We start from the raw sequence: 144,179 nt of genomic DNA on the forward strand, positions 1-144,179 counted from the left end.
TGAATATGCATTGTGCTTATTAAATAAGAAGCTTCTTCAAACCAACTATGAGCTGGTAAAAATATATTATTTTAATTTCCCTTTGGGTATGCAAAGTAAACACAAATGTGCCCTATTTACTATCATTCACTTTGCAAAGAAAACCATCTCCAGTCCTTTAAATTCCAACTGTATTGTGCCCTTAACTGTTATGCATAGTTGTCTAAAACTATGGGGTTGATTTACTAAAACTGGAAAGAGCAAATTCTGGTGCAGCTCTTAAGCTTAATTGAACAAGCTGAAGATAAAAGCTGATTGGCTACCATGCCACAGCTGCACCAGATTTTGCACTCTAGTTTTAGTAAATCAACCCCTATATGTTTTCCTTAGATTTTTCCTTCTGTATGATGCAATTGATAAAGACATTGGGGTTGATTTACTAAAGCAAATAGACTGTGCACTTTGCAAGTACAGTTGCTCTAAAGCTTAGTAAATGAGGGGGAGCTCTGCTGACTTCCATCATTCATTCATGTGCAAATAAAAATCATGTTTTTTTAATTCTCCTTGCATATGATGGGATATTCTTTGTAAAGTTAAGCTTTGCCTCATTTACTAAGCTCTGTAGTGACTTCAGTTGTGTGCATTGTTTATTTGCCTTTAGTAAATCTACCCCATTATATCATCATAATAATAAACAAATAGCAAGCTCTTAGAGCCTTTAGCCTTGACATATGGATATATGGCATATTGGCACAATAAGACTATTTTAGAATGGCAGTATTAGTCTTTTACATTTTTTACTACTCTTGCAATTATTGTACAAAACCCTTTTTAGCTCCTATGATTCTTAATGCACCACATTTTCCTCTTTCTTTCTTTGCTAGTGTTAAATAAAGAAAACAAAAACCAATAACATGAACATTTCTCTATTTTTTTTTACCTGCTCTTGGGGCACGATTTCTATTTTATAAACAAATTATGGGCCATAATTCCTCCTAATGACTTTATAGATGGCATACTGTTCTTCACTTCAGCAAAAAAATAAAAATAATGATAATGATGTTATTAATATTATTATTATTACTATTACAAAATATACTTTTGAATGGTTTTGGTTATAAAATAATGATATAACTTATAATTTTCTGAGCCTAAAGAAAAAACAATTAACCACAAAATTTAATTATTATGTCTGCTTTTTATTTCCTCCATCAGCTCATCCCCCACAGCTATTACCTTTTGTATTACTCAACCCTTCCTCTTAGATCGTAAGCTCTAACAAGCAGGGCCCTATGTTCCCTCTTGTACCAATTGTAATTGTATTGTAACTTTAATGTCTACATTAATTTTGTAAAGCACTGTGCAAACTGTTGCCGCTATATACATCCTATATAATAATAATTATGTTTTTATGGTCAAATAATAAAGTTCATCTATTCAAAATAAAAAAATACCTGTCACAAAACTTTAGCTATGCCAAAGTTGTAGGATTTTTACATCTACAATGTAAATTCCAGCAAACTAAGCCATAAAAATTACCATACAGCAAGACCCATATATTCAATTTAATTTATCAAGTAAAGTAGGAAAATAGTTCTGCAGTATTGTTATGCATAAGAACAGCACATGTTTTGGCTGATGTCCAAATAGTGTACACATGTAATGAATAGATTTTACTGGCTATTTACACTTTGCAGAATGAAAGCCACAAAGGACTTGTTTAGAAGTACAAAGTATTATTTCAGTCATGCTCATTACATATTTATGTTGTAGAAAACTTTAATTTATTCACATGCAAAAAAATATTAAGAGACCCAAACTGGCTATTCGGGATGCAATTAAATGTGAATTACTGGTAAAGTGTCAATCCACACAACAACTATAAAAACATTTGTATGCTTAACTACAAGTATTTGTCAGGAGCATTGAAAATATAACTGCTTTTTAAATTGTATTTTTCAACATTGTGCTATATGTATAGTGGTTCTATACTTCTGTGCCTGGAATTTTTAAATACAGTATTATCTAAAGTGTCAAACTGCAAATTAAAAACATGATACATGTGTTATATTTAGCAATTATATTAAATATCAGTATATGATAATATGATCTATATGCCACAACATAGACTCTATTTCAGTGGTGTCGAAATCTATAAAGACCAAGGTTTACATTTGTATCCACAAATGAGTGTCAAGAGCTCAGAAAAGGAAAATGCCGCCAAATCCTTCAAGTATCATAAGTGAAACCTGGGCTGAATTACACTAAAAATATTAGGTTAAGCCTATGCAAATGATCTTGGTTATCATATTGCTCTATTTGCTACATACTATTAGTTGCATTTCATCACACATACATTTATAAGTAATATAGCATGAGTACAAACTGTTGATTTTTGTAATGTTCTTGAAAGTGTCCATGGGTGTCCACGTTTTTCCATAATGGGTGTCCATGTTTTTCTATAATTTTTGTGCAAGGTTTAATTCTGCAGTTTTCATACAGGGTACCATCAGACCTGCATTAAAATGCAGAACTACATATATACACTTACAGTCTCAGCATTTGGTAGGCTGGTGTAAAATTCACTGATAACTGGTATAGCAGAGAATAGGTTTTTTTTTACATAATTTATACATATTTGATGTATTTGTGTTGAGTACATTAACTAATTTACTATTGTTTGCTTTTAAAATATTAGAGCAAAATATTATTGTTCCTTGTTTTTGAATATGAAAAATCATCTGCAAAACAGAAGCATATTGTGAATCACCCCATGCATCACAAATCTATGTGTGCTCCTAATAAATTGGTGGGGGGAATAGTAAAAATAATACTGGGTGAAAAGTACACCTTACCCACCATAATACTTGTACTAAAGACGCAATTACACAATTGGTACATTTCATCCTAGCAATTTTTCAATTACAAACTAAATTGTTTGTCATGAACAGTATACACTTTTTTTACACTATTTATGACAAGAGTGAAAAAGGGCATACTTACCCAGCTGAAGTCCCAAACAAATGAAGTACCTTTGTTTCTGGTTTTCTGGATTGCAAACCAGATAATCTCAGATGGTTCTATGATTTGGGCAGATCCCCTATTTGTGGTGGTGTATCATAAGGTTGCAGCAACAACTGACTGGTAGGCTACCTGATATAAATGGCTAACATATTAGTAAGTCTAAATATTTTCAGGAAGATATGGGTATACTTGTATATTTAACAAGCCTGTATCTTTATCAGTGACTAGCTAATGTGTGCCTGTTCATCAATAGTTTAATAACACAGAATGGTGAAAGATTCTTAACTCACTGCTATTTCCACATCAGGTAGTATTTTGGCTAAAGAACTATATCTTAGATGGCACATACGTATTTGGACAAATATGCTATCTCATTAGAATTGATCATGAGGAATGATGGAAAGTATACTGATATTGGAGCTGGAGGGTATAAAAGGAAGAAAAAGAACTGATGATAGAACACTAAAAGAAGAGGCAGAACAAATGAAAATCATAGACCATGAAGAAAGAGATTTAGGAAAATAGAAATTAAACATGAACATGGAGTGGAAAGTAGAGGAAGCAGAATAACAATTGGTTGTCTATAGCAAGGAGAGGCAGATTACAATCCAATCTTATTCCTTAATAAGTGTTAATAAGGAGAAGGGAAGGAACGCTTATCATCCCTTAGACTCCCAGCCATGGAATTCTGAGGATGTTGCAGCACATGCAACCTTAGAGCAAGACTTCCCTGCCTTTGATGATGTCACCAGTGACCTGATCCCACATGTTTCGAACAGTAAACTGTTAATCTGTTCTTTGTCAAGGAGGGATCACTGGCTGTAGAAAAGCTGCTAATTAATGCTCCAATCCTCACTCTCACACAAATTATCTCTTACTGCTATCAGCTGGAAATTTTTTAGACTGGATCCACACAAATGTAACAAATAGCAAAATCACTAAAAATCCAACTCAATATATACACAAGTGAAAGATTCCATGTATATAATCACTCTGAAATAAATTGCAAAAAATGACATTAGGTTTGATTGGAAAAAAACTAAGGTGCTTTTTATTGATTATTTAAAAAAAATCTCATGTAGTGTATACCTTAAAAATTAACATAACCACTAAAAATTAGGTTTATAAAAACAATCACAGAATAAAATATAGCAGTTATTCATGACCATTAGTTGGAGGGATATACCTAAGGATAGGGAAATTGTACAGAATTGAAATAAAAAAAAAAATAAAAATATATATACATACACATAATATACACTATATATATATATATATATATATATATATATATACACATACACACACACACACACACAGGTGAAACTCGAAAAATTAGAATATTGTGCAAAACTTCATTTATTTTAGTAATGCAACTTAAAAGGTGAAACTAATATATGAGATAGACTCATTACATGCAAAGCAAGGTAGTTCAAGCCGTGATTTTTCATAATTGTGATGATGATGGCTTACAGCTCATGAAAACCCCGAATCCACAATCTCAGAAAATTAGAATATTACATGCAATCAATAAAACAAAGATTGTACATAGAACAATATTGGACCTCTGAAAAGTATAAGCATGCATATGTACTCAGTACTTGGTTTCCTTAATAAGTGTTAATAAGGAGAAGGGAAGGAACGCTTATCATCCCTTAGACTCCCAGCCATGGAATTCTGAGGATGTTGCAGCACATGCAACCTTAGAGCAAGACTTCCCTGCCTTTGATGATGTCACCAGTGACCTGATCCCACATGTTTCGAACAGTAAACTGTTAATCTGTTCTTTGTCAAGGAGGGATCACTGGCTGTAGAAAAGCTGCTAATTAATGCTCCAATCCTCACTCTCAAACAAATTATCTCTTACTGCTATCAGCTGGAAATTTTTTAGACTGGATCCACACAAATGTAACAAATAGCAAAATCACTAAAAATCCAACTCAATATATACACAAGTGAAAGATTCCATGTATATAATCACTCTGAAATAAATTGCAAAAAATGACATTAGGTTTGATTGGAAAAAAACTAAGGTGCTTTTTATTGATTATTTAAAAAAAATCTCATGTAGTGTATACCTTAAAAATTAACATAACCACTAAAAATTAGATTTATAAAAACAATCACAGAATAAAATATAGCAGTTATTCATGACCATTAGTTGGAGGGATATACCTAAGGATAGGGAAATTGTACAGAATTGAAATTAAAAAAAAAATAAAAATATATATACATACACATAATATACAATATATATATATATATATATATATATATATATATATATATATATATATATATATACACATACACACACACACAGGTGAAACTCGAAAAATTAGAATATTGTGCAAAACTTCATTTATTTTAGTAATGCAACTTAAAAGGTGAAACTAATATATGAGATAGACTCATTACATGCAAAGCAAGGTAGTTCAAGCCGTGATTTTTCATAATTGTGATGATGATGGCTTACAGCTCATGAAAACCCCGAATCCACAATCTCAGAAAATTAGAATATTACATGCAATCAATAAAACAAAGATTGTACATAGAACAATATTGGACCTCTGAAAAGTATAAGCATGCATATGTACTCAGTACTTGGTTTCCTTAATAAGTGTTAATAAGGAGAAGGGAAGGAACGCTTATCATCCCTTAGACTCCCAGCCATGGAATTCTGAGGATGTTGCAGCACATGCAACCTTAGAGCAAGACTTCCCTGCCTTTGATGATGTCACCAGTGACCTGATCCCACATGTTTCGAACAGTAAACTGTTAATCTGTTCTTTGTCAAGGAGGGATCACTGGCTGTAGAAAAGCTGCTAATTAATGCTCCAATCCTCACTCTCAAACAAATTATCTCTTACTGCTATCAGCTGGAAATTTTTTAGACTGGATCCACACAAATGTAACAAATAGCAAAATCACTAAAAATCCAACTCAATATATACACAAGTGAAAGATTCCATGTATATAATCACTCTGAAATAAATTGCAAAAAATGACATTAGGTTTGATTGGAAAAAAACTAAGGTGCTTTTTATTGATTATTTAAAAAAAATCTCATGTAGTGTATACCTTAAAAATTAACATAACCACTAAAAATTAGATTTATAAAAACAATCACAGAATAAAATATAGCAGTTATTCATGACCATTAGTTGGAGGGATATACCTAAGGATAGGGAAATTGTACAGAATTGAAATTAAAAAAAAAATAAAAATATATATACATACACATAATATACAATATATATATATATATATATATATATATATATATATATATATACACATACACACACACACAGGTGAAACTCGAAAAATTAGAATATTGTGCAAAACTTCATTTATTTTAGTAATGCAACTTAAAAGGTGAAACTAATATATGAGATAGACTCATTACATGCAAAGCAAGGTAGTTCAAGCCGTGATTTTTCATAATTGTGATGATGATGGCTTACAGCTCATGAAAACCCCGAATCCACAATCTCAGAAAATTAGAATATTACATGCAATCAATAAAACAAAGATTGTACATAGAACAATATTGGACCTCTGAAAAGTATAAGCATGCATATGTACTCAGTACTTGGTTTGGGCCCCTTTTGCAGCAATTACTGCCTCAATGCGGGGTGGCTGCCTGTGGCACTGCTGAGGTGTTATGGAAGACCAGGATGCTTCAATAGCGGCCTTCAGCTCTTCTGCATTGTTTGGTCTCATGTCTCTCATCTTTCTCTTGGTAATGCCCCATAGAGAATCTATGGGGTTCAGGTTAGGCGAGTTTGCTGGCGAATCAAGCACAGTAATCCCACGGTCATTGAACCAGGTTTTGGTGCTTTTGGCAGTGTGGACAGGTGCCAAGTCCTGCTGGAAAATGAAGTCAGCATCCCCATAAAGCTCGTCTGCGGAAGGAAGCATGAAGTGCTTCAAAATCTCCTGGTAGACGGCTGCATTGACCCTGGACTTAATGAAGCACAGTGGACCAACACCTGCAGATGATATGGCTCCCCAAATCACAGACTGTGGAAACTTCACACTGGACTTCAAGCATCTTGCAGTGTGTGCCTCTCCATTCTTCCTCCATACTCTGGGTCCTTGGTTATCAAATGAGATGCAAAAGTTGCTCTCATCAGAAAAGAGGACTTTGGACCACTGAGCAACAGACCAGGTCTGTTTTTCTTTAGCCCAGGTAAGACGCTTTTGACATTGTTTGTTGTTCAGGAGCGGCTTGACAAGAGGAATACGACATTTGAAGCCCATGTCTAGGATCCGTCTGTGTGTGGTGGCTCTTGATGCACTGACTCCAGCCTCAGTCCACTCCTTGTGAAAGTCCCCAACACTTTTGAATGGCCTTTTCCTGACAATCCTCTCCAGGCTGCGGTCATCCCTGCTGCTTGTGCACCTTTTTCTTCCACACTTTTCCTTTCCACATAACTTTATATTAATGTGCTTTGATACAGCACTTTGGGAAATCCAACTTCTTTTGCAATTACCTTTTGAGGCTTTCCCTCCTTATGGAGGGTGTCAATGATGGTTTTCTGCACAACTGTCAGGTCAGCGGTCTTTCCCATGATCGTGATTCCTACTGAACCAGACTGAGAGACCATTTAAAGGCTCAGGAACCCTTTGCAGGTGTTATGGCTTAATTAGCTGATTAGAGTGGGACACTTTGAGCCTAGAATATTGCACCTTTTCACAATATTCTAATTTTCTGAGATTGTGGATTTGGGGTTTTCATGAGCTGTAAGCCATAATCATCACAATGATGACAAATCACAGCTTGAACTACATGCACACATCACTGTGCAAAAGTCTTCAATTCTTCTTGGCATACTTGCACAAAGTTTTTGAAGGACCTCAGCAGGTAGGTTGTTCCAAACATCCTGGAGAACTAACCACAGATCTTCTGTGGATGTAGGCTGCCTCAAATCCTTCTGTTTCTTTATGTAATCCCAGGCAGAATCGATGATGTTGAGAACACTGCCATCACTACCAGGATTGCTTGTTCTTATTTACACTGAAGATAGTTTTTAATGACATTGGTTCTATGTTTGGGGTCATTGTCCTGCTGTAGAATAAATTTGGGGCCAAACACATGCCTCTTTGATGGTATGGCATGCTGGATACGTATCTGCCTGTATCTAAGCATTGAGGACACCATTAATCCTTACCAAATTTCCAACCTCATTTGCATAAATGCAGCCTCATACTTGCAAGAAACCTGCACCCTGCTTTACTGTTGCCTGACATTCATTATTGTATTGTTATGGTGATTGCTGGTGCTTGTAGTTGTTTTATTTTCTTCTTTGGGTCTTGCTAAAAGCTTTTACTTTTTTAAATCCCTTTTTCTGTCACTTTTTAAATAGCATTTTTTTTCTTCCTTTCTTTGTCTTCCTTCACACTGCTAATTAAGGGGAGGGGCTAATTGGTCACAGGTGATACAAGTACTATATAACTTGCTGTAGAGCTCACTCTGAGCTTGCCTGTATTTTGCTTGCTGGACCTTTGACTAAGTGGACATTTGATAAGTGGAGTTAAAAAACTGGAGCGGAGTGGAGATTATAACAGGAGTCTACTAACCTGTAAGTGACAACTGATCTTTCCTGTTAACATTGTAACTGGGATATGAGTGCTAGCAGGGTTGAAGGTTTTGTGCAGTGCACAGTGTGCCACATGTATGCAGCAATGGAGCAACAGCTCCAGGATGGATATCGCTGAGACAGATGTAAGCGGCTTGCTCTTCTGGAATCTCGCATTAGAGGTCTGGAGGAGAAAGTTGCAACACTGGGCAGAACTATCAACCTTGAAAGGAGTCTTCTGCTTTCTGAGCAGGTAGCTAATGGGATTGATGTGGAGGGCGGACAGACTAATCAGGACTATCTGGTAGGAAGATGGGGTACTGTAACAAGAGGGAGTGGTAGGGGCTCACAGAAAAGGAAGGCTGGCCCTGGGTTTGAGCACCCAAACAGATTTGCCAAGTTGGGTGAAGATGTGGGGGTGGCAAGCTCAGGGGTGGCAGCCCTGGATGTCACTGCTATCCCTAACAGCCGGGAGGGCAGACCATCTGGGAGGGGTGGTGAGGGTAGTGCAAGAAGGCCTAGACAGTTGGTGGTAGTAAGGGATTCTATGATCAGAAGGACTGATAGAATAATGTGTCGCCAGGATCGCCTCAACCGAATGGTTTGCTGTCTCCCTGGTGCCAGGGTTCGGCATGTGGTGGACTAGGTTGATAAATTACTGGGAGGGGCTGGGCATGACCCAGCTGTCTTGGTTCATGTTTGAACCAATGAGAGAATTCATGGAAGATGGAGGCTCCTTAAGAATCAATTTAAAGAACTAGGCTGCAAGTTGAAGGGAAGGACTTCCAAGGTGATATTCTTTGAAATATTACCTGTGCCATGCGCAACTCAGGAAAGACAGGGGGAGATTAGAGAACTCAATGCATGGCTGAAGACCTGGTGTAAGAGGGAAGGATTTGGGCTGACTTTTCATTGGGGTGCAACCTATATGGTAGAGATGGTCTGTACCTAAATGGAAGGGGGTCTGCTGTGCTGGGGGAGAGGTTTATGGGAAGGCTGGAGGAATATTTAAACTAGGATTGAGTGGGGAGGGAGAATTAGATTATAACAGGGTAGACAGATCAGACAGGGGTCAGTACTTATTGGTGGCTGGATTGGGGAAAGATGGGGGGGAAGGCTATGGCAGATGATAAGAAGGTTCCCATGTTACAAACAACCAGTGGAATTGGCACCATTTGTATGAAACTAAAAAAAATGCAAAATACATGTGAACAAGGTGTCAATCAATTAAAGTGTTTGTTCACCAATGCCAAAAGTCTGCCAAGCAAAATAGGTGAGTTGGAAGCTTTGTTGCATGAAGAGAGCTATGATTTAATTGGTATTGCTGAATCTTGACTTCATTCTTTGCATGACTGGGCCATTAATATTCCTGGATATGTTCTCTTTCGGAGAGACAGAGTAAATACAAAAAGGTGGTGGTGTTTGTCTCTATGTGAGAAGTGATCTCAGAGTGAGTGTGAAAGAGGACCTAGTTGATGGAGAGTGTGATGAGGCTGAAGTATTATGGGTGGAACTGCACATGGGGGTGCGTACTACAAAGGTAATCATTGGAGTTTGTTAGAAGCCTCCCAGTGTTAATGAGGAGGTGGAGACTCAGCTCCTTGTACAGATCGAAAAGGCTGCAAGGGCTGGGACAGTGATAATAATGGGGGATTTTAACTACCCTTAAATTGACTGGAGTAATGGTACTGCAGGAACAGTTAAAGGGCAAACATTTTTAAACCTAATACAGGACAATTTTATGGTACAGTTCATAGAGGCCCCTACTAGGAATGATGCTCTGCTGGACCTGGTAATCTCAAACCATGCAGAGCTTATTACGATTGTCCATATAAAAGAACATCTGGGTAGCAGTGACCATAACATGATTTCATTTATTGTTAGCTGTAAACAGTAAGCACATACGGGAAAAATAAAAATGCTCAATTTCAAGAAAGGTAATTTTCCAAGGCTGAGAGCTGCTTTTCAAGACTTAGACTGGGAGGGAATATTGGCATTGATGAACACAACACTGAAATGGGAGTTCTTCAAAAAGACTGTATGTGAACACACTGCAAAATATATTCCCATGGGCAACAAGTTTAAAAGGCTACAAAATCAAACCTATGTGGCTTACGGCCAAAGTTAAAAAGGCTATAGATAATAAGAAAAGATCTTTTATTTAATATAAAAATGATTGAGCACTATCATCGTTTAAACATTACAAAGAATATAACAGAATATGTAACAAGGAAATCAAGGCTGCAAAAATTAAAAAAAAAACGACAGATTGCAAAATATAGCAGGACCAACCCCAAAAAATTCTTCAAATATATTAATAGTAAAAATGTTTGGTCTGAGCATGTAGGCCCTTTACAAAATAATCTAGAGTGGGTGACTGGGGACAAAGAGAAGGCAAATTTATTTAATACCTTCTTCAGCTCTGTGTATACAAAGGAGCATGGGGGAGCTCTTGTCCATAATGGGCATGGTATTGACACAGCTGCAGATGATCCACATTGGCTCACAATTGATTTTATCCAAAAATATTTAGACAGTATAAAGGTGAATAAAGCACCTGGACCAGATGGCATACACCCACGGGTCCTTAAAGAATTGAGCTCTGTCATTTCAAAGTAATTGTTTCTAATTTTTAGGGACTCTTTAATGACTGGCATAGTACCATTGGATTGGTGTAAGGCCAATGTGGTGCCAATATTTAAAAGGGGGTCAAAATCTTTACCAAGTAATTATAGACCTGTTAGTTTAGCTTCTATAGTTGGGAAGATACTGGAGAGTTTAATAAAAGACCACATAGATGAGTTCTTGCTGGAAAAAATATTTTAAGCAACAGACAGCATGAATTCATGAAAGACAGAAGTTATCAAACAAATCTGATTTCTTTTTATGAGGGGGTGAGCAAAACCTTGCACAGAGGGGTGGCAGGGGACGTGATATACTTGAATTTTGCAAAAGCGTTTGACACAGTTCCCCACATATGGCTAATATGTAAGGTAAAGTCTATAGGCTTGGAAAAATATGTATGTAAATGGTTTCTAAAGCGAGCAAAATGCGGTTTCTAAAGCGAGCAAAATCCTCTCTTGTATTAAAAAAGGTATAGATTCCAGAAAGAGATATCATATTACCCCTGTACAAATCATTAGTAATACCTCATCTGGAATATGCAGTTCAGTTTTTGGCACCAATTCACAAAAAGAACATTGGGGAACTTGAGAAAGTACAGAGAAGAGCAAATAAACTGATACGAGGCATGGAGGAGATCAGCTATGAGGAAAGATTAGGGGAACTGAATTTATTCTCTCTTGAGAAGAGGAGATTAAGGGGGGATATGATCATACATCAGTGGTTCATATAGTGAACTCGGTGTAGAGCTATTCACCCTGAGGTCATCACAGAGGACAAGGGGGCACTCTTTACGTCTGGAGGAAAATACATTTAATCTCCAAACACGGAAAGGTTTCTTCACTGTGAGAGCTGTGAAAATGTGGAATAGACTCCCTCAAGAGTTGGTTCTGGCCAGCTCAGTGGATTTCTTCAAAAAAGCCCTGGATTATTTCTTAGATACACAGAATATAACATGGATGCTAACATTTATAGGTTAAGTTGATCTAGGGAATATCCAATTGTCTCTTGGGGGATCAGAAAGGAATTTTTTTCCCAGCAGGTGCAAATTGGATCATGCTTTGCTGGGATTTTTTTTCCTTCCTCTGGATCAACTGTGGGTATAGGATTATAACTTTGTTGTTTGTTTGTTTTTTTCTGTGGTTGAACTGGATGGACTTTTGTCTTTTTTCAGTCGGACTAATTATGTAACTATGTATTGCTCTCCAGTTCTTCATGAACAAACTGAATTTTGCCACAGCTAAATATTTCACATTTTGATTCATCAGTCCAGAGCACCTGCTGCCATTTTTCTGCACCCCAGTTCTTAGGTTTTCATGCATAGTTGAGTCACTTAGCTTTGATTCCATGACTTGTGCACAAAACCTCTTCTTCACGTAGGAACATTATTACAATGACATTTTTATATATACTTGAATATAAAGCATACTAAATAGGAACCAATTACAAATAAAAAACACATGATTAGTATATGTCTCACTCATCATTTCAGAGGAGAGGTGGCTATCAAGTGATATTCATTTTTCATTACCAAATAGGAGAAGCATCCCGCTGATAGCCTAATACAAAACATATAAAATAATTAGAACAAAAACATCAAGTAATAAAAAAAAGATTAGTACAGAAAATAAAAATAACAAAGAAAAATGAAAAATAGTTGGAAAATGTGAGTTCCATCAAATACATCTTTTAACCTGCTTTTGCATACCCCATACATCTGCAATTATAAATGACACAAAAAATGGGAGAAGACATCATCCCATTAGTAGATACACAGAAAAAATCAATAATTTCATTCATGGAAATAAATGTAACTCAAAATCTGAGTCTAATCATTTGGGGTTCAAAGTATCAAATCAATGTATCCATTGTACTTCTAATTTCTTCAATATTAATTCCCTATCTCCATCTCATCAATTCTGTCCAACCCCATCTATAACCATGAACCTTAATTGAGAACTTGTACAGTATGTCTTTTATTCTACAAAGTGTCTTGCAAGAGGTAACTGTATAATTTTGTCTTTGATAGAATACTTGTGTTGGGCTATGTGATACTTAGCTTTCTGAGTAGTCTCATCCACATAGAGCAGACCACAAGGACATTTAATAATATATAATAAATGAAGACTGACATGTATAATACTCCTTAATTTTAATATATGTTCTTCTATGTGGGTGAGAAAACTTCTGTCCTTTCATCATGCAATACACCAAATACAGTTCAGACATGGAGAGGAACCTGTATTGCATGGTCTCAAAAGGGTAACAACAGGTTTGGGGGGCAAAATTGATCAGATCTAACCAAACAATCACAGAGTCCTACATGGTTGTAGAGGTGGAGCACAACACTCTGGAATAGGATGCTTAACACTGATATCTATCTATCTATCTATCTATCTATCTATCTATCTATGTTATGTATCTATCTATCTATGTTATGTATCTATCTATCTATGTTATGATCTATCTATCTATGTTATGATCTATCTATCTATGTTATGATCTATCTATCTATGTTATGATCTATCTATCTATGTTATGATCTATCTACCTATGTTATGATCTATCTATCTATGTTATGATCTATCTATCTATGTTATGATCTATCTATCTATGTTATGATCTATCTACCTATGTTATGATCTATCTACCTATGTTATGATCTATCTACCTATGTTATGATCTATCTACCTATGTTATGATCTATCTACCTATGTTATGATCTATCTATCTATGTTATGATCTATCTATCTATGTTATGATCTATCTATCTATGTTGAATATATATATACTGTGTGTATATATATATATATATATATATTCAACATAGATATAAAAGTGATAAAAATTATGGACAAGAAAGATAAGGTAGCAGAATGTGCTGACAACATATAATTTTATGTCAGTTATCTGAGACTGACACTGTTGAACATTATAAAAGAATTTAAATACTATAAATAACTATCCAACTTAAAAATTAACTTTTAAAGTTTACCTTAAAGAGCAACATGTACTAAAACCATCATTCCCTTTCACATGGCAAAGCACAGAACTTAAATATTTAGAGATTGAACTGACAACTAAGCTTAAGACACTGTAGAAGGATAATTAAATACCGTTACTTAATTCCATTAAAAACAAGCTTAATCAACTCCCAACTAGGTCAATCTCATGAGTAGGAAAATAAACGTAATAAAAATGTTAACGCTACCCAAAATTTTATATACATTTCAAATGCTCCCAGTCTACCCTCAGCCTGTTTTAAATCACTGAGATCCTTCATTACAAAGGTTGTTGAGAAATGCTAATGCGCTTGATAATCTAATGCTTCATTTACAGAAGTAAAACATGAGGGTAAGATATCTTTGCCTGATTTTAAAGATATTATCATGTAGTGAATATCTCATATATGTTTAGCTGGGTCTTTGGTGCTTCGGTTAAAAGTTGGTTGCTATTAGAGATGACATATAGTAACTAAACCCTGGATAGAATTTTATGGATGCCACAAAATTACAGAAACATACTCACAAATATAAGTCTGATTATTACCTATATTGCTTCCCCTGGGGTCTGTTCTTAATTTACAAAACACACCAACTCATTATATCTCTCAAATATATCAAATACTCACAAATCTTGCTGACCCAAAAATACCACCATATCTGGAGAAATGGGAGCAAAAATGTAACACCACCCTGTCAGCAACATGTAAAGCAAACTTCTTCAATAAACTCAAAGCATCTGAGCTAAATGTTACAATTCTGGCATGGTGGTATGCTATCTGAATCAACACCTATATGTTGTCGAGGCTGTAAATTTCAAGGTACCTTTGCACCTATAATAACTATCCTAAGATATAAAATTTCTGGAAAGATATAGAATATAAGTAGTATTAGTCTTTCTATAAATTCACTGATGGGTTTATTCATTATACAGGTATCTCAATCTCACTATGCAAAAAATTGGTTATATAGTAGCTCACCTCCTTAATGCAACTAACCTAAACTAAACAGAACTATTATAGATATACTGTAAGTGGATCCTATTCCACATACATTATAAGTGTATATTCCCTCAAGAAGTGTAGACTAACGAAGTCTGGGCTAAGTGATAATCTGAAAATAAATCCTTCCTGATTATTTTATCTTTTAAAGATACTTTATGTAAATACTACATTTATCTTCAACATTACCCTCCATGCTATATAAAGTGAACAAGTACTGTATATAAAACTTTAACATCAATTAGTTGGGAACAGAGCAAATAGGTGCATGTGAGCAGTTGCATCCTTTGTGAGCTTCACTGTTATAGTTTCATTTCTGAAAGCTGCCTAAGTGACTTTCACTAGCCCACTGAGGCTAATATCCTTTCGGGTAATGGATGAAACAGCCATGATAAATTTAGGCAAGAATTTTCAGCACCTCTAACTATTAACACCTGCGCTAAAACCAAATCCCCACACTCCAGCAGCTGTATGTTCACACAACATTGTGCATATACCAACATTACTTACAATATACAGTGCTCCTATAGTGAATCATGTGCAAAACATTTCTTAAATATCTATAAATGCACAAATTCGTATAACGTGCTATTCAGTCCACAAAGTGCAATTTCTCTTTATGTAAAGTGCTTCTTCCAAAAATGTGCAGTCTTTTGCTTTTACAGTGTTGGAGTCTCTTTCCCTTCCAATTCTATAATGCTCCTGGTCAGGGGCAGACTGACAACTCATGGGGCCCCCGGGCAATAGGGGATCATGGGGCCCCTGTGTCCTTGCCCAAACTCAAAAAAGCCTATGAAAAAGGTACCAGGGACATCTCATGGGGCCCGCTACTGACCCCGGGCCCTCGGGCAGTGCCCGAGTTTCCAAATGGTCAGTCTGCCCCTGCTCCTGGTGATACTTTGAATAAGGAGAGGTGGATTCCTGGTACACAAGTGGTACATCACATCGGGGGATTTATACAAAAGCACATTTAGACCATTTAGATTTAGGTCATGGCTGTTTGGTGAGTTTTCCAGAATGGTGGTGGTGCACAGTGGTGGAGTGAAGCACTTGAGATAGCTTTGAAGTAAAAAAATGTGATGTTTACACCATTCTTGCATGAAGCACTTTTAATTGCACATATTAAAGAAGCACTTTACAAAAAGAGAAATTGCACTTTTGGACTGGATAGCACAAAGCAACAACCCTGTGATAGCGATGAACTTGAGGAGATGTTTTTCTTGATTTACTGCAGACCTCCAGCAGTTGCTACCCCCCTCCATGTGGCAATAGAACACTCACTATCAAGAAATGTTTAATATTATGCCTCTCACCTCTACTAGCAAACCTTCTCTTGTGATATCACACAAGCCATAGAGCAATCATTCAGCACACAACATTTACTGTTATGAAAGCTAGAATTGAAAGAGCATTCTCTGATATAGTTTTTTTTACACCATGCCATACACAAATTGCAGGATCACACTTCACACCAGAGTTGGCATGTTAGAGGATACATTGCAGCCTGCTTTGCATGGCTTTTAAATGCTTCAACAATTGTTTTCCACTTGTATGCAAAATATTGCTGATTTGAAAAACTGTGAGCAGTATTGTTTGCTTATTTGACCTTCTAGAACATGCTGAGGATGCAAATGCCACAGCCTTTGCAGAAAATGGCTGTTGGGATGTTTGATCATAATGTATTATCTTCTGCTTATACATTTGTATAGACACACAGGGTACTAACTAGGACTTTGCCACCAGTCATGCCACCTCACTCACTCCTCATACATTTCTAAACTACTGAAACAGAGATACAGTACTCCACCTTGTCAGGAGACTTATAGAAATTGTGTTTATATGACTATAAAGTCTTCTTATTGAAAGGCAAAGGCTGAAATTTCAGAATGTCAGGTGGTGAGTTCAGACCCCAACAGTCCCTGTATAAAGTACTTTTATGTCATGCTATACCCCACATGTCTCAGAGCATTTTTCAATGGAGACACTCTCTTCTTTGAGAATCCACAAGAAGCAACTAAATTGCTAAGCAATCAAAAAAGTCTTTAGGCTTTATTTCAGGGCAGGTCTAGCAGTTCCACATCCATATTTGTATTTCCTAGCCACTGCCTGAGGTAGATCATAACAACAAATAAACAACTTCAACAAACACAAACATACTGTATGTAAAATAGTTTTCACTGTATGTATCAGACAGCCTCTCCAGCACCCTGAAGCACAAAGAACTGGCTGCTCTCAGTCTGGAAGACACAAAAATGCATCAGAATACAAATACATAACTGATATCTTCTCCCAACCCCATTCACGTGCAGATAGAAAATTTTGGAACATAGGGAAAGGAAGGAGGCAGAAAGAAGGCCCCGTCTTGAGAATGTGAAATCCCTGGTTATCACCAGGGTCACCAAAACTGGTGTCCCCTCTGAAAGATATCCCTGTGATTCCTGTTCTGGGGACAACCCAAAATTTTCTTTTATTTTCACTTTGATGATAATGGTAAACAGGACTAATAGAGAGGGTGAATCTCCCTAATGGGGGTAAAGGCAGTAACAAAAAAAAACTGACAGGTGTTCTAATCCATCTCCGCTCTGTCCAAAGCTTAAAAAAAAGTTTAACCTTTAACACTTTAAATACTTTTAACTTAATTGTATTATGAATTCATATGGATTCCAAGAGTTGTGGAATGAAAATATTATATTCGTATAGACCAATATGTATTTCATTTAAGGAAAAAACTATTACGCTAAGGCATTTTTATATTAATATTAGAATGCTAACTTTTGATGTCAGTTGAGACTGAGACAGTTTCATCGAACACCTACATACTATCCAAGGCTGCTAGAATATATATTGGGGTTGATACAGTTGCAGGAAAAAGTATGTGAACCCCTTGGGATTACGTGGAGTTTTGCATGAATTGGGCATAAAATGTACTCTGAACGTCATCTAAGTCACAACAATAGAAGAACACAGTCTGCTGAACATAATACTACACAAACATTAGATGTTGCCATGGTTTAATTGCACATAACATGTAAACATTCATAGTGCAGGGAGGAAAAAGTATGTGAGGCCCTAGCTTAATGACTTCTCCCAGAGCTAATTGGAGCCAGGAGTGAGCCAACCTTGACTCCAATCAGTGTGATGATATTGGATGTGTTGCTGACAGCTGTCCTGCCCTTAAAAACACACACACCTGTTTTGGGTTTACTGGTTTCAAGAAGCACTGTCTGATGTGAACCATGCCTCGCAGAAAGGAGCTCTCAGAAGACCTATGATCAAGAATTGTTGACTTGTGTAACGGGGTTAGCTCAGCAGTGGGTGTGTGTGACCCCCTGGATGGGTGCACAACACAAAAAAACAGGCACAGCACAACAACCGTGGAGGTGAAAAAACAGAAAGGTGCAGTTTATTTACACTATGTACAAAAAATGCCAAACCAAAAAGAAACATCAAATTAAATCCTGGCCAACTTGGCTACTTACTGTACAAACAGCTTTCCCTAGCTACCCACTAGGTACAACCTGATGCTATACCTAGTTGCTAGTAGTTGGAGGCTAGCCACACAGGCGTTTGTCTCCCTGCACACAGATAAGATGTTTGCTCTCCAGTCAGTTCAGGCATAGATCTGGTTCCAGGTTGGAGCAACTGCCTAAGCAAGCTGGGAAGTTTTATAGCAGCCTTAATGAGCCCACTATCTTCAGCTGGGCTCATTACTCAGTGCCAAAGGACTCAGCACTTCCCTCTAGTGGAACAAATCCCCATAAAGCCTGAACCTTGGACAAATGTATCGTCCATCCAGGACGCAACCAGGTGATTTCACCTGCCTACTGTCACACTTGCATAAAGCTGGAAAGGGTTACAAAAGTATCTCCAAAAGCCTTGATGTTCATGTGTCCACAGTAAGACAGACTGTCTACAAATGGAGAAAGTTTAGCACTGTTGCTACTCTCCCTAGGCGTAGTCATCCTGTAAAAATGACTGCAAGAGCACAGCGCAGAATGCTGCATGAGGTAAAGAAGAATCCCAGAGTGTCAGCTAAAGACCTACAGAAATCTTTGGCACATGCTAACATTTTTGTTGACACATCTACAATAAGGATAACATTAAACAAGAATGGAGTACATGGGAGGACACCATGGAGGAAGCCATTGCTGTCCAAAAAGAATATTGCAGCACGTTTGAAGTTTGCAAAAGAGCACCTGGATGTTCCACAGCACTACTGGCAAAATATACTATGGACAGATGAAACCAAGATTGAGTTGTTTGGGAAGAACACACAACACTATGTGCGGAGAAAAAAAGGCACAGCACACCAACATCAAAACCTCATCCCCACTGTAAAACATGGCAGAGGGAGCATCATGGTTTGGGGCTGCTTTGCTGCCTCAGGGCCTGGATGGATTGTTGTCATTGATGGGAAAATGAATTCCAGAGTTTATCAAGACATTTTGCAGGAAAACGTATGACCATCTGTCCGCCAACTGAAGCTCCGCAGAGGATGGGTGATGCAACAGGACAAAGACCCAAAGCATACAAGTAATTCAACAAAACAATGGCTGCAACAGCACAGAATACGCCTTCTGGAGTGGCCCAGTCAGAGTCCTGACCTCAACCCGATTGAAATGCTATGGCATGACCTTAAGAGAGCGATTCACACCAGACATCCCAAGAATATTGCTACACTGAAACAGTTTTGTGAAGAGGAGTGGTCCAAAATTACTCCAGATCGTTGTGCAGGTCTGATCTGCAACTACAGGAAACGTTTGGTGAGGTTATTGCTGCCAAAGGAGGGTCAACCAGTTAAGTCCAAAGGTTCACATACTTTTTCCTCCCTGCACTGTGAATGTTTACATGTTATGTACAATTAAACCATGGCAACATCTAATGTTTGTGTAGTATTATGTTCAGCAGACTGTGTTCTTCTATTGTTGTGACTTAGATGACGTTCAGAGCACATTTTATGCCCAATTCATGCAAAACTCCATGTAATCCCAAGGGGTTCACATACTTTTTCTTGCAACTGTATACTAAAATATGTGCAAAATCTTGTGCAGCTGTGCAAAGAGACTAATCAGCTTCTAACTTCAGTTTGCTCATTTAACCTCTTGGGGCCAATGCTTCCTGGCCCTTTAACCACATGCCACCCAGCCACTTTAGAAATACGGTGGCAGGGCGGCATGGGCAGGGAAAACCACGTCTTAAAACGTGTATTTTGTAAACAGGTAGGGGGCGCGCCGCCACCCTACCTGTCCCGCCGATCACAGCCGCAGATGTCAGTCGCCGGGTCACAGCCGATCTTTACGGGCTATGTCCCGGCGATCAGGGGGCAATAGCTGACAGAGCACAGGTGCAGTAGCTGTGCTTTCTGTCAGTTCCCTGACAGCTCCAGGACAAGCTGATCGGGACAGAAGAGTTTCTCTCTCCCGATCAGCCATGTCCCCTGCAGTACACACCACCGCCCTCTAGTAAAACACTCCCCCTCACACAGATAATACTTCCCTGAAAAATAAACTTAACCCCTTCCTCCCCAGTGCCATTAGTACAGTGTCAGTGTTTTTTTTTTTGCACTGATCACTGTATTGGTGTCACTGGGGATGTCAGTGACCCGAAGTCAGTACCCCCCAATGTCAGAATGTCCGCCGCAGTCCCGCCATAAGTCCCTGATCGCCGCCATAAGTCCCTGATCGCCGCCATAAGTCGCTAATCGCCGCCATTATTAGTATAAAAAAAAACTAAAAATCCCAGTATCTTTCCCGCCATTTGTAAACGCTATAACTTTCACATAAACCAATTAATTTACACGTATTGTTTTTTTTTTTTAGCAAAGACATGTCGCAGAATGCATTTTGGCAGAAATTTATGACTAAATTTGATTTTTAATTTTTTTTTTTTACTGGACATGTTTTATAGCAAAAAGTCCAAAATATTGTTTTTTTTTCCTCAAAATTGTCAGCCTTTTTTTTTATAGCACAAAAAATAAAAAACGCACAGGCGATAAAATACCACCGAAAAAAAGCTCAATTTGTGGGAAAAAAAAGGATGTAAATTTCATTTATGTACCGTATTGCATGACCGCGCAATTGTCTGTTAAACAAGTGCAGCGCTGTATAGCAAAAAAATGGCGTAAATTGCAGTATCTATACCATAGTTTGTAGACGCTATAACTTTCACACAAAGCAATCAATATACACTTATTGGGATTTTTTTTACCAAAAACATGTAGCAGAATACATTTTGGCCTAAATTTATAACCAACTTTGAGTTTACTATATATTTTTTATAGCTGAAAGTAAAAAATATTGTTTTTCTTCAAAATTTTTTACACTTTTTGTTTATAGCGTGAAAAATAAAAAGCGCACAGGTGATCAAATACCACCGAAAGAAAGCTCTATTTGTGTGAAAAAAAGGACGTAAATTTCGTTTGGGTGCAGCGTTGCATGACCGCGCATTTATCAGTTGAATTAGTGCAGCGCCGAGTAGCAAAAAGAGGCCTGGTCATTAAGGGGGGTAAATCCTCTGGAGGTCAAGTGGTTAAGGGGTTTCAGATGCCGGGAGGTGGGGCTGGGTTTGTTATCATATGATCCTCACGATTGGCTGTCACAGCGGTCACATGTAGTGATCAGGAGCTTTCCATTAGCCACAGGTAACTGTGCTGGGAGCACACACAATGCGCATTCTCAGCACTTTTTTTCTTTGGGTACCCATATATGTGGCCTCTAAGCGTTATGTTCCACCCACCGAGAGGCCGCATATATGCATGCAGCCAGCGATAGAGTTAAGCTTTGACAAAAAAAAACCCTGGAAGCTGATTGGTTTCTATGCAGAACTGCACATGATCTTGCACTCTCCAGTTTTAGTAAACCAACCCCATTGTGTCTTTGACAAAAGAATGCAGCCTTTTCCCATGAGCACATATCCAGTTTTACTGGCATTTTGGATAAGGCAATTTTACTCCTGACATGATGGTCCTATCAGAAGTGTTTTTTTATGTGTTTGAGTTTTAGATCAAACGTAAAACATTGGAACAAGATGGTTACAATTTTAACAATCAGCAGTTTTCTTTTAACTGGTTGCCGAACAGTCACAGTGTTTTTACTGAGGCAGGTGGCACCACGTCGGTCTGCAAAACAGGTAGGGGGCGCATGCCCGCCCTACCCGTCCCTCCGATCGGGGCAGCGAGTGTCAGTCCCCGGGTCCCGGCGGGTCATTACCCGCTGGGTCCCAGGCGATTACCGGCAATCACTGACAGAGAGCACGGCTGCAGTGTTTACACTGCAGCTCTGCTATCTGTCAGTTCCGAGCACACACTGATCCTGAGAGAAGAGTTTCTCTCTCTGGATCAGTGTCCCATGAAGCACACCCACCCGCCCCCTAGTAAAACACTCCCCTCACACAGTTAACCCTTTCATTACCTAAAAAAAGTTAACCCCTTTCTCCCCAGTGCCATTAGTACAGTGTCAGTGTTTTTCTTTTTTTTTGCACTGATCACTGTATTGGTGTCACTGGGGATGTCAGTGACCCCAAGTCAGTTCCCTCCCAGTGTCAGAATGTCCGCTGCAGTCCCGCAGTCCCGTCATAAGTCGCTGATCACCGCCATAAGTCGCTGATCGCCGTCATTATTAGTATAAAAAAATGTAAAAATCCAGTACCTATACTGCCATTTGTAAACCCTATAACTTTCACGTAAACCAATTAATTTACACGTATCAGGATTTTTTTTTAGCAAAGACATGTCGCAGAATACATTTTGGTCAAAATTTATGACAAAATTAGATTTTTAAATTTTTTTACTGGACATGTTTTAGAGCAAAAAGTCCATAATATTGTTTTTTTTTCTCAAAATTTTAGCGCAAAAAATAAACGCACAGGCGATCAAATACCACCGAAAGAATGCTCAATTTGTGGGAAAAAAAGGATGTAAATCTAATTTGGGTGTAGTGTTGCATGACTGCACAATTGCCAGTTAAAGTAATGCAGCTACGTAACACAAACCGCTTCTGTAACCGCTTCCTGACCGCCCTATAGCAGAAATACTGCTACAGGGCAGCATGGGTGCACAAAATCACATATATATATATATATATATATGTGATTCGCGCTCCCGTAGTTTTCACGCCCCTCCCAGATAGCGTCAGATTGCCCATCAGTACATCAGTCATCACATTTAACCCCTTGATTGCCAGGAACACGCTCATGCACAATAAACCTCCATTGCTAGTATAGTGTCTGAACTGATCAATATCTTTGATCAGATCAGCACTATACCAGCATTTACATTAGTATAGTGTCCCCCAAAATGCAGCACTATGCAGGCCATAGACGGGTCGAAAACCGTCCGGTTTAAAAAAAAAAATGAAAAATCGGTCGTTCAATAGGCCAACGTTACCACCAACGGTAAAAAAAATCTACCGATTTTCGTCCCGTCTACAGCTGGCATTTAATTACTTCTGTCCCTTGCAGAGAGCTCCGCAATTATATTTGACATGAAAAAGTATTGCGGTTGCAACAATGTATCCTTTTGTATCCATTTCGGATACAGATGTTTTTATTCGGATACACATAGATACATTGTTGCAACCGCAATTCTTTTTCATATCAAATATAATAGTGGACTGGAATCCTTTTCTTCTTCTTTTTCTTCTTCTTCTTCTCTTCTTCTTCTTCTTCTTTTTTTTCTGCTTCTTGCAGGTCACGGCTCATGCGCAGATTTTTTTATCGGTAAAACGATCGGCCGATATGGCCATCATTGCCGGGAAAATCGGCTGATTTTTTTCCAACTTCACTGATAAAAAAAATGTGCCAAAACCCAGAAAACCGGCCAACCAATTAACCCACTAACGGTGCGAAAATCTGCCAATTTTTTTTTCGGGCCAAAAAATCGTCAATTTTCAATCCTTTATTCAAGCGTGCCACTATTTAGACATTTGTACAACCTTGGAACTGGCGCATGTGGCAAAGTGTGACCTAATGTGTGCCCACCATTAGAAGTGGGTGGATGCAGGGCGGTATATTCTAATGGTGGGCATACCACACACTTTTTCTGGCAGAGATTTCTTCTCTTTTTTTCATTCAGTCCACAGGCTGCATACAAAAAAAAGAACATAGCATATATAACCAACAAGGACCAGCGATGTACTGGTATACCAGGATGATACCTATAGCTGCAGGCATCATCCTGATATAATTTTTTTCAGCCGGCAATCAACTTTCATGTAAAAGTAATCCTAGTGGCTAATTAGCTGCATGATTGCTTTTACAAGCATCGGGAGATGATGCCCCCCTCCCCCGCTGCCTTCCACGGCCTTCTCGGGCAGTCCTGTGCCATCGGGGTACCTGAGAATGCAGCCGGTGTTTCTGCCAGCTGACCATAGAGCTGATTGGAGACCAGAGTGGTGCCAATCATCTCTATAGTCTAAGAATTCGGAAGCTACAAGCATTTCATCACTTCAGTTTTGCAGGATATAAACAGCGCCATTTGTAAATTGGGAAAGCATCTGATCACTCCGATTTTGGTTTGATTAGATAATGTAAGGGCAGAGGAGATATCTAGAGTCTGATAGAACCCAGATTTCTTAAAAAAGAATATATGACAATGCCCATTGAAGTTATACGGGATATTTGCATTCCCTGTGATAGCATTAAAAGTGATAAAAAAAAATGAAAGGTACAGTGTACAAATAATAAAAAAATTCAAAATAACTAAAAAACATATCGCCCCTCTTATACGCGCCCACCTGTGTGCACAAGCCTTAACCCTGTGCCAATACGTAAACAGCAAGGGCAGTCATTCTTGCACTAGACCTCCTCTGTAAATCTTAAATGGTAGCTTTTAAAGGCTTTTAAAGCGTTTCCTATGAATATTAAAAATGTATGCAGTTTGTCGCCATTGCACGGGGCATGCGCAGTTTTAAAGCATGTCATGTTTGGTATCTATTTACTCGGCATACCATTATCTTTTATAGTTTACAAAATAATTGGCCAATATAATGTGTTTTTATGCATTAAAAGTAAAAAAAGTGTATTTTGTTTTTTAAATTTGCTTTTGAAAAATTGCTGGGCGAGTACTATGTGCCATAAAAAATTGTAGTACCCACCATTTTATTCACTAGGGTGTCTGCTTTAAAAAAATATATAATGTTTGGGGGTTTAAATGAATTTTCTAGCAAAAAATACTGATTTTGTTCATGTAAACAAAAAGTGTCAGAAAAGGCATGATCTTCAGGTGGTTAGAAGAGTGATGTGTGGCATAAACTTCTAATGCTGGGCATAAAACGCCCCCACCCCCCAAAATGACCCCTTTTTGGAACGTAGTCACCCCAAACTATTTGCTGAGAGGCATGTTGAATCAATAGAAGAATTTATTTTTTTACAAGTTTTTGGAAAATGACAAAAATTTTTTTTTTTTTTTACACAAAATTGTTACTTAAATGATTTACTGCTCACACATGCCATGGATATTTGTGGAATTACTCCCCAAAATACATTCTGCTACTTCTGCTACTTCTCCCAAGTATGGGGGTACCACATGTGAGAGACGCTTTGGCAGTCTAGCCAAGTACAGGACCCCAAAATCTAATAAGCACCTTCAGGCTTTTAAAGGCTTTTAAAGGGCTTTATTTCCTCATTACACTTCCAGACTACCTATCACAGGTTCGGAGGCCCTGAAATGCCAGGATAGCACCTAACCCCCCCAAATGACCCCTTTGTGGAAAGTAGACACCCCAGGGAATTTGATAAGAAGCATGGTAAGTATTTTGCAGATCTCATTTGTTGCCACAAGTTTTTGGAAAATGAAGAAAAAAAAACAAAAACATATTTTTTATATCCTTTTTTTATATTTCAAAACCTTGTGAGAAAAAATGAGATCTGCAAAATATTCACCATGCCTCTTTTTAAATTCCTTGGGGTGTCTACTTTCCAGAAAGGGGTCATTTAGGGGGGGGGGGGGTTGGTGCTATCCTGGCATGTCAGGGCCTTCAAAACTGTGATAGGTAGTGAGGAAGTGTAATGAGGAAATTTTGCACCTTCAGGCTTTCAAAGTGGTCATTGGATTTCAGGCTCCTGTATGTGGCTAAGCTCCCAAAAAGTCTCACACATGTGGTATTCCTATACTCGGTAGAAGTAGCAGAATGTATTTTGGGGTGTAATTCCACATATACCCATGGCTTGTGCGAGTAATAAATAATTTAAATGACAACTTTGTGTAAAAAAAAATAAAAAATGTTTTTGTAATTTTCCAGAAACTTGTGGAAAAAAAATTAAATCATTCATGGACTCAATATGCCTCTCAGCAGATAGCTTAGGATGTCTACTTTCCGAAAAGGGGTCATTTGATGGTGTTTGTATTATCCTGGTATTTTAGCACCTCAAGAAATGTGATGGGCAGTCAGAAAGTAAAAGCTGTGTAAATTCCATTATCTATACCATAGTTTGTAGACGCTATAACTTTCACACAAAGCAATAAATATACACTTCCTGCAATTTTTTTAACCAAAAACATGTAGCAGAATACATTTTGGCTTAAATTTATGACAACATTTTAGTTTTTTTTGGATATTTTTTATGACCGAAATGAGAAAATATTGATTTAAAAAAAAAAACATTTTCTGGTTATAGCGCCAAAAATAAAAAGTGCACAGGTGATCAAATACCACCAAAAGAAAGTTCTATTTGTGTGAAAAAAAGGACATAAATTTCATTTATGTACCGTATTGCATGACCGCGCAATTGTCCGTTAAACTAGCACAGCGCTGTATAGCAAAAAAATGGTGTAAATTGTAGTATCTATACCATAGTTTGTAGACGCTATAACTTTCACACAAAGCAATCAATATACACTTATTGAGATTTTTTTACCAAAAACATAGAGCAGAATACATTTTTACCTAAATTTATAACTAACTTTGAGTTTTCTATATATTTTTTATAGCTGAAAGTAAAAAATATCATTTTTCTTCAAAATGTTTGGTCTTTTTTTGTTTATAGCATGAAAAATAAAAAGCGCACAGGTGATCAAATACCACCGAAAGAAAGCTCTATTTGTGTGAAAAAAAGGACGTAAATTTTGTTTGGGTGCAGCATTGCATGACCGCGCAATTATCAGTTGAATTAGTGCAGTGCCGAGTAGCAAAAAGAGGCCTGGTCATTAAGGGGGGTAAATCCTCAGGAGGGCAAGTAGTTAAATGAACCAACAATCTAAAGATACATTCACAATGTGTAAAAATTATACATTGTTGAGTCAAGAATAGTTGAGTTAGGAATATTTTAGTGGGGTATTTGTTATTGTCTAAGGTCTTGCAACACAGGGCCAAATACTGTTCATTCTTCAAGGGTACAATGCTTCCTCCTTTATCAGAAGATTTGACAAGATTCCATTCAGATTCATTAAAGTCTGCCATTGTTGGGAGTGGCAGCTGAGGAGGGTTAAGGTGTTTGGTCCTTAACTATATGTTACATAAATAAAAATGGTTGAAACATGTAACATGCTGCAAAAGGTGAACCTATCCTTAAAGTTATTGAGTAAATGATCAAAGTGAATAGTGTTATTGTTTGCATTTGTCATTACAAAATAATAAGATATACACTATATTGACAAAAGTATTGGGACACCCCTCCAAACAATTGGATTCAGGTGTTCCAATCACCTCCATGGCCACAGGTGTATAAAATCAAGCACCTAGGCGTGCAGACTGCTTCTGCAAACATTTCTGAAATAATTCAGTGAATTCAAGCATGGTACCTTGATAGGTTGCCACTGTGAAATTTCCTTGCTGCTAAATATTCCACGGTCAACTGTTAGTGATAATATAAGAAAGTGGAAGCAACTAGGAACAACAGCAACTGAGCCTTGAAGTGGTAATTCACGTAAAATGACAGAGAGGGGGCTGAAGCGCACAGTGCTCAGAAGTCACTAACTGTCTGCAGAGTCAATAGCTAAAGACCTCCAAACTTCATGTGTCCTTCAGATTAGCACAACAACAGTGCATTGAGATCTTCATGGAATGGGTTTCCATGGCCAAGCAGCATCCAAGCCTTATATCACCAAGTGTAATGCAAAGCGTCGGGTGCAGTGGTGTAAAGCACGCTGCCATTGAACTCTAGAGCAGTGGAGATGTGTTCTCTGGAGTGACAAATCACGCTTCTATGTCTGGCAATCTGATGGACATGTCTGGGTTTGGTGGTTGCCAGGAGAACGGTACTTGTCTGACTGCATTGTGCCAAGTGTAAAGTTTGGTGGAGGTGGAGCCCTGACCTCAATCTAATAGAACACCTTTGGGATGAATTGGAGCAGAGACTGAGCCCAGCCTTCTCGTCTGACATCAGACACAAATGCACTTCTGAAAGAATGGTCAAAGATTCCCATAGACACGCTCATAAACCTTGTAAACAGCCTTCCCAGAAGAGTTGACAATATTATAGCTGCAAAGGATGGACCAACTCAATATTGAACGGACTGAGACTGGAATGCAATTAAAGTTCATGTGCGTGTAAAGGCACGTGTCCCAATACTTTTGGCAACATAGTGTATTACTTATATACTTTTTAGATCACTTACCTCCATATCTCCTTAAGTAGAAGAAATATGTACAGAGCTTTTAATATCCCACCATATAAGCCTATTTTATGAGTTGGACATAATAATCTATACTCCAGTGTTATGATGTCATCAATAATGGGTGGGGGTTATAAACTAGGAGGTTATTGGTTTACATTTTTTTATGTATGGCAAAAGTGAGCAGTTTTTGTAAGGTTTGGATTTTTTTTTTATCTTTGTTTGGAATAGAAATTGAAAATAAAATTATGGAAATGGAAAGTAAATGAACAAAAGAGAAATACAAATCAATATTTGATGTTGGCAACCTTTGCCTTCAAACCAGCACCAATTCTTCTAGGCATACTTGTACACAGTTTTTAAAGGAACTCAGAAGGTAGGTTGTTCCAAACATCTTGAAGAACTAATCTTTTTTTAGATGTACGCAGTCTCAAATCCTTCTGTCTCTTCCTGTAATCTCAGACAGACTCGATGTTGAGAACAGGGCTCTGTGGGGGCCCAACCATCACTTCCAGAACTCCTTGTCTTCTTTACTGCTGTATGTATGGGGTCGTTATCATGCTGCAGCTTAAATTTGGGGGTGATAACACACCTCCCTGATGGTATGGCATGATGGATAAGCATTTGCCTTATTTCTCAGCATTGAGGAGAACATTGATCTTGACCAAATCTCCAAATCCATTTGAAGGAATGCATCCCCAAACCTGCAAGGAACTTCCACCATGCCCCGTTGTCTGCAGACACTTCATTATTTGACCGCTCTGCAACCCTTCGGTGAACAAACTGCCTCCTGCTACAGCCAAATATTTATAGAATTTTGACTGCCATTATCATGCACCCCAGTACATATGTTTTGTACATAGTTGAGTCGCTTACCCTTGTTTCCACATTAGAGATAAGGTGTTTTGGCTGCAGTTCTTCCATGAAGGCCACTTTTTGCCAGACTTCTTCAGACAGTAGATGGGTGTACCTTGATCTTACTGGTTTTCACTGCTGGACTTCCTATGTCAAAGGAAAGTAAGCATGATGTGTCTTTCATCTGCTGCATTAAGTTTCCTTGGCCAACCACTGCATCTACCACCCTCAGAGTTGACCATTTCTTTGTGCTTCTTCAAAAGAGTTTGAACAGCTCATCTTGAAACTCCAGTCTGCTTTAAAATGTTTTGCCTAGAAGAGACCTTGCTGATGCAGTAAGACCTTGTGTCTTGTTGCTGTGCTCAGACTTGCTATGGTATATGACCCTTGACATGAAACTGTCTTCCACAGCCTCACCTTTGTAGTAGAGTTTGACTGTTCTTCACCTACAGTTGTGTCCAAAATTATTCAACCCCCACTGAAATTGAGTGTTTTGGCCAGTTTGACATTGCTTTTGATCATTCAGTCATCTTGCTTACATTTACATTAAAGAGGCACTTGTAGGTCAGACAAATATAACATAACAGTTATAATGAAATAACCACAAATGTCTTTTCTGTGCTCACAGCATTATCAGTTTTATTCAACCCCCAAGTGACATTCAATCTTAGTACTTAGTACAGCATCCTTTTACAGTTATAACAGCTTTTAAACGTGAAGCATAGCTTGACACAAGTGTCTTGCAGCGATCTACGGGTATCTTCGCCCATTCTTCATGGGCAAAGGCCTCCAGTTCAGTCACATTCTTAGGCTTGCGCACTGCAACTGCTTTCTTTAAGTCCCACCAGAGGTTCTCAATCGGATTTAAGTCTGGTGACTGCGATGGCCACTCCAAAATGTTCCAGCCTTTCCTCTGCAACCATGCTCTAGTGGACTTGGAGGTATGCTTGGGATCATTGTCCTGTTGAAAGGTCCAACGTCTCCCAAGCCTCAGGTGTGTGACGGACTGCATCACGTTTCCATCCAATATCTCCTGGTACTGAAGAGAATTCATGGTACCTTGCACACGCTGAAGCTTCCCTGTACCTGCAGAAGCAAAACAGCCCCAAAGCATGATTGACCCTCCACCATGCTTCACAGTAGGCAAGGTGTTCTTTTCATCATAGGCCTTGTTCTTCCTCCTCCAAACATAGCGTTGATCCATGGGCCCAAACAGTTCTAATTTTGTTTCATCAGTCCACAGAACACTATCCCACAACTTTTGTGGTTTGTCCACATGGCTTTTGGCATACTGCAGTCGACTCTTCTTATTCTTTGGAGACAGCAAGGGGGTACGCCTGGGAGTTCTGGCACGGAGGCCTTCATTACGCAGTGTGCGTCTTATTGTCTGGGCTGAAACTTCTGTACCCACATCTGACAAATCTTTTCTCAGTTCCTCAGCAGTCACACGGGGACTTCTCTCCACTCTACGCTTCAGGTAGCGCACAGCAGTCGAAGTCAGCATCTTCTTTCTGCCACGACCAGGTAGCGTTTCAACAGTGCCCTTTGCCTTGAATTTGCGAATGATGCTTCCTAAGGTGTCTCTTGGTATGTTTAACATCTTTGCAATCTTCTTATAGCCATTGCCCTTCCTGTGAAGAGAAATCACCTCTTCTCTTGTCTTCCTGGACCATTCTCTTGCCTTCACCATGTTTGTAACCACACCAGTAAATGTCTAGAAGGAGCTGAGTATCACAGTCATTTTAAAGCTGCCTAATTGGTGCTTATTATGCTTGATTGCTGCTCGGTGACATCCACAGGTGTTTTCAATACCTGATGGAAAGCACCTGTATGAACCTCTGTTCTTCAGAGTGGTAGTCTTTAAGGGGTTGAATAATTGTGGCAATGAAGAAACCACATAAGAACCATTTACTACTGTATTACATAAACAATTGATGTCATTTTAGTTGCATTTGGGTAGTTACAACGTCCTTGTAGGATTTGATTCTGAATACAATTCCAAATGTACACTATAGTCCCTAAACCCCTTTACAGCATTGGGGGTTGAATAATTTTGGACACAACTGTAGTTTTAAGCCTTCTACACAGCTGTTTCTGTTTCAGTTAATGACTGTATTTCAACCTACATATGAAATTGATGATCATAAGCACCTCCTTGGTATAACTGGTTAATTATACTCCTGACTTTAATCTTACAAATCCACTAACATTTGAGCAGGTGTACAAGTGTAAGAATTAATGCTGGTTTGAAGCCATAGGGTAGACATCAACTATTGCTTTGGATTTTTCTTCTGTTTGATCACTTTGTATTTTGTAAATTGATAAAGATAAACATATATAATTTTTTTTTTTTTTGCAATGACACATGGTATAGTCACAAGGGTGCACTTGTGTTCTGTCTTTTCATCAAAGTTGAAGCCTTTGATATCAGGATTTTCTAATTGCCACTGTCAAAGGCTCTATCACCATTACAAATAGTTATGTGAAGATCAGGCATCACTGTCATGTTTTAAACATTATTGGAGATTATTTATATTCCGTGATTGAATCCTAAGCTGTTAGGTTGTGATAAAAAAAAAATAACATTCCCTGTCTATTTGTCCCTTCATCCATGTGGAGAACCTAGATTACATTGATTACTCTCCTTGTTTGGTTTGGAGCTTTTTTGGCCTAGAGTAAATCCTGTTTGATCAGGGCGGATGTATTCTGCTGGAAAGAAGTTTAGTACTATTGCTAAAAATGTAGTAAGGATTTTGAAACAGTAGTAGGTGAGGGATATTGGGTGATAGCTATCCACTAATAAAGGGTTTTAATTACATTTTCATAGGACATTTTTACAGGCCTTTTTGTTATGGGGTTAAGGTATTTTTATATTAGTTATTGATATGACTTATTGTCACCTGAGGCTCACATAAGAAGGCTTTGTGATCAAAGTTTATGCAAGCTGGGGACTGTTTGTATAGCGAAAGCACATATGTGGCAATAAATGTTCATCGCTACAACAGATCTGGAAAATGGTGTATCCTTTAGCACTCAGAGGCTAAATTGTATAATATGCAATTTTTTAGGGGTAGATTTGAATGCTATTAATACTGAATGTGCTTAAATTAGCATGGTAACCTAAAACACTCAAACAGTCCTATTAGATCAGTCTGGATTTACCTTCACTTGAAAAGTACTGAGCGTGTGTATATTATTTTAAGGGTTAATCTGAGATCCATATTGTTATGTTGACATTTTATTGTGATTGCCACTGTTACTGTAATTTTGGGTATTGTATCATATCCTTCTTTTCTTAGTGTATACTATATATCTGCAGAGGACCAACCCCAGAGGAGAGGGAATCCTATGGGATTGGAGCTACGAAGACCAACTGTTGGGAAGTAATCTGTCTTCTTCCATATCCACCCCTTTAATGGGCCCATTCTTCAGAGAATTCAACTTTAATGGATTTTTTGTTACTATGGACTGTATCCAACTCAGGTATGCACCACACCATGTTGCTATGCATTTTCTCTAATGTCTCTAATGTAACTTCTAGGAACATTGCTTTGTATCCACAGCACAGCCGCAAGCACCTCAGCTGAATTGTTCAGACAATTCAACTGTAACATGATTGCATATGTATATGGAAGATGTTGGTGCCATTTACTGATACATGAGTGCAAGTTATAGACAGTGTAACCTTGGTGTGTCAGAACTTTGAGAGTTAATGTATACAACCCACCTGGTTAAAGTAGCCTTGTGCTGCTGTAAGGCATTCATACCAGGTTAACCCTTTTGGTTCAGTACATCTGGAAAAATACCCTTTTTAACCTTTATAGTTGGGACACATTGCTATATCTAGCAGCCAGCCTGGGTAGGAAGCAAATGACTGTGGCTTTGGTCATTGAGGGAACAGGTGTACTTCATGTCCCTCAACTCGCAGCTCACTCCCATATTGGAGCCTGCTGTGGTCCAGAGTTGGCCTGGGGAACCACAAGAACTTGGTTTCGCGTTAAAAGAAGTGTGGGGGCTTCCAGTGAAAATTGCCTATGTGCAATGTGTCCGGGGGGGGGGGGGTTGAGGAGTCTATTGTGTCAAAGGAGAACAGGAGTGGCTGGTGAGGAAGCTGTCATGTTCTGCATCCCTATCCTAAAATGCTAATGCATTTACAGGAGAGAGTGTGTATTAATGAATACAGTACATAGCTGCACTGATTTATTTTTATTGCTGTCTGGAATGTATCTTTTTTACTACACATTGGTTGTGTGGCCTTGATGAGTTAGAAGCATATCTTGTGCAATGTTTGACATAGAGTTTGCTTTTATTGTTTAACCTTGGGCACTAAAATCAATTTTTTGGTGCAAAAAAAAAAATTTAAAGCATACTATTTACTTTGAGTGTTATTTGTTGATGTATCAGCTGGGTTACCACACTACACTGAAAAGAGGTGTTTGAGTGAGGGGTAGAGTTATTGTATATTCTGCAGTCATGTCAATAAAGATTAGTTTTTAATACACTACAAAAATCCTAAAAATAATCAATATTTTTAAATATTTTACATTTATTTAAGTTTAAACTTCATTGAAAATTACTACATACGTTAAATGTTTTAGTACAAGAACATTATCAAACAAAAAATAGTAATAATTTATATGTATCATACTTAAAAAATTAGATAAAGTATTCAAGCAGGATCAGTGTCCTGGTTTGTAAGCAGCAGTCAATATCTTATTTTTGTTCAGTGCAATACAGCATCTCACTCAAGAGACTATAGCTTTTCAAGTGTTAAGGAGGATTTGTTACAAAGAAAGTGATTATATTGGATATAATGTAATTGAAAGTCAAGGTAAAGAAGCCTGGAGCTGATGAATCACAAGAAATTGTTAAGGCACAAACTGTTTCATGACCTTCTCTAGGCTGAAAAAAATTCCTTAATAATAATGTTGAAAGTAACAATGGTAACTATGTTAATTTATAAACGTTATTTATGTTATTATATATATATATATATATATATATATATATATATATATATATATATACTGTATTTTCATTTTCAAAGCAGGCAATGTTTTTGTTATTCTGTTATGGAATTAACTGTTGCTTTTATGTATAATTATTCTTATGAATACTATTATGAACAAGGACGGGTATCACTTGGTCTTTAGGGTAATGCAATTGATGCTTAGCTTTGACCGCTGCTACATGTAGCTTGAGTAATAAAAAACAAAATGTTTTCACATATAAGCCAAAGAAATTAGTGCAATATGCCTTTATGACGTTTTGGATATTTATGATGATGCAGGAAATTAAACAAACACCTTTATAAAGTTGAGTTATCACAAAAAAAGAAAGGGATACATACATCAGAATATAAGCTAATACAAATGTTTAAATATTATATATATATATATATATATATATATATATATATATATATATAATATAAAATTATGTTTATACTAGAATTATAGAGCCCATTATTTAAAGTGGAACTGTACCTATAAAAAAATAGATAAAAAATAATGTTCTTTAGCAGGGAACATGCAATCCACATTATTGTTATTATTATGCCACAAAAATTATTGTGTGCTGCAGATTGCCTCCAGAATTGATCTTGCTGCTTTTTCAGCGGAGGCTGCTATTTTGCTGACGCCCAGATCCCCTCAGCAGCATTAAATCATTAAATCTTTAGGCTGTCAGCAGATCAGCCTCTGCAAATTCAGCACAGTTCTTAAAACTAGAAAGCAACTGTACATGTGCAGAACAGGGTAAGACAGTGTATTATTGGATTTTATACAGTATATGCACTTATTAATATTTTACATAGCTATAGCTGTTAAATTTAATTTATTACAGGTACTTATATAACACCATCAATTTTACACAGTGCTATACATATATATTGACATTCACATCAGTCCCTAACCCTCAAGGGTGTACAGTCTAATGTCACTAACTAACATTCATTCATACACATACTAGGGCCAATTTTGGACAGGAGCCAATTAACCTAACAGCATGTCTTTGGAGTGTGGGAGGCAGCCAGAGTACCCAGAGGAAACCCACACAGGCACAGGGAGAACATGCAAACTCTAAGCAGGTGGTGCCGTGGTTGGGATTCAAACCAACAACCCTAGTACTGCCAGGCAGAAATGCTAAACATTTAGCAACTATGCTGCTAAAGGACATGTAGAAAGGGGGGTAACTGGGACACTGCCAACTATGGACTATATTGAGAATACCTAGGAATAAGGGGGGTCAAAAGTTATGTAATAAACTAAATTGTTGCCCCCATATACATAGAGAATATGCCGACTCACATGGAAATAGCCAAGTGGTGTCCTCAGGACCCAAACATAACTGAGGGAAAAAGAATGGAAAACAATATCAGAGGCACAAGATGCCTAAGTCAAGCGGGTCCAAAAGAGGTCAAACTGCGACTTGTAATAAGAAAAATGTATAAATCTTTAATTGCAGTAAAAACACAAATCAAAAACAATGATAAAAGGAGAGAGCCTCACCACTACCAAAGAGAAAAATAGAAGAGAATGTAATGGTTGTCCACGGTGACGCCACGCATGCTATAGTCCCAGCACCAAGCAATGGTTTTTGAAAACCCAGATGAAATGGGTGTAAGATGTGGGAATAGGAGGGATAGTGCCAGAGAAAGCTGTAGAATAGAAATCTAGGTCATGAAGTAAATTTAAATTTAAAACATAGTCCGCTTAATTTATAAACAATTATCTGGATATCACATGAAAAATTGATGGATAGTAAGCATGATAATAATAACAAAGCATATGACCAAAAAATAGTATTGAAACAAAATATAAGTTCTCTGTAACTTGGTTATTAAGCCAAGTGATAAAGAAGGCAATATAGTCCTGATGACAGCTAGCAGTTATGAATGTGAAATTCGAAGACAACTTTTGGATGAATCTACCTATGTAAAATTGGATTATAATCCTTTTCCCAGACTGGTAGATTTAATATATAGGAAATTAAAGATTTAGTAAATAGGAAATTGTCCTTTGCCTGTGAGGCAGGGTTAATCTCTACTCACGAATGCAAGTATCTCCAAGTAGACGAATATAACATTCCTATTATTTACATAATCCCAAAAGTTCATAAAAAAACTGCCAGACCCCCTGGATGTCCAATCATTTCAGCCATTAGGGGCCCAATGGAACGTAGAGGCAAATACCTGGATGCCTTAATTAAAGAAATAGTATTTAAGCTCCCCTCATATGTACAGGATAACCGTGATGTCCTATTTGTTCACCAATAACCTATTCATACACCAGCATTTGTAAAAAACTGTGTAAAACTGAACAGATATAAGAAGTTAGCTTCAAACCTGCCACCAAACGAACATGGGTCCAGGGTAAGTGGAATTCTGTAATCCTTTATAGTGGTTTTCAGGTGTAAGCAATCATTCCTTAAATAGATCAAATGATGTTACCCAAATAGGTATTTTCACACATGGTATACAGCATAGAGTCCTGCTGGTCAGGTTATATATGGTGCTGTCACTGATGTGGACAGTGATGAACTGATCAAAGTTTCTGCAGAGTATACAGCATATAAAGCGGAGCAGCTGAGCCTGCTTGTAAAGATGTGCAGGCAGTTGGAGCAATGTTAGGCAGATGAAGGATAAGCAGAGTTTGCAGCAGAGCGGCTGAGCCTAGCACAATAGCTGATGGGGTCGGACAAGGTGCCATGGGTGCATGCAATTTGGCTTTACCATCTTGAACTTGCTGGTCCAAGAGACTGCGCATGTGCTGGCGTTACCCGGAAGTGACGTTAAGCTTTTTGCCCACTGAGTCACGTGGGCTTCTTCAGATGATCGTCAGCCATATTTTTGGAGTCTTTTATATCAGAAGATAGACTCATTCTAACCAATAGTAAAATCGCAACAGATAATTACTAATGATTGGCATAAAAATAAACCAGTGACAAACCAAGGTGAATTATAAAACAATTTAGCAGGGGACAGGAAATGTCTATTTTAATCCCATACATCCACAACAAATTAGATGATCAAAGTTGGAAAGATATGTACCTCCAATATATTAAAAAAAAAGAGAGGAGTGATATTTAGGGATGTATAGGATAAGACACACACAGTAATAGTAAAACATTCCATGAAAAACTTGAAAGGCAATATGAATAATTGTACTAAAGAGACTTATGAAATTTTATAAAAATTATTCAAAAAATACTCCAAAAATCAAATAATAACAAAAACACGTACTAAAGTAAACAAAAAAAAAAATTAATTAATTTAATTAAATTTAGATGATATGTATATCAGCTATGGATCCAAGAAGACCTGCAGGCTACATTCATTGTTGAGACCCAAAGGTGTCATAGATCCTAGTTTGAAAATCCACTAATTTTCTTTAAGGAGTAGAATAGTGTCAAAGTCACCCCACCTAGGGGGAACTTTCAGTACATATATGACCTTAGCACGTAAGCCATTTGGAGAGGATTGATGTTTTTGTGCAAAGTGCTCCGCTACTGGGGTGCGATCGGTGTTATTTAAAATACTACCAATGTGTTCCCCAATACGCACTCTAAATGATGGTTTTGTCTTCCCCACATACATTTTACTGCAAGGGCATGACAGCATGTAGAAAACCCGTGTCGTTGCACAGTTAGCAAAGTGTTTTATATGAAAGGATTTGGTACCGTGCACATCCCGGAAAGTATCCGTGCGTTCCACAAATCTACAAATGGAACAGTGGCCACACGGGTACATTCCCTTAAGAGGGGGTAAAGACGTGAGCCAAGTTCTAGAAATAGGCTGTGTAAACTCTGAATGTACAAGGTTATCCCTTAAGTTTGTAGCCCATTTGGCCACCAACAAAGGTCGAGGCCCTACTATTGAGGATAGCTCAGGTGTTTGGGTGAGTATGTGCCAGTGTTTTGTGAGTATTGCACGTACTGTATTCCATTGTGTACCTAACCTAGTGATTATCCAAGTTGGGGCTGATTCCTGCGTCGTAGGTAAACAATCAGATGTAGTTAATAATTCCTCCCGTTTACGTTTGGATGCTTTGGACCGAGATTTCCTAAGATTGCTATGGGAATATCCCCTTTCACGGAATCTACAATAAAGGTCTTGGGCCTCCTGTTTATAGTCTTCTTGGTCAGTACAATTGCGCCGAAGTCGAAGGAATTGGCCCGTGGGTATGCCCTGGATGAGAGATTTAGGATGATGGCTTGTCGTCATTAGGAGGGTGTTCGCAGCCGTTTCCTTACGGAAAGTTTTCGTAAATAACCAGCCTGCCCTAACTGAAATTGACAGATCCAGAAAGGAAATTTTGTGTTCATCAACAACATATGTAAGATTGATATTTCCATTATGATTCAATTCAGAAAGAAAGAGGTGGAGATCAGACACATCACCTGTCCAAAGCATCAGCACATCATCGATATAGCGTACCCACATAGATGCATGACTAAGATATAATTTGGACTGGTAGATAACCTGTTCCTCCCACCAGCCCAAATGCAAACATGCGTGGGCCCATGGTGCACCCCTGGAAGTACCCCGCACCTGATGATAAGAGGTACCTATAAATTGAAAAAAGTTGAAATGTAAAGCCAGATCCAAAAGTTCAATTAGAAATTTATTCTGAGCACCCATTTGGGGATATAGTTGATCTAGGAAATATGAGACTGGCTTGATACCCCAACTGTGTGGAATTGATGTTTATCATGATTCTACATCTATGCTTACTAATAATGCATTAGGGGGTACTGAAATTTGAGATGTTTTAAATAGGACATCACGGTTATCCTGTACATATGAGGGGAGCTTAAATACTATTTCTTTAATTAAGGCATCCAGGTATTTGCCTCTACGTTCCATTGGGCCCCTAATGGCTGAAATGATTGGACGTCCAGGGGGTCTGGCAGTTTTTTTATGAACTTTTGGGATTATGTAAATAATAGGAATGTTATATTCGTCTACTTGGAGATACTTGCATTCGTGAGTAGAGATTAACCCTGCCTCACAGGCAAAGGACAATTTCCTATTTACTAAATCTTTAATTTCCTATATATTAAATCTACCAGTCTGGGAAAAGGATTATAATCCAATTTTACATAGGTAGATTCATCCAAAAGTTGTCTTCGAATTTCACATTCATAACTGCTAGCTGTCATCAGGACTATATTGCCTTCTTTATCACTTGGCTTAATAACCAAGTTACAGAGAACTTATATTTTGTTTCAATACTATTTTTTGGTCATATGCTTTGTTATTATTATCATGCTTACTATCCATCAATTTTTCATGTGATATCCAGATAATTGTTTATAAATTAAGCGGACTATGTTTTAAATTTAAATTTACTTCATGACCTAGATTTCTATTCTACAGCTTTCTCTGGCACTATCCCTCCTATTCCCACATCTTACACCCATTTCATCTGGGTTTTCAATAACCCTTCCTTGGTGCTGGGACTATAGCATGCGTGGCGTCACCCCGGACAACCATTACATTCTCTTCTATTTTTCTCTTTGGTAGTGGTGAGGCTCTCTCCTTTTATCATTGTTTTTGTTTTACCATGTGTATTGATTTGTGTTTTTACTGCAATTAAAGATTTATACATTTTTCTTACTACAAGTCGCAGTTTGACCTCTTTTGGACCCGCTTGACTTAGGCAACCAATTGTTGACCCACCCACAGTAATTTTACAGGCATGTACAGGCACCATTAAATACCTGCATGTTGGCACCTTCATACGAGTCCAGGGTGCCCCCCACTACTCCTGCTGTGATTGAAAACAGCGGGATTTTGAAAGCACTTTTCAGTCAATGATTCATGGTTGAGACCTTCTGATCAGCTGTGTCGACAAACACACAGGGCTCCGTACAAAGGGAACGATCTGTCTGTTTCTTCTCCCTGCTTTGTAGGGAGAAGGAACAAATAGACTCCTAGTAAAAAGCAGCACATATTACACACATTAACATGTTTTAGGCACACACCTAACCCCTCGATTACCCCGAGATGTTAACCCCTTCCCAGCCAGTGTCATTAGTATAGTGACAGTGTAAAGTATTATCACTGATCACTGTATTAGTGTTAGTGGCGATGTCGGTGTCACTCTACTTCCCACTCAGTGTCAGTTAGTGTCAGAATGCCCGCCACACGATTATAGTCCCACTATAAGTCGCTGATCACTACCAATACTAGTATAAATAAATAAAAATTCCAGTATACATACCATAGTTTGCAGATGCTATAACTTTTACACAAACCAATCAATATACACTTATTTACTTATTTTTTAAAGAAATGTAGCAGAATATATATTGACCTAAATCCCATTAGGATCTACATCTCCCACCTTTTCCTTTCTATCAATGCTTTGACCTAAATTTATGAAGAAAGGTTTTTCATTTGAAAAAATTTAAAACAGAAATGAAGAAAAACGTGTTTCGGGGTTTTTTTTGTTTAGCAAACAATAAAAAACTCAGTGGTGATTAAATACCACCAAAAGAAAGATCTATTTGTGTGAAAAAAAAGATAACATTTTTTATGGGTACAGTGTTGCATGACCGTGCAATTCAAAGTGCAATAACACTGAACACTGAATATTGACTTGGGCAGAAAGGGGGTAAAAGTGGCCAGTATTGAAGTGATTACATTTATTTTTATTGAAACAAGTATTAATGACGGATGTTTTGCTAATTTCAGCTTTTTGTAGTGCACTGCACAGCAGCACTAAGACTAGAAGTGAGAAGGACAGTTCTTGGGGACAATCAGGTATGCTGCCCACACAAATGCTGAAAAGGAACCTTACCAGTCTGGTGCTGCTCTTTTGCTGTTTAATTGCATGCTATGGGCAGGGAAGTGAGCAAGTGTTTACCTGAAACAGAGAAAGTTAGGTCACCTGACTGGTTCTGACATGTTCTAGGGCTGTGAAAATCTGAATGGACTAGATGGAGAAAAATACAAATCCTTTGTCAGGTAGAACAGATCCCATATACGTATTTCAACTGTGTATTTTACTGTTTCCCTTCAGCTCAGATTCAAAGAGGTCTGTTATTTCCTTTTAGTGATTGACATCTCCTGCAGATGTATCTTCTATAGTATCTCTGCATGGTAACAGATAATGCTAGGCTCAGTTAATATGGAGAGTATTTTGCTTGTTTTGTGAAAGCTATTTCTGAATAGGACTTAAACATTTGCACCTAAAATGTCAAGGTCTTTTTTTAACAGGATTCTTTGCTAGAGCCCATGGCTTGCATACTGTATTCATGAAAACATATTGGGACTTATACACAGAATGATAGAAAATCAATAAACCATTCACTAGACTGTTAAAAACATTTAATAAAGGATTTAGGTACTTATTTGATTTACTCTTGCATAATATCAATCCAAAGGGCTGATTTACTATTGCTGCTGTGAATTGTCCAGCTCTACTCTAACCGAAGGATGCCTAAATAGAATACATCTATGAAGCTCTGCGTAGATGACTGCAATAATTTAATGACGCAGCTTTGTGTAGGAATTATAAAATTCATGATGGAAGTTCGAAGTGTGTTAGCAATTTCAGAAGATCCACCAGCTAGGTAGTGGAAGGCCACATTCTGAAACTGGTTTAAATTTTTAAGTGTCATTTACAATACTTTTCAGTCAGTAAATGTGATTATCAGACCTGAGTCCGAGAAAATGCTGACCCAAAGTGATATGAAATGTTGGCCACTTGTATGCATGGTAGTCAGGCAGAGATCTTCCTGCTCACTCATGCAGCAGCAGCTGAATTTTTTGTTAAATGTGTATCCTTCCATGACTGATATTTGCTTGAGGATACCATTTGAGGCATTTGCTTCATACACATGCCATAACTGTCCAGAGGGATTAAAAGAGGTTTCTGCATTCCTTACTGCAGCTTTGCATGTTATTCTGATGCTTTGGTACATATGCTATTTAATTAGTGATCTGTGACAAATAAGGTACTAACTTAAAGAGATAAGCAATGGCATTACCCATACTTCTCCCAAATTTCATCCCTGATGACGTTGGTGATCAGGACAATTAGAGAGTGAATCTCCCTAACAGAGACAAAGACAGCAATCCTTACCTAGTTATTCTAACTAGAAACTAAAGTTAGGAATCTATCGATTTAGTTATGACGTTATTAGCGTGGGCTATTTATCTATGCACCTATCCTTTTGAAATGGGCATAAAATTTGCAAGAGCATAATGAAGCAGTGTATACTCTAAATACTGTGTTACTGTATTTTCATGTGAATATTTGCATTTATGTCATACTTCTTTATTTTTTGTTTTTCAAAAAGCGTCCCCTGAGGGCAATGGTTGGAGGGACAGTCTGGAGGAGGCCCATTTCCCTCAGCAGTCTAATAGCAGAGATCCTGCTAGTGAATGTCTCCTGTCTTCTATTGGTCACCTTTAAATCTGTTTATCTTTTAGGTCCAGTAAAAAACTAAAGTTTTCAACTGTTTGTGAAAGGTATTATGTAGACATCCAAAAAACTAGTCACCTACCCAGGTCTATAACTGGCTTTTTAAACAGTGAACATGGAAGGAGTCACTATTACAGCCCACACTCCTTTCTCAAACGAGCACCAATCTTCAGAAATATGGTAACCTAACTCCAGCATTGTTTAGAGTACAAAATGCTGTTGGCAGCATCACAGGGTCTCTGACCTAGAAAGAAGACTAGAGATTAAGTATTTTTATCACCAGCCTGCTGCCTTCATTTTTTTTTAATTTGTTTTGATTTGTTTTTCTTTTAAGCCCTTTAAAATATATATTTTTTCAATTTTATAAATAGTTCTATATTTTTGTAGTTTAAACAACATAAATATGTTAAATATTTTAAATTCTATAGCTTGTTTTCACAATAATATACCTTCTGTAAAACAGAAGGGTGAATTTAATAAAAGAAAAGAGTGTATTCTCTTAGCAAAATGATTTTCTGCTTATAGTTATGATTTATTTATTTTTTTTAAGATTAATTTCATTTCACCATACCAACTATATGAGTAGAACATGCTCACTGTAGAAAGTGACTTTTCACTTAGCTAAATTAATGATATGAGGCTGTGAATTAAGACATCCAATGATGCGCAAGTCCAAATCATATTTTCGCAGGTGTTTTTGCACATGCTTGTGGCTTACATTGTTTCTCTACATTCACAAACTGAAAAAAAAAATCCATTCAAAAAGTGAACATGCTTCATTCCATTATTATCTCACCTGCCAATCCTCTACTTTTTTAATAAAAAGAGCCAACACAACTATTGTATATTGACATTATTTTCTTTTCCTTCTTATTCCCTGCACTGCTGCTCTTCCAAAGCAACTGCCATCCACAGCAATAATTCCTAATAATGTACTGACTATGCTAAAAGCTTACCTGATACCTATCCTTCATTTAAAAATTACTTCCTAGTAATAAAAAAAACTTGCTTTTGTAGCTTTGGTTAGAGTGGAGGAGCATCTAAACCCCTTTCTAGTTTGTACTTGTGATTTCTGTTAGTATGATTTCCTCTCACTTCTTGTTCTGCTGACATTTACAAACCAAAAACGAATTATGGGAATATCTGCAACAGGAACATACACAGAAAAACAATTGCACAGTGGTGTTATCCCCTCCCAACTACCCTAAAGAAAATCATTTGACTTTCTGGCCATGTTTGTTGTTGGTGAGTTCAATTCACTTTCTGTCTGTTAAAATGTTGTCAGCAGGACAGGAATTGAGGTGACATCTCTGTAACAGAGCTCTGCAGAGCAGCTAAAACCAACAAGGATTTTAATCCTTTGTCCATTTCTTCAAAACTAAAGAAAATGATTTTGGCTAGACATACACTTTAGGATCAATTACTATATTGTCCCAATTGACACTGTTTGGTGCCACACAGAGAGAATTGATGGGCCCCAACAAAATTCTACTATGTGCTACCATAAATTGTAGTTACATTCCTGCTAATAGTCATTTACTAAAAAAGTAGCTAATGTTTATTTTTGAAAACTATTTTTACTTTTTGTGAATGATCAGTCAAGAAAATTCACAGTAAGTTTACAAATAGGAACCAATCATATGAAAGACATGTTAGACTAAGGGAATTTTCCATACCTGTAGGAAATGAGCTTAAAGTGTGCTGACTTCAGTCATCCAAATATGTGGTAGCACTAATGATTGTTAATGTTTCCTTTAACATTGGTAAGTATCGTCTGAAAACTGATTTTTCAAAAAATTAAGTAAGCTACATTAAAAAAAAATCACTTTAAAACTAAACATGCAATTTTCCTTTAATCTAGAAAGCCCAGTGACCCCTTTCCACTTTGGTTCAAATGAAATGACATATGTTAGGTAAATGTTTTTATTTATAGCAAAATAGTGGGTAAGTGTGATAAAATACATATAAGCATATAAAAAGTCCAGACTAACAACAGTCTATAAAAACAGTCTAAGGTCTTCAGTCAATTTTATAGATAATTTCTTCAGTACAGAATACTCTTCAATTCCAGTAATCCAAAGAGGTCAACACATTTCGCATATGTGCTTTCTCAGGACCTTCAATTAGGATTTACAGGAGTATGACCTAACTACAAAAACATACATTAGGATATATCCTTAAATATATAATTTTACACAAAACTGAAACAAATAAACATATTCATAAAAGCATAGGAAAATGGATGCACTTACATGCTATCACAAGGCATCCCTACACAGGGAGGCAAGGCTGGCAGCTCATTTTGTAATAATATTATCTTCCAAACCTAGCTGAGATGCCTCTATGGCCAACCCTGTTCTAAAAGAATGTGAGAATAATTGCAAGTGATCCAGCTTCAACTGCATTTGACATTTTTTAAAGACACTATTAAAGTGAAATCTGGTAAGTAGTGTACCATTGGCATGAATAAAAAGTAGCTCACTGTAATCTGGTCTAATTTTGAGATAGTCTTTTATAAGCTGTACAGGACAAATAGGAGAATGAGGGAAGGCATGTAATGTAACCCTTACCTGATCTGTTTTAGATTTTCTTATAAATAACTTAATGACCTGCTCTTCACTGACGACTTCTTTTAATTGGATATTGGTGTCATCTTTTTTGTTAGCAAAGACCATTTCTGAAAATAGCAGCAAAAAAGCAACTGAAAAAACTGCCCGAAAAAAAACTGTCTCAAAAGCAGAAAAACAAACTGAGTTTTTAATTGTGCATAGGTGAATTAAAATATGTAGGGTAATAGTTTTTTCTAGAATCAATATGAAAAAATTTTTTTTCTATAACTGACGAACTGAAAAAAGGTTAAAACAAGAAGGCAGATTGTTTAGCTTTAAAAAACAGAAAACCCCGGAAAGGATTTTGTAAATAGTAGCCAATGAATATTCATTACTCAATAGGAAATTTAAAAATAACGATTTAAATCTTCAGAAAAAGAATTAGGAGTTGCATTAACTGATTCCAAAAATGATATCCAGAGAAACCAGGTAGACTGATATTCTGCCCATGTTGAAGGAGCCAATAACTGCTTTATGTTGTCAGTGACCAAAATGAGGTCCCACAAGTGAGAAGGGAAAACCATGCCTGTTGGGTCTGCTTCCGGGAATATATTGAAGAAACATGTCATCTGGAACTGAGACAAAGAATCTACCAGAACATTACTTTTACCAGGAATATGTTTGGCTTTCAGCCATAAATATAATTGAAAACATTTGTGGACCATATAAAGAAGTAAAATAATGACCGGCAGAGACTTTGATGAGAGACAGTTAGTGGCGAATAATATTCCTTTGTTGTCCTTACTTAAGCGTACACACCTATTACTGAAGCTTTTTCTCTATAGCTCAATAGAAACTTTGATGGGAAGCTCCAGAAGCACAATATTTTTCAAATAGCGTTTAGCATGCCATCGCTCATTCCAAGGTCTAGCACACCAGATTGCTGAAAAACACATGGATCCTGCAGCATCGTGAAAAGGCAAAAATCCCAATCTAAAATGAATTCCTGGTGCCAAACTGCCTTGCCATTAAAATTATCTAGAATCTGGTACCAAACTAACATGTCTTCTCGCATGTCATGGGTAACCCACACAAGAGAGGATAGTGATTTTAAACCTGCAATTACCATATATAACCTGTGGTAAAAATGTTTTCCAACAGGTAATATCCTAGTTGCAAAAGCAAGTAAACCAGGAAGCGACTGCATTTTATTAATGTACTTTTCCTTCTACGTACAAAAAACCTTTTATTCTCTCAAGTTTTTCAGCAGGTAGCCTGAATTCCATTAAGGCAGCATCAATGGTGATACTCAAAAAATCTAGGGCAACATGTAAGCCATACTGGCTTCTCATATGCTAGTGGAATCCCAAAAAGCATACAGATAGTAAAAAAAGGAGTTCAACATCCTCAAACAATCATCAGAAGCTGCAAGTAATCGTCAAGTAATGAATGAGGAAAGGAGTGTTGTTTCCTCAGATATTAACCATTCTAAAAAAGTAGAAAAGGTTTCGAAATAATAGCAGGATATAGAACACCAGTAAACACCTGTTGAAATAAAAAAAACTTTCAAAGAAAATACCTACCAAATTAAAACACTTAAGGTTAATGCACAATAGGCGAAAAGCCGGTTTAATATCAGCCTTTGCCAAAAGGGCTCCATTTCCCAGCATCCTAAGTTTTTTCAAAGCCTCATCAAATGAGGCATAGGAAACTGAGGATAGGTCACTGTCATTAAGAGAAGATCCTTTTGGAAAAGATAAATAGTGGATTAATCTATACTTGTTGGGTTCTTTTTTAGGGCCAATACCTAAAGGTGCGATGCTCAAATTTTTAAAAGAAGAACTAAAAGGGCCTGCAAGTCTATCCGCCTGTAATTCTTTGTGCAATTTTTCTTTTACTATAGGATTACTGACTTAGGATTCCTAACCAATGTACAACCTATACCTGCAAAAGATGGAAGAACAAATCCTTGGCTAAAACTATTATAGAGCAGAAGAGCCTTCTGGCAGTCGGGGTATACCTGAAGCCAAGGCAACATTTCTGCCAGCTTCACTGGGGATGTTGCTTTTGAAAAGCAAATCTCTTGTTTTTGTTGTGGATTTGCATTAGCCAATATTTTAAAGCATTTTGTGATTGAATGTGCTCCTGAACAAAATGCACATTCATGTCGATATTAACATGTAGTGGGCCATCTGCACTAAGTGTCAGTAAAAGAGAAACAGATGCCTTTTTTATATGATGGTGTAGTGCCATGGGTGTTTTGCAAAAGACAGTCATTGTGGCAGAAACAGATTAAGCCATTATTCTATGTCCTTCATACCCCAATGTAAAGAAGGATGGACTGCAAGCTTTTGCCTGAAAGACTCATCATATGCAAATCAACCAATGCCACCAACATTTTTATATGCTTCTAATACAATATCAATGTGACAAGAAAGACCACCACTACTTTCTGGATAACGTTTACATAGAACACAAGAAAATATACAGAAGAGATAAAATATCAATATATTCTCCACGCCATATCTTTTGCTTTATAGAATCAGAAAGATGAAAACCCAAAGGAGATATTACACATGGTAGAGCTTCCTTCAGGTATATTAGTTTTTTTATTACTGATAATGCTGAGTTGCTGTCGAAATTACTGGAATTAGCAGGGCCACTAGAAGGCAACCATACAACAGCAACATTATCAATAACAGAAGTAGAAATGTCAGCAATATTACTAACTTTAGAAAGAACTGTCAAATTAGACAACTCACTAACATCAGAGAGTTCAGGGTCACAAGCTTCTGATGATAGCAGTGCTTGGGAGCAGAGAACAGGGATAACATTGCCAGCTGGAGCTGTCCTCAATGTGTTGTTACCAACCTGTTCTGTAGTTTCCGCTTCAGGTCAGGAGGTCAAGCTGCCTCTCTGACCACCACTCTGTGTTCCTCAGATGCTGCAAGTTCAGGATGTTTTCTGTTTTGAAAATGCTTCCCGGTCACGTGATCCCTGCTAGCTCCGCCTTCAGACATGCCTCCCAACGCTTTTCACCTGTGCGGAGATACCCACCCAGTACTCTTCCTGGCTGCATCTCTGGGCAGAGAAGGGGAGTACTGGTCCAGTTGCTGTTGCTGCCTCTTCACTTCCTTACTAACTCTGGCCCCTCCTCTGTGGCTTATTCTTTGGTGGGCCTCTGCTTCCTCTTCCTGGGGGCAGACTAGGGAGTCTTCCTCCATTGGATCAGGAGGTGAGAAGTCGATCATGGTGGCAGGCTCTTCCCCAGCGATGTCGGCAGCCTGACCCGAAGACCCTGGTAAGTCCAGGCAGCTTCTGAGCCATTTTTCTCCTCCTTCCCCACTGGTTCTTTTGATCAATTGCCACATGAGCATCTTTGTCTGTGGCCTTAGGAGACTCTGTGTAAGTCGAGCACCACAGAGATACCTCCTGAGGTGAGTGAGCTCTTGGGGTCAGAACCTCCTTTATAAAGCCTCCCAAGACCTTCCAGAAGGTCATATGACCCTCCATAAATGTTCCCAAGATCAGATGACCTTCCACAAGGCTCCCTACATGCCCCAAGCTTGCATTAAGAGCCTTGAAACCTGCTCAATACAAGGATCTTCTGAGGAGATGAGGGTGGCCTTGAACCCTATGACCTTCTCACTCACTCAAGGGATCGTTGATACTTCCTAACTATCGCAATCCCACAGGAAACAGGGGCCCTAAAAGAGGCATTGCCCCTTTGTTGGCCCCCTTGTACCCTTGGCGCCAATGTACCCTGCATGTGTTAGATACATATTTTGTGGAAATGCCTCAACTCTTCGAGAATTTCCTGTTGGATCATAATTATCAATAAGATTCTTTTGATGGTCTACTTTGCTCTAATAATTTATCACACTGGGTAGCCAGCCTATCGCTTACATTTAAAAGTCGACTGCACACACTTTGGTGAGCAAAAAGGTAAAGATACATGAATGTTAAAGTGGCACTTTAGTAAGAAAATTAAGTTCTGCTAGATCACTTCAAGCCGGCCCCTTTTGCAGGTATAGCTATATAAAACATTAAAAATAAGTTCATACACTGTTTAAAATCCAGTGATACACTGTCTCACCCTGCTGCCAAATTTGTAGAGACCAATCTCCTGCCAGCCTTAAAGTTGAACTAAACCCTCCTGTACATTCAAAGAAGCTGCTAAATTAGCCTCTGTTTGATCTGCTGTTGCCATGGTGCTGTACATCTGATTAGTTATGACACGAGTCATTTGATGGTTTGACAGTTTGGTTCAGGATACAATCAAATGTGAAAGTCAGCAATATTTTTTTAAACTGTTAGATGGGTTTATTTCAGCTTTATGATTTACTGCTGTTCAGGGACTCTGGGCTTCAACAAAATGGCAGCCTTCAGCAAGAAGAAACAGGACCAATGCTGGAGGCAATTTACAACACACACTAATTTAGATAGCATAATTATTAATGTACAATGTATGTTCCTTGCTAAAGAACATTATTCTTTATCAGGTTGTTATGGGTAAACATATAGCAGAATACATTTTGGCCTAAATTTATGAAGAAATCTGATGTATTGGATATGTTTTATAACAGAAAGTAGAAAATATTGTTTTTTCCCAAAATGTTCAGTCTTTTTTTATTTAACCACCTCCCGCCCACCATATAGTCCAATGACGGGCGCAAGGTGGTTCTCTCATTCTGGGAGGACGTCATATGGTATCCTCCCATTCTCACCACGCATTCGCGGCTCAGGGAGCATGCAGAGCAGCGATTTACATTGTGTCCAATCACAGCTGATCACATGTAAACAGGGAAATGCCGGTTATCGGCATTTCTCTCCTCACGAGCTGTCACGCTGACAGCTCGAGAGGAGAGGAGAGCCGGTAATCGGCATGCCACGGAGGGGACATGTACACTGATCATCAGGGCACAGATGATCAGTGTGCCCTGATGATCAGTGTGGCCCCAGAAGTGCCACCTGTCAGTGTCCATCAGTGCCAGCTGCAAGTGCTGAACAGTGCCATGTGCCAGTGCCACATCAATGCCACATATCAGTGCCTACCAGTGCACATCAATGCCATGTATCAGTGCCCATCTGAGCTGCCTTTCAGTGTCACCCATCAGTGCCAGTTAGTGCCACCTATCAGTGCTGCCAATCAGTGCCACCCATCAGTGCCAGTCAGTGCTACCTATCAGTGCCAGTCAGAGCCACCTATCAGTGCCTGTCAGTGCCCGTCAGTGCCTCCTATCAGTGCCAGTCAGTGCCGTCTAACAGTGCCAGTCAGTGCTGCCTATCAGTGCCGCCTATCAGTGCTGTCTTTCAGTGGCCATCAGTGATGCCTGTCAATGCCCATCAGTGCCACCTACCAGTGCCTCATCAGTGCCCATCAGTGCCACCTATCAGTGTCCATCAGTGCAGCCTATCAGTGCCCATCACTGCAGCCTCATTAGCGCACATCAGTGAAGGAGAAAAATCACTTATTTACAAAATTTTACAACAAAAACTAAGAAACATTTTTTTTTCAAAATTTTCAGCGGTTTTTGGTTTGTTTAAGAAAAAAATACCCAGAGGTGATTAAATATCACCAAAAGAAAGCTCTATCGGTCTCAAAAAAATGATAAAAATGTCATATGGGTACAGTGTTCCATGACCGCGCAATTGTCAGTCAAAGTGTGACAGTGCTGAGAGCTGGAAATTGGCATGGGCAGGAAGGGCGTATAAGTGTCCTGTACGCAAGCGGTTAAAATATTAAAAACACAGTTGTGATCAAGTACCACCAAAAGAAAACTCTATTTGTGTGAAAAAAACTGATATAAATTTAATTTGTGTATAGTGCTGCATTACCACGCAATTGCCAGTTAAATTAGTGCAGTGTTGAATAACAAAAATAGCCTGGTCATTAAGGGGGTAAAACCTTCCAGAGCTCAAGTGATTAATGTAGAGCAAAATATTTGATGCACACTGCTTCACGTGATCTGTGGTTGTTGTTGTTGGCTCACTGCATAACTATTCTGACAGCTTCCTCTCAAAACTCCTTTTTTTATAGCTGCAGAAGTCTGGGGTTAAAATTCCCAGGCCAGAGTTTAACAAAGGCCACTGTGAGGGCCCTATTTTGCTTTGAAGAAAAGCATTGATTCAGGCTTTTGGATCCTCTGGAACTCATTGATGGTCCTTCCCCAGGCTCAAAGGAAGGATGTTTTGATGGCCCAGAGTTGATGTTTAATTCTCCGATCCCCTGGAATCAGAGGCTTTCCCAGAGGAGTCCCTTAGTCTGCCTCCAGCTGATGTGCCCTTTAGGGCTTTTGCCCTCTTTTTTGGAAGACTTTTTTATTTATTTTTTGTTTAGAGCTTTCTAATAGCCTGGGCTCTTTCTGGTATAACGCCCCAAAGTGCAATGCTGATTAATTAGTAAGTTAATTAGGTCTGAGATTAGTTAATTAGTTATGGTCTGTTCTTTGTGTGTAAATTAGCTGTGTTTGTTTAATGGTTTGATAGAATAATAATTAATGTACAGTAGCTAGGCTTGTAGATATGAAAAATGAAGCCATCACAATATTCATAAAGAAACCGTATAACATTGCAAGTGAAATATGCAAAGGATGAAAGCAGTGTTTGGACAAATGAAGGAGACAAAGATGTCATAATTTTCTTTTTTGTTTCTTATGAATACAATGTAAATTTTATGTTGGAGCTAAAACACATGCATGAGCATTGCTTCAGCTTATTGATGTGCATATGGAGGATGCATAAAGAACTCTGAACACAGGCTCATATATTACTCACAAAGGTCAATTAAATGGTGATGCTCCTTGTAGGTTTAGCAGCACTAGATGCTGCTAAGGCTGTTGAAGATATAACGATTGACAGTAAATCTCTTCCTAGAGTATGCCAACCATGTATTTTTGCCAGGTGAACATATTTGGATGCCATGCAATATATTAATATTTATTGCAGATTCAGGATGAGCAGAGAAGCTATTATGTACCTGAACCGCCTTATGGAGGAAAAAGTCACTACTGTATGCAGCCAAACAGATCCTGGGATGGTGAGTTTGCTAGAAAACCTTTTCAGTTTGAGTTGCAGTTTCTTTCAAACTACCTCTGGAGTAGTCAGCCATCCAACAGTGTCCATAATGTTTATGCAAGTCATTGATGCCATTGTTGACCTTGTGCCTCAATACATCCACTTTCTGCAGACAGATTCTGAGTGGAGGCAATCAAAATGGCTGTTTATCAGTGGGAACACTTCCCAAATCTCATGAGTGCCATCAACTGAAAACATGTGGACTTAATAATATTGGGTGTGTATGTGCACTGGATAAGCATAAAAGGAGTTGCAATGGTTTGGATTGTTTGAGGTGTGGGGGTGGAAGGAATATCCCAAATACATTATTAGAGGTAAAGGAAAAAGGATAATATAAGGGAGGATATACACACACACAAAGACACATGCACAAAATTAATGCCCTGACAAGATTTGGTGAGGTAAGGGCAGGTCCACTATATATGGAGTAATGATCCTTTGTTACCACAGTTACGCCAACAGCTAAGAGATTAGTTTGGGTATATTGAAACAAGTATGGAGGAGTATTGAAAATTCTGCGCAGACTCCCAATGTGAGATGCATTTAGAGAATTTTAGTGGATTTTCAAGTGCTGCATACCATTGTTTATGAGGAAGATAATACTGTAGTAGATCCATCCAGTAAACCATCAATGGTGTTTTGTCATGAGAAATCGGTTTAAGAAGTAATTTGAAAAGCCTTTGCATCACAAGGTAGAATGATCATAAATGTTCAGCAGATCCCTGAGTATCAGTAAATACGTTTTGTTAAGAACAGGCAAAAATACTGTTTTTATGAAGGCTGATATCACTGACATGAAATCTGGAGCACAGCTCTTGGTAAGTACTGGAATCTGTGTCGGCATACAGATTGCCCAATCATTTCATGCCAGCTGAGGCCCAGACTTGTAAATACAGATCAGAGAAGAGAAGCTTTGTGACCTAGTAAAGCATAAGAGGATATATGTATGCTTTTTCTTATTTGTAGGATGGAAGACCAGACATTCATAGTCACTGTAATTATACCCAGAAAAGAGTGACGAGGTCAAGGGCTAAGGAGTAGAGCACTTAAAAGAAGGTTAGGTGATATTTTGATTGCTACTGTTTCACTCTGTAACCAGGAAGCTGCAGGGGAGAAGGTCCACCAATAGTTCATTTTTTCTGATATGACTGCTTTACAGTATGAGTAGATGTTAAGAGTTCCTATTCCCACATGGGATGTAGCTGTACACATTAGAGAGCTATGGATATGTGGATGTTTCTTTTTCCATGTAAAAGAGTCTAAAACATATTCAGATTAAGATGTGGGATAGAAGAAGCAATTTAGATATAGTTATATATACAGCTCACAATGCTTTTATTGAACCAAGCTTTTAACATATAACTTGTAGTTTCTTCAGTAAGCTATTGAAGTTAAGGTGAAAGGGATTAATAGATGGTGATGCCAGTTGGATTCCTAGATAAATGAATGAGGAAGCTGGAGCCCAAGAGAAAAGAGTAATGTGGGTCTTTTTTAAGGGTTCAAACAGATGTAAAGCATACATGATTTAAAAAAACCTGTAAATCAGGACTGTACTAAAGGTTTAAAGAGTGTTTTGTAATCCAGGGAGACATTTAGGAGGGTTTAAGTCCACTCTTGTGTTGTTTTCTGATTGTAACACCCAAGATATGGGGATTGGAATGCATAGATTCAGCTAAGGGTTAAATTAAAAAGACAAAATGATATAAGATAGGGGGCAAATCTGCTGGTCTCATTAGATATTTTAAAAGGTTCTGGGAGGAGTCACAAAGTCCAAACTCTGATGCTTGGTAGAGAATAAAGGCTTAATATGGCCATGAGAATATTACCTGTGAGGTCCCGTTTAATAAGCACCTGTTTCAAATATGCCCATTGTACCCTGTCAAGCACTTTCTCTGCATCCAGATAGCAGTACAGGTAGTACAGGATCTTTTAAAGTGGTTGTAAACCTCAGACATAAAATACGAGCAAAGCACATCATTATATGGGATGTACTTGTCTCTATCCAAAGCACTAAGTTTGATTTCTCTCTGCAGCTTGGTTTTTCTGTTATCAGCTCAAGTCACTTCTGACAGCTTTTCCCTGACACCAAATGAAAAAAAGGAGGAGATCTCTAGACAAAGCCTGTGATTGACAGCCAAAGCTGTGCTTATTCTCCTTATAGTGTGTAGAGGGAGGTGTGTTCCACCCCTCCAATCAGGCCCAGATTTATTCTGCCTTAGCTGTGCATTGTGTGAATTCAAATCCCCATCCCCTGATTTGTGCTTCTGAGAGATGCTGACAGATTCTGTGTACATTCTGTGTGTGGTAGAAGGCTGTACAGGGCAGTTGGCTGCAGATAAACAGGTACAACTTATGTAGGAGGATTTGTTTAATCTCTGTGTATCACAGAGCAACTTCACTAGTTATATGTAAAAGTTTTCAACCACTTTATTGTAGAAATCATAGCCTTTATAAAGGTGTGTGCTCAACTGACTCCCAAGTTTGTGTAGTTTCACATCAACAAGTACATTAAGTTGGACTTTATTACTTTGCTCTAAGGTACAGATATCAGTTAGAATTTGGGATATAGTAGCCTTTTGTAATCCCTTCTCTTGCCCACTAAACTTGTTAAGAAGACCACTGAGAAACAATTTATGCGTGTTCCATAAAACAGCATTGATTGAAACTGAGCCATCATTGATTTGGAAAAATTGTAATTTGTTAAAAAGTTGTAATTTCCTATTTGATCTGATCATAAGTCTCCACAGGGTGTGAGACTTGTTATTGGAAGATGAAAATGGTTTAATGAAGACTGGTGCGTGGTCTGACCATGTACAGTAATAAGCTCAATATGGTTTGTGTTGAGAATTGATCTCTTCCTGACTGACAAACACAAATTACAATTCATCAACTATGATTTCCGGGTATGGGGCTAAAAAGTATAGTTCCCCTCATTGTCAGCTAGACAGTGCAAGGGGTCATAAAGGTTTTCTGAGCTGTCAAAGGAAGAAAGGGCCTTGGAGCATTTCTAGGATTTCTTAGAGGTATCCAAAGTGGAGTCAATTATGTCATTAAAGTCACCACATATAATTAAGTAATCCTTTGGATAATGCTTTTTATCTGTTGTGAACTGGGCAATACTTGCTATGATTTAGTGGTCTAGTGGCCAATAGTATAAAATATCTACCATGGATATCTACATCAATCTGATTCAATTGGAAAGGTACAGAATTGCATACAGCTATCATTACTCCTAATTTTTTTCTGTCAGCGTTCGGGCAACATTTGCAAAAAAGCAACCGAAGACAATTCTATGTTGACATTTAGGTAATTTGTGGTCGGAAAAATGTGTTTCTTTCAACAAAGTATACCTAAGTTTACGGTAAGTGCTACCTTCCATAATAAAGCCTTCTTATATGGGGTATAAAGCTCTTTAGCACTTAGTGTAGTGATCATAATAGCCAATGTATAGGTAGAAGAAAAAATATGATGCACTCTCAAAAGGGACTATACCTTCAATAAAATCCTGAGTGAGAGTACTTTCATTACAAGCCATAAAACTTGTATTAACCCTGTAAACAAATGACAATAATAACATGGAATAAAGCAAACTGGGGTGTGGACAGACAAAGGTGTAACACCTGCTGGAGACTGAGTGTTCCATTTTATTTGTTGGTAAGTGAGGAAGGACTTAGTATGGGTACAATCTGATTTTGGTAGTTCACCAGAATTTTTGCGGGGTAACACCAAAAATAGGGAATGTTACGCTGTTGGAGTTCTGTAGTGATTGGAGCAAACCCTTCACGGTTTTGAATTGGGCTAAGGCTGAGATATCTGCTAAAAGCGAGATGTGCTATAACTGAGAATAGTTGTTCCTCGACATGGAAGAAAAGCATTCTAGCCTATATATCTTTAGACTCTAGGTACTGAAGAAGGTAGAAATTTGGGCTTAAGGATTCTATGCTCGTAATCAATGATGAGTTTATTAGAAGAAGGAGAGAGAGAGAAGGAGTTTGGGGAAGATATAGAATTATCTTGTTAGGTTTGATAGCTTCTGGGATACCTCTGAATTGTACATTGTACTTCCAGATTAGCAATTTTGTTTTTAAGGTGTTGGAAAGCCTCTGTGTGGTTACCATGTGCATCTACTATCTCATTAGAAGCTTTGGTATAATCCTCCATTTGCCTCTCTTTATGGTCTGTACGTTCTCCAGTTTGATCAATTCTGGCTCCGATAAGTGATATTGAAATATGCAGATCCCTTTGCAGGACCTTTTGTAAAGATAAAAGCATGGATTTAGGGTGTGCTATATGCTGAATTATCATTAGCAGGCATGGCAGCTATTGTCTTTGTGCTCTCACCCTCTGTACAAGAATCAACAGCCTTAGCCCAATTATGTTTCTTACTCACTGGGGCCTTATTAGCGGAAATCACTAGGTATAGAGCAGTCCTTTTGACTGTCCTTCTACTGGTGGAAAATGTTTGGTTTCATTGCTGCTGATTCCTCCATGTCAGAGGGGCTGTCAGTGATGTCCTGTGTCACACATAAGGGCTCTGTGTTCTGATCTCTGCTCCACCACCATTTTGGAATGTCATTGCCTGCTTAGAAAATAAATCTGTAAGCCTGCAGAGTTTCTGCACTTTGTTTTTTTGTCCACCAGGGTGTCTGGTAGCAGAGTCTCTCAGCAGGGGTGAGACGAGTTAGATAAGGTTGCTCAGATGCCCTAGCAGTCCCCAGTTAGAGCGCAGCTGAGAGCTCAGTGGGTCATCTTGCTCCATTACCAAGCCATGCACCTGGAATTTCCTTTTTTAGCTGACCAGTTATAAACATAGCATTTGTCTCCTGAGAGCTTTGCATATATTCTCTGACCAGAGGTGTCACTCTTGTATCCGGTATGCATATTCTAGGATACTCTTGTGAGGCATGGAATCACTCATCCATTCTCCCTCCACCAGGTTAATCAACCCCTGGGGTCTCTGTCCATATACCAGATTAAAGGTGAAAACATTTTCCAGGAATTTCCATATCTACAGCTAGGGTTCCAACAATTGCTCAACAATGTCTTCCCATACCTTGGTAACCCTATCATTGTTGATCACATAAGGCCGTCTTTATTTTTCCCCAAGCAAAACTTGCCCAATGACATTTCAAAACCTTTAAGAAAGGGGAAAGTGGGAGGAGAATGTGGGAGGAACCAGCTTTAGTTTTACTAAAGGACTACCCAAGGTAATTTTTATTTTGCTTAATATTGACTCCCTACCTTCTTGCCGATACCACATCTACATCCTAAACTTTATAAAACCATTCACAACTACATTTATAACTCATTCAAGCCAAGTACTCTATCTGATGTCAACTCATGGTATTCTTTTTTACCCTAATTATTATTATTATACAGGATTTATATAGCGCCATCAGTTTGCTCAGCACTTTACAATATGGTGGGAGACAATACAGTAACAATATAGTTCAATACAAGAGGGATTCGAGGGCCCTGCTCCTTGGAGCTTACAATCTAGTAGGGAGTAGGGCCTAATTCATTTCTAAGTGGAATCCTATAACATGCCACAACATATGCTTAAAAATCCTTTGACTTTTGCTGGTGCCACTATACTACTGGCCATATCAAATAACATTAAGAGAATTAGAGAGGCACATGAAGTTCCAAAATGTTACAACCATTTTATGTTAAAACTATTATCTTTACCTAGCTAATACAGGAGATGGACATAATAATTGATGACAATAAGATATGTCATGGGCAAAACAAACTGGCAATGTATTCAAAACAAAGTATATCATCTTGACCCCTTTTTTCATATTGGCATTATGTCATTATTCACCATTTTTCCTGGAACAAATAGATTTTTAATTTTGTAGCAAATTTGGATACAAATGTGGTTGCTTTTTATGGGAGTGGGGTGGGGGGATAATAAAAAAAAATCATTTCTCCATATTTTTTCCAATGCAACTTTAATATAATTTAAGAACATTGTACAGTATGTACACCACAAAACATGATTAGCAAGGTCTTTTGATTATGATATCATATTAGTGTGACTTTTATTACAAATCTATACACTATATTGCCAAAAGTATTGGAATGCCTGCCTTTACATGCATATGAACTTTACTGCCATCCCAGTCTTAGTCCATAGGGTTCAATATTGAGTTGGCCCACCCTTTGCAACTATAACAGCTTCAGCTCTTCTGGGAAGGCTGTCCACAAGGTTTAGGAGTGTGTCTATGGGAATGTTTGACCATTCTTCCAGAAGTGCATTTGTGAGGTCAGGCACTGATGTCAGACAAGAAGGCCTGGCTCACAGTGTCCACTCTAATTCATCCCAAGGGTGTTCTACCGGGTTGAGGTCAGGACTCTGTGCAAGCCAGACAAGTTCCTACACCCCAAACTCGCTCATCCATGTCTTGCTTTGTGCACTTGTGTGCAGTCATGTTGGTAAAGGAAGGAGCCATCCCCAAACTGTTCCAACAAAGTTGAGAGCATGAAATTGTCCAAAATGTCTTGGTATGCTGATGCCTTAAGAGTTCCCTTCACTGAAAGTAAGCGGCCAAGCTCAGCCCCTGAAAAACAACCCCACACCAAACTTTACACTTGGCACAATGCAGTCAGGCAAGTACCATTCTCCTGGCAACTGCCAAACCCAGACACATCCATTGGATTGCCAGACAGAGAAGCATGATTCGTCACTCAAGAGAACATATCTACACTGCTCTAGAGTCCAGTGGTGGTGTGCTTTACACCACTGCTTTTGATGCTTTGCATTGCACTTGTTGATGTAAGGCTTGGATGCAGCTGCTTGGCCATGGAAACCCATTCCATGAAGCTCTCTATGCACTGTTGTTGTGCTAATCTGAAGGCCACACAAAATTTGTAGGTCTTTAGCTATTGACTCTGCAGACAGTTAGTGACTTCTGTGCACTGTGCTCTTCAGCATGCGCTGACCCAGCTTTGTCATTTTATGTGGCCTACCACTTCGTGGCTGAGTTACTGTTGTTCCCAGTTGCTTCCACTTTGTTATGCTACCACTAACAGTTGACTGTGGAATATTTAGTAGCAAGGAAATGTCACGGATGGAATTATTTCACAAGTGGCAATCTATCACAGTACCACGCTTGAATTCACTGAGCTCCTGAGAGGGACCCACTCTTTCACAAATGTTTGTAGAAGCAGTCTGTATGCCTAGGTGCTTGATTTTATACACCTGTGGCCATGGAGGTGATTGGCAGTCTGTTACTTGGGGGATTTTTTATGTAACCCCCCCCCTCCTGTTTTGCCTCTGTTTCACTAATGGTGCGTCCTAGGGAATGTATGGTAGTCTTTGTAGTCTGCCAGAGGTGGGTGGCTCCCCGTCTTTCCTGCCATATTTGTTGATTTTTAACTGTAGTGTAAGTTTTTTCTTGTATGTTTATCTAAAGTGGCCTACCTTGCCTATGTTTATATATATATATATATACAGTTGCAAGAAAAAGTATGTGAACCCCTTGGAATTACTTGGAGTTTTGCATGAATTGGGCATAAAATGTGCTCTGAACATCATCTAAGTCACAACAATAGAAGAACACAGTCTGCTGAACATAATACTACACAAACATTAGATGTTGCCATGGTTTAATTGCACATAACATGTAAACATTCACAGTGCAGGGAGGAAAAAGTATGTGAGGCCCTAGCTTAATGACTTCTCCCAGAGCTAATTGGAGCCAGGAGTGAGCCAACCTTGACTCCAATCAGTGTGATGATATTGGATGTGTTGCTGACAGCTGTCCTGCCCTTAAAAAACACACACCTGTTTTGGGTTTACTGGTTTCAAGAAGCACTGTCTGATGTGAACCATGCCTCGCAGAAAAGAGCTCTCAGAAGACCTACGATCAAGAATTGTTGACTTGCATGAAGCTGGAAAGGGTTACAAAAGTATCTCCAAAAGCCTTGATGTTCATGTGTCCACGGTAAGACAGACTGTCTACAAATGGAGAAAGTTAAGCACTGTTGCTACTCTCCCTAGGCGTGGTCGTCCTGTAAAAATGACTGCAAGAGCACAGCGCAGAATGCTGCATGAGGTAAAGAAGAATCCCAGAGTGTCAGCTAAAGACCTACAGAAATCTCTGGCACATGCTAACATTTTTGTTGACACATCTACAATAAGGAAAACATTAAACAAGAATGGAGTACATGGGAGGACATCACGGAGGAAGCCATTGCTGTCCAAAAAGAATATTGCAGCACGTTTGAAGTTAGCAAAAGAGCACCTGGATGTTCCACAGCACTACTGGCAAAATATACTATGGACAGATGAAACCAAGATTGAGTTGTTTGGGAAGAACACACAACACTATGTGTGGAGAAAAAAAGGCACAGCACACCAACATCAAAACCTCATCCCCACTGTAAAACATGGCAGAGGGAGCATCATGGTTTGGGGCTGCTTTGCTGCCTCAGGGCCTGGACGGATTGTTGTCATTGATGGGAAAATGAATTCCAGAGTTTATCAAGACATTTTGCAGGAAAACGTACGACCATCTGTCCGCCAACTGAAGCTCCGCAGAGGATGGGTGATGCAACAGGACAATGAACCAAAGCATACAAGTAATTCAACAAAACAATGGCTGCAACAGCACAGAATACGCCTTCTGGAGTGGCCCAGTCAGAGTCCTGACCTCAACCCGATTGAAATGCTGTGGCATGACCTTAAGAGAGCGATTCACAACAGACATCCCAAGAATATTGCTACACTGAAACAGTTTTGTGAAGAGGAGTGGTCCAAAATTACTCCAGATCGTTGTGCAGGTCTGATCTGCAACTACAGGAAACGTTTGGTTGAGGTTATTGCTGCCAAAGGAGGGTCAACCAGTTATTAAGTCCAAAGGTTCACATACTTTTTCCTCCCTGCACTGTGAATGTTTACATGTTATGTGCAATTAAACCATGGCAACATCTAATGTTTGTGTAGTATTATGTTCAGCAGACTGTGTTCTTCTATTGTTGTGACTTAGATGACGTTCAGAGCACATTTTATGCCCAATTCATTCAAAACTCCACGTAATCCCAAGGGGTTCACATACTTTTTCTTGCAACTGTGTATATATATATATATATATATATATATATATATATATGAAATATATTATATATATATACAGTATATATATTTGATAATATGATAATAACATGGACTTTCTGTATATATTTGATCAGCAAAAATAAATATCTCCTGAGGAAGTGAACGTTACTTCACAATACGCACCAAGATGTATGGCTTTGCTTAATCATCTCTGTTTTTTCCTTCAATTTAGCTTGACAACACTTTAGTATTCAAATTGCTGATGTATGCATTATTAATATATTTAATGGTTGTATATATTTTTCATCAATATTTTAAATGTCATATGTTTTGAATAAATTCTGTACAAATTTTGATATGGAATTGTTTTTTTGAATGGCATACCTCTTTAAAAGTCCAATGGGCATTCTGTTTGTGTGAGTTACAATTTAGGAATTGAACTTCGCTGCACTCATGCACACAATTCTGTACTTTTATGAGGTTTTATTGCTGTGTGTGTCCCCACTGGAGAGTTTCACCACTGAGGGGAAATCTAAGATTTCAAAGTGTCGCCAGATCAGGAATAGAAGGGAAATATTCCAATAGGAACATTTGTTCTAGCTACAACTGTCTAAAAGGAGACCTACCAAACTTTAGAGAGAATTCACTTCCTATTGTATGTACAGAACAGGAAATTAATGGATATTGAACAGGGCACAGATGTGAAAAAAACTACAGACAGAGGTTTTAACCTTTCCCTATTCTATCTTAAAAGAAAAAGTTTTGGCTTTTGATACACTTCACCAATTACACCAATTTATTGATTAGAAAAAAAAACTGGCTTACACTGGCTTATTTTTGCTTTTGTTTTATATACTGTATTCATCTGCATTTTAATTATTTTTTTTCCTGTGATTTATTTGTTTCTTGATTTTGCAGAATAAAATAAGGGAAAAAGAAACTGACTTTGAATACAATAGTTGAAAAAAACTGCTGAGATTATTAAAACTATAGAAGAATATTTCAAATAGACAGTAAAATGGTGATCTTTTTCCATTTGACTTTTTCTTTGATGTTTCTGATACAAGGATGATTGTAAAGAAAAATACATTTGCTCTGTACACAGCCCGTTGCCAAACTGCATTTAATAAATCAGCAAGATAATCTTTATAATGAAAGGTAAGGTGCTGAAGGAAATTAAATGAAAACATGACAGCAGAGTATGCATGTACTGTAAGCATCATATGAAAAGAAACACAATGCCTTTGAAATCTTAACTCAGGATCTGTGAGGCCAGCATGCAGTAGAAAAGAATCAATTGTTGATGATGTCTTCTAACAGCCCAGATAATAGATCATAACAGAGATGGTCTCTTTGTGCAGAGACCTATTGTTTGTACAGTAGTTAGCTGACATTTAATCTGTACTACTGAGAAAAAATAAAATGGTCTGGGCTAATGAGATCATTATTTTCCTCAAAGCATGTGCAATGGTTTTGACTTTTCCTACGTAAAGTCATCTTTCTCCTATCTTTTATCCATTAACAAGAAAGCAATTTAAATAAGAGTCTGCTTTGGACAACTGGGCTCTTAAATGTCTGATAAATAGTATTTTCACAGAGTTGGTTTGTAAATAAAATATACAGTATATTTTTGTAGTAAATGAGTAACATTTAACTTGTTATGCATGTGGCATGTGTCTATATTTATAATTTCTGATATTTTTAAAAACTGGTTGTGATTAAAAAAAATAAATCAGGGATAGGCGATCCATATACATGAGATAATCACTGCACTGTAAATAGAGATGAGCGAATCGAACATGACGAAGTGGAATTCGTTCCGAAGATTTGGAAAAATTCTATTCGCGACGAATCCGAAGATTAGCAAACTTCGGATGCACGAATTGAATTTTCCCAAAAATGGCGGCGACATGTGTGGCGACGGAGAAAATGGACAGAGAAGATGGGGCGGGGATCTCTGGGAAGGCGCGCAGACAAGGCGCGCTGACCCATAATGCATTCATGACATGTGATCGCATTAGCCAATCAGCAGCCAGCCAGCACTGTGTAATGGTGGAGCTATAAATCGCGGCCATCTTAGAATTCTCCATTAGCCTCCGGTCATTCAAGAGAGACAGACCTGTGTATATTAAGGGACAGAGTTAGGGCCACAGAGACTTTAGGGCCACAGAATCATTACTCAGGGACACAGAATCGTTACTTAGGGCCACAGCTATCAAAGAATCAAAAATTTAAAGTGACATACACCCTTTTTTTTTTTTGGTGGCTGTCGTGCACAGTTGGTGCTGCAGTTTGCCGATTGTGCAAAATAAACTGACTTTCTGCTTCACAACCACTATTGTACGTTCAAAGAGTTAAATCCATTTACACGCCGGGTGGCGGTAATATTTTTTGGGTGATTAGTGCATTCCAGTGACATAAACGTACAGTTTTCAGCCAACGGCAAGCTGCAATTGACCGATTGTGCTAAATAAACTGACTTTCTGCTTCACAACCACTATTGTACGTTCAAAGAGTTAAATCCATATACACGCCGGGTGGCGGTAATATTTTTTGGGTGATTAGTGCATTCCAGTGACATAAACGTACAGTTTCCAGCCAACGGCAAGCTGCAATTGACCGATTGTGCTAAATAAACTGACTTTCTGCTTCACAACCACTATTGTACGTTCAAAGAGTTAGATCCATTTACACGCCGGGTGGCGGTAATATTTTTTGGGTGATTAGTGCATTCCAGTGACATAAACGTACAGTTTCCAGCCAACGGCAAGCTGCAATTGACCGATTGTGCTAAATAAACTGACTTTCTGCTTCACAACCACTATTGTACGTTCAAAGAGTTAAATCCATTTACACGCCGGCTGGCGGTAATATTTTTTGGGTGATTAGTGCATTCCAGTGACACAAACGTACAGTTTCCAGCCAACGGCAAGCTGCAATTGACCGATTGTGTACAATAAACTGACTTTCTGCTTCACAACCACTATTGTACGTTCAAAGAGTTAGATCCATTTACACGCCGGGTGGCGGTAATATTTTTTGGGTGATTAGTGCATTCCAGTGACATAAACGTACAGTTTCCAGCCAACGGCAAGCTGCAATTGACCGATTGTGCTAAATAAACTGACTTTCTGCTTCACAACCACTATTGTACGTTCAAAGAGTTAGATCCATTTACACGCTGGGTGGCGGTAATATTTTTTGGGTGATTAGTGCATTCCAGTGACATAAACGTACAGTTTCCAGCCAACGGCAAGCTGCAATTGACCGATTGTGCTAAATAAACTGACTTTCTGCTTCACAACCACTATTGTACGTTCAAAGAGTTAAATCCATATACACGCCGGGTGGCGGTAATATTTTTTGGGTGATTAGTGCATTCCAGTGACATAAACGTACAGTTTCCAGCCAACGGCAAGCTGCAATTGACCGATTGTGTACAATAAACTGACTTTCTGCTTCACAACCACTATTGTACGTTCAAAGAGTTAGATCCATTTACACGCCGGGTGGCGGTAATATTTTTTGGGTGATTAGTGCATTCCAGTGACATAAACGTACAGTTTCCAGCCAACGGCAAGCTGCAATTGACCGATTGTGCTAAATAAACTGACTTTCTGCTTCACAACCACTATTGTACGTTCAAAGAGTTAAATCCATTTACATGCCGGCTGGCGGTAATATTTTTTGGGTGATTAGTGCATTCCAGTGACACAAACGTACAGTTTCCAGCCAACGGCAAGCTGCAATTGACCGATTGTGTACAATAAACTGACTTTCTGCTTCACAACCACTATTGTACGTTCAAAGAGTTAGATCCAATTACACGCCGGGTGGCGGTAATATTTTTTGGGTGATTAGTGCATTCCAGTGACATAAACGTACAGTTTCCAGCCAACGGCAAGCTGCAATTGACCGATTGTGCTAAATAAACTGACTTTCTGCTTCACAACCACTATTGTACGTTCAAAGAGTTAGATCCATTTACACGCTGGGTGGCGGTAATATTTTTTGGGTGATTAGTGCATTCCAGTGACATAAACGTACAGTTTCCAGCCAACGGCAAGCTGCAATTGACCGATTGTGCTAAATAAACTGACTTTCTGCTTCACAACCACTATTGTACGTTCAAAGAGTTAAATCCATTTACACGCCGGGTGGCGGTAATATTTTTTGGGTGATTAGTGCATTCCAGTGACATAAACGTACAGTTTCCAGCCAACGGCAAGCTGCAATTGACCGATTGTGCTAAATAAACTGACTTTCTGCTTCACAACCACTATTGTACGTTCAAAGAGTTAAATCCATATACACGCCGGGTGGCGGTAATATTTTTTGGGTAATTAGTGCATTCCAGTGACATAAACGTACAGTTTCCAGCCAACGGCAAGCTGCAATTGACCGATTGTGCTAAATAAACTGACTTTCTGCTACACAACCACTATTGTACGTTCAAAGAGTTAGATCCATTTACACGCCGGTGGGCGGTAATATTTTTTGGGTGATTAGTGCATTCCAGTGACATAAACGTACAGTTTCCAGCCAACGGCAAGCTGCAATTGACCGATTGTGCTAAATAAACTGACTTTCTGCTTCACAACCACTATTGTACGTTCAAAGAGTTAAATCCATTTACACGCCGGCTGGCGGTAATATTTTTTGGGTGATTAGTGCATTCCAGTGACACAAACGTACAGTTTCCAGCCAACGGCAAGCTGCAATTGACCGATTGTGCTAAATAAACTGACTTTCTGCTTCACAACCACTATTGTACGTTCAAAGAGTTAAATCCATTTACACGCCGGGTGGCGGTAATATTTTTTGGGTGATTAGTGCATTCCAGTGACATAAACGTACAGTTTCCAGCCAACGGCAAGCTGCAATTGACCGATTGTGCTAAATAAACTGACTTTCTGCTTCACAACCACTATTGTACGTTCAAAGAGTTAGATCCATTTACACGCTGGGTGGCGGTAATATTTTTTGGGTGATTAGTGCATTCCAGTGACATAAACGTACAGTTTCCAGCCAACGGCAAGCTGCAATTGACCGATTGTGCTAAATAAACTGACTTTCTGCTTCACAACCACTATTGTACGTTCAAAGAGTTAGATCCATTTACACGCCGGGTGGCGGTAATATTTTTTGGGTGATTAGTGCATTCCAGTGACATAAACGTACAGTTTCCAGCCAACGGCAAGCTGCAATTGACCGATTGTGCTAAATAAACTGACTTTCTGCTTCACAACCACTATTGTACGTTCAAAGAGTTAGATCCATTTACACGCTGGGTGGCGGTAATATTTTTTGGGTGATTAGTGCATTCCAGTGACATAAACGTACAGTTTCCAGCCAACGGCAAGCTGCAATTGACCGATTGTGCTAAATAAACTGACTTTCTGCTTCACAACCACTATTGTACGTTCAAAGAGTTAAATCCATTTACACGCCGGGTGGCGGTAATATTTTTTGGGTGATTAGTGCATTCCAGTGACATAAACGTACAGTTTCCAGCCAACGGCAAGCTGCAATTGACCGATTGTGCTAAATAAACTGACTTTCTGCTTCACAACCACTATTGTACGTTCAAAGAGTTAAATCCATATACACGCCGGGTGGCGGTAATATTTTTTGGGTGATTAGTGCATTCCAGTGACATAAACGTACAGTTTCCAGCCAACGGCAAGCTGCAATTGACCGATTGTGCTAAATAAACTGACTTTCTGCTTCACAACCACTATTGTACGTTCAAAGAGTTAGATCCATTTACACGCCGGGTGGCGGTAATATTTTTTGGGTGATTAGTGCATTCCAGTGACTTAAACGTACAGTTTCCAGCCAACGGCAAGCTGCAATTGACCGATTGTGCTAAATAAACTGACTTTCTGCTTCACAACCACTATTGTACGTTCAAAGAGTTAAATCCATTTACACGCCGGGTGGCGGTAATATTTTTTGGGTGATTAGTGCATTCCAGTGACACAAACGTACAGTTTCCAGCCAACGGCAAGCTGCAATTGACCGATTGTGTACAATAAACTGACTTTCTGCTTCACAACCACTATTGTACGTTCAAAGAGTTAGATCCATTTACACGCCGGGTGGCGGTAATATTTTTTGGGTGATTAGTGCATTCCAGTGACATAAACGTACAGTTTCCAGCCAACGGCAAGCTGCAATTGACCGATTGTGCTAAATAAACTGACTTTCTGCTTCACAACCACTATTGTACGTTCAAAGAGTTAAATCCATTTACACGCCGGGTGGCGGTAATATTTTTTGGGTGATTAGTGCATTCCAGTGACATAAACGTACAGTTTCCAGCCAACGGCAAGCTGCAATTGACCGATTGTGCTAAATAAACTGACTTTCTGCTTCACAACCACTATTGTACGTTCAAAGAGTTAAATCCATATACACGCCGGGTGGCGGTAATATTTTTTGGGTGATTAGTGCATTCCAGTGACATAAACGTACAGTTTCCAGCCAACGGCAAGCTGCAATTGACCGATTGTGCTAAATAAACTGACTTTCTGCTTCACAACCACTATTGTACGTTCAAAGAGTTAGATCCATTTACACGCCGGGTGGCGGTAATATTTTTTGGGTGATTAGTGCATTCCAGTGACATAAACGTACAGTTTCCAGCCAACGGCAAGCTGCAATTGACCGATTGTGCTAAATAAACTGACTTTCTGCTTCACAACCACTATTGTACGTTCAAAGAGTTAAATCCATTTACACGCCGGCTGGCGGTAATATTTTTTGGGTGATTAGTGCATTCCAGTGACACAAACGTACAGTTTCCAGCCAACGGCAAGCTGCAATTGACCGATTGTGTACAATAAACTGACTTTCTGCTTCACAACCACTATTGTACGTTCAAAGAGTTAGATCCATTTACACGCCGGGTGGCGGTAATATTTTTTGGGTGATTAGTGCATTCCAGTGACATAAACGTACAGTTTCCAGCCAACGGCAAGCTGCAATTGACCGATTGTGCTAAATAAACTGACTTTCTGCTTCACAACCACTATTGTACGTTCAAAGAGTTAGATCCATTTACACGCCGGGTGGCGGTAATATTTTTTGGGTGATTAGTGCATTCCAGTGACATAAACGTACAGTTTCCAGCCAACGGCAAGCTGCAATTGACCGATTGTGCTAAATAAACTGACTTTCTGCTTCACAACCACTATTGTACGTTCAAAGAGTTAAATCCATTTACATGCCGGCTGGCGGTAATATTTTTTGGGTGATTAGTGCATTCCAGTGACACAAACGTACAGTTTCCAGCCAACGGCAAGCTGCAATTGACCGATTGTGTACAATAAACTGACTTTCTGCTTCACAACCACTATTGTACATTCAAAGAGTTAGATCCAATTACACGCCGGGTGGCGGTAATATTTTTTGGGTGATTAGTGCATTCCAGTGACATAAACGTACAGTTTCCAGCCAACGGCAAGCTGCAATTGACCGATTGTGCTAAATAAACTGACTTTCTGCTTCACAACCACTATTGTACGTTCAAAGAGTTAGATCCATTTACACGCCGGGTGGCGGTAATATTTTTTGGGTGATTAGTGCATTCCAGTGACATAAACGTACAGTTTCCAGCCAACGGCAAGCTGCAATTGACCGATTGTGCTAAATAAACTGACTTTCTGCTTCACAACCACTATTGTACGTTCAAAGAGTTAAATCCATTTACACGCCGGGTGGCGGTAATATTTTTTGGGTGATTAGTGCATTCCAGTGACATAAACGTACAGTTTCCAGCCAACGGCAAGCTGCAATTGACCGATTGTGCTAAATAAACTGACTTTCTGCTTCACAACCACTATTGTACGTTCAAAGAGTTAAATCCATATACACGCCGGGTGGCGGTAATATTTTTTGGGTAATTAGTGCATTCCAGTGACATAAACGTACAGTTTCCAGCCAACGGCAAGCTGCAATTGACCGATTGTGCTAAATAAACTGACTTTCTGCTTCACAACCACTATTGTACGTTCAAAGAGTTAGATCCATTTACACGCCGGTGGGCGGTAATATTTTTTGGGTGATTAGTGCATTCCAGTGACATAAACGTACAGTTTCCAGCCAACGGCAAGCTGCAATTGACCGATTGTGCTAAATAAACTGACTTTCTGCTTCACAACCACTATTGTACGTTCAAAGAGTTAAATCCATTTACACGCCGGCTGGCGGTAATATTTTTTGGGTGATTAGTGCATTCCAGTGACACAAACGTACAGTTTCCAGCCAACGGCAAGCTGCAATTGACCGATTGTGTACAATAAACTGACTTTCTGCTTCACAACCACTATTGTACGTTCAAAGAGTTAGATCCATTTACACGCCGGGTGGCGGTAATATTTTTTGGGTGATTAGTGCATTCCAGTGACATAAACGTACAGTTTCCAGCCAACGGCAAGCTGCAATTGACCGATTGTGCTAAATAAACTGACTTTCTGCTTCACAACCACTATTGTACGTTCAAAGAGTTAGATCCATTTACACGCTGGGTGGCGGTAATATTTTTTGGGTGATTAGTGCATTCCAGTGACATAAACGTACAGTTTCCAGCCAACGGCAAGCTGCAATTGACCGATTGTGCTAAATAAACTGACTTTCTGCTTCACAACCACTATTGTACGTTCAAAGAGTTAGATCCATTTACACGCCGGGTGGCGGTAATATTTTTTGGGTGATTAGTGCATTCCAGTGACATAAACGTACAGTTTCCAGCCAACGGCAAGCTGCAATTGACCGATTGTGCTAAATAAACTGACTTTCTGCTTCACAACCACTATTGTACGTTCAAAGAGTTAGATCCATTTACACGCTGGGTGGCGGTAATATTTTTTGGGTGATTAGTGCATTCCAGTGACATAAACGTACAGTTTCCAGCCAACGGCAAGCTGCAATTGACCGATTGTGCTAAATAAACTGACTTTCTGCTTCACAACCACTATTGTACGTTCAAAGAGTTAAATCCATTTACACGCCGGGTGGCGGTAATATTTTTTGGGTGATTAGTGCATTCCAGTGACATAAACGTACAGTTTCCAGCCAACGGCAAGCTGCAATTGACCGATTGTGCTAAATAAACTGACTTTCTGCTTCACAACCACTATTGTACGTTCAAAGAGTTAAATCCATATACACGCCGGGTGGCGGTAATATTTTTTGGGTGATTAGTGCATTCCAGTGACTTAAACGTACAGTTTCCAGCCAACGGCAAGCTGCAATTGACCGATTGTGCTAAATAAACTGACTTTCTGCTTCACAACCACTATTGTACGTTCAAAGAGTTAAATCCATTTACACGCCGGCTGGCGGTAATATTTTTTGGGTGATTAGTGCATTCCAGTGACACAAACGTACAGTTTCCAGCCAACGGCAAGCTGCAATTGACCGATTGTGTACAATAAACTGACTTTCTGCTTCACAACCACTATTGTACGTTCAAAGAGTTAGATCCATTTACACGCCGGGTGGCGGTAATATTTTTTGGGTGATTAGTGCATTCCAGTGACATAAACGTACAGTTTCCAGCCAACGGCAAGCTGCAATTGACCAATTGTGCTAAATAAACTGACTTTCTGCTTCACAACCACTATTGTACGTTCAAAGAGTTAGATCCATTTACACGCTGGGTGGCGGTAATATTTTTTGGGTGATTAGTGCATTCCAGTGACATAAACGTACAGTTTCCAGCCAACGGCAAGCTGCAATTGACCGATTGTGCTAAATAAACTGACTTTCTGCTTCACAACCACTATTGTACGTTCAAAGAGTTAAATCCATTTACACGCCGGGTGGCGGTAATATTTTTTGGGTGATTAGTGCATTCCAGTGACATAAACGTACAGTTTCCAGCCAACGGCAAGCTGCAATTGACCGATTGTGCTAAATAAACTGACTTTCTGCTTCACAACCACTATTGTACGTTCAAAGAGTTAAATCCATATACACGCCGGGTGGCGGTAATATTTTTTGGGTGATTAGTGCATTCCAGTGACATAAACGTACAGTTTCCAGCCAACGGCAAGCTGCAATTGACCGATTGTGCTAAATAAACTGACTTTCTGCTTCACAACCACTATTGTACGTTCAAAGAGTTAGATCCATTTACACGCCGGGTGGCGGTAATATTTTTTGGGTGATTAGTGCATTCCAGTGACATAAACGTACAGTTTCCAGCCAACGGCAAGCTGCAATTGACCGATTGTGCTAAATAAACTGACTTTCTGCTTCACAACCACTATTGTACGTTCAAAGAGTTAAATCCATTTACACGCCGGCTGGCGGTAATATTTTTTGGGTGATTAGTGCATTCCAGTGACACAAACGTACAGTTTCCAGCCAACGGCAAGCTGCAATTGACCGATTGTGCTAAATAAACTGACTTTCTGCTTCACAACCACTATTGTACGTTCAAAGAGTTAGATCCATTTACACGCCGGGTGGCGGTAATATTTTTTGGGTGATTAGTGCATTCCAGTGACATAAACGTACAGTTTCCAGCCAACGGCAAGCTGCAATTGACCGATTGTGCTAAATAAACTGACTTTCTGCTTCACAACCACTATTGTACGTTCAAAGAGTTAGATCCATTTACACGCTGGGTGGCGGTAATATTTTTTGGGTGATTAGTGCATTCCAGTGACATAAACGTACAGTTTCCAGCCAACGGCAAGCTGCAATTGACCGATTGTGCTAAATAAACTGACTTTCTGCTTCACAACCACTATTGTACGTTCAAAGAGTTAAATCCATATACACGCCGGGTGGCGGTAATATTTTTTGGGTGATTAGTGCATTCCAGTGACATAAACGTACAGTTTCCAGCCAACGGCAAGCTGCAATTGACCGATTGTGTACAATAAACTGACTTTCTGCTTCACAACCACTATTGTACGTTCAAAGAGTTAGATCCATTTACACGCCGGGTGGCGGTAATATTTTTTGGGTGATTAGTGCATTCCAGTGACATAAACGTACAGTTTCCAGCCAACGGCAAGCTGCAATTGACCGATTGTGCTAAATAAACTGACTTTCTGCTTCACAACCACTATTGTACGTTCAAAGAGTTAAATCCATATACACGCCGGGTGGCGGTAATATTTTTTGGGTGATTAGTGCATTCCAGTGACATAAACGTACAGTTTCCAGCCAACGGCAAGCTGCAATTGACCGATTGTGCTAAATAAACTGACTTTCTGCTTCACAACCACTATTGTACGTTCAAAGAGTTAGATCCATTTACACGCCGGTGGCGGTAATATTTTTTGGGGGGTGATTAGTGCATTCCAGTGACATAAACGTACAGTTTCCAGCCAACGGCAAGCTGCAATTGACCGATTGTGCTAAATAAACTGACTTTCTGCTTCACAACCACTATTGTACGTTCAAAGAGTTAGATCCATTTACACGCCGGGTGGCGGTAATATTTTTTGGGTGATTAGTGCATTCCAGTGACATAAACGTACAGTTTCCAGCCAACGGCAAGCTGCAATTGACCGATTGTGCTAAATAAACTGACTTTCTGCTTCACAACCACTATTGTACGTTCAAAGAGTTAGATCCATTTACACGCTGGGTGGCGGTAATATTTTTTGGGTGATTAGTGCATTCCAGTGACATAAACGTACAGTTTCCAGCCAACGGCAAGCTGCAATTGACCGATTGTGCTAAATAAACTGACTTTCTGCTTCACAACCACTATTGTACGTTCAAAGAGTTAGATCCATTTACACGCCGGGTGGCGGTAATATTTTTTGGGTGATTAGTGCATTCCAGTGACATAAACGTACAGTTTCCAGCCAACGGCAAGCTGCAATTGACCGACTGTGCTAAATAAACTGACTTTCTGCTTCACAACCACTATTGTACGTTCAAAGAGTTAGATCCATTTACACGCTGGGTGGCGGTAATATTTTTTGGGTGATTAGTGCATTCCAGTGACATAAACGTACAGTTTCCAGCCAACGGCAAGCTGCAATTGACCGATTGTGCTAAATAAACTGACTTTCTGCTTCACAACCACTATTGTACGTTCAAAGAGTTAAATCCATTTACACGCCGGCTGGCGGTAATATTTTTTGGGTGATTAGTGCATTCCAGTGACAGAAACGTACAGTTTCCAGCCAACGGCAAGCTGCAATTGACCGATTGTGTACAATAAACTGACTTTCTGCTTCACAACCACTATTGTACGTTCAAAGAGTTAGATCCATTTACACGCTGGGTGGCGGTAATATTTTTTGGGTGATTAGTGCATTCCAGTGACATAAACGTACAGTTTCCAGCCAACGGCAAGCTGCAATTGACCGATTGTGCTAAATAAACTGACTTTCTGCTTCACAACCACTATTGTACGTTCAAAGAGTTAGATCCATTTACACGCTGGGTGGCGGTAATATTTTTTGGGTGATTAGTGCATTCCAGTGACTTAAACGTACAGTTTCCAGCCAACGGCAAGCTGCAATTGACCGATTGTGCTAAATAAACTGACTTTCTGCTTCACAACCACTATTGTACGTTCAAAGAGTTAAATCCATTTACACGCCGGGTGGCGGTAATATTTTTTGGGTGATTAGTGCATTCCAGTGACACAAACGTACAGTTTCCAGCCAACGGCAAGCTGCAATTGACCGATTGTGTACAATAAACTGACTTTCTGCTTCACAACCACTATTGTACGTTCAAAGAGTTAGATCCATTTACACGCCGGGTGGCGGTAATATTTTTTGGGTGATTAGTGCATTCCAGTGACATAAACGTACAGTTTCCAGCCAACGGCAAGCTGCAATTGACCGATTGTGCTAAATAAACTGACTTTCTGCTTCACAACCACTATTGTACGTTCAAAGAGTTAAATCCATTTACACGCCGGGTGGCGGTAATATTTTTTGGGTGATTAGTGCATTCCAGTGACATAAACGTACAGTTTCCAGCCAACGGCAAGCTGCAATTGACCGATTGTGCTAAATAAACTGACTTTCTGCTTCACAACCACTATTGTACGTTCAAAGAGTTAAATCCATATACACGCCGGGTGGCGGTAATATTTTTTGGGTGATTAGTGCATTCCAGTGACATAAACGTACAGTTTCCAGCCAACGGCAAGCTGCAATTGACCGATTGTGCTAAATAAACTGACTTTCTGCTTCACAACCACTATTGTACGTTCAAAGAGTTAGATCCATTTACACGCCGGGTGGCGGTAATATTTTTTGGGTGATTAGTGCATTCCAGTGACATAAACGTACAGTTTCCAGCCAACGGCAAGCTGCAATTGACCGATTGTGCTAAATAAACTGACTTTCTGCTTCACAACCACTATTGTACGTTCAAAGAGTTAAATCCATATACACGCCGGGTGGCGGTAATATTTTTTGGGTGATTAGTGCATTCCAGTGACATAAACGTACAGTTTCCAGCCAACGGCAAGCTGCAATTGACCGATTGTGTACAATAAACTGACTTTCTGCTTCACAACCACTATTGTACGTTCAAAGAGTTAGATCCATTTACACGCCGGGTGGCGGTAATATTTTTTGGGTGATTAGTGCATTCCAGTGACATAAACGTACAGTTTCCAGCCAACGGCAAGCTGCAATTGACCGATTGTGCTAAATAAACTGACTTTCTGCTTCACAACCACTATTGTACGTTCAAAGAGTTAAATCCATATACACGCCGGGTGGCGGTAATATTTTTTGGGTGATTAGTGCATTCCAGTGACATAAACGTACAGTTTCCAGCCAACGGCAAGCTGCAATTGACCGATTGTGCTAAATAAACTGACTTTCTGCTTCACAACCACTATTGTACGTTCAAAGAGTTAGATCCATTTACACGCCGGTGGCGGTAATATTTTTTGGGGGGTGATTAGTGCATTCCAGTGACATAAACGTACAGTTTCCAGCCAACGGCAAGCTGCAATTGACCGATTGTGCTAAATAAACTGACTTTCTGCTTCACAACCACTATTGTACGTTCAAAGAGTTAGATCCATTTACACGCCGGGTGGCGGTAATATTTTTTGGGTGATTAGTGCATTCCAGTGACATAAACGTACAGTTTCCAGCCAACGGCAAGCTGCAATTGACCGATTGTGCTAAATAAACTGACTTTCTGCTTCACAACCACTATTGTACGTTCAAAGAGTTAGATCCATTTACACGCTGGGTGGCGGTAATATTTTTTGGGTGATTAGTGCATTCCAGTGACATAAACGTACAGTTTCCAGCCAACGGCAAGCTGCAATTGACCGATTGTGCTAAATAAACTGACTTTCTGCTTCACAACCACTATTGTACGTTCAAAGAGTTAGATCCATTTACACGCCGGGTGGCGGTAATATTTTTTGGGTGATTAGTGCATTCCAGTGACATAAACGTACAGTTTCCAGCCAACGGCAAGCTGCAATTGACCGACTGTGCTAAATAAACTGACTTTCTGCTTCACAACCACTATTGTACGTTCAAAGAGTTAGATCCATTTACACGCTGGGTGGCGGTAATATTTTTTGGGTGATTAGTGCATTCCAGTGACATAAACGTACAGTTTCCAGCCAACGGCAAGCTGCAATTGACCGATTGTGCTAAATAAACTGACTTTCTGCTTCACAACCACTATTGTACGTTCAAAGAGTTAAATCCATTTACACGCCGGCTGGCGGTAATATTTTTTGGGTGATTAGTGCATTCCAGTGACAGAAACGTACAGTTTCCAGCCAACGGCAAGCTGCAATTGACCGATTGTGTACAATAAACTGACTTTCTGCTTCACAACCACTATTGTACGTTCAAAGAGTTAGATCCATTTACACGCTGGGTGGCGGTAATATTTTTTGGGTGATTAGTGCATTCCAGTGACATAAACGTACAGTTTCCAGCCAACGGCAAGCTGCAATTGACCGATTGTGCTAAATAAACTGACTTTCTGCTTCACAACCACTATTGTACGTTCAAAGAGTTAGATCCATTTACACGCTGGGTGGCGGTAATATTTTTTGGGTGATTAGTGCATTCCAGTGACTTAAACGTACAGTTTCCAGCCAACGGCAAGCTGCAATTGACCGATTGTGCTAAATAAACTGACTTTCTGCTTCACAACCACTATTGTACGTTCAAAGAGTTAAATCCATTTACACGCCGGGTGGCGGTAATATTTTTTGGGTGATTAGTGCATTCCAGTGACACAAACGTACAGTTTCCAGCCAACGGCAAGCTGCAATTGACCGATTGTGTACAATAAACTGACTTTCTGCTTCACAACCACTATTGTACGTTCAAAGAGTTAGATCCATTTACACGCCGGGTGGCGGTAATATTTTTTGGGTGATTAGTGCATTCCAGTGACATAAACGTACAGTTTCCAGCCAACGGCAAGCTGCAATTGACCGATTGTGCTAAATAAACTGACTTTCTGCTTCACAACCACTATTGTACGTTCAAAGAGTTAAATCCATTTACACGCCGGGTGGCGGTAATATTTTTTGGGTGATTAGTGCATTCCAGTGACATAAACGTACAGTTTCCAGCCAACGGCAAGCTGCAATTGACCGATTGTGCTAAATAAACTGACTTTCTGCTTCACAACCACTATTGTACGTTCAAAGAGTTAAATCCATATACACGCCGGGTGGCGGTAATATTTTTTGGGTGATTAGTGCATTCCAGTGACATAAACGTACAGTTTCCAGCCAACGGCAAGCTGCAATTGACCGATTGTGCTAAATAAACTGACTTTCTGCTTCACAACCACTATTGTACGTTCAAAGAGTTAGATCCATTTACACGCCGGGTGGCGGTAATATTTTTTGGGTGATTAGTGCATTCCAGTGACATAAACGTACAGTTTCCAGCCAACGGCAAGCTGCAATTGACCGATTGTGCTAAATAAACTGACTTTCTGCTTCACAACCACTATTGTACGTTCAAAGAGTTAAATCCATTTACACGCCGGCTGGCGGTAATATTTTTTGGGTGATTAGTGCATTCCAGTGACACAAACGTACAGTTTCCAGCCAACGGCAAGCTGCAATTGACCGATTGTGTACAATAAACTGACTTTCTGCTTCACAACCACTATTGTACGTTCAAAGAGTTAGATCCATTTACACGCCGGGTGGCGGTAATATTTTTTGGGTGATTAGTGCATTCCAGTGACATAAACGTACAGTTTCCAGCCAACGGCAAGCTGCAATTGACCGATTGTGCTAAATAAACTGACTTTCTGCTTCACAACCACTATTGTACGTTCAAAGAGTTAGATCCATTTACACGCTGGGTGGCGGTAATATTTTTTGGGTGATTAGTGCATTCCAGTGACATAAACGTACAGTTTCCAGCCAACGGCAAGCTGCAATTGACCGATTGTGCTAAATAAACTGACTTTCTGCTTCACAACCACTATTGTACGTTCAAAGAGTTAAATCCATATACACGCCGGGTGGCGGTAATATTTTTTGGGTGATTAGTGCATTCCAGTGACATAAACGTACAGTTTCCAGCCAACGGCAAGCTGCAATTGACCGATTGTGTACAATAAACTGACTTTCTGCTTCACAACCACTATTGTACGTTCAAAGAGTTAGATCCATTTACACGCCGGGTGGCGGTAATATTTTTTGGGTGATTAGTGCATTCCAGTGACATAAACGTACAGTTTCCAGCCAACGGCAAGCTGCAATTGACCGATTGTGCTAAATAAACTGACTTTCTGCTTCACAACCACTATTGTACGTTCAAAGAGTTAAATCCATTTACATGCCGGCTGGCGGTAATATTTTTTGGGTGATTAGTGCATTCCAGTGACACAAACGTACAGTTTCCAGCCAACGGCAAGCTGCAATTGACCGATTGTGTACAATAAACTGACTTTCTGCTTCACAACCACTATTGTACATTCAAAGAGTTAGATCCAATTACACGCCGGGTGGCGGTAATATTTTTTGGGTGATTAGTGCATTCCAGTGACATAAACGTACAGTTTCCAGCCAACGGCAAGCTGCAATTGACCGATTGTGCTAAATAAACTGACTTTCTGCTTCACAACCACTATTGTACGTTCAAAGAGTTAGATCCATTTACACGCCGGGTGGCGGTAATATTTTTTGGGTGATTAGTGCATTCCAGTGACATAAACGTACAGTTTCCAGCCAACGGCAAGCTGCAATTGACCGATTGTGCTAAATAAACTGACTTTCTGCTTCACAACCACTATTGTACGTTCAAAGAGTTAAATCCATTTACACGCCGGGTGGCGGTAATATTTTTTGGGTGATTAGTGCATTCCAGTGACATAAACGTACAGTTTCCAGCCAACGGCAAGCTGCAATTGACCGATTGTGCTAAATAAACTGACTTTCTGCTTCACAACCACTATTGTACGTTCAAAGAGTTAAATCCATATACACGCCGGGTGGCGGTAATATTTTTTGGGTAATTAGTGCATTCCAGTGACATAAACGTACAGTTTCCAGCCAACGGCAAGCTGCAATTGACCGATTGTGCTAAATAAACTGACTTTCTGCTTCACAACCACTATTGTACGTTCAAAGAGTTAGATCCATTTACACGCCGGTGGGCGGTAATATTTTTTGGGTGATTAGTGCATTCCAGTGACATAAACGTACAGTTTCCAGCCAACGGCAAGCTGCAATTGACCGATTGTGCTAAATAAACTGACTTTCTGCTTCACAACCACTATTGTACGTTCAAAGAGTTAAATCCATTTACACGCCGGCTGGCGGTAATATTTTTTGGGTGATTAGTGCATTCCAGTGACACAAACGTACAGTTTCCAGCCAACGGCAAGCTGCAATTGACCGATTGTGTACAATAAACTGACTTTCTGCTTCACAACCACTATTGTACGTTCAAAGAGTTAGATCCATTTACACGCCGGGTGGCGGTAATATTTTTTGGGTGATTAGTGCATTCCAGTGACATAAACGTACAGTTTCCAGCCAACGGCAAGCTGCAATTGACCGATTGTGCTAAATAAACTGACTTTCTGCTTCACAACCACTATTGTACGTTCAAAGAGTTAGATCCATTTACACGCTGGGTGGCGGTAATATTTTTTGGGTGATTAGTGCATTCCAGTGACATAAACGTACAGTTTCCAGCCAACGGCAAGCTGCAATTGACCGATTGTGCTAAATAAACTGACTTTCTGCTTCACAACCACTATTGTACGTTCAAAGAGTTAGATCCATTTACACGCCGGGTGGCGGTAATATTTTTTGGGTGATTAGTGCATTCCAGTGACATAAACGTACAGTTTCCAGCCAACGGCAAGCTGCAATTGACCGATTGTGCTAAATAAACTGACTTTCTGCTTCACAACCACTATTGTACGTTCAAAGAGTTAGATCCATTTACACGCTGGGTGGCGGTAATATTTTTTGGGTGATTAGTGCATTCCAGTGACATAAACGTACAGTTTCCAGCCAACGGCAAGCTGCAATTGACCGATTGTGCTAAATAAACTGACTTTCTGCTTCACAACCACTATTGTACGTTCAAAGAGTTAAATCCATTTACACGCCGGGTGGCGGTAATATTTTTTGGGTGATTAGTGCATTCCAGTGACATAAACGTACAGTTTCCAGCCAACGGCAAGCTGCAATTGACCGATTGTGCTAAATAAACTGACTTTCTGCTTCACAACCACTATTGTACGTTCAAAGAGTTAAATCCATATACACGCCGGGTGGCGGTAATATTTTTTGGGTGATTAGTGCATTCCAGTGACTTAAACGTACAGTTTCCAGCCAACGGCAAGCTGCAATTGACCGATTGTGCTAAATAAACTGACTTTCTGCTTCACAACCACTATTGTACGTTCAAAGAGTTAAATCCATTTACACGCCGGCTGGCGGTAATATTTTTTGGGTGATTAGTGCATTCCAGTGACACAAACGTACAGTTTCCAGCCAACGGCAAGCTGCAATTGACCGATTGTGTACAATAAACTGACTTTCTGCTTCACAACCACTATTGTACGTTCAAAGAGTTAGATCCATTTACACGCCGGGTGGCGGTAATATTTTTTGGGTGATTAGTGCATTCCAGTGACATAAACGTACAGTTTCCAGCCAACGGCAAGCTGCAATTGACCAATTGTGCTAAATAAACTGACTTTCTGCTTCACAACCACTATTGTACGTTCAAAGAGTTAGATCCATTTACACGCTGGGTGGCGGTAATATTTTTTGGGTGATTAGTGCATTCCAGTGACATAAACGTACAGTTTCCAGCCAACGGCAAGCTGCAATTGACCGATTGTGCTAAATAAACTGACTTTCTGCTTCACAACCACTATTGTACGTTCAAAGAGTTAAATCCATTTACACGCCGGGTGGCGGTAATATTTTTTGGGTGATTAGTGCATTCCAGTGACATAAACGTACAGTTTCCAGCCAACGGCAAGCTGCAATTGACCGATTGTGCTAAATAAACTGACTTTCTGCTTCACAACCACTATTGTACGTTCAAAGAGTTAAATCCATATACACGCCGGGTGGCGGTAATATTTTTTGGGTGATTAGTGCATTCCAGTGACATAAACGTACAGTTTCCAGCCAACGGCAAGCTGCAATTGACCGATTGTGCTAAATAAACTGACTTTCTGCTTCACAACCACTATTGTACGTTCAAAGAGTTAGATCCATTTACACGCCGGGTGGCGGTAATATTTTTTGGGTGATTAGTGCATTCCAGTGACATAAACGTACAGTTTCCAGCCAACGGCAAGCTGCAATTGACCGATTGTGCTAAATAAACTGACTTTCTGCTTCACAACCACTATTGTACGTTCAAAGAGTTAAATCCATTTACACGCCGGCTGGCGGTAATATTTTTTGGGTGATTAGTGCATTCCAGTGACACAAACGTACAGTTTCCAGCCAACGGCAAGCTGCAATTGACCGATTGTGCTAAATAAACTGACTTTCTGCTTCACAACCACTATTGTACGTTCAAAGAGTTAGATCCATTTACACGCCGGGTGGCGGTAATATTTTTTGGGTGATTAGTGCATTCCAGTGACATAAACGTACAGTTTCCAGCCAACGGCAAGCTGCAATTGACCGATTGTGCTAAATAAACTGACTTTCTGCTTCACAACCACTATTGTACGTTCAAAGAGTTAGATCCATTTACACGCTGGGTGGCGGTAATATTTTTTGGGTGATTAGTGCATTCCAGTGACATAAACGTACAGTTTCCAGCCAACGGCAAGCTGCAATTGACCGATTGTGCTAAATAAACTGACTTTCTGCTTCACAACCACTATTGTACGTTCAAAGAGTTAAATCCATATACACGCCGGGTGGCGGTAATATTTTTTGGGTGATTAGTGCATTCCAGTGACATAAACGTACAGTTTCCAGCCAACGGCAAGCTGCAATTGACCGATTGTGTACAATAAACTGACTTTCTGCTTCACAACCACTATTGTACGTTCAAAGAGTTAGATCCATTTACACGCCGGGTGGCGGTAATATTTTTTGGGTGATTAGTGCATTCCAGTGACATAAACGTACAGTTTCCAGCCAACGGCAAGCTGCAATTGACCGATTGTGCTAAATAAACTGACTTTCTGCTTCACAACCACTATTGTACGTTCAAAGAGTTAAATCCATATACACGCCGGGTGGCGGTAATATTTTTTGGGTGATTAGTGCATTCCAGTGACATAAACGTACAGTTTCCAGCCAACGGCAAGCTGCAATTGACCGATTGTGCTAAATAAACTGACTTTCTGCTTCACAACCACTATTGTACGTTCAAAGAGTTAGATCCATTTACACGCCGGTGGCGGTAATATTTTTTGGGGGGTGATTAGTGCATTCCAGTGACATAAACGTACAGTTTCCAGCCAACGGCAAGCTGCAATTGACCGATTGTGCTAAATAAACTGACTTTCTGCTTCACAACCACTATTGTACGTTCAAAGAGTTAGATCCATTTACACGCCGGGTGGCGGTAATATTTTTTGGGTGATTAGTGCATTCCAGTGACATAAACGTACAGTTTCCAGCCAACGGCAAGCTGCAATTGACCGATTGTGCTAAATAAACTGACTTTCTGCTTCACAACCACTATTGTACGTTCAAAGAGTTAGATCCATTTACACGCTGGGTGGCGGTAATATTTTTTGGGTGATTAGTGCATTCCAGTGACATAAACGTACAGTTTCCAGCCAACGGCAAGCTGCAATTGACCGATTGTGCTAAATAAACTGACTTTCTGCTTCACAACCACTATTGTACGTTCAAAGAGTTAGATCCATTTACACGCCGGGTGGCGGTAATATTTTTTGGGTGATTAGTGCATTCCAGTGACATAAACGTACAGTTTCCAGCCAACGGCAAGCTGCAATTGACCGACTGTGCTAAATAAACTGACTTTCTGCTTCACAACCACTATTGTACGTTCAAAGAGTTAGATCCATTTACACGCTGGGTGGCGGTAATATTTTTTGGGTGATTAGTGCATTCCAGTGACATAAACGTACAGTTTCCAGCCAACGGCAAGCTGCAATTGACCGATTGTGCTAAATAAACTGACTTTCTGCTTCACAACCACTATTGTACGTTCAAAGAGTTAAATCCATTTACACGCCGGCTGGCGGTAATATTTTTTGGGTGATTAGTGCATTCCAGTGACAGAAACGTACAGTTTCCAGCCAACGGCAAGCTGCAATTGACCGATTGTGTACAATAAACTGACTTTCTGCTTCACAACCACTATTGTACGTTCAAAGAGTTAGATCCATTTACACGCTGGGTGGCGGTAATATTTTTTGGGTGATTAGTGCATTCCAGTGACATAAACGTACAGTTTCCAGCCAACGGCAAGCTGCAATTGACCGATTGTGCTAAATAAACTGACTTTCTGCTTCACAACCACTATTGTACGTTCAAAGAGTTAGATCCATTTACACGCTGGGTGGCGGTAATATTTTTTGGGTGATTAGTGCATTCCAGTGACATAAACGTACAGTTTCCAGCCAACGGCAAGCTGCAATTGACCGATTGTGCTAAATAAACTGACTTTCTGCTTCACAACCACTATTGTACGTTCAAAGAGTTAGATCCATTTACACGCCGGGTGGCGGTAATATTTTTTGGGTGATTAGTGCATTCCAGTGACAGAAACGTACAGTTTCCACCCAACGGCAAGCTGCAATTGACCGATTGTGTACAATAAACTGACTTTCTGCTTCACAACCACTATTGTACGTTCAAAGAGTTAGATCCATTTACACGCCGGGTGGCGGTAATATTTTTTGGGTGATTAGTGCATTCCAGTGACATAAACGTACAGTTTCCAGCCAACGGCAAGCTGCAATTGACCGATTGTGCTAAATAAACTGACTTTCTGCTTCACAACCACTATTGTACGTTCAAAGAGTTAAATCCATTTACACGCCGGCTGGCGGTAATATTTTTTGGGTGATTAGTGCATTCCAGTGACACAAACGTACAGTTTCCAGCCAACGGCAAGCTGCAATTGACCGATTGTGTACAATAAACTGACTTTCTGCTTCACAACCACTATTGTACGTTCAAAGAGTTAGATCCATTTACACGCCGGGTGGCGGTAATATTTTTTGGGTGATTAGTGCATTCCAGTGACATAAACGTACAGTTTCCAGCCAACGGCAAGCTGCAATTGACCGATTGTGCTAAATAAACTGACTTTCTGCTTCACAACCACTATTGTACGTTCAAAGAGTTAGATCCATTTACACGCTGGGTGGCGGTAATATTTTTTGGGTGATTAGTGCATTCCAGTGACATAAACGTACAGTTTCCAGCCAACGGCAAGCTGCAATTGACCGATTGTGCTAAATAAACTGACTTTCTGCTTCACAACCACTATTGTACGTTCAAAGAGTTAGATCCATTTACACGCTGGGTGGCGGTAATATTTTTTGGGTGATTAGTGCATTCCAGTGACATAAACATACAGTTTCCAGCCAACGGCAAGCTGCAATTGACCGATTGTGCTAAATAAACTGACTTTCTGCTTCACAACCACTATTGTACGTTCAAAGAGTTAGATCCATTTACACGCCGGGTGGCGGTAATATTTTTTGGGTGATTAGTGCATTCCAGTGACATAAAGGTACAGTTCAATGGTTCAGTTCAGTTCAAAAACCTGGTTTAATGACCGTGGGATTACTGTGCTTGATTGGCCAGCAAACTCGCCTGACCAGAATCCCATAGATTCTCTATGGGGCATTGCCAAGAGAAAGATGAGAGACATGAGACCGAACAATGCAGAAGAGCTGAAGGCCGCTATTGAAGCATCCTGGTCTTCCATAACACCTCAGCAGTGTCACAAGCTGATAGCTTCCATGCCACGCCACATTGAGGCAATAATTGCTGCAATAGGGGCCCAAACCAAGTACTGAGTACATATGCATGCTTATACTTTTCAGTGGTCTGATATTGTTCTATGTACAATCCTTGTTTTATTGATTGTATGTAATATTCAAATTTTCTGAGATTGTGGATTTGGGGTTTTCATGAGCTGTAAGCCATAATCATCACAATTATGACAAATCACAGCTTGAACTATCTTGCTTTGCATGTAATGAGTCTATCTCATATATTAGTTTCATCTTTTATGTTGCATTACTGAAATAAATGAACTTTTGCACGATATTCTAATTTTTCGAGTTTCACCTGTACAGACTGATTTTATTGTTGTTGGTTTAGTAACACTTATAAAATCTTTATTATTTATAAAATGTATTTAGAGACTATATTTGTGTACCTTTTTTTGTTGTATGTGTCCCATTCAAAGGGATACAAGTATTTAAGAAAAAAGAAGATCCAGTACACAAAGTTCAAGGTTCTCTTTTTTGCTCAACAGGGAAAAATGGTCACCTCCCCTGACAGTAAAATTCATTATTTCAATTATGTATACTTTAAAGGATTCTGTCAGTACTAAATTCTTTACAACCCAAAAAATACACTACCACGTTGGTGTTCTTTTGTGTTCTGATGTTAGATAGGTGATCTCTCATGCAGTTATAAAATCATCTGGTCATCCATCCAACATATTATTTTTTACTGATTAAAAAACATACCCTTGTTGAAATACCATACCCAATATTAAGATCTCCCAGTAAAATTAGCAGGTATCTGTGCACATTTTTTTTCCAGCAAACACTACACTCTAGCAAGATCTAAAAGTAGTTGTCATGGTCAGGTGTCAGGCTTGCAGACCAGTAGATATCGCAGTAGAGAGGCTCCCACTAACCAGCAGGATAAGTACACAAGCCAGTCGCCCTGGCAGATGATGATGACTCACTGTACAACTGAGATGCAAGGATAGGCACTAACTGGTATTCGCCAGAGCTCCTGATGGTGGAGATGGGTTTTGCTGCGTGTTAGTGCCAGATCACAGTCTTCTGGATCGCCCCACCAGGAGGTGAACAAGCTGGAGTCCAGTAGAAAATATAGCATGTAGGGATCAAGCAGAAGTGTAGTAAGTAAACAAGGTAAATGTCAGTAACAAATAGTAGTGGAATAAAGGACAGATGCAAGTGCGCAAAGGAGCATGCTATCAGAGAGAGCACACTAATCTGGCAAACAGAAAGTGTGGAGAAATGGCTTAAATTGGGACGTTCATAGGAGAAGCACAGAGTTCAAAGTTCACCAGAAATAAGAGACAAGGCAAAATTGTCCAATGGATCATACAGGGAGCTGCCTGGAATCTCAGGTGGCACAGTGAGAAAAACTACAGCCAGACACTGCAGAGATCACAGGTTCAGATATGGACCCTAACAGTAAGAGATTTAGCCTCATGATATTGCAGACTCCTGTTTTTAGATGTACAGTCTTTGAAAAGATCCTTTCTTGACATGTTCTTGAATTTATGATGAGCTATAGAGATCATAACCCTTTGGCAGTCCCATATCTTGCAAGTAAATCCCTCAAACACTGCTTCCAATATATTTTTACATAAAACATATGGTGTATGGCAAATTCCTTCAAAGTTAAAGCAAAGAAATTAGCAAAAAAAGCTATTACTCACCTGTAAACATGTGATTTTATTCATTATAATTAAAGTATTTCAGAAGGGCAGCCACAAACAAGTCACTATGTACAAGAAAAATCAAGTCATCTACATAATGAGAGAAGAACTTTATCTGGCTCCCAGGGGTTGATAGTTTCACTAAAGATGTGGTGATCCTCCTACCAACCTATATAAAGCTTGTGAGAGCAAAATCTGAGCCCATGGAAGCACCATGCCTCTGGGAGTAGCAATCACCAAACAAACAATCATAAAACAAAAAGTATATGTGTGTCAACAGGAAATAAACTGCTTCCAAAATAAACAGCTTAAGATCAAGTAAATATTTGGTGCAGAAATCCAGGTGATGTTTCAAATCCTGGGGTATATGGGGTATAGAAGAATAAACTGAAGTGACATAGCAAGTGAAACACTTGCAAGTCATACCACACTCACCAACTACTTGCTTTCATATTTAATGTCTCATAGAAAAATAAGCAAACTCATTACTATGGGTTAACAGAGGGACCCATTTCTGGCAACAATAGGTCTACCCCTCTTTGGAACACACATTGCCCCCCCCCCTATGGACCTTTGGGGGGGGTGGAATACTGCGGTCAAATTCTGAGCAGGTTCATCCATGTACACTACCCTTCCCAGTCTCCTTATAGTGTTTTCTCAATGTCAACTTTTCAGAAAAGTCATTAAAATTTACTAGTGTCAAAGATATGTAAAATTTACATAATTAGTAATTTAATACAGTGAAGGCTTGTATGACTCCCATCAATGAGGAATCAATTGATGCAAGGGTACAACACATCATAGTAATTTGCAGGACTATTAAGCAGTGAGTATCCCAAACCACAAATGTAAACTGAAGCCTGTAGACTGTATCATGTCATATTTAAACAGGTAACAATGTAATATGAGGTGGGCAATTGGGATGAATTTTACATCTCATGTGGTACAAGGAAGCAGTAGTCTTAGAGCTACAAAACACTCTGGAAGATCTTCAGCTGATTCCTTCAGACTCATCTCTAGAGGGGCCGTGTAGACAATAAGTCTCTTATTCACCAGGTTTGTTGTTTCCCCTGGTTGGAGAAGTGGATGACAAATGGAAAACCCCACTTATACTTTACATGATGATGCATCAGAGGTTGTATTTGGTGTTTCACAGCCCTGCATTTAGCTATAGTAAGAGGAGCCAAGTCAATAAACAGCTGATATGTGTAACCTTGAAAAACAAAGGATTCCTTCTCACATGCTTCAGCCAAAATAGTTATTTTGTTCGGGAGTAGTAGTTTGGCTATAATAATCCTGAGGGGACCATCCGGCTGACAGCAAATAAGAACTCAATGTACAAAATCTAGGTTCAAATCTCTCAATCAGGAATATAGGCAACAATTCCTGAAAGAGGGCTGTAATTGTTGACTGAAGGTCTAGCATGGTCTCTAGGACACCCTATATCTGCACATTTGACCACTCAGTACTATTCTCAAAGTCCTCAAGGTGGATCTGGACAGTGAATCACAGCCAGTGAGCCATTGAGAAGAAAGAGGGGCCGAGCAACAGCAAGCTGTTTGTTGTGCAGGTGCCCGACAGGAGGGAGGGGCCAGGAAAGCTGGCAGGTGACTCGAGTAAAGGAGGATTGGGGCTGTTCTGTGCAACACCACTGCACACCGCAGGTAAGTATAAACATGTTTGTTATTTTTTTCCTAAAAAAAAACAAGCTTTAATCACTTTAATGCAGATACTGTATGTCAAGCACAATTAAAAAGTATGTTGTATAGATTTAAAAAGGATGTTGTATAGATTTAAAAAGGATGTTGTATAGATAACAGTTTGATTTTTAATTCTAATTATCTAATTATTTTGATGTTTTCCATGCTGTGTACATACAGTGCTCAGCATAAATGAGTATATCCCAATAGGTTTGTCAGAAAACCTTTACTTTACTTTCAGAATCAATATTTTCTATAGGACATTTTACCACAAAATACTCCCACAAATGCAGGCCATTGATTGCAGACATGATTTGTTAATTTGCACGCACACAAAAAAAGTATTTTTCCTAACAAATTAATTCAAGACCATGTTGCAAAATGAATACACCCCAATTAAAGTCTTAGGAGCAAAGCTAAATTTTAGACAACAAATCCTAATTAACAAGAATTCAACTACAGGGGAGTCTAATTATTCATTAAACAGGTGTCCAGCAGACAGTTGATTATAAAAGGGAATTACTTTAACAAAGAAAACCCCTTTCCAATCCCATGCTGTAAGCAATGGCACCACATGGAAGAGAAACATTACAAGGCCTGAGAAAGAAAACAATTTCTTCACACAAGAAAGGTGAAGGCTACGAGATGATCAGCAAATCTTTACTTATCAGTCAGAATATTGCAGCAAAAATGATACAAAAATTTAACAAAGATGATACTGCAACCGTCTCACAAAGATGTCCAAGCCATCCACAGCAGTTAACACATCGATAGTGTCCTTCTGTGGGGCTGTATGAGTGCTGCTGGTGTTGGGGAGCTGCAATTCTTTGATAGTATCATGAATTCACTGATGCACTGCTCTATATCGAAATAGAAGATGCTACCATTACTCCATGCCCTTGGTTGTCGTGCACTTTTCCAACATGACAATGATCCAAAACACACATCTAAGGTCACTGTTGCATTTCTGAAGAAGAACAGTGTGAAAGTGATTCATTGGCCAAGTATTATCTGAACCCAATTGAACACCTATGGGTAATTCTAAAGAGACAAGTTGAGCATCACTCTCCGTCCAGCATTCAGGCTCTAAAAGAGGTTGTTCTTGATGAATAGAAAAAGATAGATGGTGCAATATGTCACCAACTTGTTTATTCCATGCCTAGAAGACTTTGTGCTGTAGATGTAGTAGTTTTTGTTGTGGGGTGTATTCATTTTTGTATCAACTAATTTAGGTTATAATATTAACCTTATTTTCTTGTAATGAGCTAAGCAAATGTTCTATAAATTGCAGTTTAGTCAAAATTTTGGAAATTATTCTTTTGTTCATTGAGATATTGTTTAAAATCTTACTTTTCAAAAGGGGTGTATTCATTTATGTTGAACTCTGTAAGTATCTCTTCACCCTGACTGTTCCTATTCTACAAGTCAGCCTGTAAGGGTGAAATACATTAGAGCAGGACAGTCTGCAGGTGGGGATTCTTTGTGTTCATGCTGGCTGAATAAAGTCTATTGGGAGTGACATCATCAGTGCACTCAATGGTGTTTGCATGTCATAGAGGATGGAGTGAAGATGAGCTCCTTTGGCTTGCACCTGACATGCCTGGGACCGGGATGCAGAAAAATAAATGGGGTTTAGAGTGATGCCCTCTTTTCAAACTATTGGATAGGCTGCTATTTCTGAGAGAGAGTGAGCAGGCAGATGAAATTAGTATTTTTGCAGAGACAGAATATAACAATGGTACCGATTTGCTGCAGATAATATCATACTTATTAACAGAAGGCAAGTATATAGGCAGAGAGAAGGGTTATTTACGCTAGAATTGAATATTACTTATTGAAAATGTATATTTTTAAATACAGTTTAAAAAAATTGTACAGATTTGATGAACAGAATATCATCCTTTTTAAAAGGAAGTAAATTTGGAGGCAGGTTGTCAGCTTATTTCAGACAGAAGAATTTTATAAAACTGATTTTTTTTCAGACACACATTACAAATTTACTGAGCAGAATCCTCATTTTTACAGGAGGAAAAATTGTAGACCATTTCATCCAGAAATATTATATGAAACTGTTTCATTTTTTCATACTCATATTATAAACATTCTACATATTTGCTGAATAGAATCTCATCATATTTATTGGAGGCAGATTTGGAGGCAGAGAGATTCAGACAGAAATATTAAATTAAACTATAGTGTTTTGAAGACACTATATTAAAAGTGCATGGACTTGCTGAATTTTATGTTTTTTGAAATGAGGCAATTTTGGAGACAGAGACTAGGCATATATTAGACCAAAATATTAAACGAGAATGTATTTTTTCTGAGACACTATATAAAAATTAAATAGATTTGATGCAAAGAATCACATTAATTAACATCATGTCTGGGAGGTCTAAAGAGAGAGGCAGATGTCCCCATCCAGCTTTAAGAAGGTGCAGGTGGCACGCCTAGGGGAAAGACGCCAAGTGGGACAGAAATTCTGTCAGCTTTGCAGGGGCAAGCCCAGAGGTGGTTAACTCTTACACCATTTTGTCAGGAAAAGAACATTTCAGGGAACTGGTGTCTTCTTTCCAAGCCAGTGGAACCACATACAGGATGCATGCACTGTATTATCACCATTTGAGCAGGCAACCAGAATTATGAGCTGTGATAATGTGCCATTAACATCACAATTACTGTGGAGCAGGCACTGTGTGGCATTATAGATAGGGCACTGGAGTCACAGCAACAAAAGAATGAGAACAACTTCCTGGTGTCCCAGGGCCTTTAACCACTTGACCTCCGGAAGGTTTTACCCCCTTCATGACCAGGGCATTTTTTTCTATTCAGTACTTTGATAGTTTAACTGGCTATTGCTTGGTCACTCAACACTTTACCCAAAGGAAATTTTTATTTTTTTTCACACAAATAAAGCTTTCACTTGGTGGTATTTAATCAAAAATAGATTTTTTAAAAAATGTTTCTATATAAATTAAAAACACACATTTTTCTTAGTTTCTGTGATATAGTTTTGCAAATAAATAATCTTTCTTCATAAATGTAGGCCAAATTGTATTACATTTCTTTGGTAAAGTCCAAATCAGTGTATATTATTTAGTCTGTGTGAAAGTTATAGAGTCTACAAACTATGATATATATGTTTGAAAATTGATCAGTTCTGATGTACTGACAGCCTATCTCATTTCCTGGAGCACTAAAATGCCAGGACAGTACATATACCACCAAATGACCACTTTGGAAAGTTGACAGTCCAAGGTATTTAGTAAGATACATGGCAAGTTTTTTGAAGTTGTATGGATTGGATTTCAATCATAACAGCTGTGTTTACTCTAGTGATGCTGTGATTGGCCCACATCCATCAAATGCTACAGGGTGCTGTGATTGGCCTAGGTACCATGTGATAGCTGTGGGCCAATCACAGCATCACTATCGGAGTCACAGCTGTTATAAATAAATTGATTTTGTGTTCATGTGATCGCATTACTCCCATGACTGCTGTCTCCTGTGGACACAGTGTTCATGGGAGCGATGCACTGTGTGCTCCAGCGGGTGTGCCAGTGTGTATGTGCTCAGCAACATATGCTTAGAGTTCACCTGAAAGATGTGCTGTGGAGGAACCTGTTAACCTTCTTTCCAGAGGCTTAAAGTATACTGTCTCACTGACAACATGGCTTGAAGCCTTCTGTCATTGAAAGAAGCAGCAGTAGTGGGATGGCTGCTTAAATGTAGTGCTCTCCCTGTGCACTGGGCTGTGCATAGACAGCAGCTATAAGCTACAATATAAGGTGGGGGAATATATAGGCCAAGGCAGATGATGAAATTCTTGGGTGGCCCATTCCAAAGGATGACCCCCTTGATTATTGGGTAATATGGATGGACCACTAACCAGAATTTTGCCCAGTATGCAGTCAAGTTGCTGGGCTGTCCTGTAACCATAATCCTCTCTAAATATACATTTAGTGCTACATGGGGCTTTAGTTTTCCCGTTCTTGGACACAGAACTGCTACAAATATGTGAAGTCACCAGCACTTCAAATTAATGCATTCCATGTGTTTATTTTGAAGACAACATCACAAAAGGCATAAGAAACCAACTTTTTGGGCCTTGAAGAGTCCGTTTTCCAAGGCAAGATAATGACAATAAGCATATACAGTATATAACATACCCATAGCAACCCATGTAACACCATGTGTAACCCATGTAACACCATGTGTACTCCTTAGCAACCCATGCAGTGGGTATTAAAAGGTCAAGTACTATGAGGAGTGCAGCTTCTATTTGAACTTTATACAGTTGACCTGCTGACATTTGTGTTGCAGGGTACATTTGGGGGGGATTCTACAACACAAAGTTTTCTGTACAGCCTTCTCATTTCATTACTGCAAACTGTCTAAAATAAATCCCATGTTTTATTACCATTGCCACTCCCACCCCCATAAGCACCTCCAACCACCATTAATGCTTCCATCTACACTGCGTTCTTGGCACCGTTAACATCGACTGCCACAGCGGTGGCCTGCCACCATCTCCAGCTAATAATGGGCCTAATGCTGTTTTTCATTGCAATGGCGCTTTTAATTTGTAAATTTGTTGGCCATGTAACATTCTGTTCTTTGCATGAATATTTCTTAGGGCTATGGTTTTTTGTTCTATGCACTACAAACCCAATTTTTCTGCAGCTGTTTCACTGTTTGCAGTTGCAAAGAATTTACGTTTTTTGACAGGTATCTTGTGATCTGAACAAATATTTGTGCTGCTTAACAGTGTGCTAGCACTAATAATAATCAAACCCCAATTTTTAGACAACTGTTTCCTAAAGATAAACATTTTTACATATTTTTTGTCTGGGTAACTACTGAGTTGGCCATTAATTCTTAGATTATAATAAGGTGATTGTAATTAAAAATAGATATTTTATATTTTTTGCTTCATTCTCTTTGACTCTTGAGTACACTGCCAAAATCCTGAATTATTTTGGATACACATTTTTTAAATAGAGTGGCCTACCACTCGAAGACTGGACTGACTCTTCATGCATCACTGTTTCCAAATTAATTTTACAGCATTTTCTAGACAGACAGAGCTCTCTTCTGGTGGTATGTAATTGTGTTTTTTTGTTTACACTCTGAGTATCCATTACAGTGCCAAAAATATCATATAGCAATGTGACATTTTTGATATTCATTTTCTTCACACATTCATTTTTTTAACATTTACAATAATCTCTCCCGAATAAGCTTTTAATATAAAAGTAAAACATGTTGGGATATCAGTTTTTACTTTTTTGGGTGAAGGTTTTGTGATTTTTAGTTAAAAATAAAAGTTAAGTTTTAGGCCAAAATGAGATTGATACACAGTGAGGAGAGCACAGTACCCCAATTTATTGCTAGATTTTGTTCCCACGCTGTGGATACTTGTATAAGGGTTTATGATAATCAGGCATTTCTTATTTACACAGTTTGTTTACAAGTGTGATCACTGTGATTGATCACAGGGATAACATAGTACAAGGCAAATTTCATTGACCTTGCACCCTAATTTGTGATTTGCTGTGTCCAAGTGATACAGCAATCACAGAGCATGCCTCTGCATGCTTTAGAAGCAATGCATGAGGGGCCAATGCAGGAGGCTGTATATATATATATATATATATATATATATATATATATATATATATACATATATATATATATATATATATATATATATATATATACCCACCTGCATCAACCTTGCACCCATATGTGGGCTGGACAGGAATGGTTAAATAAAAAAACCTGTTCTCATAACTCTGGGTTTGTGGCCAAATAAAATATACCCTACATTTTTGCAGTTGACATGTACACTTTTTTTCTCTTTTTTAAAAGGAGGAGTAACATTTTTCTCTCTTCCTATTCAATTGCTTCCTATATAAAATAATCATATTTTGTGCAGCTGATCTGTATAGTTTAAATATTGGGTATCCAAAAAATAACAGTACAATTTAATATATTGAGCTGAAGTGTGACTTCTCTGACTTCCAAAATAATCCCATTTAAAAAGGTTAATATTCTGTACATGAAATGTTTTTTATGTTTTACCTTCTCCACAGCCTACCTACAGCTGACACCCCACATTGTGAGCCCTCAGTGGCCCTCGTGCACCCACTGGACAAAGTGCAGAGGGTCCCCGGACCTATCCCGTTACTATTTAGCGCTATTTAAGACCGCTTCAGCCAGCGGTCTCTACTCCGGATTGTGCTAAGATGGTGCCTGCCTGCCCTGTGACTGCAGCGGCGGCTGCAGCCTCTGTCCTGGTGGAGCAAGATACGTTGCAAGAGGACACACATCTACTGCCTCCCTTCACTCCACCATGCGATCTCTATCTCCCTGGCTCACTCTCCCTGACACCTGACAGGGATCTGTGAATGCACAGCCTGGCACCATGTGGCTCTGATGAGAGCCTGGCCTCTCCAAGGGACTTCAGCCTCAGCCAGGCAGCGACACCGGCCTGCATGGACCCAGGGATCTCCCCTCAGGGCATTGTAAGTACTTTGATGCCCTCTATCTTTGACCAACAACCTATGACTGAATTACCTACAGCACAGACTCTATGGTCTCTATTTCAACAACTATCTACCTAAAGCAGGGCAGAGATTACATTGAGGGGTGAGGTACAGGGCCTTAAACAAGATGTATCTGACCTGGACTCTCAGTTGTTGGTGGTAGAACAAGATCATGATGCTAAGTCTCACTCCAGTGCCTGCAATCCTCACAAGCAAACCTGTCAGAGCAAATTATTCACCTCCAACTATCACTGGATGATCTGGAGAATCACAGCCAGTGACAAAACAGGACACAGAAATTATTATCGACAGAGTACACAGGACCCTTGGGCCTCAATACCCTCTACCAAATAGGCCTAGAAATGTACTGTGCTGTTTACATTCTTATATCCTAAAAAAGGAAATTCTGCAGCGCGCTTGGCGGGTTGGCGTCTTGGAGTTTGACAACGCAGCTGTACATCTACTGCCTGATGTCTCAAGATGATCTCTGCTAATGCGCAGGACGATCAAACCCCTACTTGAACGGCTTGGTGAGTCGGGTCTAACATACAAATGGGGCCACCCATTCCATGTGATTGTTCATAAGGGGAATTGCACGTTCTCACTACGTCGACCTTCTGAGCTGCCGAATTTCTTCACTTTTGCCGAAATGGATCCTTTTCATGTGCCAAACTGGCTAACCACTGCTGCCTTGCTGGACCTTCCACTGAGAGCTCCCAGGAGCCAACCCCAAAGAGAAAGATCCAACTGACAGGCTGTAGTGGTCGACAATGGAACTCTCTACGGCATGCATCCTGTGGACGTAGTTCTACACAGGGACTTTTTCATAGTTCATCTGAGCTCTCTACCTTGCATTTTTTTTCTTTTTTTTTGATAGTGTCCACTGGTCCCTATAATTTCTCTGGCATTGATAGCTTATTTCAATTGTTCCCTATTGCATGATCCGTTTCAGAGATCTCTCATCATTATGAATGAACACTGTTCACTCCGAGGGGGTCCCTGAGAATGGGCTTCCTTCCGGAATGCATGTGGTGGGGCGGTGCCCCTTTTGCCCTAAGGGGTCCCTAGGTGTGGGCCAATTGGTGGGCGGGGGGCACACTCCTACTACATAAGCTAGGTATATGGAAACACAGTACTTGAATTGGATCTATGTTATTAGTTTATCCTGCTCAATTTTGCATGAAATACCAAAGCTCTCCTTCAAGGAGTTATTTGTTATCTGGATTTTGATGTATTTTCATGTTACGGTATACATTTGTTGGATTGGCTAACGCTATGTCTGTAACTAGGTTCCCCGGGATGGCCTAGTTTGACTCACAGAAACCCCCCATACATCCTGTGGGGTTCCGTATGGCCGGGGCTCTGTAATTGTTAGTGCCTTACCACCTTCCACTTTAGGCCTTCTCTGTCCTGGTGGCAGTAGAATTTCTCTACGGAGACTGCATTTTAGGGTATCTTCTTTCTGTATCTTGCTCTAAATTTTTTTTTTTTGGTTTGTCCATTCTTTCTTCTCCCCTTATTTTATTTGACTCCTTCTCCTCTCCCCTCTCCTCTTTTCTCCTTCCCCCTCCCCCTTTTTTTCCCCCCATTCAGTGGAAGGGGGGTTGATGTGTTGTGCCTGGTGCTGCTATGTCGTTGAAGATCCTATCTTGGAACATTAAGGGATTAAACTTTCCAGAGAAATGCATGAGCTGCCTAGCAGAACTCTGGAGACATAGAGCGCAAATAGTCTTCCTTCAGGAAACCCATTTTAAAATTGACAAAATTCCCAAACTCTACAAGAAACGCTTTCCAACAGTTTTTCATAACCCATTTCCATCCTCTAAATCCAAGGGCACCAGCATTCTAATATCGAACTCTCTTCCCTGGCAATTTCTTTGATGTCCGCACGGAGTCTAAAGGCAGGTTCCTGCTGCTCAAAGGTCGTATCTACACACATACATTGACCCTTGCAAACTTTTACTTGTCCAACTACGACCTCCTCCCTTCCTTAGAGAAGTTCCTCTCTACACACGACTCCTTTTTGGAGGGAACTTTGATCTTAGGGGGTGATTTCAATCTGACCCTAGACTCTCGCTGCGACTCTTGTTCCTGTAAGGGACCGCCTGGTGGTACCACTAGCACTCCACTGATTAGGCGTCCCCAGAGCACGGAATCTAAGCCCCAGAGTACTTGTTCACCAGAGCCCCTGATGGTGGGGATGGACTTGGAGTACCTGAGACCAGGTCGTGGCTCCTGAGTATACCTGTCAGTGGTAGGGGTATTCGCCAGGGGCTCCCACAGGGAAGGGCCTGATGTGAGGAGGTTGGGAGACCCCGGTGGGATGGATGGATGGGTGGATGAGCAGATGCAAGGTCAGACAAGCCGGGTCGGTAACAGTGGGGTCGATGCGGTACAAAGCAGCGGGCAGAGAATAGTCGGGTCACACGCCAGGTCAGCAACAGGAGGTCAGATCTAATAAGGGGCATCCAGGAGAGAGGTCAGGCAAGTCAGGGGTCAGGGTAGGAGAATACAGCAAGGTCAGGTCCAATACGGGTCAGTAACTTAGAGAGAAACAGGATCACAGGTACAGGTATGCAGAAGAGACCAGAAGGCACTGAATGACAGTTCAGGGCCGTTTAAATATCGCGCCCTGCGCTGTTATTGGTGCCCGGCGCGTGACTGCGGTTCCTACTGCGCATGCGCGAACCTGAATACCGAGGTCGGCCAGGACCTAGTGCCCGCGTCTCTGCACAGAGCGGCGCACTGCACCTGCCCCGGGCCAGCGCCGCGGGGATCCCTGACATTGCCCCCCCTACGGGCAACCTCCGGGTGCCCACCCGATCTCTCCACCATGGGTGATCACGAAGAAACTCCCGGACAAGCCTAGGTGCATGTACATGTTGGGTAGGTTCCCAGGAGTTTTCCTCCGGACCATAACCCTTCCATTTAATTAGGAACTGGGTCTGACCTCCCCTCCTTCGGCACTTCAGGATTGTTTCTACCTCAAATTCCTCTTGCTCTTCGATAGTTATGGCCTCCGGAGGTCTGGACTCCCGATCTGGAAAAGGGTCTGGGACAACTGGTTTCAGCAGGGATACGTTGAACACTGGATGGATCTTGAACGTCTCAGGGAGGATGAGCTCATATGCCACTTCGTTGATCATTCGCTTCACACATAAAGGGCCTACAAACTTCGGTCCCAATTTCCTTGACGGACACAACATTTTCAAATTTGTCGTTGCCAACCAGACCTTATCCCCAGGCTGCAGCACCAGGTCCCCCCTTCGTTTCTTATCAAACGCCTTCTTGTTATCCTCCTGGGCCCTAGCGATGGCCTCCTGCAGTAGTTTGTTGTTGGAGGAGAAAAATGCAAGTGCGTCTTGTGTTGCTGGAACTGGGCATTCCGGGACCAGATCAGGGAGAAAGACAGGGGGAAATCCGTAGTTCGAAAAAAACGGGGATTGCCCCGTTGCTGAATGGTTAGTGTTATTATAGGCAAATTCTGCCAGGGGTAAGAGCGATAGCCAATTATCCTGTAGGAAGGATGTGTAACAACGCAGGTATTGCTCCAGGGTCTGGTTAGTCCTCTCTGTCTGTCCATTGGTCTGCGGGAGGAATGCGGAGGAGAGGGATAACTTGATATCCAATGCCTTGCATAGGGCCCTCCAAAATTTAGACGTAAATTGAACCCCTCGGTCAGATACAATGTCTTCTGGGACTCCATGTAGTCTTACAACTTCCTGAATAAAAACTCGTGCAGTTTCGGATGCCGACGGGGTATTCTTCAATGGCAAGAAGTGGGTCATCTTAGACAGTCGATCGATGACCACGAGGATGGCGGTGTGGCCTTGGGACGGAGGGAGCTCGACTATAAAGTCCATTGCGATCCTTTGCCATGGTCGTTCGGGGATCAGCAGAGGTCGCAGCAGTCCCCAAGCCTTGCTCCTTGAAGGTTTGTTCCTTTGACAGAGAGTGCAGGAATTCACATAACGTTTGCAGTCCTTTGCCATGTTCGGCCACCAAAAAGAACGTTGAAGAAGCTCCAGGGTCTTTGCTGGCCCAAAGTGTCCCGCCATCGGGTGGTCGTGACAATGTCCCAAAACCTGGGTTCGGACCTCTTCAGGCACCACGATCAACCCCTTCTTCCATAGGAGTCCCCCCTTGTTCTGGAGGGACACCCCAGAAGGGGTTGACATAGCCGTGGATGCGTCCATCAGCTTTGACCGTAGGTCTGTCTGGAGGGCCAAGAAGTTCCCTGAGGACAGAATGGTATCGGGAATTGGTTGTTCCTTGGGGTCCTCGAACATGCGTGATAGCACGTCGGGTTTCGTGTTCTTGGACCCTGGTCTGTAAGTGATATGAAATGTGAACCTGGAGAAAAACAGTGCCCATCTTGCCTGCCGTGGGCGTAACCGTTTGGCAGTTCTCAGGTACTCAAGGTTTTTATGGTCGGTGAAGATTAAAATAGGGTGTGTGGCACCTTCCAGCAAGTACCTCCATTCTTCTAATGCCGTCTTGATGGCCAACAATTCACGATCGCCAATATCGTAATTCTTCGCGGCTGGAGTAAGTTTCCTAGAGAAGAACGCTATGGGATGTAGGAGTTCTTTGGTGCCTTTCCGCTGGGACAAGATGGAGCCCACTGCATTCTCTGACGCATCTACTTCCAAGATGTATGGCAGGGAAGCATCTGGATGGCCCAGAATGGGTGCCGTAGTAAACAGCTTCTTCAGGGCCTCAAAAGCCCCCTGGGCCTCCGGTGTCCATCGGAAATGGGTTCCAAGCTTGGTTAACTGAGTTATGGGGGAGACCAGACCCGAGAAGTTCCTAATGAATTTCCGATAGAAATTTTCGAACCCAATAAAACGTTGGACTCCCTTTTTATCTGTGGGCGCAGGCCAATCCAAAATTGCAGAGACCTTCTGAGGGTCCATCGCGACCCCCGTGGTGGAGATAATCAGACCCAAAAACGTGATGCTAGACTGCTCAAAGCTGCACTTGTCAGCCTTGGCATACAACCCATGCTGGCGCAACCTCCTTAACACTTTTGCCACATGTATCCTATGATCCTTCAACGAGGGTGAAAAGATCAGTATGTCATCTAGGTATACGATTACAAAAATGTCGAGGTAATCCCTGAAAACATAGTTTACGAAATGCTGAAATGTGGCTGGGGCATTGCACAGCCCAAATGGCATGACCAGGTATTCAAAGTGCCCAAACCGGGTACGGAATGCCGTCTTTCACTCGTCCCCCTCCCTTATGCGGACCAGGTTATAGGCCCCCCTCAGATCTAATTTAGTAAATATGGCCGCAGACTTCAGGCTCTGAAATAGCTCTGGGACCAGGGGCAAAGGGTAACAATTTTTAATCGTGACTTTGTTCAATTCACGATAATCGATGCAGGGTCTTAACGATTTGTCTTTCTTCTCCACAAAGAAGATTCCCGCCCCTGCTGATGAAGTGGAGGGGCGGATGGATCCCTTTTGGAGACTATCCTCAATATATTCCTTCAGGGTCCCCAATTCACGTTCAGATAGGGGAAAAATCCACCCAAAAGGAATCTCCGCCCCAGGCAACAGGTCAATGGGACAGTCATAGGGGCGGTGGGGGCGCAGGATCTCTGCCCTTCGCTTACTGAAAACGTCCAAGAAATCATGATACACTGCGGGAATAACCTGTTTAAGATCTGAGTCCCCTTCAGAGCATAGCAGGACCTGGGGGGTTGCTGGGCCCGATGTGCGACAGTGTCCCTGACAGTATGGAGAAGGGAACTGTATAGAGCCAGTTTCCCAGTCAATCTGGGGGTTATGGGCCCGCAACCAAGGGAGCCCCAGAATGACTGGGAAAAGGGGTGACGCAATGGCATCTAGGCGGAGGAACTCCTGGTGCTGATTGGTGATTGTGGTGGCGATAAGGGGGGTCTCCTGATTAACCACTCCTGATTTGATCTGGGAGCCATCTGCCAAAAATATGTTAAGACCCCTCTTTCTGGGCTGAAGGGGAATCTCCTGCCGGTGGGCGAAGTCTAAATCCAGAAAACAACTGCACGCCCCCGAGTCAACTATGGCTGTCACCTCCACGATCCTTTACTGGGAGCTGAAAGGAGAGGGGCACAACTAAGTACTGGGAAGGACTGATATTGCCAATAGAAAGGGAAGAAAAAGAGGTTGACTTACTCATTTTCAGAGGGCAGGATCACACTATATGGCCGGCTTCGCCGCAGTAAAGGCAGAGGTTCAGGGATCTTCTCCGCTGGCGTTCCTCAGGTGATAATTTAGGCTGAGCCAGACCCAGCTGCATCGGTTCCTGAGTGTCTCCGGACGGTGGGCTCTGAGTATTCAGTCTGGATAGTGGACCGGGCCCTTGGACCGGAGCCCATGCATTTCCGCGACCCTGACCGGACCTCTCAAATCTGCGTTCCCGCAGTCTCCGGTCGATTTGGATTGTCAGCGTAATAAGGTCTTCTAAGGACTCGGGTACCCCTACTCGGGCCAGCTCATCTTTCAGGAATTCCGAAAGACCCATACGGAACTGGTGCCGCAGAGCGACCTCGTTCCAGCGTGTGTCCCCCATCCAACATCTAAATTCTGAGGCATACTCCTCCGCCGCCCTGCGGCCCTGTCTAAGCGTGTATAGCGTCGCTTCGGCGGAGGCTGCCCGCTGTGGGTCATCGTACAAGATGGCCATTGCCCCAAAAAAGTCATTCACCATCCCCAGGTGAGGGTCACGGTTCTCCTTTAACTGATGGGCCCAGTCCTGGGGTTCGTCCTGTAATAGGGAGATTATAAATCCCACTTTAACCGATTCAGTCACGAAGGTGCGGGGTTGTAACTCAAAAAAAGGGAATCACGAAAAGACCGGAAGCGAGTGCGGTCTCCGTGAAAACGTCCCGGTCAGGGTACTCGGGGTTCTGCCATAGCGGGTGAAGCAGACGCCCCCATGGCCGGCTGAGCAGCCTCTCCAGCCGGAGGTGCAGAAACAGAGGCCTGTGGGGTAGGATCAGATACAGAGAGGGTCTGGAAACAGTTTTCCAGGTGCATGCACTTGTCCTGAAAGGCCGCCACAGCCTGTGTCAGGGCCGACAGGTGCCTGCAAATCTCTTCCAGCGGGGCGGACCCTCCTCCAGGCTCAGTCATGGCCTTCTGGTACTGTAAGGGACCACCTGGCGGTACCACTAGCACTCCACTGATTAGGCGTCCCCAGAGCATGGAATCTAAGCCCCAGAGTACTTGTTCACCAGAGCCCCTGATGGTGGGGATGGACTTGGAGTACCCTGAGACCAGGTCGTGGCTCCTGAGTATACCTGTCAGTGGTAGGGGTATTCGCCAGGGGCTCCCACGGGGAAGAGCCTGATGTGAGGAGGTCGGGAGACCCCGGTGGGATGGATGGATGAGCAGATGCAAGGTCAGACAAGCCGGGTCGGTAACAGTGGGGTCGGTGCGGTACAAAGCAGCGGGCAGAGAATAGTCGGGTCACACGCCAGGTCAGCAACAGGAGGTCAGATCTAATAAGGGGCATCCAGGAGAGAGGTCAGGCAAGCCAGGGGTCAGGGTAGGAGAATACAGCAAGGTCAGGTCCAATACGGGTCAGTAACTCACAGAGAAACAGGATCACAGGTACAGGTATGCAGAAGAGACCAGAAGGCACTGAATGACAGCTCAGGGCCGTTTAAATATCGTGCCCTGCGCTGTCATTGGTGCCCGGCGCGTGACCGCGGTTCCTACTCCGCATGCACAAACCTGAATACCGCGGTCGGCCAGGACCTGGTGCCTGCGTCCCTGCACAGAGCGGCGCACTGAGCCTGCGCCGGGACCAGCGCCGTGGGGATCCCTGACATTTCCTCTTGTATATCCAAGAAGGGTAGGGACCTTCTCCATTCCCATCAACATGTGGACATCTGGAGGATATTACACCCACAGGAAAAAGATTTTACCTTCTATTCTTCCATGCATGGTTCCTATTCTAGAATTGAGTTTTTCCTGCTCAAACACTCGACCATCCCCCAGGTCCCCAGGGTAGAAATCAGTAATATCAACCTATCTGATCATGCGCCGATCTTCTTGGAATTGTCAGTGCACACAACACAGCCTAAATATTTGTCTTGGTAACTCAGTGAATCCCTTTTGAAGAACCCAAGCATAGCTGCAGATGTACTTCAAGAACTTACCACATTTTTTGCCCATAATTTGGGCTCTGTGGAAAACCCGCTCTTGGTATGGTGCTTTATACGAGGAATTTTGATTAAGCATGGCCACTCGTCCAAGCAGAAAAGGGCGAAAACATTGTCTGAGCTCCTGACTCGGCTTCATGTCCTCGAATGTGCGCATAAGATGGGCTTGGATCATATGGTTGAAACTGACCTCTTGAGGGTCCAAGAATCTATTCGTGAGCATTCCCTTTATGAAGCTAAACATGTCTTATTAAAGTCCCGCCGCTCCTGCTATGAGTTTGAAGACAAATGTATTCAATTATTGGTCAACGCATTGCCAAACATTCCCACACCTATATGTCTGCCCTTTCCTCACTCTACCCCGGATATAGCTAAGACTTTCAGAGATTTTTACTCTAAACTTTACAATTTAGATCCTCCCTCAACGTCTCCCCCGAGCTCACGGATGCTCATGGATATGCTCCAATATATTCAGGAATCAAACCTCCCGACACTTACAGATGATAAAATGGACGCCTTGTCCCAGCCTATCTCAGCGGAGGAATTTGCGGTCGTGCTAGCTTTTACCCAACCTGGAAAGGCACCAGGACCAGATGGTTTCACCTTAGCTTATTATAAATTCTACAAGTTCATTCTGGCTCCTCATTTTACCACTGTCTTCAATGCTATCACTGACAACAAAGCTGTTCAGTCCGATCTTTTGCATGCTTGCATATCCGTGATTCCTATCTTTTTATGTCTTTTTATATGTATCTTTTAGGGCTTTTATATGTATTCCTATCAGGTTTCCTTCTCCTATCTAATGTAAGACTTTGTCATACTCACTTCATGTTTGGGATAGACAGACAGAGAACCAGGAGACCCCTTTCCTCTCCTCACACCACCTTGGCTCCAGTGTTGGATAATCCGGAATTTGAGCCAGGATTGCATTTTGATCGGCTTCTATGGTGGATGAATAAAGGTTTCCTCTGGGTTGGCTATTTTTTCATTAACTTATATTCAAGACACCTTGCATATGTCCTCCTAAAAATTATTTAGATATAATAAAATAATAACTTTCATATGAGCTAAACTTCTTTCGCTAACTGAGCCACCCACACTAACCATGTTAGAGATATTCTGTAGATCTAGAAATGTAACCAAAGGATGCATTTCTATGGTCTATACTCTGCTAATGGATCTCCATTGTAAACTTTTCTACTTGAAACTGTGGGAATGAGATCTACAAATCTCTTTGGACCTATAGGACTGATAGGACATTGCTAATATTCTGTCTAAATTCTCCATCAATACAATTCTAATAGGGTTTGACTACAAAACATTTTCCCACTGGAACTTAGGGCCAATTAGAATAGAAAAAATACACCCCATCTGAGTCCCCAAACTGTTTCCAACACTGTGGGCAACTGGGGACCATGTACCATATGTGATGGCTATGCACAAAGGTGACTAGATTTTGGATACAACTGCTCACTCTTATCCGTTCTGTAAAGGGTATCATTATCCTTCGATCCCCAGAGGTGGCCCTTTTTCATAAATTAGATCCCTCTATTCCTAAATGGCCTAAAAGTTTATTTTCTACATACTTTTAGCAGTACACATCACAATTGCACTTTGTTGGAAACTGGTACATTTGGATTACGACAAAACTACATTAAATTTGATTATGGTTAATGATAAACTCATCTGCACCCTCCTAAACAACACTGCAAAATTTAACAAGACTTGGGGCCAGTTTTGAGCCAGATTCAGCTTTCCAATCCTTCCTTAGCCAACTGAAGGTTGATATGAAGGACAGATATAGATTGACAGCAGAAAATTTGGCTCAAACATGGCTGACTGGGGCGACAAATAGAAACACATCTTTCCAAATTGCAGATAAACATCCTATCCCACCACAGAGGACTAATATGTCCACATTACCTGCAACAGAGTGGATATTGTTGAGAGAATATTCCAGTTAGTCATTATGGGGTAGAAATGTGTAATTTGTTTTGTTACAAATCAAAAGTCAGATGAAATTTTCATTGAATCACAATAGTAACGAACTTTTACAAATCCAAAATAAAATATTAATTATAAACAATTAATTTGTATTCATTTTTACTCATTCATTTGTGACTTCAGAGGGTTTTGGAAAGCAACATATAACACAGAGGAAGGGGACAAAAAGGCAGAGTCAACTAATTTGCAGTGATGTTCCTGGAGCAGCTTACTGCAAAGTTGGCTTCGGTGATGAGACTGGATGATGATGAGGTCTCTAACTGTACCTGGGTACCATGTATAGTAGATTAGGAAACCGAGGGAGTGGTAAAACATCAGGGCATCAGGGTGTCATTCAGGAGCACCACGCAGAGGAGTGGAGGGAGCAGACACTCTATTACACTGGATATCACAGGTGCAGGCCACTGTTAACCTACAGTCTGATCTCCAGAGTTCAGAGACAAAATAAGTGCTCACCATGCAGCTCACTGGGAACAGTACCAAAGGGCTAGTGGTAGGACACTCACTTTCTACCTCTCCCCCACTATATAAGATTCCCTATCAGTAGCAGCAAGCAATAGGGATGAAAGCATTTTGTGTTAGAGATATACCTTTCACCACTTCTAGCAGGAAAGAGGGTCAGCATGGGAACATGCAGAGTAGGGACAAGCATAGGCTGCAATCATGTTCTAATTCTGGTAACCCCATCCTGAAATCTCCAGCTTTAGCACTGAGAAGGTAGATTCTTTTACCAAGGTCCTAGAATTAAAAAGTTTGACTCCAGCCACCCCCATGCCCATAAGCTAAGTAAATTCACTAAAATAAATAAGTAAATGCAGTAAATGAGTAGTGGTCCAGGCATGCCATAGCTAAGGAATGTGAAAGAGCAAAAGATCCACTCCAGGTGAGTCTACATAACCCCTCCACAGAAACGCAGGTGCTAGCCTGATCTGTGATCACAGATGCAATGGAAAAACAGAATGGTTAGCCGCACAAACAGCAATGTGGTGGATAAAATCCTTTATTGGAATCCTTTACATGCAATATAATAAGAACAGGACAGCTCCAAGACAGGATAGAGGAGCAGTAGATGTGTTTCACACGAACATGTGCTTAGTCATTACTCATTTATATTGCATGTAAAAAATTTCAATAAAGGATTTCATCCACCACATTGCTGTTTGTGCGGCCAAACATTCTGTTTCTCCATTGCATAGTTAATGAATGTGTTTGATTTCAGCTGGTTGTTAAGGAGCCAGCTCCTGCCGTCATCTTTAAATATCTCCTCAGCAAATATAGTTGTTAAGGAGTGCTCAGATAAGGGTCTGGTATGGATTTTTGGGGGATCTTACACCATTATTTTGCTAATTTTGGTGTGGGGTTCCCCTCAAAATCTATACCAGGCTCAAAGGGACTGATATGGATTGGGGGGACCCCCATGCTGTTTTTGGCACAGCACATGTGAAAACCATGCACTATTCCTGCCAGTGTTCTGCTTATACTCACCCCTTCTCCCAAACATACAGATGCAGGTTCTTGGTGGAAATTACATAGATCCTGTCACAGCTGTCTTACCATTAAACAACCACAAACAATAAGGCTTGCAGTAGAGGTGGCCAGACACATCCCCATCATCTTTGTACCTGGTAATCCCATACACTGTGGGAGAAAGGGCAGAAAGAAGACAGGAACTGTAGTAATCATAAATGCTCCATCGTGGTGCCCCATAAAGTGGTCAGGCATTGTGCATACATGCATAGGGCTCCCCATCTTCTGCAACCAGAATAGGCAACACAGGACCCCCAGCTTGGTTGCTGCAAAAAACAATCAGTCATGTAAGATTACATAAAAATAAAATGCATGCCACATTTCTCAATTCCTGCAATTCAACCTCAATAACATTTGATCAACTATATATCAACAATAGGTTTTCATGTTCCTAAAAACTAGGTTTAAAAGGAAATGCACTTAATCTAAGAATGGAAAAGGGTGACCATCCCATCCGATACCCAAAGGAAAAGGAGGAGGGAAAGGGTAGGAGATAAAATGGAGAAAGAGGAACAAACAGAGACATAAGGTAGTGATAGCCTCCACACAGACAACTGGGAAGGTACCACATAATGACAAAAAAGGATAAATCTCACAAGTTCTTGGCCTCATGCTCACTGGTCCATCAAACTCTATTGCTACTGGGGGACAGTAACACACTCCAAGCTGGAAGAATGTCTGGAACACATTGAATATCAAACCTTAATATAAAATAATGAAAGACAGTTGTTTGTGCATTGAATGAAGAAGAGCAGTACACAGCAGAATCACTTTCTATAACACTATCAATATGGTTGTGGTAGTAAGATACATTACTAGTTTAAGATTATATAGGCTCTGTATCAGTTAAATAAAGGTAAAGGAAGATAAAAGCAGGGAAATGATGGGTGAGAATGTATTTCAAATTTGCCCCTGTCATTGAGATGGGATAACCCCAGTTATGTCACTAGTGAAAGGGGGGGGTGGAATGAGGGAAGGAATAGGAGGGGTGGATGGGAAAAGATAGAAAGGAAAACGTAGGACATGCGGAGGGTGACAGGAGAGAAGAGGAAGGGGATAGTGGAATAAGGGTGCAGGAGTAAAGAGGGAAGAAGACAGGGTACATATGCACAAAGTTGGCTGAATATTATTTAACTTCTCATAGTAAATAGAGGTTTAAAGAATATATACCAATCCCCACTATTTAACTCAAAACAGAAAACAAGTGACTATACAACATAACTATACAACATTCAAACATGTAAGGTGATAAACATATGAAGTCCCATCTTGGCATGTGTAATAAATGGCACGTTAGCCTCATGCTATGAGTCCATCTGCCATATGGAGCAGCAGAAAAAAAGAGTCAATGTCAGTTTTTGGAGCTGTCATCCAATACTCTGATTAGAGAGGGTCAACATAGAGGACACCAGTATTGCAGGGGTGATTTGCACAGCTAGCAATTACTTATTCAGGTAAAAGTAGGGGTAATTTGCACAGATAGCAGTGACTTGATTCAGGTCAAGTTAGCCACACATTTTCAATGTTTCCCTTTAAAAATTTAAAGAAATCACTGCTCCTGGCCAAATCTTTTTTAAGGTACACACGTGTGCTCTGCCCATGGCTGATCCATCCTCCATTGGGGCAGTGGCCAAGCTTAAAGAATATGTTATACCCAACATCTCATATTCTTGATATGTGTTTCACCATGTACTTGTGCACATACCCACAGCCATTCACGTGGATATATTTTCTAGTTTTTCTTCTAGTGGTGTATTGAACTTTGACTATTGAATTTTGAAATTTTTTTAACTAATTAAATTCAGGGATAATCCCATTGTGTTTCACATGACAGGGCGCATATTTATGATTTTTTATATTGTGTATAACCAATGGGATGTGAATCTTTTGTTTACTATATGGCTGAATGGGTGTTATTAACCATTTGCCCTCCAGAAGATTTATCCCCCTTCATGACCAGGCCTTTTTTTGCTATTCGGAGTTGTGCTATTTCAGCTGGTAATTGTGTGGTCATACAATGCTGTACCCAAACAAAAATAATTTTTCCTTTTTTTTGCACGAATAGAGCTTTCTTTTAGTGGTATTTGATCACCTCTGGGGGGGTTTTTGTGCTATAAACAAAAAAAGACTGAAAATTTTGAAAAAAAACAAACAATATTTGTTACTTTTGGCTATAAAAAAATATATAGTAAACTTAAAGTTAGTCATAAATTTAGGCCAAAATGTATTCTGCTACATGTCTTTGGTAAAAAAAAATCCCAATAACTGCATATTAACCTCCCTGGTGGTATTCCCGAGTGTAGCTCGGGGTTAATTATTAGTGCCAAAAGCGGTAACCCCGAGCTACACTCGGGATTACCCTGCAGCGTTGCTCCGGGATCCCTGTTTAACTTACTTTATCTTGCGCTCCCGCAATGTTCTCCCTACAGCGTCCCTGGCCATCTCCTTCTCTGACCGATGCTGGCATCCATCTGCCGGGTTCCAGTCCCTGCGAGCATCGGGACGTATGGGGGCTAGAATCAGCAGGAAATTTAAAAATTTTAAAAAGTGACATTCACAAAATACACTAAAATCACATAGTAAAACATTACTGTATCAAAGCATTTCACATACATTTTGTCCCTAGTGCTTTGTCCTGTGACCTGCCTCATTTTTACTGTTCTTTCTGCCTGGAAACTAAGAAACATCCATGGCATCCAAAAAGCGTCCCTTTAAGTCAAAAGCGGTTTTAGACTAGCTAGAGAACAGCGATAGTAAATCAGAACCACTTGCAGAATTGACGATAATGATTCGTGGGGAAATTCGTCACCAGACACTAAAAACTATTTTGCGACTAAGTTCAGTGATATGCGCTCTGTTTCAAATTTCAGTGTTTTTGGTTTGATTATATTATTGAATTAAATTTATTATTCTATTATTTTTTATGATTATTTATTAAATTATAATTTGAAATGTAAGGACTTCCTGCGCTAGGAATGGGGCCCTATTCACCAAGCTGCTGACACAACACTCCTTACCAACTAAAGTGAATAAATTAATATATATATAAAGTGCAGCGCTATCTCTAAATGTACTAAATAATTTATAAATATAAAATGCAACACTAATTATACAATTACTCCAAATAATACCACAAGGTACTAAATTAATGTGCAAAATAGTGCATACAAAAAGAAAGTGCAAACCATGTATTACAATTCAAACAAATAAAGTGCAAATTAGTGCTAATATTAATCACTCCAACCATCTGTTGATATATAAATCCACAGAAAATAAATACAGTGTCCAAATGCAGCAAAAGACTATTTTTCTTTTTCAATCTTCATGCATGTGTCACATGTGACCACACTGTGTAACTCCAAACTTTAGCCGTTTAGACAAATACAAGCCATATCATATGTCATATATTCTATAAACAATTATGCCAATCAAACTAAAACTGGGGGAATAATTATGATATAAATGTGATAAAAAACAACTAAGGGCAACGTCTTCCATATACCCATGGCATGTGTGAGCAATAAATCATTTAAGTAACAATTTTATGTAAAAAAATGTTTTTGTCATTTTCCAAAAACTTGTGGTAAACAAATAAATTCTTCTATTGACTCATTACTCCTCTCAGCAAATAGCTTGGGGTGTCTACATTCCAAAAAGGGGTCATGGGGGGCATTTTATGCCCAGCATTGGAAGTTTATGGCACACATCACTCACTCTTCTAACCACTTGAAGACCAAGCCTTTTCTGTTAACCTGAAAAAATCTGTATTTTTTGCTAGAAAACTACTTTGAACCCCCAAACATTATATATTTGTTTAAAGCAGACACCTTAGTGAATACAATGGTGGGTACTGAATTTCTTTTGTCACATAGTACTTGCGCAGCCATTTTTCAAACACAATGTTTTTGAAACAAAAATACTTTTTTTTTTACTTTTAATGCACAAAAACACAATGTATTGGCCAATTATTTGGTAAGATATAAAAGATGATGGTATGCCAAGTAAATAGATACCAGACATGACATGCTTTAAAACTGCGCACACCCCGTGCAATGGCGACAAACTGCATACATTTTTAGTATCCATAGGCAACATTTTAAAACCCTTTACAAGCTACCATTTTAAATTTGAAGAGGAGGTCTAGTGCTATAATTACTGCCCTTGATCTGACGTTGGTGACGATACCTCACATGCATGGTGCAACCACAGTTTACATACCAGCACTGGGTCAATGCTCGTGCACGCGCACTTTTTTTTTTAGTTCTTTTGATTTTTTAAATTGTTTTTACACTTTCCCTTTAATTTTTTTTCATCACTTTTATTGCTATCGCAGGCAATGTACATATCCCCTGTGACTGCAATGGACATTGACAGGTATTCTTTTTTGAGAATTCTGTTGTCTATCTAGATATCTCCTGTGCCCTTACATCATCTAATCTTACCAAAGATCGGTGTGATCAGATGCTTTCCCAATTTAAAAATGGCACTGTTTATATCCTGCAAAACTGAAGTGATGAAATGCTCATAGCTTCCAATTTCTTAGACTATAGAGATGATTGGTGCCATTCTAGTCTCCAATCAGCTCTATGGTGAGCTGGCAGAAACACCGACTGCATTCTCAGGTTTCCCAAATGGCATGGGACTGCCCAAGAAGGCCGTCGAAAGCAGCAGGGGAAGGGGGGGGCATCTTTTCGTGCTGCTTGTAAAAGCAATCCTGCAGCTAATTAGCCACTTGCTTTTACATGAAAGCCAATTGCTGGCTGAAAAAAAACTATACTAGGATGATGCCTGCAGCTGCAGGCATCATCCTGGTATAACTACTCAAAGTTCAGTGATCTACCAGTACATCGCTGGTCCTTGTTGGGTATATATGCTATGTTTTGTTTTGTTTTTTATGCAGCCTGTGGGCTGAATGAAAAAAATATAGAATATACTGCCCTGCTTCTTCCCACTTCTAATGATAGGCAATCCGTGTGTTGAAAAACAAAAAAAAGAACCTAACAGATACCTCTATTCACATCGGTCGATGTGGATGAAGAAATCTCTGGCAAAAAAAATGATTTTAAATATATAACGAAGAATAGAGGCCATCCACCCACTGGCCACCCCAGGCCCCCTGCGACATATATGCTTTTTTTTTTGCAGATGAAAAATATAATCGAACAGCACTTCACACACTTACTTACGTATATTCTAAAACCAATACCATGTTGCTTTCAGAATAAACAAGTCGGTGCTGCAGCCGAATGACATTCCTGCAAAGAAAACAGCAATGGTTAACAATAAAACAGTAACAACAAAACAGTAACTAAATAAAACAACTTTTTTGTTGAAATATGTGCCAAAAATATTATAAAATATATATTCTGAAGCATAGGGGCCATCCACCAACTGGTTACCCCAGGCCCCTCTGCTTCAGCACATATGCTCTTTTTTACCTGTAGTTGAAAAATATCATCTAACAGTGCTGCACACACACTTACTTATGAATATTCTGAGAGCAAGACCCTGTTGCTGTCAGAATAAACAAGTCAGTGCTGCAGCTGAATGGCATTCCTACAAAGAAAACAGCAATAGTCAACAATAAAACAGTAAAATCGTAAGAGTAGAACAGTAATGTAACAAGAACAAAAAAAAAACCTACAATTATCTTTGGTTTTTAAAGTTTTTTAATCTTTTTTTATACTTGTACTTTTTTGTATTTTTTTTAAACTTGAATTTAAACAGATTGTAGGGTTTCTCAAAATGCGACCCAACAAAACCCTGTGCAAATATGTGCCGTGAGCTGTGCCGTGCTGTACCCTATACTAATACTCCACTAGTGTGTGGTAGCGATGATAGCAGTCCTTAAGGCAGCGACCAGGTTGGTTAGGACAGGATGGACAAAAAAAGCGGGTGCCATGCCTAATTCCATGTCTGCTACAGACACAACTTTTTTAGGGTAAACATACATATTCGCCAGCACACCACGGATCTCGATATGGTCCAAAAAGGTTGTTATTCCAAAAAGATCACATCACAATGAAAAGTGCAACGTTTCAGATCCACACAGGATCCCTACTCCAGGCATGTGATGACTATGATGTTTCCAGTCCCAGCTGGTAGTCGCTACAGCACCCTCTATTGATGATCCATACTTCCAGGAATGTGTGCAAAGGGAATATAGGTATAATCTTTTTTAGGGTGTCCTTTGGGTTGGGGTACCAGGAATGGCATAGGGAAAATTCCTCTCATGCAGCAGACTAACTACATCTGGGTTGGGGATTTGGGCCATAGCCCCTTCTGGATACAAAAGAGCCATGATGATCTCTTCCTGGAATTTTAGGAAGGATCCACTGCATCCAGTTGCTTTGTAAAGCACAAAAGCATTATATAGAGCCAATTGAAATAAATAAACAGACACTTTTTTGTACCAGCGTCTCACTTTTCGGGAAACTAAGTACAGCTTCATCATCTGGTCGTTGAAGTCCACCCCTCCAATATTAAGGTTATAGTCATGGATACAGAGGGGCTTCTCAACAACACCAGCTGCCGTGGCAATTTAGATGGTCATGTCTGCGTGAATGGAAGACAGGACGAAAACATCCCATTTGTCCTTTCACTTCACTGCAAGCAATTCCTCATTTCTCAAGCAGAATTTTTCCTCCTTTCTAAGACGGTATTTACAAGTTGTTGGGGGAAGCTCCGGCGATTAGGTCACATGGTGCCACATGCATCAATTCCAAGATTGTCCAAATGTCTTAATAGTGGCACGCTTGAAAAAAAATTGTCCACGTATAAGTGGTAACCCATATGGAAAAAGGATGACACCAAGTCCCAAACTATCTTGCCACTGCTCCCCATATAGTCTGGGCATCTGGGGGGCTCCACGTGACCATCTTTTCCCTCGTAAATCCAAAACTTATATGTATAGTCTATTGACCTATCACAGGTCTTATACATCTTGACCCCATATATGGCATACTTGTTTGGTAGAATTTGTTTGAATGCAAGGCGGCCAGAAAAACTAATGAGGGACTCATCAACACAGATGTTTTGCTGGGGAGTATAGACATCTGCAAGTTTTTGGTTAAGGTGATTTATGAGGCGCTGTATTTTGTGGAGCAGGTCAAATTCAGGGTCACCCCGAGGATGACAGAGTGTATAGTCGTTGAAATTATTATTATTATTATACAGTATTTATATAGTGGCAAAAGGTTTGCTCAGCGCTGTACATTATAGGGGGAACAGTACACGAGACAATACAGTAACAAAACAATACACGAGGGGTTAGAGGGCCCTGCTCTTTCGAGCTTACATTCTAGGAGGGAGGGGATAGTGGTACAGGAGGAAGTGGCTGTGGGGGATGGAGTGGTAGGAGGAGTGGAGGAGATCGGCTGTTAAGTGAGTGTGGGGTAGGCTTCCCTGAAGAGATGGGTTTTCAGGGTGCGCCTAAAGGTGAGTAGGGTAGGTGACAGTCTGATGGATTGGGGTATTGAGTTCCAGAGGATGGGGGAAGTCCTGTAGAAGTCCTGCAGTCGGGCGTGGGAGGAGGAGACCAGGGAGCTAGAAAGTAGGAGGTCTTGTGAGGAGCGAAGAGTACGGGTTGGGTGGTATTTGGGTATCAGGTCGGTGAGGTAGTTTGGGGCAGCATTATGAATGGCTTTGTATGTCAATGTTAGTAGTTTGAATTTAATGTGTTGGGCAATCGGAAGCCAGTGGAGGGAATGACAGAGGGGGGTGGCAGAAGCGGAGCAGTTGGTAAGGTGGAAGAGTCTGGCCGCTGAGTTCAGGATAGACTGAAGTGGGGATAGCCTGTGTTGGGGTAGGCCGGTGAGAAAGGAGTTGCAGTAGTCCAGACGTGAGATAATAAGGGAGTGAACGAATTGTTTAGTAGTGTCTGGGGTTAGGAACGTACGTATTTTGAAGATGTTGCGGAGGTGGAGCCTGCATGAGTTTGCCAGCGATGGGACATGGGGTTGGAAGGACAGGTTTGAGTCTAGAGTGACACCTAGGACTTTGGCTTGCGGGGTGGGACTGATGGTGGCGTTGTTGGTCGTGATGGAGAGGAGGGGGCGCGGGGGGGGGGAAATTAGGAGCTCGGTTTTGGAAAGGTTCAATTTGAGGAAATGGAGCGACATTCAGTCTGATATGTTGTTCAGTAGGTGAGTGATACGGGCAGAGACTGAGGGGGTGAGGTGAGGGGTGGAGAGGTAAATTTGCGTGTCATCGGTGTAGAGGTGATAGTTGAAGCCATGGGAGTGTATCAGTTTGCCGAGGGAGGAGGTGTAGATGGAGAAGAGAAGGGGCCCAAGGACAGAGCCTTGGGGGACCCCAACAGAGAGGGGGAGAGAGGGGGAGGTGGCAGCATTATAGGTAACGCTGAAGGAGCTCTGGGATGGGTAGGAGGAGAGCCAGGAGAGTGCGGAGTCTCTGATGCCAAGGGAGTGTAGTTTATTAAGGAGGAGGGGGTGGTCAACTGTGTCGAATGCCGCGGAGAGGTTGAGGAGTAGGAGGACTGAGTAGTGGCCATTAGCTTTGGTGGTTAGCAGGTCATTAGTGATTTTGAGTAGGGCGGTTTCAGTGGAGTGTAGGGGACGGAAGCCAGACTGTAGTGGATCGAGGAGGTTGTTGTCAGTCAGGTGTGAGCTTAGGCGATTGTAAACTAAGCGCCCAAGGAGCTTGGAAGTAAATGGCAGCAGGGAGATGGGTCTAAGGTTGTTCAGGTCGATGGGGTCCAGGGAGGGTGTTTTGAATATGGGGGTGATGTGCTCATGCTTTAGGGGAGAGGGGAATGTGCCATTAGAGAGGGAAAGATTGAAGATGTGGGTGATGGAGCATAGGATGGAGGAGGAGGGTGACCGGAGGACCGTTCTGCCAGGGTTGAAGCGGTTGGGGTCTAATGCTGCATGTGGCTAGGGGTGCTAAGGAGTCTAAGGCAGCTGACAGCAAGTCGTTATACGCAGTAGTGGCCAGGTCAGGCAATGACAGTGGAAGGATACTGTCGTACAGACGGTCGGCTGCAAAGTGGACAGGGGCCGGGTTCAGGTTACAGAGGTTATGGCTGGTGATGGTTTGACGTTTGGGGGGGAGGTGTTAGAGGACGGGGAGATGGAGAACGTAATGAGGTTGTGGTCAGAGAGAGGGAAAGGGGTGTTTGTGAGATTGTGGCTTATGCAGAGGTGAGAGAAAACGAGGTCCAGAGTGTTCCCGTCAGTGTGGGTAGAGGACTGTGTGAACTGTGTGAGTGCAAAAGAAGAGGTTTAGTGGAGGAGTTGAGATGTAGCCGGGTTGTTGAAATACATAAAATGCATTATATTCTCATATCTATGCCTGGGCATGGCAGCAGAGAACATGGGCATATGATGAATCTGGTCTGTGGACCAATACAACCGCAATTTATTTTTTTTAGTAATGCCCATGTTGAGGGTTAGGCCCAAAAAAACTTTAAATTTGGAAACCGTAATGGGTTTCCATGCGTATGGTCTGGCAAGGTTTGAATTTGGGTTGGCGGCGATAAACGTTGTGCATATAATTTGCTTTGATCCACAATCAATGCATACAGATCTTCCATTACAAACAGCTCCAAAAAAATCAAGGGGAATAGTTAAATTTGCTGTTTCCACCTGAATTCTGGGTTGGGCAGTGAATGGGGGAAGTACGGGTGCTGCAGAATTTGTGGGCTGCCAATTGGGATTTGCAAGCACATCCAAAAGGATACTAGGGGCTCTACAGGCCTGTGTGCAAATTCTTGGTGGCTGCGGGAAACTACTTGTGCTCGCCACCACACCAGCTTGTACTGCACTTATGGGACTCACCACATCACCAAGTGATACTGCAGTGCTGGTATGTATAAGACCAGGATGTAATAGTAACCTGGAAACACAGGAACAGAGGAAGCTGTCATTTAAAATGGAGGACCAACAGAGAGAGAAGAAATAATTTAAGGATTAGGGGACTCCCAGAGGATTCACATGAAGAGGTGTTTAACCCATTGACAGGTAGACTAGTCACAGATCTTCTGAAGATTGCGAGAATACATAGATTAAGATGCCCACCAGGAGTAACATCAGCCAGTGAATAAAAAGAGAAGACAGACTGAATTGGGGGAGGGGGTCAGTGGGAGAGGGATAGGGGGCTTTGGGGGATGAATTGTTGTCTCCCTCCTTACTCCTTTTTTTTCCTTCCCCTCTACCTCTCCCCCCCCCCCCCCCCCCGTGGTGTCAGGAGGCCAAACAGGATATTAAACACTTAAACTCCATGCTGAGAGCTGGGGGTAGGAGTGGGCGTCCATGTTCAGTGTTACCCCAAATCAGGAATCACCAGTGGGGGAATCCCACTTAAGATTCCAGAGCAATAGACAGGCCAAGGGGTTCTTAGTAACTTAGGTAAGAGTTGGGGGTGGTCGCAAGGGATGGTAGGGGAGAGGGGGAGTGGTGGGATGGAAGGGATGTGGGAAGGGTGTGGGAAGGGTGGGGTGGGAAATACGGGATAGCTATGGGCCTGATAAATTTTACGACATATAATGTGAAAGGTTTAAACTCTCCTACTAAAAGACATAAGATACTTAGGAAAGTTCGCCAACTCTCCGCAGATATTGTCTTCTTATTAGAGACACATTTATCATATGATACTAAGATTAAATTATACGCAGTACACTTAGTACTATCCAACATGGTATTATGCGGATTCACCAATAAAGTGGACTAAAGGAGTAGCGATGGGGTTCTCAAAAAAACGTGGGTTTTGATGTGGAGGAGAGATTGGTGGATGCAGAGGGCCAGTTTCTGTGCTTAAGAGGGAAAATACAGGGACAAAGCTACACTTTGGTTAATATTTATTGCTGAAATCAAAATCCAGAAGTATTTCTGTATGGAGTGTTGGGGAAAATGATGGAGTTTAAGAGATGGGATGCTGGTCTTGGCAGGAGACTTTAATTTTTGTCTTGATCCATAGATTGATACGTCATCGAATGCACAGAGTGGAGGAGGTAAAAAACTAAGAAGTTGAAAAAGAGGTTACATCAATGTCAGTAAATGGATACATAAGGGGTGAAACATCCTAGAGAAAGAGATTATACCTTCTTCTCTCTGGTGCATAGATCGTACTCACTGTTGGATTATATAATAATTGAGCATAGACAGTTGGACTCATTGGTTAAATGTAATATAGAAGTTATGTATCTCTTGAATCATGCTCCTGTCACGGCAAGATTAAAGGTAGGAGGAGAATGGAACAAAAGGGCAATGTGGAGACTAAATAAGATGCTTATACAGGACCCTGAAATAGAGAGGAGAAAAGGGTGGAAATAGGGCAGTTTTTTCTGCTAAACAAAACTGAGGAAGTCTCTGTGGCCACCACTTGGGAAGCATATAAGGTGTATATGAGGGGAATCCTGATAGCTGCAGTGTAGGGATATTGTAAATATATGTATATATATATATATATATATATATATTTATTATGTGGTGTATTCTCACGTTATTGACCAAGCCAGAATGGACTGAGCTAGACATATTTTACAAACCAAAAGGATAGCCAAGCACTCCTTGCTATGTTAATTTATGCACAAGGTAATTACCTTACCTTTGTTATGTTGGGTTAACCTGGTTTTGGGTAAATATGCGGAGAAGCAGGGGAAATCTCAGAGCAGGTTATTTGCAAATAGATTGGGAAAGGTCTTACATATTCATGGTGTGCTTGTTTATGGTGAAGAGAGCAGATTTGCCATAAGCAAGACAAGGATTATCTATTTAACTTTTTAATTAAAAGCTATGCATACAGCTGTTCTAGGTCTAGACACATAAGATCAAAGGGGCTCCTAAAAGTGGCCAATCAGAGTGCTTACCATTGTACTGAATGGGAAAATGTGTATATTAAGGAAGCTTCTTTTTGGTTGTGGGGTGACAGGAGAAAGTGAGCCCTCTGAGTTTGATGGTTGCATGAATATTCTAAGTATCCTGTCATCTGCCTTGTCTGTACCTCTTTCTTATGAACTGTCACTGAACTGATTAAATGCATCTCTCTGGAAAAGGACTCATAGTTGCTGTGGGAAAAATACACTGGTGATAAATCCTCCATCACTGATATACAGTCAGGTCCATAAATATTGAGACATCAACACAATTCTAACATTTTTATACACCGCCACAATGGATTTGAAATGAAACGAACAAGATGTGCTTTAACTGCAGACTGTCAGCTTTAATTTGAGGGTATTTACATCCAAATCAGGTGAACAGTGTAGGAATTACAACAGTTTCCATATGTGCCTCCCACTTGTTAAGGGACCAAAAGTAATGGGACAATTGGCTTCTCAGCTGTTCCATGGCTAGGTGTGTGTTATTCCCTCATTATCCCAATTACAATGAGCAGATAAAAGGTCCAGAGTTCATTTCAAGTGTGCTATTTGCATTTGGAATCTGTTGCTGTTAACTCTCAAGATGAGGTCCAAAGAGCTGTCACTATCAGTGAAGCAAGCCATCATTAGCCATCAGCTGAAAAAACTAAACAAACCCATCAGAGAGATGGCAAAAACATTAGGCGTGGCCAAAACAACTGTTTAGAATATTCTTAAAAAGAAGGAACGCACCGGTGAGCTCAGCAACACCAAAAGACCCGGAAGACCACGGAAAACAACTGTGGTGGATGACCGGAGAATTCTTTCCCTGGTGAAGAAAACACCCTTCACAACAGTTGCCAGATCAAGAACACTCTCCAGGAGGTAGGTGTATGTGTGTCAAAGTCAACAATCAAGAGAAGACTTCACCAGAGTGAATACAGAGGGTTCACCACAAGATGTAAACCATTGGTGAGCCTCAAAAACAGGAAGGCCAGATTAGATTTTGCCAAACGACATCTAAAAAAGCCTTCACAGTTCTGGAACAACATCCTATGGACAGATGAGACCAAGATCAACTTGCACCAGAGTGATGGGAAGATAAGAGTATGGAGAAGGAAAGGAACTGCTCATGATCCTAAGTATACCACCTCATCAGTGAAGCATGGTGGTGGTAGTGTCATGGCATGGGCACGTGTGGCTGCCAATGGAACTAGTTCTCTTGTATTTATTGATGATGTGACTGCTGACAAAAGCAGCAAGATGAATTATGCAGTGTTTCGGGCAATATTATCTGCTCATATTCAGCCAAATGCTTCAGAACTCATTGGACACCACTTCACAGTGCAGATGGACAATGACCCAAAGCATACTGCAAAAGCAACCAAAGAGTTTTTTAAGGGAAAGAAGTGGAATGTTATGCAATGGCCAAGTCAATCACCTGACCTGAATCTGATTGAGCATGCATTTCACTTGCTGAAGACAAAACTGAAGGGAAAATGCCCCAAGAACAAGCAGGAACTGAAGACAGTTGCAGTAGAGGCCTGGCAGAGCATCACCAGGGATGAAACCCAGCGTCTGGTGATGTCTATGCGTTCCAGGATTCAGGCTGTAATTGACTGCAAAGAAATTTCAACCAAGTATTAAAAAGTGAAAGTTTTATTTATGACTATTATTCTGTCCCATTTCTTTTGGTCCCTTAACTAGTGAGAGGCACATATGCAAACTGTTGTAATTCCTACACCGATCACCTGATTTGGATGTAAATACCCTGAAATTAAAGCTGACAGTCTGCAGTTAATGCACATCTTGTTTGTTTCATTTCAAATCCATTGTGGTGGTGTATAGAGCCAAAAATGTTAGAATTGTGTTGATGTCCCAATATTTATGGACCTGACTGTAAGACAACAGGTTTGTCTTATGAACGGTTTCTGTGTGGACCTCATAATTTAGAAGACAACATCCTACTGTATTAGTAGAAGACAACACACAGCAGCCAAAAAAAAAAAAAGATTATGAGAGAAAAATAAAGGAGGTGATGGAGGAACTGTATAGATTAGAAAAGGAACATAAAAACAGAAAGAACAAAGGGGCTTATTTGAAGATCATACTTAAAAGAGAAGAGTTAAAAGACCTATTGGAACAGGAATCAAGGAAGATTTTCAATAGGTTAAAAAAGGAAAGATATAAGTGGGGGAATAAGCCAGGAAAATAAATGATGAAAAGACTTGAGGAAAAGAAATAAAAAAAAATATTGAAAAAATGAAGGATGAAAAAAGGAGAACTGGTCTACTCCACCACTGATATTGCTGAAACATTCCAAAAATTCTATAGTAGGCTGTATGACGTAAAATCCAAGAACCTAGTAAAAAAAAGAGATATTTGTGGCATTAGATAAATTGAAATATTATCAATTAAGACATTTTGTTTCGAAGTTGCCTCAACCACTGAGGATGGCGTTCAAAAAGATGTTGGGTTCTAGTATGGCTCCAAACATTCTTCTGGGATATATAAGATTCTTACTGAATTGAAGGGGGCGGGCCCTCCGGTGTTCTTAGAGAAATGGGAATTGGGAACAAAAATGAATAAATCACAGAAAAATAAAATGTTTAAATTAACACATGGGGTGATGAACATGAACACGGTTGAAATGAATTATAAATGTTTAACGAGATGGTATTTGAAACCGAGTGTTGCACATAGACAATGAGTAGAAGTCTCACCGCTTTGTTGGAGGGGATGTGGAGCTAAAGGAAAAATGGCACATATATGGTGGAACTGTCCAAAAATACAGGGGTTTTGGCAAGATGTAATCCAATTTATACAAGAGATACTGGGGACAACTATACAGAAGGATCCGTGGGTGTGTTTATTTTATAGGTCAGAAGTACCGGTGAAGCAGTATAAAAATAGTGTATTATACCATCTAATCAGCGCGGCTAAAGGACTTATTCCCAAATTATGGCAGGCACAGGAGCCTCCAACAATGAGGGACTAGTTAGACAGGGCTGAATATATAAACAAGATGAAGGAGTTATACCATACAGACGAAGGTAAAATGGAAAAATGTAGAAAGGAATGGGGAAGTTGGTTTGGCTTCAAGGGATCTGGAAAATATATGGAAGTAGTGGGAGGCCCAGTGATCTGTTCCATGGTAGGAGAATCAAAGGGAACATTTTGAAAACCCGTAGCAGAAATAGGAAAAAGAAAAAGAAAGTTTAAAGGGAAAGAAAGAATAGTAGGAAAAGGAAGAGTAGGAAGAGAGGATTGAGGAGAAAGGTTATAGACATGAACTGGGTTGTTGAAAAGAGATGGGAAGAGTTATATGGACTGTGGTAAGTTGTAAGGGGGGTTGGGGGAAGACTGGGGGGGGTAATTTAAGTGAAATGTTTGTATTTTGGATGAAAATGGTATATCGTGTTTTTGTAATGAAAAACTTAATAAAAGATATAATAATAATAAAAAAAAAGACCAGGATGTACTAGGCCGCTGGTGCTCGCCAGTGCACCAAAAGGAAGAGTGGCACTAATACTGGCACTCTGCTGAGTGTGAGAATCATCATGTGATTGTAACATCTCAGCAACCTGGGAATGGGGTCAGGTACACCTGTCCTTAGCAGGGACCTCTTCTCCATTGTCTGAGCTACCTGTCAGGGTGCTGCTGCTGTCTACAGTTCATTTTCACTCTCATCTGACATGCTCAGAATCCTGTATGCCTCTTCACTAGAGTACCTTTCGTTGGACAGTTTGGCCACTAAATTTATAGGTACCTAGTGAGACTCGGGAAAAAGAGCACCTGTCTGTCAGGGATTGCTTGAACCGACACAAAAAAAATGTACCTGCAAGTGCTAACAGAGATCAGGCCTGATCCTGCGAACACTGCGGTTTTGTGTGCAATATATCAAGTGATCTACTGACACTGCACTTGCTGGGGAAGAAGGGGGGGGTAAGCTTAGGGGCTAAATACAGGTGGTGGCAGGTGCCAGGGTTGATCCTGCTAACGCTGCATTTTTGGTGACACTATACTAATGTGAACGCTGGTATAGTGCTGACTTGATGAAAGATATTGATCTGTTCTGACACTATACTAGCAATGGAGTTTTATTGTGCATGTTTGCATGTTCCTGACAATCAAAGGGTTAAATGTGACAACTGGTGTAATGATGGGCAAGGTGACCCTATCTGGGAGGGACGCTAACTGATGCTAATGCTATATGAAGTTGCTGGTGACACTAATACAGTGATCAGTAAAAAAATCTGTACACTGTATTAATGACACTGGTAACAGGGCAGTGAATGTTAACTGGGGGGCGATCAGGGGGTTAAATGGGTCCTAAAAAGTGTTTTAACTGTAAAAGTGTGCTGATTTTACTCACTGTGTCTTCTTTCTTCTCTTTGTGTTACGGAATGTGCCCAGAGAGAGAAGATAGCCTTATTTCCTGTACCTGTGTAAGTGTAAACACAGGTACAGGAAGATCCCTGATAGGCCAGGGATCAATCATCCGATTTCGGCTGAACATCACTGGCCTAAATGTGATGGTTGAGCCCTTGAGGACCGAGTCACAGTACATGCAGGATGGCGGTTGCCGTAGGAGCGTGAATCACGTATATATACGTGATTTTGCACACCTGTACTGCCCTGTAGCAGTATTACTGATCCAGCCGTGCGAGAAGCACTTGCGCTTTGTGATTGGTCCGGCGGCTGCTGGGATCTGTCATGTGTCCCAGGTACCGCCTTACCATTCACAAAAAGCACCGCTTCTTGCGCATGCACACTTGGCACCCGGCTGTCATGCCCAGTGCCCACACTACAGAAGCCGGGAAGACAGCACGCCGCTGGATAGAGGAACAGGTAAGGTCCCGCTGCAGAGCTGAGCGGCCAGCCCGGTATTCTGACACGGCCGCGGTGGAAATACCAGACCGGCCGCTCCATATTCGCCTTATAAGACGCACTGACATTTCCCCCCAGTTTTGGGGAAGAAAAAGTGCGTCTTATACGGCGAAAAATATGGTATATTGAAAAAAGGAAAAATCCTTAAGTAGGTTGGGCAAGGTGATCTGGGGCTCCGTCAAAAACAAAAGAATGTTGTTTGCATAAGTTTGGCAGCAAGTTTGTATTCCTTGTTCGCCACGGAAATACCCATGATATCTGGGTTTAAGTGGAGTTTGCGTAACAATGGTTCTAGTAATATCACAAAAAGAAGCGGGGATAGGGGGCAACCTTGGCGCATACCATTCTCAAGAGGGAAAGGATGAGATAGATGCCCATTCACACGGACCTGAGCCATTGGACCAGAATACAGTGCCATAATGAAATTGAGCATGGTGTCCCCTAAACCAATCGCCTGTAGGGATGCCTTTAAGTAATCCCAGAACACCCTATCAAAAGACTTCTCGGCATCTAGGGAAAAAATAAATCCTGGACTGCGAGAATCGTGAAATCGGGGGAGGAGGTTAAGAGCCTTGATGGTGTAATCCCTTGCTTCCCTTCCCGGGATGAAGCCCACTTGGTCAAGGTCAATCAGGGAGGGTAACAAGGGAAGGAGATGGTTGGCTAGGATCTTTGCGTAGATTTTGATGTCTACGTTCAAAAGAGAGATGGGTCTATAATTGGTAACCAAAGTGACATCTTTACCTTCTTTGGGGATGACAGTGATATGAGCTTCCAGGAGGCTATGATGTTGCGTGGAGGGTGAAGAGAAAGTGTTGAAGGCGGAGAGGAAGGGTCCACAGAAAATATCTAGAAACTCCTTGTAATATGCCACAGAAAGACCATCAGGGCCCGGGCTTTTACCAGGTTTTATTTGCTGGATGGCTCGAGAGAGTTCCTCCGTCGTGATATGATGTTCCAAATCCTGAACAGTATCATCAGGTACAGTGGAAAGACTATAGAGGCGAAGAAAGTCAGAAATTAGGGTGTCTCTAGGCTTATTGGCCTCAGAAGGGCGACTTTCTGGAGGGAGATTGTATAATGTTTTATAGTATTGCTCAAAGTGAGATGCTATATCCGCATTTGAGGTGGCCAAAGAGCCATCCGAGCCCCTAATCTTGTGAACCGTTAAACTCAACTTTTTTGTCTGGAGGGATCTGGCTAAGAATCTCCCGCTTTTGTTAGCAAACTCATAAAAAAGTTTTTGCGACAAAATGAATCTGCGCTTAGCTGCCTTGCCTAGTTTGTTTAAGAGCTGTGTGCGGGTGTCCGTAAGATCAGATAAAGTCGAGGCGGCCTGATTATGTTTGTGTGCCTTTTCCAGGAATTTAATGCGATCTAAGAATTGTTGTAAGCGAGTCTGTCTCTCTTTTTTACATTTTGTGGCCATAGCTATTAGGACTCCTCGAATGACGCATTCATGTGCCTCCCATTGAGTTAACGAAGAGGTATCTGACGTTTGATTATTCGAAAAGTAGTCCGTTAATTGGGAGCGAACCTCTGCTTCATTGGCCAAGTCAGAAAGAAGAGAGGCATCCAAACGCCATATCTTAGAATGGGAATGTTTCTCCGGAAATCGAGCTGGAGTATGAAGCCTCTCACAGTAAACTCTAATGAAGAACAGTAGGGATCATGGTCAGGGAAATACAGACAATATGTAATGGAGGGCATGGAATTTACCTCTGACCACTGCAAGATCATCAAAAGACCCCTGGGAGGCCATACAACCAAACAGGGGCCGGGCATAGAGGGTTTGGAGATCCATACTCTCCAGAGACTCTATGCAGCGGACAAATCAGTATACATTACAAACAGGGCTAGAGAAAGACTGTAGGACCATCCCCCAGGCTTCCATCAGAGGTAGTGAAAATGCAGCAATAAAAAGGCCGGTGACATGGAGGGTGCCTGCGGAGGTACACCAGGACTGACGGTCCATTGGAGAAGCTGAGACCGAGAGGGAAAAGGTCTTCATGATCGATGAGGTGAATCAGGCAACATCTGCAGGGGCATCAAAAGACCTGGACCAGGGCGGATGGGTTAGAGAGCAGAAAATGAAAGGGTGAAGGTGTCCAGTTAAGGGGCCAAATAGGACCCGAGGTGCTACCGGCATGGTCCTGGAGTCGGATGGGAGGGATCCGGTAAGATCATAATCTGGATAAGTATTGCTGATGAGAGAAAGTCAAGGAAAAGATCGAAGAAAGGCTTTTAGGCATCTGGGGTCTGCGATGTGCAGGAGAGGCCGTCAGGCTGTTGTTGGTGGTGGAGCCTCTGGCAGGAACCGAAAGGGACCGATCCACGGCGGCGGAGATGGGGGCCTTGCCAATCCGTGTCACTTGGTACTCGACCAGATTCAGTAGCATTTGGAAGACGCAAAGATCTGTACCAATCTGGAAGCTCAACTAGAGGAATGTCCAGTGCGGAACAGAAGCTGGGGAGATCCTTTGGAACTCGCAGGTAGGCTGTGCGCCCCTGAGCTTGAGCGGAGAGACAGAATGGAAATCGCCACCTGTATGGTATGTTATGAGAGCAAAGTGCATCCAGCAGGGGGCGAAGTTCTCACCTTTGTTGCAAGGTTATGGAGGTGAGGTCCTGGAACAGGTGTATCTCATTACCCTGAAATAAAAGGTGTCTTCTTTCTCTGGCCCTTCTGAGAATGTCTTCTTTGATTGGAAAGCTGACCAAGCAACACACCACATCTCTTGGGGGGTCAGAATCTCTGCCTCTGGAGCGAAGTGCTCTGTGTGCATGTTCCAGATCAATGGGTGCAGCAGGTGGATGGCCCAGCAGATCATTGAAGATCGCAATTACTGTTTTGGGGATGTCGCTCAGCTCCACAGATTCAGGCAAGCCACACAATCTGATATTATATCTGCATCCTCTATTATCCAGATCTTCAATCTGTCTATAAAAATCACGAATATGATACTGACAACTGCTAGATCTCCACTATGGCATCAGCATTAGATCTGCTTGTGAATTCCATCTCCTCTATTCTTGTACTTAATAAATGAAGGTCTTCTCTTAAGTCACTGAGGGCTGTGGTAAAAGTGGCTTTAATGTCAGCTGTAACTGCCTGCAGATCTCTTAAAGAAAGTGTATGAGTGTCTGAAGAGAGATCATGCTGTGGGACAGATTCCATGCCAGCCCCAGTGTCTGTGCTCTTTATACCCTGAGCACATGTTGCTGTAGTGGAGGGAGGAGGGGAGGGAGAGGGGAATGCTGCATGTGGCCTGTCCCTCTGCTGGGAGCTGAACAGCTCCTGAATATGTCTGGACTGCTGAGGGTTATGTGCCCCCGGAGAGCGAGAATGGGAGCTGGAGACCTTTCAGTCCGCTTTCCCCATCATGTAATGGCTCTGTCTCACCCGCTCCTCTGCTAATATCGATGCAAGGTCTCTGGCTGGTAGGGGCTCCCGTGTCACGTGGCCATCTTGGATCTCGGCAGACCACGCCCCCCCATGTGCTTAGATTATTACATTTCTGACGATCCCATGGGTCACTTTCTGCAGTGATTCTCAATTACAATCTGTTATTGTGATCCTCCACAGTAAAGACATAAAAGAGTGCCATGCTTTCAGATGTAGGCTTAGATCCATTCTCTCAGATGTAAGCCTAGAAAAATATTTTTCAATATTGAATGATGAAAGAAGATCCTTTTGTATCTTTTTTTATTTTTAAATAATGTTTTTTAAGGTCTTTTAAACTGTTTTCTTAATTTGGAAAATAAACAGAACTCCTTTATGTTGACGTTTTTATTTTTCATATTCTTAAAAAACATTTTCTTTGTATGTTTTATGCTTTTTACTATGCACTTTTTTTTTTAATTAAAAGGGTCCAGAGCTACCAGAAGAGAGCATATTACCTTTTAATTGAAATTCAGTTTGAATTTTATTTTACCAGATAGAAGTAGTAACTTCCTACCATGGTTGGGGGAGGCAAGAAACTTGCATATATCCTCTATGCTGATTGCCCATACTACCTTTGTACATACTCATTGATATTCTTGGTCTAGGCAATATATCCCAAGTACCTGGTGTACCAGGCTTATACTGTATCACTTGGAAAAGTAATTCTACTAAGGCAATGTGGCACTAACCCTATAAAATTATAGGAACAGTGCTGAAATCTTTGAATTTGCCCTAATATACACCTTGAATTTGCAGATTGTTTGGATGGGATTTTTCCTTGTGTATAGTCAGAAAATAACTATATTTCTCTATCTTTACCCTGTTAAAACTCTGTTCATTTCTGGAATAGTATGTTTACTGAAATGTATGTATTTTAGTTAGACCACCTTGGTTTAAAGCAATCCTGTTACATAAATAGCCTATGAGTGGTCCGCTTTAGTCTATGTAGTCTAATATCATTCTTTGTTGTTTTTTTGTAGTATGTATTTTAATATCCTTATTCAAATGAGGTTTACAAAAGATGCCTTATAGTCAGCTTGAATTTCATACTAAACAATCTCAGATTGCCAGTCAGTGAACATGATAAAATCATAATTGGAGAATAAAATATGGTAATCAAAGGTATTCTAACTCTGTCACTATTTTATGTAAGGAAAATTATTTAATCAGCTCTAATTATGCATGCACTGATTTAATTGAATACTTTTCAGAACATTTATTGTGCTACATGATCAAATATGTGCGTAACACCTGAAGTTTCCACCAAGGAAACAACATAGTGTCTACTCCACTTCCTAAAGGAAAGCAAAGTATTAATTGCTCAGCAGATACATTATTTAAAACATAAAATACGAATTAATATTATGAATAACGTGAAATTCAGTTTACTTTACTCAAAGTATATGCATCTATGCAAATAATATTATTCTCTCATGTTGTTCATCATTAAAGCAAGAAAGACATTTATTACATTCAATTTCCTTAAGTAATTTGATTTGTTCCACTAGGAATGGATATAACATGCAATATATTATCATGATTCAATGCATGGATAACTTTCATATAATCCAATATTTAAATGACTTTGCAAACTCTGATCCAGTACATGAACTCACTTGATATATTTTGATCATTTTTGTTGATCAGATTCATTATTATTACTATTATTATTTTTATTATACAGGATTTATAAAGCCATGATATACATATATTTTAAAAATATATATGTTGTTTTTTAAAGTGTAACTATGGATAAAATCAAGTACTTATAGGATGCGATTTTTATGAGTCCCCCTTTTGATCATTTTGTTACCTTATGATATTACCAGTAGATCCATTATTTTACCATGTCCTGTTACAGGGCAAACTGTCCAGAAAAAGTGTCAGTTCTAAGGTAATGGGAAACCCATATTACATTCCTAGGGGTGTTTCCAATTATTGCTTTATTCATATGGTGTAAACCTTTCTCCATATTAATAACAATTTTTCTTTTAGCTGTGAGTACAAGCTGATGCAAAGCTTTAGCTATTTTGTCCTTTATGGAAAATCCATAAAAAACAAGGGTGTCCATTTATGAAACTGAGGTAATTACCTCTAGTCAGATCATGGCTGTTCTCAGAGTAAAATTATCTCCTCTGTGAGCAAGTACATCTCTTCCTCTGAGAAGACATTAGATATGAGTAGAAGGGAGAAGGATGCTTGTAATCTTGTGAGATATTTTAAGATTACAGTGCAGACAGGGGTGGAATGACAACTCATGGGGCCCCCGGGCAATAGGGGATCATGGGGCCATTGTGTCCTAACCCACACTCAAACCACTCCCAAAAAAGCCTATCAAAGGCATCTCATGGGGCCCCCTACTGACCCAGGGCCCTCGGGCAGTGCCCGAGTTCCCAAATGGTCAGTCCGGCCCTGAGAGTAGCCAACTTTTATAAGTGAAGCCAAAGTTAAAAAGCACACATAATTACACGAGCATGATAAAATAAAACATACTACATAAAGGCACTCCATGAATGTTACACATTAGGTTTATTTTCTCTCTCTCTATATATATATATATATATATATATATATATATATATATTATATTATACAGTATATATGCTTCAGTGGGGCTGGGGGATCCTGATAAATAATCACATCCCCGCACTGCTATCCTGGGTGGACTTCATATGGCTTTGTCCATGTACATGCCCTGTGCATACCTTAGGAGCGATGCAGAAGTGTGATTTGTCACCCCGTGTCCACTGGATACAGCAGAAGACAAATCATTATACTTGGGCACCCTGATACCATGTGACAGCTGTGGCCCATCACAGCTATCACAATTGTACCCAAAAAAAAACTCGGTGATGCATGTCAAGGTGTTTTTGTTATTGTGTTATTGTAACTGGGCTTTTTTGTGGCAATGGCATAGTAAAGGCTTTTTATTGGCAACTCGACCATGCAGCTCATTTTTGTTCAAGTATTGTTATATTGTTCTCTTTAAAAACAACCACATCATCTTTTTTCCAGAGCAGCCTGTATTTCTCCTGAAGTTACCTGTGGGTTTTTCTTTGTATTCCAAATAATTCTTCTGGCAGTTGTGGCTTTAATCTTTCTTGGTCTACCTTACCTTTGCTTAGTATCAAGAGATCCCCGCATTTTCCACTTCTTAATAAGTGGTTGAGCAGTACTGACTGGCATATTCAAGGTTTTGAATATCTTTTTATATCCTTTTCCATCTTTATAAAGTTCCATTACCTTGTTATGCCGGCCTTTTGACAGTTCTTTTCTGTTCCTCATCCATGTGAGAGGTAACTAGCTCATTAATTATTTATACACAAACACTAATTGCAATTTAAAAAGTCACAGATGTAGTAAATTACCCTTTAATGGACATTTTAACCTGTGTGTATCACCTTGTGTGTCTATACTAAGACCAAACGTTCCAGGATATGTAAACTTTTGATCAGGGCCATTTGGGTGATTTCTAATATTGTTATGATTTAAAAAGGAGCCAAACAACTATGTGATAATAAATTGCTTCATATGATCACTATCCTTGAATAAAAGACAGTTTTGTGGCCTGATCAGTCATATTTTCAATATCAATGCCAAAATTTCACAATTTCTGCCAGGGTATGCATTTGTATGGCATTCAAAGAGGGACAGTGTGGACAGCTGAAAATTGGCCTGGGCAGGAAGGCGGTTAAAGTGTCCAATATTGAAGTGGTTAATAATGGTGGCTGATGCTCATGGATTAGGGCTGGTTCAAACACACCAGTGTATTTTCTGTGCACTACATTGTTCCCGCACTGCACACGAGTGTGCTGCCTTTGTGCCATTAATTGTTATTGGCACCCCAAAAGCACCTAGCAAATACAGCACATTTTTGGCCATCAAAGCGCATGGTTTGTTGAGGCATGTTTTCAAAAGTGGTTCATGCACCATGTATTTCCATGCATTTCACAGACCATTGAAATGAACGCTCAAATACATGTATTTAAGGGCCCATTCACACCTACGCATTACAGAAATGCATGTCACATCTGTGGTGCCATTAGTTGTTAATGATACCCCAGACGTTGCCAGCAGATTCGTGTTTTGTCTGAAGGTGTAAGATCCTCTTTGACTCATTTTTTGCACATTGGGCAGCCTACTCAAGCAAATGGGCTGTCCTATGTGCAACACACAGAAATGCATAAAAAATTGGAAAAAAACGCACAAAAAAAGCATTCCTGCTACACATAGTGTGAATGCAGCCTGAACAAGGAAGTCTTTAATCAACGTCCTCTCATCGCAGAAGCTTCTCTCCCTTCTTTCTGCTTAAATTGACCACTGAGTATGAGAAGCAGGGAGGGAGATATTTTACACAAATGGCCAGTGAGGTGCTCAGATGTCACCTTCATAAACTGGCCATTTGTATATAAATCAATGACAGCTTCCCAGTTTATGATGAACAACGGACAACATCTTTTACACTCCTCATTTCAGCTACATAAACCGCTACACACATGAGATAAACTGGTATAGTCACTTTCTCAGTTTATCTTAATTTCATAAATGGATACCTATATGTCTAGCTAAGGTTATCTGTCTATAACATGATAATGCTGATTAGTGATTTCACTGCATGAACAGTCACCCTATCACCCTGTCACCGAAAGCAAGAAGATAAAAAACAGAACAACCACTAGTAAAACACCACAAAGTACATAGTCAAATCACTCCCTGACACACACTTATTCCTTTGATCACCCTAGATGTTAACACCTTCCTGCCCAGTGTCATTAGTACAGTGTTAGTGCTTTTTATTAGCACAGATCACTAGAGATCACTAGAGATTTCAGCCACTCATTGCTGCCATTACTAGTATAAAAATAAATCAATAAATACAAATTCCAATATATTTATCATAGTTTGTATATGCTATATTTTTCATGCAAACCAATTAATATACACTTATTGGGATTTTTTTTTACCAAAGACATGTAGCATAATATATTTTGGTTGGCCAAAATTTGTAAAGAAATTAAATTTTTTAAATTTTTTTAAAGGATATGTTTTATAGCAAAAGGTAAAAAAAAAATCCAGTGATGATCAAATACCACCAAAAGAAAGCTCTATTTGTATGAAAAAATTATACATAAATTTAATTTGTGTACAGTGTTGCATGACCACACAATTGTCAGTTAAAATAGTGCAGAACCGAATAGCAAAAAATGGCCTTGTCATAAAGGGGGTAAATCTTCTGGAGGGTAAGTGGTTAACCAGAACCCATCAATTGCCATAATTCAAAAATATTATGTGCTGTTCAATTCTGTGTGATTACTCCTGACTTCTCAGCTGCAAGATGGTTTTCCACATAATTGCAGCAATGGTAAATACAAAAAAAATTTCACTGCTGATTTTCATGAATAGAATTCTAAACTTATTCCATCTAAGCTGAGATACACAGTACACAGTATATGTATGAACTTTATAGGTACCACATGAACCACACATGTTCCCAAAAAGTAATAACTCTTTATTGTACATCATTTTAAGGCCATTAAAACAAATGTGCAGCAAAGTAATTGTACCAGGTGCTAGGTGGTGGGCAAACTTCCACTCTACCTGCTATAGTTAGTTTATTTAAAGTGATAGTCCAGCATACTATAGCGCAACAGGGAGTTCCACCATCCTTGTGAAGCTGCTCTACATGTTTTTGAGGTTCCTGTTTTTCAGGAGCATATAATGTGCAGCAATATTTCTTGGTTACAGTAACAATATATAGTTCAGACTATGTGTGGCGTCACAGCAGCATGAAAGTATCCCTGGGCAAGTGTGGGATTGTAGTAAGAGAGGGAGAAACATGAAGGGCCAGTCCCTCCACACCAGATGAAAAGGGTAAAAAACATGTATGGCATCCGTTTGCAACACATGGCAGACTTCCAATACTAAGATAACTAGATTTGCACTACTCTGTTCCACATCTAAAAAGAGCTACTGGATGCACTTCAAGAGTTTGTCCACATTTCACAATTTATATAGCCTATCCGCTGAATCCTAAACCCAGGACCAATAAAGGGTATATTGTATACTGCAAAATCTCTGACGTCAGTCTCCTGAGTACTATGAACAATTCATATAGCCCATCCACTGAGTCCTTAAGTTGCTGGATAGCTCACAGGAAAAGCATACAGCTCCTTGGGCCAATATAACATCCCAATCAGAGCTGACCCTTGTGGCACTATTCTTCCCAATTACACCAAAAGTGGGGTTAATTCCTGCCACTGACACCAACGATGGGGCACTATTCCTCCAACATGATATTAGTGATCAGGCGCTATTCCTTCCACTGACCATAGGTGCTATTTAATTTCTATACTCCCACTGAATCCAGGATATTTTCTACCCCCACTAGTGACAATCTTCCCCTTGTAAAATCGAAAGGACAGTAAACTGGCCTTCGATTTAGAAAGTTTGGTGACCTCTGGACTAGACCAAACACAGCACACTGCTGTTACTCTATCAAATAATTTTAACCAAATGAATCGGGGAATCATTATTCTTTTTTAAAGTATTTTTTGATGCTGTTTAAAGAGTGGCCATTAAAGCATTTGTATAGCATATTTGGTAAGTACAAGCCACCGGTTGAGTTTTATAGACCAAATAATCAGTTGTGTTATTGGTTATACATGAAACAATCAAGGTAAGCGATAGCCAAGTTACTATAAAATATTGAGACCTCTCCAGGTGAATTTACAAAGCAATTTATGCCAACAGAGCATAAAGCCAAGTTATGACTTTCATTAAGAAAGAAAACATGCTTTTAGAGTTTATAAAGTGAATCATACCAAGAGACAGCAGGAAGCTGCATCATAACTCCAGTTTACAAGGCAAAGACTTGAGAGAAATGTTTAGCTGCATGCACAATGTAATTAATACCAACTAGAGAGGATCTTGAAATTTGGACAGCATTATATTTTTCAGGATCTTGAAATTTGGACATCCAAATTTCATGAATTTGGATGTCCTGAACTGGATGCCAAGCACATAGTTTTGGTAGTTCAGTTTCACAAAAAGCTTCCATCTTTTTAAAATTATGCTACTTAAGCATCTATGTATACTGCTGTTATTATCTTGTCACCCTAAAGCTCAGGCCAATTGCCAGGCCCAAACTATGATCAAAAAAGTAGTAATAAATAAATAAAAATGTTTACTTTCATATACTCATCACATAGAATACTCTACTGTATGAGATTTTAGAAAGTGTAAACAGTACAACAGTATATTTGCCATTTGGTAATGTATATCAATGTAGAAGATAGTAATTGTAATTTCTAAAGACGGCAAGTTAATTCAAATGTTTTACATGGTAATTTTTAAGGTTTTTGGACTGAAAACTGTCCACTGTCAAAATGTTAATAATCTTCTCATGTAACTGTAGTGGTCAGTCATCTAAGTTTGAGATTCAGAATGGTATGCAATTATTTTTATTACCGTATTTAAAATGGAAAATTTCAGATTGACCGCAAGCCCAAGTGGTTCAAGGCCATTACTTAAAAATCTCGTTGAGATAAATCTTTATTTCACATCTGAACTTAATGTCTTGATATGTTTTGCTGGGATAAGCTTTTCTTTTGCATTCACTACAAATTGTATTCGTTCTCTTCATTGTGACACCTCCCACTATGTGTGTTATACTGGACATACTGACCCTTGCTGTATTATTGTATTGCTTACTTGGTTGTTAACCTGGCAGGGACATGAAATTCCAATAACAATTCTTACAAATGTATTGAGGCCTGTGATTCTTAACAACAGTTACATAACGCATATGGATATATATGTATGTTGGGTATTGTATATATTCATGTGGGATGTTTTTAATTACTTTTAAAGTGGCAATAGTGTCCTATAGGTACTTTTGTATATAATTAAACTTTTATGATTTTGATATTGTTATTATTACTGTGCAGACTTTTGAAAGTAATATAATGTTTGCTGTGGCTGTGGAGATATGGAAGTTGATCTACATACTTTTCACTTTGCAAGGAAATATGCACTGTGCAAAGAAATTTTCCCCAGGGCTTGTAATATAAGATTCTCCAAGATATGTATATTTTCTCCTCTCAGGGCTGGTACGTGGCCTTCAGTAATGTGTCCTGAAAAAAGAGCTGTACACTGCCCACATGTCCCGGAAGTCGAAGACTTTTTCCATCACCATCTTCCTCCAATCCATTTCAGGAACTTCATTATCCACCACCCGCTGCCAGCAATCACGTATCCTCCAGATTCTGTTACCTTAGATACCGCAGGACGCTTCCTGAAATGGATTGGAGGAGGATGGTGATGGGGAAAATCCGCAACACCTATATACAACACCTATATACATATCTTGGAGGATCTTTTATTACAAGCCTTTTTTACCTTAGTTCCAGTGAGTGCATAGTGATGAAGGATTTCACGGATGTCTCTTTTCCACATTGGGATGTCACTTCACTCTACTTAGGACTGTGGTTCATATTATATGTGGTTACAGCCATCTATTCCACTGAGCACCTCTGTTTGTGCACTGCATATCATTGCATAAAGGACTTCTTTCTATTTATTTGGACTGTTGGTTGAGTCACTATTATCAAAGGTTGCACGTATTATATTATATTTCTTGTATACCTAGTGTCTTGATATGTACCAACATTCATGGGCTATTGTATCACATTTCACCTTCATTGGTTGATTGTTTTTTAGTTTTCGGGTTATTAAGTACACTTATTTTTTCATATAGCGGTGCACTTATGTTTTGATATGTTTATTGTGATATGGAGTGGATTCACCACTTGTGCTAGCTGCTCCCAGTTTTTCTCTTAGCGCTCACTATATACAGTTTGTTTTAATTGAAGCTGATTGGCTACAATGCAAAGCTGCACCTGATTCTGTGTGCACCAGTTTTAGTAAATCTACCCCACTGTTACTTTATATTTTGTGATTTGTACCCTCTCTTTGCTGCAGTCATTACTGAAATAGATAATAAAAAAACATAGTTCAGCTGGCTACACACAAAAAATAAATTTCTAATACACACTAAGATTAGCATCATACAAAATTTTCTACTGCTAACATTGCATTCCTGAAGTCCTGTCAGACGATGGGATTTTTCGCACTGGGTAGACCTTAACAACAGGGGAGAAAAATATTGACCTATTTGTTTCTCATGAGAATTTGCACTAGTTTTTGAGTAGGTTTCTCAGTACATATTCTCTAGAGAATAAATGTTAAAACAATGTTTTTATTTCTGCAGTTCTATGCAAAATCACTCCTAGAATAAGATAATTTCCTATTGTCTTTAGCACAATAATTATCAGCTTATTTAGGAATTTGCTGCAATTCATGTAACAAGAGTTACAGGAATGAGAATTTTGTAGAGATGGATATTTATTTATTTTGAGTTACTTATATAGTGCCGTCAATTTACATATATATTGTACCTTCACATCAGTACCTAACCCTCAGGGGGTGTACAATCTAAGGTCCCTAACTTACATTCATACATACATGGGTCAATTTAGACAGGATCCAATTAACCTACCAGCATGTCTTTGGAGTGTGGGAGGAAACCCACACAGGCAAAACATGGAAACTCCAGGCAGGTGGTGCCGTGGTTGGGATTTGAACCAGTGACCCTAGTACTGCCAGGCAGAAGTGCTAACCATTTAGCCACTGTGCCACCATAAAGGGTATTGCATTTATGCAGTGCTTGTTATGATCTAATATCCAGTTCATATATTAAAGAATGTGGTCTGCTTAAAGTAGGAAATCTCATCCTTAATGCCTAACTCCAGCTTGGGCAGCCTCCAGGTTCGCATCCCTCATGAACACACACCTTTGGAACATACCTACATTACTGGTCATCTGGCACGCCGCATGCAGGGGTTCTCCCTCTTCTCCTACAATGTAAGCAATACATGGTATTGATACTACTGAGAAAGGCACTCATGAGCCCCATTCTCCTGATTGTTCTGGTTATATTATAATGCACCCCCTAGGTGTGTAATCATGACATCCAGAGCTCACAGGAAGTGGGCTGGTGGCCATTTGGAGAGAAGGGCATAGATGCCAATGTGCAGTGTGGTGAGAATGGACAGTGACATTTTTCAAACTCTTTTTTTTACAGTGTGAAGAGGGGCAAGGACTATGGGACTTAATGTAACCCTATCAGCAAGGGTTCAAAACCAAAACTGACCATGGCATGTAAATCAAGAAGCAACATTTGTAGCCTTCCAGTAGCTCATATGTTAAAACCCTGCTATGTTGCTGATCTACAGCTCCTGCAAGTATCTATTCCTTCCATGTGTAGTAAATTCCGGATGGTAGGAGAAATCAAAGTGTGGAGGGGAACAGTCATAAACATGCCCATAAGCACAACACTAGCAGCAGCTGGAGATTGGCAACAGGGCACACTTTAAGTACAGGAGATGCCAGAATGGTAAGTATCTATCTTCTACCTTTACAGGCTGTGTTTACAATAGTTTGCACACCATACTGACAAGGTCATTTTAAGCCCATAACATGGAGACCAATATACATAACCACATTAGCTACTCTGTAATATAAGTAACATTTTATCAAAGAGAAGGAACAAAACTCAATTGATCATTTAGTGCAGGCTTGAAAGTAGTTTCCAAATCATAAAAATATCTAGCCTCAATCTGAAAAAAATCTCTAGTCCAGAGAATGGGATAGGACGAATCCTATCCATTGCTTAAATGATAGGTCCTGTTGTTGATAGTTATGAAAATGACCAAAGTGCCTTCTAACAGGACTTCAGGAATTACTGTTATGCTGGCCATACATGTTTTGAAAATCGTTCCATTCCATGAGCTCAGTTGTTCGACTTTTGTTTGAAATGTTAGTGGGCTAATTTTGATTATCTAAATGCAAAGTTGTATGGCAAAAAAAAAAAACTATAATTTTGCACATTTTGAACCAAAAAGATTTTCTAAACTTTAGTAGTGGAATCGATCGAAAACAGTTAAAAAAAATATACAGTGCATGTGCAGATCACCAAAAAACACACCATTTATGATGTTAATATGTCGACAATTGGGGGAAATATTTTGATATATTGATGGCGTTATTGCATGCATTTTCAACAGATCTTTATAAATCTGTTAATTTTTTTGTGTGTATGGCCCTCATTAGAGATGTCATTAATATGATTGTCAATGCCAAAATCTTGTTTAGTTTTTCTTACAAAAAAAACTGATTTACAATTGCATTGGATTAGATACACCAGCCCTGGGGTCTGATAGTTGCTTGGAACTGGCTTGGAACCAATAAGATTCTTAAATACATATTTCTCCAAAATGGTATAGTAGATCTTTCACCTGCAAAAAGTTAAATGAATAGATCACCAATTAATACATTCTAATGCTTTTGCAAAATATACTTGATCTGATCACCCTAACCATCAAATTGTGTAATCAACTAAATTTTATGTTGGCGATCATTTTATTGGAACAGCAATAAATCACATGTGGTACTTTAAGTACATTAGTAGGCTTTTTAACCACTTCCCACCTATAGGAGGTCATATGACATCCTGAACTTTCAGTGGTTTTACTGGAATGATACCTACAACTACAAGCATCATCCCAGTATTTTTTTTTCAGCTGACGGTGCACTTTTATAGATTGCTTTTACCCCTCCTTCCCTTCCCATTCCAATGCCTTTCTTGGCACTCCCATCCCATCGGGGAGCCCAGGACTGAAGCCTGTGATTTCACCGGGTTACCATAAAGATGACCAAGGACTGGAACATCCCTCATCATCTCTATGGTATAAGCAACCAGAAGTGATGAGGATCTTGCCATTTCCGGTTTCACCAGGATGTAAACATATAATTACTGGCTTGTGAAAGCATCTGATCAAACTGTTCTCAGTTTGATCAGATGCTTATAAGGGCAGAGGAGGTACCTGGGGTCTAATAGACCCTAAATGCCTCAGTATAGAGGCCTGTCACTGCCCCAGCTATCATAAAGGATGTTGTCCATCCCTTGTGATAGCAATAAAAGTGATACAACAAATTAAATCAACAGTGTAAAAAAATAAAATAAATAATAAAATATTGCAAAAATGAAAAGCACCAATCCTCCCCAATGCTCATGTACAAAGGCAAATGCCTGTATTCATCGTAAACTCATATGTAAATGGTATTCGCACCACATGTGTGAGGTATTGCCGTGAACATCAGAGCGAGAGCAATAGTTCTAGCATCTGACAACCTGTGTAACTCAAAAAATGGTAACCTGTAAAAGCTTTTAAAGCATCTCCTATTGAGATTTTTAAGTACAGTAATTTGGTACTGTTCCATGGGCATATGCAATTTTAAAGCATGAGATGTTAGATATCTATTTACTTGGCATAACATCATCTTTTATATTTTACAAAAAAAGTGTATTATATTGTCTTTGTGTAGTCAACAATTCATTAAATTTTCAAAAAAAAATTGTGTTTAAAAAAATGCTATGCAAGTACCTTGTGACATTAAGAATTGCAACATCCAACATTTTATTCTGTCAGGCCTCTGCTTAAAAATATATAGAATGTTTGGGGGGTAAAGTAATTTTCTAGCAAAAATATTATGATTTTTACATATAGGAGAGGAATATCAGAATTGGCCCAGTAGGGTATCACGTACCTGGTGACGGAGGCCAATGGGGAGGGGGCTTCCCTTGCTTCTAAGTTCCGGACTCCGCTGGGAGTGGGACAGCGGGAGTCAGGCCCAAAGTTGCACAGGTTGTCTGTAGGAGTGCTGGTTGGTGGTCCACTCAGAAGCACAGTTGGTGCACGGAGATAGGTCTGCAGACAGGAGGCGCCTGTACGTGGTATGCAAGCCCTTCCAAGATTTGGATGTTTACTGGGATGTCGGTTTAAGCCAAGGTCAGGTACCAGGTGGGAATCAGAGTGGATGTAGTCAGATGGGAAAGCCAAGGTCATTCACAGAGGAGCGAGATAGAGGGTATCCGTAAGCCAAGCTGAGGTCAGGTCAGGGGTAAATCAGAGTAGACAGGTCCAGAAGCAAGCCGAGTCGGTAACAGGAGATCACAAGTCAGAACACAGGAAATAGAAACCAGGAACAGGGCATGGGGAGCTAGAGATCATCCAGCAACCAGAGGAAGTGATGAGCCTCCTTATAAAGGCCGTCTGGCACCAGACTGAGGCTGATGTGTACTTCTGCGGCCATGTAGAGTATTGGCAGAAGTGCCAGATCTTCCAGAACTCCTGCTGTGGACAGGACCCTGACATAGGGAAACAGGTAAATCTTTTTGCTGTACCTATGGTGGCATCATTTATTTTGAAAATCTTTGACTTACTTTTCAAAATTGCCATTAGGTGTGCAGTTTCATCTAAGGTGCAAATATTGACCCACAGGGTCAATAGGGAGGGTGTGAAGTCTGTGCATTTAGTACAGTGTTTTTGTAAATTGTAAGTTCGGTTAATAAATGATATGCATGTGTAGTCCAAGAGTCCACATGGTGTTCAGGTGAATCTGTAACTCAAATCAAATAGTGTGCAGTTTGCTCAAAGCAATTGTGCAAATACTCCAACCAGTGCCAGCCCAAAATCTCACCTCCTCTGTAGACCTCTTAATGTAAAAGCACATTATTAAGGTCCCAGACAATGTTATATCTTCCTATGCAGGCATCATGTATATCAGCATATCCAGGGTTAAACAGGAGGAATCCTGATTCACACACATCCCAATCACTCCCCTTGCAGCAGTGCACTCACCCTCCTACATTGACCAAATATAGCATGCTAAAAGTGAGATCATCCAGTTAAGCTTTTAAGCCTAACCTCCAAAACAGCAAACAACTTTTGAAAACTCCTATATAGGACCTCCATAAAGCAGTTAATCTTGTAAGATAGGAGGCACATAACAAAATGTTATGTTTATTAAAATGTTCAAAAAAGTGAAAATCCACTCATATATGCTAGTTCTGTATCCCCACACTCAGGATCAGAAGCTAAAACAATATGAAATCACTCCACTAGCTGTCATACAAAACAGAAGGAACAGCTTCTGCATATGCGAGGAATTAAATAAGAAATGCAAGAAGGCAATCAAATTGATTATGAGAAACTTTGTTCCAGAAAGCAGGAAAACCCATAAAGGTTCTATAAATATATCAACAGTAAAAAGGTAAGGACATGACAAGTAGGCTCTATGAATGATGAAAATGGAACTTTGAACACAGATAATTGTCTTCTTCACTTTATACACAGAGGTCACATGGTACAAGGCTATTCACAACAGCCTTGTACCATGTGACAAGGTGTGACCAATCACAGCTCACTCAGTATTTCTCAATGGCTGCAAGAATGCAGACAGAGAGAAAGAGAAATGATTGCTTTTACATTCTATATGGGTGTAAATGCAATCACTGTAAAAAAAAAAAAAAAAATCATCACCTCCCACAAGTAGTACAGTGTCACCACGGTGACACTGTACTGCTAGGGTGACAGTATGTAATAAAAAAAAAAACATAAATAATAATATAAACAAATTAAATAAAAATGTAAAAAAATGTTTAAAAATGATAATTTTTGGTTATAAACTAATTTGGCTTATTTTTTTTTTTACTAAAAATATAACGGAATACATTTTGGTCAAGATTTATGATGAAAGATTATTTATTTGCAAAATTTTATAAGAAAAACACTTTTTTTCCAAATTTTTGGACTTTTTCATTTACATAGCAAAAAAAATAAAAATCCCAGCGGTGAATAAATACCACCAAAATAAAGCTTTATCTGTCTAAAAAAAATGGTAAAAAGTTCATATGGGTACAGTATTGCATGACCGCGCAACTGTCATTCAAAGTGTGATAGCGCTGAAAGCTGAAAATTGCCCTGGACAGGAAGGGGGTAAAAGTGTCCGGACAGGAAGTGGTTAAGAAGAAGGATTAGTATTACTATTTGAATAAACAGTGATACTAATAGAAATGTTTTTTTTCACAAACAGGATCCAAAACAGACTAGAAAAGCTAAATATAAACAAGTTACCAAGCTTACACCCACAAGTCCATAGGGTTCTTGGTTCAGAGACAACCAAGCAATGCTTCCAGATTTTGGATTCCTAATGACTAGAGTAGTACTGACTAATTGATGTACAACATATGTGTTTCCAATATTCAAAAAAGGGTCTAGATGTACAGTATATCAGAGAACTACAAGCCAGTCAGCCTAACATCAATAGTGGGCAAGGTGTTTTTTAGAAATGCTAGGAGACACGATTAAAGAATTTGTTAGGGAAATCGTATTATAAGTAACAATTGCCATTGATTTGTGAAAGGCCACTCTTTGTTAGTACAACCTGTTAACATTCCATGAGGAAAGAAGCAGTAATCTAGATAAAGGAAGGTAGTTGACTTAATTTATCTAGTTTTTTCAAAGGCATTTGACATCATGCCCCAAAAATGCTTAATTCATAAACTAAGATCTATTGGAGTGGAGGTAAGTTCATGGACGTGGATAGCAAACTGGTTACAGGAATGGGTACGGAGGGTCATGGCAAATGATTAAGGATGTGAATGGTTTGCCTTGAGGTCTGTCTTTAGGCCAATAATGTTTAACTTGTTTAGAAATGACATTGAGGCTAGAATTCATTTTTGTATTTGTTTATTGTTTTAAATTATGCAGGGAAATGCTTTTGACACAAGATGTAGCAACATTTCAGGAAAACCTGGATAAAATAGGAGGATGAGCAAGCAAAGAAAGATTAAGCAAATCAAAATTATTTTACCTTAGAGAAGAGAAGCTTGAGAGGACACATGATTGCTGTCTACAAATTAATCAATGGTGACTGTAAAGGCTGCAACAACTTGATTAATCCTAGATCTCTGATTGTCATCTCAGAGCCTCTTGGCTATCATAGTGCATAACCCAAGCATTCTTCCAGGGTTCAAAGAACCTCATAGAATTTGTAACTGGCTAAAATGTGTTCTGTGACAGGAATATGGCTTCCTTTACTGCAGTAGTATCTTGCCATTTGATGCTTTAAAAAAATTCATAAATTACCGCTGTTTGAAAGTTACATTGTTTCTACCTCCCCGAACACCCCTCTCCAACTGCTCATTGTTTTGAACATCTTTTCCTCTGCAATGTCCTGATAAAGGGAGCCAATTCCATAACTTACTTCTACTTTTTCATACTGGAGGACATAGGTCCTTTGGCTTGCCATATGTGACACACTGGGAAAGAGATCTAAATAAACAGCTTAACCGACATAAATGGGTACAAATTTGGGATACACAGCCCACTGTTCTTTTAATTTGACAGCCATAGAGGCCAACTACAGGGTTCTTGTATGCTGGTATATGGTGATACAAGAATTTCAAAGTGTTTGCAATTTGTGCCTCTCCCCACTGTTATAGAAATGCAACAGCATGGGTACCCTACTACTTTTTTTGGTGGAACTGCACTTAAACAATATGGATTGATCTACCTGGTCCTGGGGGGGGTGCATCAGGAAAAATCCTTGAAAGGCACTGCTTAATCTAAAAACAGATGGTTGTAAAAGATAGCAATTTAAATGTAATGGTATTACCTTTATTCCAATGGCTGCTAAAGAACCCTTAGCCAAAGCATGTAACTCTGCCATTCCCACTGTGTCACAAGTCAAGTGCAAAATTATCTTGGAACATGGAAAATTAAAACCTTTCAGTGTTGTTACATGATTCCATGCACACATTTTGTAATGTCTGGAATCTATGTATAACACATTATATGTCTGTAGATTTTGATCATACACTCCTGACAATTTAGGGCATTGAGACATTTCTTTCCAAAACACAGTCCATTCTCCCCTCTCTCTCCCGCCCCTGTACATTCTTCCTCCTGTCCTATTCTCTATTATATTTTCTATTACTCTTATCTATTTGTTTTCCTCTAATTGTTTTTCATAAGGACAGATGTCCTGCTATCTCAAAGCCAATGGGGCCAAATATGCTTACATTGTACAATCATGCATTCAAAGTTATTCCTCTTTCCTAGTTGTAATTTGTACTTGCTGTGTGCAATCTGACAACTGTACTGCTCTTCAGACTTATGAGCCTATTTGATGTTTCTTGTTATAAATGCTACTTTGATTGCCTTATTACTATGTTATATTATGCTTAGTTGTACTTTCTGTGTAAAGCAGTAAAACATTTTGAAACAAAAAAAGAAAAATTGCAGAGGATATGGCAATAACAGCTCCAGATTCATGTCAATATTTAACAGTGGTGAAATAACTGTAAC

This window comes from Staurois parvus, unplaced genomic scaffold (genome assembly GCF_062004578.1).
Source record: "Staurois parvus isolate SC_StPar_1 unplaced genomic scaffold, SC_StPar_1.0 ptg000165l, whole genome shotgun sequence".
NCBI lineage: Eukaryota > Metazoa > Chordata > Amphibia > Anura > Ranidae > Staurois > Staurois parvus.